This window comes from Bos taurus, chromosome 13, assembly GCF_002263795.3.
Source record: "Bos taurus isolate L1 Dominette 01449 registration number 42190680 breed Hereford chromosome 13, ARS-UCD2.0, whole genome shotgun sequence".
Taxonomy (NCBI): domain Eukaryota; kingdom Metazoa; phylum Chordata; class Mammalia; order Artiodactyla; family Bovidae; genus Bos; species Bos taurus.
In genome coordinates, this window is record NC_037340.1 from 12,436,636 (window position 1) to 12,547,395 (window position 110,760).

Here is a 110,760-nt window from a genome sequence, read left to right on the forward strand (position 1 = left end):
ATGGTCCTTAAAATTCCCTTGAAGATGATCCTTTAAGGATGTCCTATCACAGAGTTATGGGAAGGAAACAAATGGCCCTCAGGAAACGAATTTTGTTAAGGTGATACATATAAATACAGGTTGGTTCATTAGTGGCTAAAATTTGAGCTTTGTACAAGATATAGGGGTTTAATTGCTAGGGTTTTGGGCACGAAGTGGCCAGAGTAAGTCAGTATAATTATGAATAAGTAGGCAGAAAACATTATGAATAAACAGAAGGAAAGAATATAACCACTTAAAAGAAAATACCTGAGAATAAGGGTAAAATGCAAAAATAAAGTTGCTTATACTTAAGAGACATCTCTAAATTTATTTTTCAAAAATATCATTATGAGAACAAATATACTAACATATAGTCAAGTTTTAATCACAATGAAGTCATAGGACAAGAAAAAAAGAATCCTCAAATACAAGAGATTTTAAAAATGTAAGCCATTTTAAAATACTGTGTAACATGGCTTCTCGCTTTATAAAAAGGAAATAACAGCCCCCAAGAATCCTTTAAACAAATCCAACATAAACAGAAGCAAAACAAAAACTATTTTTAAAAACCTGTAAAATCAAAGCACCTATTTAAATTAAGACCATCGAGAATCTATGAGATTATTTCGGGAGGACAAGAGCTAGGCAAGTCACTAAATACTGTCATTCTAAGGAAAACATTAGAATCATTTTATGTAACTTACAAGGCAAATTGATACTATGAAAAACACCCTTCACAGCACATTTAGAAGTCTGAGTTTAAATAATCTCAACAGGAAAGAAACAGATTCTGTGACAGTGGCTGAGACATACAACAAAAGACTGTGACTGTCAAGTGTGGGCCTTCCTGGTCTATTTTTAGAGGTTTTAGACTCCAGCCTGAAATAGTTTTGATAATAAAGCTGGTGGTTACAACTCAGCATGGGAGACACTGTATGGGAGAAAACCAGTTTCATGCTGTGTAACCTACTTTGCTGCTTTTTCCCTTTTAAATTAATCCTGAGATCTTGCCCATGGAACATGGGGGCTGTTAAGACTCTTGTTTCCTTCTGTTTACCAGCCACCTTGGAACATGCAAAACTAAAATTAGGTGATAAAATTAGGTTAAAATTAGGTGATACATGACATCTTTAAAAGTGTACTTCATACACATACAAAAAGTATATTTCACTAAAAAAAAAAAACCTTTCAGTAAAAAAATGAACTCTCATGCTTAGTAGGAAGCTTATTTGGATTATTAGTTTAATTGGGAACAGAACACATTGTTGAAGAAAAAGCACTTTAGTTCACCAAAATGTTATGGACATGTGTTCTTAAAAGTCTTCTTGATTAGGAAGTAATTTCTGTGGCATCATCTCAACACTGAGATGGTTTGTGTATCAAAAGAATAGGAAGTGCTTGAATCTTGCAGTTATGCAACAGGGTTTTAAGAAGTTAATATATATGTAACAATGTGTGTGCATACCACCTATATCTGTATATATGTCCCTATAAACATATATTGTGTACATGTATATACACGGTACATGATCATACACATATCTCCCAGTAACAAAGACTCTGTAGTTTGATAAGACTTTCTTAAAATTACCCCCTTTTCCAAACTGAACCCTTACATTCCATTCCCATAACTCAACATTACAGCAAATCATACCCTAAAGGCTTTAATTTTCAATTAAAAAAAAACAAAACTGGGCAAACCAAATTTTATCAAGAAACAAAGGCATATCTCAGGCTAACATACTGTCTTTCACCTTTAAAAAACTAACAAAAGACCAAAACAGTACTTTAAGACACTATGAAAATTGAACAAGCACTTCTTTATTTTCTTGAAAAGAAGGGGAAGTTCCCTTTCTTAGGGAAACGAGTATGAGATCTACACTGGCTTTCCTCTCATGCATTCGGGGATTTAAAGGTTAGATCAGAGACTCAATAACAGCCAAAAAAAAAATCAGACCCAAATCCCCTTCCTCCTAAATCCAAAAAACATACGGCATTTACAAATCATAGAAACCTGTAGGTTTTCAAGGTTATTCTCTGAGCTCTTGGAAAAGGGAAGACAAGATGTGGTGCGGGCCCTCTCACGTGGAAGGCTGTCCCAGTTCGGATGCAGAATGGAAGGGGGACAGCTCGTCTACTGACTCCCAGGCCCTCATCTCTAGTTGTCAACCGGGTACCCAGTCGGGGCTTTGCAGCTGCGCTGTGCGTATGAGCACATCCATTTTTGGCTCTGCGTACCAGGCCACCCTGCCTTCCCCCGGCGCCCACTCGCGCTCCATCATAAGTTCTCCTTCAGGAGGCCGAGCTTCCGCAGGGCCTCCCGGCGGGCCTCCTCTGTGGAGCCCCGGCCCGAGAACTGGACAGTGATACCTTGGGGTCTGAACCCCACAGTCCTGGGGAGAGAGCCTGACCGCTTCCTGGCTGCCTGGCCGCAGTCCGGCTGCTGGGGTGCAAGTCTGCTGGGGAGGGCCGGGTCCGGACGGAAGGTCACCGTCTTCCCGGTGGAGACGAAGGGCCCGGCCTGGCTCTTGAGGACATCGTGAATGCTCTGGAAGCCGTTGGCCAGCGGCAGGGGCTGTTCTGTCTGCACGCCTCTGGACTGCTGGGCGCCGCGGGCCCCTTCTCGCGTGGGGACAGCCTCCTGGGCCGGGCCTGGCTGGCTCTGCTCGGGAGAGACGCTTCTCTGCTCGGTGGGCTCGCCCCTCTGGGCCCGGTCCTCTGTCTCCCCCACGGAGAGGAAGGAGACGCCGTTGATGTTGGCCAGGACCTGGGCTTTGCGCTCCTGCACGTTGACTGCGGCCTTGGAGATGGTCTTATTGAAGTCCTTCCCCGCGCTGTTGGTCACGCTGATGTTGCTCGGGAAGCGGTGGATCTTGGGCGCTGGTTGGGCCGCATGTCGGTGCCACGGTGAGTGGTCTCCGTGTCGAGGGGCCAGAGAAGCCAGCGTCCTCCACTCTGCAGGCCTGCCCTCTTTGGACGGAGATGTGGGCGAAAGCCCTTCGTTCCCTGCGAGCTTCTCAGATATCTTCTGGGCGATGACGAGAGGAGTGGGGACCGAGCGGGGCAGTTTGGGGTGCTCTGCGGGAGGAGTGGGGGGCTCTCTCCTGGGGTGGGCTGGAGCTGCTGCAGGTGAGGCAGGTGGGGAAGATGGCAGGGCCTCAGGCCCTGGGGGGTCTGATGCGGGAGACTTCTCTGCATCCTCTTTCTTGCGTTCAAGGTCAGTGGGGTCTTCCTTTCCAAAAGGGACAGCCCCTGAAAAGTAGCAAGAATCCTCATAAGCTACGGCCACATGTAGAAATAAATGCATCGCCTTTCCTTTCCACTGACTTTACAAAGGTCTCAAGGGATGTAATACCAGTTTTAACAGTACCTCCTGTACTAAACTCCTTCTACAGCCCCTGAACTAGAGAAAGAGAAGGTAGTACGATTCTCAAAATCACAAGATAAAAGAAGTACAAGCCAGAAGCAGTCAGTACCTGGGACGCACAGGAGCCATCATCCTGAGACATGTACCGGGAGGAAACAACACCTTATGTTATAGGGGATTTTTACAAACGGAAAGGAGGCGGGGTAGTTTGTGGTACCCACCAACCCCTCCCTCAGATCCTGTAGGTAAAGGATAGTTGGATGTGTCCCTCTCCTCCAGAAATAGAAACGTTTGCCAACAGCCTCTGACAGAGGTTACTATGCCAGCCTGTGAACGTTTACTATTAATATAGTCTAACATACCTGATCATAGATCACCTAACACTTTTCTGCACTCATATCTGCTGCAAAATTGGGAACCATGTATTTATGTTTGTATCCTCAGAATCTCACACAATACCTGCCCCCAAATGGGTACTTAAAATTGTGATGAAAACATCATGTTAGAGAATTGATGGGTAAATGGCTTACAGTCAAAAAGTGTTTTCCTTAGCATAATTATACGATCTGACATGTTTTAAAGATCAGCTGGTTCAAATTTATCTTAGGAATTATTCTTCAGAGAAGTGTGATAAAAATGGGAAATTCATATTTAAGTCTCTTCTTTGAAAATTGAGCCCCATATTTGGAACATAAAATCAATAGTATGTGAAATTCTGTGTCATACACAGCGTTGCTTACAAAAAATAAAAGTGGGAGGGATATATTTCTAGAGGCATGTGACAAGTGGCAAAATTTGCAGACAGCAGGGTAAAGATATTTCCCCTCTTATTTTTCCCTCATCTTTTTTCAGTCCTTAACCCCCTACCCACATTTCCAATATTCTTTCCAACCAGGAAAAAAAAAAAAAAAACTAGAAGAAAGTTTTCTCCTTGCCCATGCCCCTCAGTTTCTGTCACAGGACTCAAGGGACAAAAAGCATAGCTCTCCTCTAACGCCACCCTGAGTCAAGCAAAATTGACAAAATAGATACTGAGCTGAATTTTTGTTCTGATCGATTTTGTTTTCCTAAACCAGCTGACTTTTCAGTTCAAATACTCCCACCTCGGAATAGGGATATAATCTTACACAAGAGAGGAGATTAAACTTCAAGGGCTAAAGTACTAGTCTTTTGTATGTTTTCTTTGTAGAATGGAATTGTTACCTGAAGCCATTTCCAGTTCCCTTTCTTTCTTTTATCCACACATGCAATCTGCTTGTTCAACTGATTGGTCTCATTCTTTATTCTCACCCTGTTGGAATTTCCCTTCCTATGTTGTCATCCTAATATGCCATGAAAATACCTATTTGGTTGGTCAGTCAAACTACAGAGAGGATGCTTCCACCCTACAAAAAATCTGATCAGCCCCACAAGCTTCACAAGCTTCCATACAGGCTAGAAACACAGAGACCATGAGAAGAAGGAGGGCTCTGTGTCTGGCACCACACAAGGAGCCACGTCAGGCTGCTCCTGTCCTCACCTGCGGTCTCCTTCACCACCCTAAGGCTCTCAGGCTCCCCGGCTCCAGGGCCCGGCTGCACCAAGTCCACGACATCCTCTGGCTCGGAGGGAGCGGAAGTGCTCTCTTCCAGAGACCTCGGAGAGTGCCACTGGGCGTCACCAGCACACAGGACCTTCTCCTCAAAGTCATCTTCCAGGGAATCAATTGTCTCTTCAAAAAACAGGAGGACGTCCTTTTCCTCGTGTGTGAGGTACTTCAGGCTCTCATCATCCTGTACAAAATGTATGGGCGTGAGGAATGAGATAAAGCCAACAGTGGCTTCACAGAAGGGAAAAACCCACAACAACACAGGGATCAATACAGAGCCCAGGGTGGAAATCATGGACCCTCCAGTTTCCCACCTGGGGAGAGTGTACCACCCAGGTAACTGCGCCGGCACACCTCTGCCTGTGTGTCCCTCACCATTAGACCTGCATGGAGAAGGAGGTTGTCCAAAAGGTGTGGCAAATTATGGATCTTAGACAGTTTTGTTCCTGGTGAGTCAATGACAAGAAAGCAATTCTTCAGTATCTCCAGAAGAGGCCTTTTCAACTCATCGCTAACAGATACACTTGGTTTCAGTGGGGGGATCTCCGGTTAAAGATGGTGGAGTAAACTTACATATTTAGCTCATCTCCCTCCAGAAACCTTACTAAAACAAAAATGGGCTTTATTTTTTTTTTAAATACAAGTCACAAAGACAACTATAATAGGAAAAGAGGTGACAGCAATATTTGGGAAGGTAGACAGCAGAAAGAAAGGTGGGAACTGACGCAAAAGACCCAAGAAAGGTGAATTTTAGTCAGCAGCTGGGGGCAGGCAGAAACCAACTTCCTGTGGTCTGGGGCTCAGACTTCACAGGGGTCAGCACAGTGTGGGGGTGCTGGGAGGTTCTGGAAGTCTGGCTAAGATGACGTTGAAAAGAGCAGAACTGGATGAGAGGCTCTTTCAGAAGCAACTAGGTCACCCAGGCAGAAAACTAGACGTTTATTCTTAAGGTAAAAGAGGGATCAGAAGGGGTGGGGGCATCAAGCTGAGTTTACGGTGAAGAACCATACTGATAAAGGGGAGTCAGGGAATCAAACTGACCCTCTCTGGACAGAGGATCAGAAGGACCTTCTCTGGGGAACTGAATGGTCCAAGTGTCAAGAGGCTCCAAAAGATCACTCTACCAGTGAAGTTACAGTCAACCACCCCAGCACAGAATATTTATAATCAGTTTAATATCTCACTCTTAAGCATGTGCATAGAGCTAATGACCACCAAGCAGGCGAGAAAAACCTTTAAGGAAAAAGACACATCAAAACAAGAAGGACAAAAAGGCAACTTACAAGAAATAAACCATGCAGAATGCTGGAAATTCCAAGAAAATCATGAACATTCTCAGAGAGATCAGAGGAGAGACTGAATCCATAAACTAGAATCTGATGCTACTTTAAAAAACTAGAAGAAAAGAGCTCTTAGATATTAAAATGACAGGAAAAAAAGAAAAGTCTAGAAATAAACTAGAGTAACTGGAAAAGCACAACAAAAAAGTTAAAAAAAAAAAACAAAACACATTTTTTAAAGCAGAAAATTAGAGAATATGCGTGGGAGGGCCAACAACTGAATAAGAATTCCAGAAACAGGAATCAGGAAGAACAGAGGGGAGGAAATGATCAAAGTAAACAGGCAAGATAATTCAAGGAAATGCCCTTAAACAGAAGGATGCAAGTTTCCAGATCAAAGGGTTGTGAGAACGACCTGATAAACAAGTATAAAACAGTGCTACACCAAGGCCCACCCCTTGAAGTTTCAGCCACAGGAGATCAGTTATAAAGTTATAATTAAAATGGTATTTTATCAGTGTACAAATGACGAATGAACAGAAAAGAGAACCTGGAAACAGCCTGACCCATGCACTGTCACCTGATTTACAACCAAGGAACCTGCAGTGGGCAAACACTGATCTTTTCAAGCAGTTGTGCTGGAAACAGTGAATCGTGACCTCACACCATCCACAAAAGTTCATTCTGATGAACTGTAATGGGCCTTCAATCTGTTTTAACAGACCCTCCAGGTAATACTGATGCACTAACATTTGATATGCATTGATCTGGTTTATTTTCTCTCAATAATATCTTGTAGTTTCCAGTACACAGATTTTACGCAGTTTTTGTTATTTCTCTTCTTAGGTATTTGATGTTTTGTGATGCTATTAGAAATGGCATCACTTTAAAATATTTGTATTTATTTATTTGGCTGCACTGGGTCTTAGTTGCAGCATGTGGGATCTACTTCCCTGACCAGGGATCGAACCTGGGCCCCCTGCATTGGAAGCGGGAATCTTAGCCACTGGACCACTGGATCGCTCAGATATGGCATCACTTTTTAATGTCTTCTAATTGTTGCTGGTCTGTAGAAATACAAGATATACTGACCTTGAAATAAGTAAATTTAACAAACTTGCTGCACAATACTAAGTTTGTAGGTTCTTTTCAGTATTGTGCATATACAGTGGTGTCTGTAAATGAAAGACTTTTATTTCCTCCTTTCCATTCCTCATGCCTTTCATTTTTTTCATTTTGCTTTATTCTACCACCAGGGTCCTCCAGTTAGCTGAACAGGAGTGGCATTTTTGTCTTTTGCCCAATGTTAGGGAGAACGTTTTCCATATTTCACCATTAAGCACAGTGTTTGTTGTAGGTTTTTTAAAAAAAATGATATTCATCAGATTAAGAAAGCTGTCTTCCAAAAAAAAAAAAAAAGAAAGCTGTCTTCCATTCCTAGTTTGCTAAGTGTGTTTCTTTAAAATAATGAATGGGTTTTAAACTCTGTCAAAGGCTTTTTCTTCCTTTGTTGCAGTGGGTCTCAGCTAGGAGTGATTTTACCCTGCATGGGCACTGGCAATGTCCAGAGACAATTCTGGTGTCACAATTTTCTCTTAATTCTGTTAATGCACTCAAGTACAATGATTGATTTTCAACTATTACCAACCTTGCATTCTTGGAATAAGTCCGACTTGGTTGTGATTCTATCCTTTTTATACATCACTGAATGTGATTTGCTAATATTTTGTTTAGAATTTTTGCATATATATTAACAAGACATAATAATTTTCATTGTCATCAGGTTTTGTATGTATTTCCTTTTTCAACTTTAAACTTAGAAAATAGTGTGCTCTAAGATTTTAGTTCACAGAATATCTTTTTGCTCCACTTCTTTTAAAAAAATATTTGTTTATTTATTTGGCTGCACCAGGTCTTAGCTGTGGCGCTCGGGATCTTCGATCTTTAGTGCAGCACGTGGGATCTTTAGTTGCATCGTGTGAACTCTTAGTTGCGGCACGTGGGATCTAGTTTCCCGACTAGGGATCAAACCTGGGCAGCCTGCATTGGGAGTGTGGAATCTTAGCCGCTGGACCACCAAGGAAGTCCCTTTGCTCCACTTCTTCTGAGGCTGAGTGGGGTTGGGGAAGGAACAGACTGATTTTAAGAGCAATTTTTTTTCCAGTTGAAATTGTAATAGTTTCATATTAACTAGATCTCTCTAAGTTTGTCAGCTTACATACCTAACAGTTGTGTAGCCCCTAAAAACTTCTATTTTCCTTCTAATAAGAGGCTTGGTCTGAAGAACATTAGGAGAGTAGCAGGATACTATAGGGGGAAATGGGCACAATGCATTCCTTATTTAATACTTTTTATTGAGCACTGAACCAAAGAAGAGAGGAGCAGATTTTAAAAGAACTAGTGTAATATCTTACAAGTTCTCTGTGTCTACAGAATATTTGACTAATGGGTTCACACTTTATTCTGAGAACTCCAGGATCTGGCCCTACCTAGCTTTTAAATGTCACTCCTACTTCTTTCCCCTGTCTACTCTATAGCAGGGCTGATAAACTTTTTTCTGTAAAGGGCCAGATAATAAACATTTTGGGCTTTGCACTCTTAATGGTGGCAACTGTTCCACTCTTGTCAATGTGGTGTGAAAGCTACACGAGATATGTAAATGAATGAGCTTAGCTTTGTTACAATAAAACTTTATTTACAAAAACAGGCTGGGGGGCCAGATTTAGTCCACAGGCTGGGGTTTGCTAATTCTTGCCCTATGATCAAATCAAATCACTTGCTATTTCCTACACCTGTTTCTCTGTCAGCAATGCCCATGTCTACACAGCCACATCTACCTGTCCTTCCTGATCCAATTTAAATGTCACCACACCTCCAGCCTACTCCCATAACATCCACTGAATCATGCATTCAAATATTTGAGCATCTAGTAAGCACTGGGCAATGTAAATACAAGGGTGTAAATGATGTTCTTGCTGTCTGGTTTAGTCCCTTTAATGAGGGCTTCAGACAAGAAAATAAACACTTACTTTACTGGGTGGAAAAGACTATGACAAGGTGACTATGGGGTGTTAGAGAAACACAGAATGGGCATCAGTTCACACTTTGGGGACAAGGAGTCTGATATGGAAAAATTCTGGAGAAGAAACGATTGTCACTAATATTGAAGAATTGGGTGAAAATTAAACAAAAAGAATCCAGGGATATGTATTTTGGAGAGATCCTGTTGGCCGTAGTGTGGAAAACAGGAAAGAGTTCAGACAACTGAATACAGAAACAATTTAGACAAAAGTTAAAAGTCACCTAAAGAAGAGCCGTGGTGATGGGAGAAGGAGAGAGAAGGAGATGGAGCTGAGGGATGTTTAACAGGAAGGATCAACTCTTTGTATAAAATTCTATTTTTTACTGTAGTTGTTCATCACCCATGCATTTTCCTTTTGCTAGACTTAACAGGAAAGACCCACATCTGAGGTATCCATGAACTCTGCACAGAGCTGTCGCGTGTCCAGGAGGCAGGCACTGGAACCATTGTCAGCTGCCTCCTCACCATGAAGGTCTGTCCTGGTGCTGTGGCCACCAGACACACAGCTTTCATAACAAATCCAGCAATGCTACTCAATCTGTGATTTTTCTAGATTTAGTGCATGTTGGTGGGATCATCTTGGTCACTGTATGGCACAGAGCTTCCCGTCTCCTCTTTCCTGTCTGCCTCAGTCTTGCTGGATTATCGTGCGTCCATCATTCAGCACATGCCACCCCACATGACTCCCAGAGTCACCATAAGACATTTCTCATTTTTCTTCTCTCCATGCAAAGCCAACAAATTGCCAACATCTGTTGGATCATAGAAAAAGCAAGAGAATTCCAGATAAACTTCTGCTTCATTGACTACACTAAAGCCTTTGACTGTGTAGATCACAACAAACTGTGGAAAATTCTTAAAGAGATGGAAATACTAGACAACCTTACCTGCCTCCTGAGAAACCTGTATGCAGGTCAAGAAGCAACAGTTAGAACATGGAACAATGGGCTAGTTCAAAATTGGGAAAGGAGTACGTCAAGGCTATATATTATCACCCTGCTGATTTAACATATGCAGAGTACATCATCTGAAATGTTGGGCTGGATGAAGCACAAACTGGAGTCAAGATTGCTGGGAGGAATATCAATAACCTCAGATATGCAGATGATACCACCCTTATAGCAGAAAGTGAAAAGGAATTAACAGCCTCTTGATGAAGGTGAAAGGGGAGAAGGCTTAAAACTCAACATTCCAAAAACGAAGATCATGGCATCCGGTCCCATCACTTTATGGGAAATAGATGGGAAAACAATGGAAACAGTGACAGACTTTATTGTGGTGGACTCCAAAATCACAGCAGATGGTGACTGCAGCCATGAAATTAAAAGACGCTTACTCCTTGGAAGAAGTTATGACAAACCTAGACAGCATATTAAAAAGCAGAGACATTACTTTGCCAACAAAGGTCCATCTAGTCAAAGCTATGGTTTTTCCAGCGGTCATGTATGGATGTGAGAGTTGGACTGTGAAGAAAGCTGAGCACCAAAGAATTGATGCCTTTTAACAGTGGTGTTGGAGAAGACTCTTGAGAGTCCTGTGGGTTGCAAGGAGATCAAATCAGTCAATCCTAAAGGAAATCAGTCCTGAATATTCATTGGAAGGACTGATTTTGAAGCTCCACTACTTTGGCCACCTGATGTGAAGAGCCAACTCATTGGAAAAGACCCTGATGCTGGGAAAGATTTGAAGGCAGGAGGAGAAGGGATGACAGAGGATGAGATGGTTGGATGGCAGACTCAATGGACATGAGTTTGAGCAAGCTCCTGGAGATGGTGAAGAACAGGGAAGCCTGATGTGCTGCAGTCCATGGGGTTGCAAAGAGTTGGATATGACTGAGTGACTGAACATGCAAAGCAGTTCAGCTCAGTGATTCAACAACAACAGAAAATGCTGCAAGTCTAAAAGGATTAGGGTTTTTAGCATGATGAGGGCTTCCCTGGTGGCTCTTTACCAGTTGGTTAAGAATCTGCCTGCAATGCAGGAGACCCAGGTTCAATCCCTGGGTTGGGAAAATACCCTGGAGAAGGAAATGGCAAGCCACTCCAGTATTCTTGCCTGGAGAATTCCATAGACAGAGGAGCCTGGTGGGCTACAGTCCATGGGGTTGCAAAGAATCCGACACGACTGAATCAGAGCGACTTTCACATTAGCATGACAAATGTCCCTCTAGTTAATAATTACAACCACCACCGATGTCGTTAGGGTGACATAAAAATGCTAATAACCAAGAACAAAGATAAACGTTAAGCCCAACTTTTCACTGAATCAAATGTCTTGGGAAATAAACTACTGCTCTCTACCCTCTTCCTCCTACTTTGACTTTCCCAACTCTGTGTTTCTATTCCCTGGATTTTGAGATAATCTACTTTGGGAGGTACCATGATTTCTGTTTGGTTGGACAGACAGTAGAATTAAATAGGCAGCTGGGCTGGAAGAAACCATCAACTTAAGACACATGCCCATTTCACACATTAAGTGAGGAGCAGATATGAGAATGGGGGACTTCCCTGGTGGTCCAGTGGTTAAGACTCTAGGCTGCCAATGCATGGGGCCTGGGTTCAATCCCTAGTCAAGAAAATTAGATTCCACTTGCTGTGCAGCACAGCCAAAGATTTAAAACAAAACAAAACAAAAAGTAAGAATGGGTTATATAAACCTGGCACATCTAATCCAACCTCAGAGCAAGGAGTCCCAACATCAGATTTCATTTGGAGAGTAAGCTTAGGAAGGGAAGCTCCCATTCAACCATTTGATATCGTGCAACAAACTGTGGGAGTCAGGGGCTGAGAGAAGCAACCCAGAGAGCATGCAACCCATCCAGCTCCCTCCCTGAAAGTGTGAAAACCGGCTGCAGAGGCAATGCTGTGACTTCCTAAGTGGCTCAAGTATTTCCTAGAGTGGCCAAGGCCAGAACTAGTTTTCTGCTTGCTCTCTGTTCTCTCTAGTCATTTCCCTTTCTAATCACATACTAATCCAAGACCTGTGCTTGGATGCCTGCTGTTCTTGTACGTCTGATCCTGGAGTTCCTCAAGCTGACATTTCTGCCTCAGTGTTACTGTAAAACACGAGACATAAATCAATTTTAATGGGGCAGGTCAGCAGTCGGAGCCCCTGGTCCTGGCAGACTCAGATTCTTGCATCCTCCTCTGTCCAGCCTCTCTCGCTCGAGTTAAGAGTGTGGAGGACGGGCTGGGTGACTTGTTCACGATCAGTCTGGCCTTGAGCCTTGACCAAGGGCCAAACACGCCGTGGGCTCAGTCTGTTGACTAATTCCCCAAACACGCCGCTGCCCTCCACATGACCCTGCACTCTGCGTACCCAGGAGAGTCAAGGAAGCAGAAACAGAGGGAAGCCCCAGTGGTGAGGGCCGAGGGTTCAGGGCCAGGAAAGGAGCAGACGGTAGGTGGCCGAGAGAGCTCCCGTCTGTGTCTCTGTCCCTGGGAGATGCTGCTGCTGCCTCTCTCGGGCAGGGATATTAAAGAGGAAGACCTCAGCCTTGGGGAACCCTGACAGGCAAGGAGGCACGCACAGGCGCATCTATGGAGCCAGGAAGTGGACGGGAGGCTGGCCAGGGCCAGGGGCAGCTGGAGGGCCGGGAAGTGACTGCTAGAGAGCTCGGGGTTTGTTTTGGATGACAAAGATGTTCTAATTTGGCCATGATGATGGCTACACATCTCTGTGAACCTACTGAAAACCACTGAATGGCATATTATAATGGGTGAGCCACAGGGTCTGTGAATTATATGTCAATACAGCTGTCATAATATGTTTAAGAAAAAAAATGCAAGGCAGCAGCCTGGGGGCCCCACAAGAGGAGGGAAGAGAGCTGGCATCCTGGTGGGGTGGCCCCCACTTGATCGCTGGTGCTACTGGACAGGAGACATGCTAACTCAGTCCCCGGAAAACTAAGCGGAGAGGGAATGAGGATAAAACACACACCAGCTTTCTTGGAAAGGGTGAATGGGAGAGAATGTACGTTTGTCCCTATCATTTGGAAGGTGGTAGGAGAAGGCAATGGCACCCCACTCCAGTACTCCTGCCTGGAAAATCCCCTGGATGGAGGAGCCTGGAAGGCTGCAGTCCATGGGGTCGCTAAGGGTCGGACACGACTGTGCGACTTCACTTTCACGTCTCACTTTCATGCATTGGAGAAGGAAATGGCAACCCACTCCAGTGTTTTTGCCTGGAGAATCCCAGGGACAGGGGAGCCTCGTGGGCTGCCGTCTATGGGGTCACAGAGTCAGACACGACTGGAGTGGCTTAGCAGCAGCAGCAGTAGGCTGACAGAATTTTTTTTTAAACCCCCCTTCTATCAACGGAGTTTTTATTTTTAAAATGTTTTCCCTCGTAATATTCACTTCCTTTTTAAAAAATTGGAGTATAGGTGCTTTACAATGTTGTGTTAGTTTTTGTACCACAATGTGAATCAGCCATATATCCCTTCCCTCTTGAGCCTCCCACCCACCCCCATCAATGAAGTTTTTAAAGTGCATATTTGGGCTGTGGAGTAAAGGGAGGTTCTTTATGGATACAAATCTCCAGATGCTAAAAGAAAAGCTAAAAGAACCGTCTAGGAAACCATCTCTCACCTGTGCTACCCCTCCCACCACACTGCCTGCGGGTGGGGTCTACAAGCCTCCCAGGAAAACACTGCTTTGCTTCAAGAACTTGGGAGTACAGACATTTCTACCCTAATCTGTGTACTGTGACAGTGAAGAAATAATTTCTAATGTATTCAAACCAGAAAATTCAAAACACCAAATCTACTACTGTAACTGTAACACGCAAGCTTGAGTCTCCTAGGAGTAGGACAGAGTCCTGGTCTCTCCGAGGTCTACCCTCTCCAGCAAAGATGACAGCACCAGCGTCCCTCTGGTCCCGGTAGGGCTCCGAGAGGAACAAACTCTGGCCGGATGACAAACTCTTCCAGCGAATCTGACCAGTAGTGATAACAGTCAGCAATTCTAGACATCCTTATGGGAATTCTGGGGTGGGACAGGAGATGTGTTTGTAGGGAAATGGCAGAGAGGATAAAACCTTTATATTGCTGAACAAAAAAGTCAAGAAGGCTTAAAACACTCATACTAAAATAGCAGCAGCAGAGTTAGTTGCTCAGTTGTGTCCGACTCTTTGTGATCCCATGGACTGTAGCCCCTCCCCGGCTCCTCTGTCCAGGGTATTCTGGACAGGGTATTCCAGGGTATTCTCCAGGCAGGAATACTGGAGTGGGTTGCCATTTCCTCCTCCAGGAGATCTTCTGGACTCAGGGATTAAATCTGAGTCTTTGGCATTTCAGACAGATCCGTTACTATCTGAGCCACCAGGGAAGCCCCCAAAACCCCACTTTAAAAAATCCTGAATTAATTCAGTTTTGAGGCTTCTTTTCTACCTTCGTCTTCTTTTATTTTTCTATCTTTTGGCCACACTGCACAGCATATGGGATCTTAGTTCCACAACCAGGGATCCATCCTGCACCCTCTGTGTTAGAAGGGTGGAGTCTTAACCACTAGACCATCTGGGAAATCCCATGTTTTTTTTCTTTTGTTTTGCTTTTCTTTTAAGCAAAGAAATTGGGTTCAATGGCAAATTAAGACAATGGTGATGACTCCCTGTGAGGGAGGGGGAAAAAATGAACCAGCAGAAATCACCTGTATCTTAAACCAAAAAGAAAGGGGGAGGATGGAAATTATGAACATTGTTGTTGTTCAGTTGCTAAATCCTGTCCGACTCTTTGCGACCCCACGGACCACAGCATGCCAGGCTTCCCTGACCTTCACTATCTCCCAGGGTTTGCTCAAACTCATGTCCATTGAGTCGGTGATGCCATCCAACCATCTCATCCTCTGTTGCCCCCTTCTCCTCCTGCCCTCAATGTTTCCTAGCATCAGGGTCTTTTCCATTGAGTCGGCTCTTCGCATCAGGTGGCCAAAGTATTGGGGCTTCAGCATCAGTCCTTCCAATGAATATTCAGGGTTTATTTCCTTTAGGATTTGCTGGTTTGATCTCCTTGCTGTTCAAGGGTCTCAAGAGTCTTCTCCAGCGCCACAATTACAAAATATTATGATGGCTAAAAAAATTTCTTGAGATGAACCCAGATCTCTTAACCCCTACTCTCCTGGGTTAGGCCACCTTGGGTGTTTGTTTTGGCAGAATCTGAGTTGATGCTCACATTTTCTTCCTAGAGACACCAAAATGATCTCCCTGACACCTGAGTAAGGCTTTACTAATTTAAAAACCCAAGTTGATGAGAGCCCCCACCCCCAACACACCAAATAGGAGCTGAAACTCAACACAGGGGCAGCAAGAAGAGAATAGGAATCAGTCTCTTCTGTGAATGCCACGCTTACTTTGGCAACCTCATAAGAAAGCCCATAAGTACATGTGGCCTTTCCCACGGTTTCATCACAGGGATTTAATTATGGTGATTTTTAACTAGTCCCCATTGTAATTTTTCACTATGGTTAACGTAAACCTGTACTTCTGGCCGGAAAGAGACACAAACAAGCCAGTGGGGGATGAGATATGTGTGCAGTTTTGATTATAGATCAAAAGAGTCATGGCTTTGAGAGCTGCCTTGAACTTCTCTGAACTGGCAATGTTATAAAGCTGTCCTGACCGATATGGGAACGCCTTAAGTGCATGGCGTCATGTGTGAGACCCCACATAAGCTTGTCACACGTCCCAGAGCTCCACGCGGCCATCGGGTCACCACACTGTGAGGTCCCCAAAAGATTAAAGTCGAGTTTTATTCCATCACCTATCTGATCTGGTGTATAGCAGGCATTTACTCCATGTTTACTGAATTGACCTCTCATCAAAGTATTTAGCTTTGTTTTAAAATAGCCGTCCTGTCCAGGAAGTTTTGGGTTCAATCTGGGGAAGGAGCCAGAGCTCAAAGGACAGTGGGGTTGCCACTGACCAGCCTCTCCTCCTTTCCACGCCTCTGTTCTGTGTCTTCTCCTTGAAACTGTCTGGTAACCAGCGTGTCAGATTCTTAGTGTCCTGTTTGGACCTCAGTGGAGCCAGTGTGGAGACAGCCTCACCTCCACTTGTTTTACCTTCTTCTTCCACAACTGATGGGTGAGACCAAACGACCTCAGAGGTTTGGGAGAGGGAAGGGGTGGTCAGGAGCTGACAACTGCTATCTGATCACAGCCTCATTCTGTGACTTAAGGGCCACAGGATTTGTCTGCTGAGGGACCAGGGAGGGTTTCAAGACAGCTTAAAGGAAAGGAAAGGCGAAGTCGCTCAGTCGTGTCTGACTCTTTGCAACCCCATGGACTATAGCCTACCAGGCTCCTCCATCCCTAGGATTTTCCCTAGGGAAAATCTGGAGTCGGTTGCCATTTCCTTCTCCAGGGGATCTTCCTGACCCAGGGACTGAACCTGGGTTTTCCACATTGCAGGCAGATGCTTTACCTTCTGAACCACCAGGGAAGCAGCTTACTGGATATCAAAACTTCAAAAATGTAGCAATGAATTTAGGTCATCATTTTTGCCCAAGCTAGAGGTAAAAATGAATAGGAAGTATGCTTGGGGACTTGGGATGTTTCCAATCCACTCTCAAAGTGGCACACAAATCACGAAATTCCTTAATTCCTACAGTATTCAGAGGGTCCTGCTCTTTCCAGCTAGCCAAATCATATTCTTTCCTGGAAGAAGCTCCAGGGTGCCCGCAGGCAGAACAGACTTCAGACTGTGTTCAGTCAAAGAACCTAGGGATCCTGGCATGGGGCAGCACTGGTCCCTGGCAGTGAACCCCAGAGGTCTGATGAGACGCATGAGTGTCTGAGATACTCTCCTTAAGAGATTAGGAATATAGGTCACCTACACCCAACTAACCTCTTGAGTGATAAAGAGTTCATTTACTTCACCTTCCTAGAATAGCCTAGGTCATAACCGCAGCCATGTGGATAGCCACAACAATCCTACCTAAGCAGCTCTTTCAATTTTTAACTTGTACTGGGTCAGGAGAAAGGGTTCTAAAGAACAAAGATCTGTTCTCTTCCAGGCAACGAGAGTTTAAAAGCTTTACGATACTCTCCTTTAACATTAGGCATTAATGTTTATCTTCTTCTTAAAATAACATTTGCTTAAAAGAAATACCCACTTCTATAAATTGGAATCAGACTGCCTTCTAAAAGTTATTTATTTAGCCTCCCTGGGTCTTAGCTGCAGCACGTAGGATCTAGTTCCCTGACCAGGGATTGAACCTGGGCCCCCTGCATTGGGAAGGCAGTCTGAGCTTCAGGGAAGTACCAGAACTTGACTATCTTTTACTTAAAGACTCTTACAAGGGGTGCATTTAATCCCATACAGTCTGGAGGCCTAAAAACACTATTGCTGATGAATCTTTTATGAGGTCAGAGAATCAAGAACAGGGAGTATAGAAACTACTACGGTTGATTCTCATTCTAAAGAGACAAATCATAAAAAGACTAAGTATTTAGAGTAAAAACATATAGATCCTCCCCAAATTTAGACTCTTAGAAAGCAGAGTATAAGGATAACAAATTTTTTAAAAACTTAGAGATTCTGTAGTGGTGTAGACAGTCCACTCATTCAAGGGAACCTGGCTGCTAATATGGTGTTTTATAAAAGTCAAATGTTCCACAGGCATTTAGGAAACTCTAGTTGCCATTTAAAATCAAATGCCAGATTTTCTCAGTGTGTCAGTTCTATCTAAGCAAGACACACAACTGTGAAATAAAAAGAGATGACAACTAAAGTTGGCCCAGTGATTTTTCCATGAAGCGAAATGCTTGAAGCTTAAAAAGAGTCCACTGGTCTAGGTAGAAAGTACTGGAATGGGATGGGAGCACAACCTCCATCAGACAGTGAGAAGCAGGTAGATGAGTGGGGTATGGACCGAATCAAGCAAACATAATATAAGAATATAACTGAATGACGTGCTTCATAAAAGTATAGATTCCGTAATGCTGTTTCCACAACTATTCTCTATTACATAAAAGGATGAACATACAGATGAATCAAATATGTCACAGTGTTACTGTAAGATTTTACCAGATAGAAAAGAATAGAGGGCAGGCATTCTTTAATTTAAATTCAAGGTGATGCCCCACAATAAGATGGGTGGAATTACAAAATGGGCGAGACATTGGGTGGGAGGAGGGAGAGTTCTCCTTTTACCATCTCTTCTTCACTGGTCAAAGCAAGACGTTCAGAAGGCTACTGATAAGAGGTGGATAGAAGAGAGAACATGGGCCCAAGCAAGATGAAGAGGCAAAAAGAAGTGGTGCTGTTCTCCACCCGGGGCTAACAGGGCACTTGGAGAAGCTGGTACCAGCAATTAGGAAGCACCGGTTAGACACTGGGCATTTCATCTCTACAGTAACCCTGGAGAAAGAAATCGCTATCCCTCTCAGCCCCCCACCCCTTTTTGAACTGATGGAGAAAGTGATTAAGTAGCTGTTCCGGCTTACAAAGGGAGGCAAATTTAACTTGAACCCAGGCATGTCTCCAATATCCTGTGTTTATTACTATTCTGAGCTGCTTTTCAGGCTACTGAGTAGCATCAGTAAGGAAGAAAGCAACTGGAAAAATGCATACAGATTTCTTGGAGGGCTTAAGAGGAATTATAAACACCTTGGGGAACGGCCTTCTGATCTATGCTTGGCTCCACTGTGGAACCGGCGTCCCCCAGCACCGGCCCACAAACGCCTTCCAGCACAGGCAGCTCAGAGCTGTAAGGCTGTGCTCACCTGCTCACCTTGACCCCCTGGGGTTTACAAATGTAAGAGATCTACAGTCTTTCTCGTCTTTGAGCCGAAAGGTATTTCTAATATTTTACCATAAATACATCCATGATAACAGTTTCACAATAAACCATTTCTCCCTGTGACTGGAGCTGAAACTTAACAGACCTCCTTTCAAAGAAGAGCTTTGGTCTCTGAAGATGACTCCCTGGGTCTAACGTCCTGACAGAGTCAGCATCACACACGTCCTCCAAATCTGACAGAAGAGGGTATGAAAGCCCCACCTGCCTAGATGGACACTGCATAAAGAGCTTTATTTACATGGTGGTCTCTTGCAAACTCCCCAGGTTCATTTCACAGTTTTGCTTCTGATTCAAACATCTTATTGCTGCTCTGGTGACACTGGTCCCTCTGAAAGGCTCTGTTCCTTTCCTCCTACACCTTCGTGGCCGAGAGTGTGATGCGCCCTGGGGATGAAGGACTCGTCCCCCACCTGTTGGGCATGCTGCTGGTAGGCGGCCCTCAGTTGGCAGTCCCCTTGGGAACTGTCCTGTCAAGGTCGCGCCTCCCTCCAGGGGTGTCCCCACCCAGGGCTGATGGCTGAGTAGTGGGCGTCCAGGCTCCACGCTCAGCCCACTGCGAGACTGCTGGAGGGCCTCCCGGCACCAGGGCTTCCTGAGGATCAGCTGAGGCCTTCGCTGGGCCTGCATCACAGCTTCTCTCTCTGCCCAAGTCCCGCTTCCTCTTCCTTCCAGATGCTGAGCCCAGGAACGGGCCTAAGAAGCTTCCTGCACTGGGACCTCCATCTCAGGATCCGCTGCCCCGGGGAGCAAACCTGCAGCCTATTGTGTCAGGATGGACCACAGCCACCAGAGCACAGGCTCTACCGGCACCCTCACCTCCGAGAACGTGTTTCAGTGTCTGAGCAAAGGGAGAAATCACCCACGTTAGACCCAGGGAGTCATCTTCAGAGACCAAAGCTCTTCTTTGAAAGGAGGTCTGTTAAGTTTCAGCTCCAGACACAGGGAGAAATGGTTTATTGTGAAACTGTTATCATGGATGTATTTATGGTAAAATATTAGAAATACCTTTCGGTTCAAAGACGAGAAAGACTGTAGATCTCTTACATTTGTAAACCCCAGGGGGTCAAGGTGAGCAGGGTGAGCACAGCCTTACAGCTCTGAGCTGCCTGTGCTGGAAGGCGTTTGTGGGCCTCGGTGCTGGGGGACGTGGGTTCCACAGTGGAGCCAAGCGTAGATCAGAGCCAAGGGAGAAATCACACACAGGCTCCCCATGTGTGATGGGGTAGGTTCCACAGTGGAGCCAAGCATAGATCAGAACCAAGGGAGAAATCACACACAGGCTCCCCATGTGTGATGGGGTAGGTTCCACAGTGGAGCCAAGCATAGTAAAGAACCCGCCTGCCAGTGCAGGAGACATAAAAGAAACGAGTTCAATCTCTGGGTCAGAAAAATCCTCTGGATAAGGGCATGGCAACCCACTCCAGTCTTCTTGCCTGGAGAATCCCATGGACGGAGGAGCCTGGTGGGCTGTAGTACAGTCCATGGGGTCACAAAGAATCGGACACGACTGAAGCAACTTAGCACACATGCACGCAAAAAATCACACACACAGAAGAGACAGAAAGCGTCCTCCGTGGACAGGTTTCCCTCAAGCCCTGTCTGTCTTTGAGTGTATGAGTGTGAGCCACCACAGGGGATGTGATGGGAGGGGGCGTTACGCCTCACGTGAAGAGGGGACCCCGCAGGACTACCACAGAGGTGGAAAAGTAGCAACTTGCCGGCCCCAAATTCAGAGCACTAGACACACCTGGGGTCATGGCCTCTCCCAGGAGGAGACAGAAGGGATTATTTTGACTTTCTAGCAAAAGGGGCCATGGAAGAAAGGATGCTAAGAGATCCGCCTCAAGTTCAACAAGACAATGAATGTGAAAGACACAAAAATAATTCAAACACTGACATAATATACACTACACCTATTTCCTCAGAGACGGAGGTCATCTGACGACCATTCGCAGCTTTATTCCCCGCAGGCTCACAGGGCAGCCTTCCGACTGTGTTCCTCAGTTAGCCACACCACATTCACATCAGGGCAGGGCTGTTTCCGAGCTGCGCTTTGGAGAACAGATTCTACCAATGGCTGGAGTATTAATCTGTATGTCTTCTCTACCCAGTCTTTCAATGTGTCTTTTTAAAAAACAAGTTGCCCGTTTTTGGCTGTGCTGGGTCTTCGTGGCTGCGTGGCCTTTCTCTGGTTGCGGTGAGCAGAGGCTACTCTTCCTCTCGGTGCCCGGCCTTCTCACCGAGGTGGCTTCTCTTGTTCCGAAGCACAGGTCTCGGGCGCGTGGGCTTCACTAGTTGCTTAGTTGCCCCGCGCGGCATGTGGGATCTTCCCGGACCAGGGACTGAGCCTGCGTCCCCCCGCACTGGCAGGGGAGATTCTCTACCGCTGAGCCACCAGGGAAGTCTCAACATGTCTTTTAACATATACATTTTTTAAGTTAAAAAATTAGTCCCCAATTCTCCATACTTAAGGATTTATAGGTTCTCAGATATTCAGAGAGTAATTTGTAACATATTTTTCCTTTGGTGAATCAATCAAATAAAATTTATTACATACTTAGCAGGGTGGTTGAAAAAAATTTCTTTTTTTTCCCGAGTAGGAGTCTATAAGATTCTATTATTATTACTATTAACTGCCCTCTGTCTATTTCTTTCTTATGCTCAGCATGAAAAGTGAAAGTGTTAGTCACTTAGTCATGTCTGACTCTTTGTGAACCCATGAACTTGTAGCCCACCAGCTCCTTAGTCCATGGGATTCTCCAGGGATTATCCAAGAATACTTGAATGGGTAGCCATTCCCTGCTCCAGGGTATCTTCCCAACCTGGGATCAAACCTAGGTCTCCTGCATTGCAGGCAGATTCTTTACCATCTGAACCACCAGGTAAGTCCCTATGTTTAGCATGTGAAAGTATCAGTCGCTCAGCTGTGTCCAACTCTTTGCGACCCCAAGGACTGTAGCCCAACCAGGCTCCTCTGTCCATGGAATTCTCCAGGCAAGGATACTGCAGTGGGTATGTTCAGCACAGCTGAGGTTAATTTCAGGGCTCCATGTATCTGAAGGAAATTCATGCTCCCATTAGAAGGCAGGCTGAGAAGAACAATGGACCATTATTATTAAGATTCAAGATGAACTTTCTCCTGTCCTTCCCTCTATGAATATGAAGGTCTCCCTCCCTAACCCTGAGGGGTGGGGAGGGCCAAAAGGTCATTTCTTAACTTTAAAGACTTTTTTCTTTTTTTTTCACTCAAGTGGCCAAAGCTTGTTGATGCTCATTTAAAAGTCTGGATGCTGAGAGAAAGGGATATGGAAGCATTTATACTTGTAAAGGAGTTAAACATCTGTTTTAAAGTGAATTTGATTTATCTTGTGAGGTGTTTCCCATCTTCCAGTCACTGGACCGTAAAGGCAGGTATCCGGGCTGGACTGGTGGCCGCCTTCAGGTACGTGTGCTCTGGGTTGCAGCAGCCAATTCTCTGCTCTGCATGTGTGCAAAACTTAAGATGATTAACATCAAAATGCCACTTCAGAGAGAAAATATTCCAAAACATCAGGCCAGTTACCCCAAAAGGATGCTGTAACATACTCCTGAGAGGGGGGCGAAGTCAGCCAACATTCAAGCACACAGAGCACCAGAGAAACAGTCACTCACCAGAGTGAGGCTTCTGGAACGGGAGCTGCTGGCCTGACTCTCCAAACTGCTCCCTCTGCTCAGGTCACCGAGCCTGCAGCCGGGTGATGAATCAGGGTCCATCTCCCAAGAGTCTGACTTCCGGTGATGGACAGGCATCCCCACAGTAACCCCAACCGCTGGCTCACTCACAGGAAGTGGGGAAGGGGCCAGTGTCCCATGCCCAGGTGGTGGTCACCCCTGGAGGAGTAAGCACAAGGTGACAAGGGTTAGTCAGCACAGATGGTGAAGGCCTCGTGCCCCGCAAGACACATGGGCATTAAGAGTTAAAGTCAGCTGGTCTACAGCTTCCACTGTTAAGACAAGTATGACCCCCCAGGTCAGCTTGTTTGGTGATGCTCATTTCCAGTTCTCCTTTATCTCCTTCTTCATTATGAAGATGTAAGGATTGTTTTTATTGAAGTACAGTTGACTTACAATGTTGTAATTTCTGCTGTATAGCAAAGTGATTCAGTCTTTTATATATATATATGTATATATATATATACATGCTTGTTTACATTCTTTTCCATTACATTTTTATCACAGGATATTGAATATAGTTCCCTATGCTAAACAGCATGATCTTGTTGTTAGCTATCTTAGATAATAGTTTCCATTTGCTAATTCCAAACTCTCAGTCCTCCCCTCCCCTGCCCCCTCCCCCTTGGCAACCCCAAGTCTGTGCTCTATGTCAGTGACTCTGTTTCTATTTTGTAGATAAGTTCATATATAGATTCCACATATAGGTGATATCATATGATATTTGTCTTTCCCTGTCTGACTTACTTTACTTAGTATGAAATCTTGAGGTCCATCCATGTTCCTGAAAATGGCATTATTTTATTCTTTATGGCTGAATAGTAATAAGATTTTTTTTCTGGCTGCACAGCATGTGGGATCTTAGTGAACCTGGGCCCATGGCAGTGAAGGCACCGAGTTCTAACCACTGGAGTGTCAGGGAATGCTCATAGTAAGAATTATTTTTAAGGGAAGATGGGTGTACTAAAAATTGTTTTGGTGCTGAAATTCTGATGAAATCATATTCTGACACAGTCCTCTGCTCTCTGGGTCTGTACTTCCATGCTCCGCACACTCCGTCACGTTCAGGTTCTGGCTTCCCCGTGCTGCTCATAAATTCTAGCCTTTTCTGCCTCAGACACCACAACATTATGGTTCCTTTCCAGCTTCATTACAGTTCAGAGGTTAGGGGGAGTGACAAGACCTAATGAATTGCTAACAGAAGACTGACACTTGGGAGATCCTAGACTTTGGAGGCCATGATGCTACTGCAATTTCTACATAAGATGCTAAGGCCCCATCAGTTAGTTAATACCGTCGGGAAGCTCACATTTGCACTTTCAGAGACAAAGACAGTGAAACTGTCCCCACCCCACAACCCAAGCCCCTTAGTCTTGTACAGTCCTCGGCTGTTCCAGCAGGAAATTCAGTTCAGCCCCTGAACAATAGACAGTCGAGTTAAACAAAACTGTCTAGAAGACCAAAGAAGCCTAGCGGGGAATACGGGAAGACACTGCCTGTGTTACACGTGACCTGACGTTACAGCAAGTGAAGACATGGGTGTTCTTCCCTCCCTAGACGGAAGGCGCCGCTGGGAGGCCTTACAAGCCCCTGAAGATTCCTGAGGGGGCCATGAGCTAAAACAGCCCTAGGTACTATCTGGGTTATGTACAGGCACTAGTGTGTACATTACTTCTATTCTTTCTTCCTTCGGCGGCAGCACTTGGGATCTTCCGTCTTCACGGTGGCATCTTTAGTTGTGGCGTGGGAACTCTTAGTTGTGTCATGTGGGATCCAGTTCCCCGACCAGCGATTGAACCCGGGCCCCCAGCGTTGGCAGCGTGGTCTCAGCTGACCAGGGAAGTCCCAATGCACGTATTATTCTCAGAGAAAACTTAATCAGTATTGAACACCGTTAGGTGGACCCTGTCATTTAAGACGTCCAGCATTGCTGAGCAATCTCATAGAAATCCCGAGACGTTAGAACAGATTAAAAAAGAAATTATTCTTCACCCTCATTTCTCTTTATTTCCCAGGTCAATCAGCACTAATCAAATGGCAATTTAGGAGCGAGGCTAGGGAACAGAAAATTCTGAGCGTATATACCCTTTTGTAAGTCACTATTATGCCAAATGATTTAAAAAAAAAAAAAGACTTGAGAAAATGTTAAAAGTTTTGCAACTTAACAATAAGAAAGCCTAAACACATAAGTTTTTAAAAAGAAGAAAAAGCCTAAACAAATAAATAATAAGAAAGCCTGAACTGTCCACACAGCCAATAAAATGCGAATCAGATGTTCAGGTATTAGTGGTGAAACTCCCAAGAGTATCACTCTAATGAATTAAGTGCCTGCTGTGAGTTGAGCATGCACACACACACACACAGCAGACACACTCAGTGTGTGAATGGCAGTGGCCGGTGACAGAGCTAGGTGAAGGCAGACAGAGGCGTCACAGCTGCATCCTGGGGTCACGTGGGAACTGGGACAGGCATTCTCAGATTCCTTCTGCCCTGCAGATTCCTACCCCTTGACTCAGCACTGCCTCATCCCGAACTAAGTCATCAGGACTCACAGAAAGGGGGCCGGGCAGTGAGGCGTCCCCTCAACAGCCACAGGAAAGGCAGGAGATGACGTACTGATTCACCTCCAGTGAGGGACCCGGGGGCTGTGTGCGGGGTGGGACAGGACCTGGCTTATCCTGCCAAGTCCCTCAGCAGACTTGGCTTGGGGTCTGCGCAGAGTGCAGCCCGTGGGGCAGGGGCAGTAACTGACCACACCATCCGAGAGCAAGCCTTTCTCCTGTGCTTCTCTGATGGCTCAGCGGTAAACCATCGGCCTGCCGATTGATGCAGGAGGCATGGGTTCGATCCCTGGGTCGGGAAGATCCCATGGAGGAGGAAATGGCAACCCACTCCAGTATTCTTGCCTGGAGAATCCCATTAGCAGAGGAGCCAGGTGGGCTACAGTCCGTGGGGTTGCAAAAAGTCAGACATGACTGAGCACGCGTGCACACCCGCAGTTTAAAAGTTATTCTGATACTGTAAAACTGCAGTGCTTAGACTTCTACAAACAATTCCCTTGAAAGAAGATGAGGAAACTAATCAGAATTCTTCAGAAGCCAGAGGTTGTGGGGGAGAAAGTGGAGACCTTGGCTCAATACCCTTCACAGGCTCACACAGTCAATCTTCTTTCATCTCTTAAGGAATCAAGAACCAGGGGCTGCTCCTGGTCCTCATTCTCCAGAAGCCAAAAATATAGAATTCCCCAGGAGAGCCACGGAGGGGGACGGATTTCTGAGCGAGAGGAGTATGGGTCTGCCCCCGTCAAAGGGACAGCCAGAGATAAAGAAGCGGGAGCAGACCCATCTGACAGAGTGGCCAGAAGCTAAGGGTCTGTGAGTTCACGACCACCTCTCAATGTCTCATCTCCTCGCCCAATCAAGGCCTCACATTTTATGGCTGCAAATGTGCGCGTTATACAAAGGGAGACCAGGGTTGGTAAGAGGGCCCCAGAGATGAAAACCGCCTTCTCCCCGGGAAGCAGAGCAGGAGGCGTCACAGGTTAACACCACGGAGGGACCCACAGCCGTGTGTGCACGTTCTCTGTTCATTTGTTAGGCTTCCTGTGTTTGTTTCTCAGCATTTACTAGGAGTTTCCTTTTCTGGTGAGGTCCAGTTTATCGGGACAAGGTTGCAAGTGATCCACAGTCTTGGTAAATCTCCATGTGCCGAGAGCGGCCAATCGTGGCCCTCGGAGCTGACAGTGCTGGTGGAGCTGATGGGGCTGTGGCTGGTGAGGCCAGTGCACGCCCAGCAAGCGCATGGGAGCCAGAGAGGAAGGTGGCTTCCCACCCACCCCTCCCCTGTACGTTCCAGAAAGACCCAGAATGGCCTGGATGGAAGGTAGCCGGCCCTCCTTCCACCATCATCCCCATCCATCAGAGTTCCAACTGGCCACAGTCAGGTCTACAAAGCAATCCAAGGATCTGGGTCTTTCCATCATTCACCAAACCCTAGAGCTGAGTCATCTTGTCAAAGACCCATCTCAGGCACAGCAGCTTTCAGCCTCGTCACACAAACAGCCGTGGGGACATCACTGGCTCCTCCCTGTCCCTGCCGCTCACAGCCAGCCAGCTGCTCGGCCCTGTTGATTCTTCCTGCACGATGTCAGCTGGTTCCACTTCCTTTCTGGGCCCCCTCCCGAGTACAGGACCACATTTTACCACATTTGACTTTGCTCTTCACCTTTTCCACTCTTGACCATCCTGCTGGATTAATCTTGAAACACCACTGTGATGTCACCCTTCTCCTAAAAGCAATCACCCCCCCCCACCCCACCGCCAGGCTGCAGAATCAAAGTTCGTCCTACCCACTGGGCTTCCCTGGTGGCTCAGACGGTAAGGAATCTGCCTGTAATTCAGGAGACCTGGATTCGATCCCTGGGTTGAGAAGGTCTTCTGGAGAAGGGAATGGCTACCCACTCCAGTATTCTTGCCTGGAGAATTCCATGGGCAGAGGAGCCTGGTGGGCTACAATCCATAAGGTCCCAAATAGTTGGACACAACTGAATCGACTTAGCACGCACGCCTACCCATCACTCCTTGCTTCCCTTTGCAATCCAACTTCCTCTCTAATCTCAGCATATTCTTCTGATGTTTACCATTCTCCTACTTCACAAGGAGCAGATGCCAGGTGCTAGAAAAAAACAGGCAGGTGAATAAGAAGCATCTCCTCCTCAGGGGAACTTGGTCAGGGTATTGGTCCTTAATCTAGCAACGGGTCAGACCCAGACCTACTGAATACATCTTCGGGGGTAACACCTGAGCGTGTGCATTTTTATCACGTTCCACAAGTAACTCTGCCACGTGGTGCCAACTGTAACAGAGGACAGATGCATCGCTGTGTTCCGCGCCATGACATGGCACACGGGAATCAAGGGGAAGGTGGCCACACTCCCTGGGAGGGCTCAGGGACTTTCAGAAAGGCCAGCACTAAGAGATGTTTGAGATTTCAGGAGACTGCTAATGAAGCAAACCGTGCTAGGCATTCGAAACATAGAGTAAGCAAAGCTATGGAAATACATGACTTGTTTGAAAAGTGGTGAGTGGTTGAAGTGAAGCGCTGAACTGGGCTAAAGCACAATGCCAAATGGGCTGGAAAAGGGAGGAAGTGCAACTAGATGTACGAGGAGCAGACCTGAGCAAAGCAGGGCATGAATTTTGTTTTGTTTAATTAAAAAAATTAAAAAAAAATTTTGGGTGGTCTTCACGGCGGCGGGGGGGTCTTCATTGCAGTGCTTGGGCTTTTTGCCGTGCACACAGGCTTCTCCAGTTGTGGCACTCAGGCTTAGCTGGCACATGGCATGTGGGATGTTAGTTCTTTGACCAGGGTCCCTAGAGATTTGAGGAACAATGACTTTTCCTGGGAAACTCGGGAAACTCTGCAAGGCTCAGTGGCTCAGGAGGTGATACAGGACAGATGAGTTTGGATTTAGTGAGAGAAGCAAAGGAGACATCCACAGTCAAGAAACCTGGGGACAGTCTAGAAAGGAAACGCTGAAGACAGCCTGGCTTTACTTGGAGGGAGAAACCCTGAATTTAAACTTTTCTTGGATCACAACTTAGCTCGAAATTAGCCAGGCAAAGGCTGACCAGACCCAGTTTACTAAAGAATCTAAACTGGAACAAACAGATGAGTTCCCTTCCATTCAACTACTAGGCTTTGTCCCCTGGGGTGGGGGGAGGGGATCAACTTCTTCTGAGACTTAAGATTCCCTGCAGACAAGCTAAACGGAATCACAAGGGTGATTATTGTCTTTGCAGTTCCGAACATGAAGGGGAAAATGATCCTCCTTAACCAAGTGACGTGGAACTAATTTTGCTTAGCACAACTGTGTGACAACTCTAAAATGAGAACCGCTCCGACTCGCTGCCAAGGCAAACTCTTCACAAAAGATCTGGGTTGGGTCTTGGGGCTCTGAACCCCTGGACTGTGATCCAGGCTTAGAGACCCCAACTCCTGTCCAGACCCCACTGTAAACTTCCAGAGCCGAGGTACAGTCGGCAGAAGCACAGCCTCCGCTGGGAAAAGGGGGAGAAATGAGCTCCTTAAAAACACCCCCACTTCCCAGGGCAGGCCGGATCCATGTGCAAACCCACATCCCACTCTTTCATCATCTCATTCTACACTCACAGGAACATTGGGAAGTTTTGTTCCCAAACCTAGAAAAACAATCTGAAGATAGAAATTACCTTGAAGACTATATCCTGAGAAATCCCAATATAATGATTTAACAGCCAAGCTGCTTCCAAAAAGATAAGTTCTTCTTGACCTTCAGGGACATTAAAAATGCAGGAGCTTCACAGTGGAAACTGTTTCTGAGTCACCGTAGATCATTACCAGGTATGGGCTTTTCCTCTGGTTAAGCAGTGGGTGCAAGTAAAGATAAGAGTCATATTACATGGAAGGTATACACTCTGAGATAATATAATCTGAATATACACAAGAGACATTGTTAGCCTTAGTGCTGGCAGGTTTTTTTTTAGTATTTTTATTTTGGCTGCACCGAGTCTTAGTTGCAGCACGCGGCATCTTTAGTGGTGGCATGTGGGATCTAGTTCCCTGACCAGGGATCAAACCCGGACCCCCTGCATGGAGCACGGAGTCTTAGCTGCTGGACCAGGGTCATCCCAATGCTGGCACTTCTTAACAATCTTCACCTGTCCTAACACGCTCTGAGTTACTCAAATAAAGATGAGAGGAATCGTATTTTATGGTTTCTTATAGTTTCTGTTTCTGTGCTCATTCCTAGTTTTACGGCGGTGATGTGCAGTAACAAAAGTGAGTTTTATAATGAGAAACAACCTACAAGATGAAGCTGTGATTGATATCAAGACTCTTTTGTATTGTTTTATTAGCCCAGTCCGTAGATTAAAAGGAAACAGAGTCCTGATATTCTTTCTTTTCTACTATGCAACTTAGTTAGGGCTTCAATAGAATTCTTAGGCTATAAATAATCATCTCATTTCTCCCCCTAGTAATTTACAGACGAACTCCACAGAAACTATTATGCTCTGGTTATCACAACACATCTGATAGTGCAACACAGCTCCATCCTGTCTCCCATTTCACACATAAAGGACAGTTTCTGCACGCCCCCTTCAATCACCCCCCAAGGTACCAAAAATGCACATTTAGACACAAACATACAGAACTGACCTGGCAGGTTGGCCAAAGTACTTTTGGGGTCCTGAAATTCATTTTCCTCCAAGTTTTATGCTCTCAAAACTTTGTTAAAAATAAAACAAAGACTCAATGCAACATTCACCAGTGAGTTGCACGGACCTAATAAACCTTTCTGAAATCCTGGATTCCTTTTGGGACCACAGGCCTGTCAAAGTTGGCAGTTTTCGTTTTCCTAACCAATCCTGCCAAAGAGCTGACCTGCAAGACCCAGGGCTTTCAAGTATCTCTGGAATCGGCCTAACTTTATCTCTTCAAACCTGTTTTCCACGATACGAACCCTTTTACCCAGCCTGGTCTCCCTAACACTCTGAGCCACGTTTGGATTGCTTCCTGTCACTCTCCTCCCCATCTTCAGAGCCTGGCTCAGAAACGATGGCAAGCCTCGTCCACCCTTCCTTCCTTCTGGAAGTTGCTAGTCACCCCTCTCTCCACCTGCTCCTCCCGCCGACTGCTCATCTCCCACCACTTGTTAACCATGCAACGCCACCTTTGTCCCTTGGATACAACTCACACATCAGATGTCATTATGCATGTAATTCTTCTTCCTCAGTTAGACTAGACTTGCGGGCAAAGCTCCCTCTCTCTCTTTTTATTTTTATTTTCCTCTCTCTCTTTTTAAACTATAGCCAGGGATTTTGGAAATATTAGTCCCAAACTATTGACTTAGCATTCATTATATAAGCAAAATTTATATTTTATTTTACAATTTTTTATGGAAGTATAGTTGCTTTACAGTATTGTGTTAGCTTCAGATGTACAGAATAGTGATTCAGTATTTTGTGCAAATTATATTCCATTATAGGTTATTAAGGGCTTCCTTGATAGCTCAGCTGGTAAAGAATCTGCCTGCAATGCGGGAGACCTGGGTTCAATCCCTGGGTTGGGAGGATCTCCTGGAGAAGGGAATGGCTACCCACTCCAGTATTCTGGCCTGGAGAATTCCATATAGGTTATTATAAAATAATGGCTATAATTCCCTGTGCTACACACTATATCCTATAATAGTTTGTGTCTATTAATCTCATACCCCTAATTTGTCCCTGCCCCCACCTTTGATAACCATAAGTTTGTTTTCTATGTCTGTGAGTCTGTTTCTGTATTTATATGCATTTGTATTATTTTTTAGATTCCATGTATAAGCAATATGTAGTATTTGTCTTATTTCACTAGGCAAAACTCTCTGTATCCATCTACAGTGCTGCAAATGGCAGCATTTCATTCTTTTTTTGTGGCTGAGTAATATTATATTGTATATACATCACATCTTCTTAATGCACTCATTCCCTGATGAGTACCTGGGTTGCTTCCATGTCTTGGCTATTGTAAATAGTACTGATATGAACACAGAATTTATATTTTAAAACTCTAAAACCATTAGAGTATCCTTAAAATGGACCTTTGACCTAAAGGAAAAGTTAAACGTGTAAGAATCATTTCAGACACGTTAACCTCGTTGCGGTAATCACCCTTTATTCCTCTGTCATATTCAGAGACCAAAGCCTTGAAATTTAGGAGAAATTACTTCCAGTCAACCTAGAGATTTCAATCAAGGACAAATGTGAAGCAGGAGGGGAGAACTTTAAGCACGAATGATGATCTGATAGAAGCTTGGCAGCAATAACACCGGAAATGCTAAGCCAGTAATGCTTCCTGATATTAACACGTGACAAGTTACAGGATGCATGCACCCATGTGTACATCCACAGGTGTGACCAGGACCAACACGAAATCTCAAAATGGGCTGCCACAGAAACAGACAGAGGAAGCAAAATAAATATGTAGTAGCTACTCTTTCGGAGAAGGCAATGGCACCCCACTCCAGTACTCTTGCCTGGAAAATCCCATGGATGGAGGAGCCTGGTGGGCTGCAGTCCATGGGGTCGCTAAGAGTCGGACACAACTGAGCGACTTCACTTTCACTTTTCACTTTCATGCATTGGAGAAGGAAATGGCAACCCACTCCAGTGTTCTTGCCTGGAGAACCCCAGGGACGAGGGAGCCTGATGGGCTGCCGTCTATGGGGTCACACAGAGTCAGACACGACTGAAGCGACTTAGCAGCAGCAGCAGCAGCTATTCTTTAGTGTGGGCTCTTTCTCCATGTCAAGAAAACAAAAGCCTTGAAAAGAAAAGAATGCCTCCCAAAATACTCACTATGCAAACTAGCAAACTAAGACTAGATCCTGCACAGAACATCAAAGGAAAATCTTTCTCAGGCAGAGACTGGTAGTTGCTGGGAGAGCTGCAGGCAGAGGCTTACTTCTGTCTGGAGTTTTAAATCGTTGACGTGGTCAGTGGTTTAGCATCCTTTTCCTACGGTTTTGCTTTTTCTCTGAGTTGGGTATTTTCCTTACTTCTGAAAATGTCCTCTGTAAGAACTTAGGACCTTAAACTCTTAACTAGCACTCAAGGGTATGAAAGACAATTAAGCACTTCAAAGCCTGGCAGTTTTACTTCTCCAGAAGAATCTCCATGCTTTCATCTAGAGTTTTTTTTTTTTTTTTTAATTAAAAAAAAAGCTCTTACTGAAAAATGTAGAAAAACAAGGTTGGTTTCAGATCATCTCAATTGTGAATAGTTTCAACTATTAGTAGGAGGCAGTAATTAATTTTCTTAAGGCCATACGCCACATGAAAGTAATTGATTCACCTACATGTAAGCAAACACTTTCACACCAGAGGCCTCACCCAGGTAGGCTGGTTAACCTGCCCCAAGGGGAGCAGTCTTTCCACCCCAGTGTACTACCACTGAACAGAGGAGGCAGAAATCAGATCTTCCCAACACAAATCTTCACCAGAAAACAAATTTAACCAGATTTGAGTTTCGTTACTAATAACAAAAAGTAATGACCTAGGAAGAAGCAAACATAAAAGAATCAACAGGAGGAAAATCTAGCTTCATCTGATGAAATGTCTGCAAAGGTAGACACTTCAATTTTTGATATTTTTTAGCCCATTTTTTAAAAATGGAAAGAATCCACCTGCAGTGCTGGAGACTTGGGTTCAATCCCTGGGTCGGGAAGATCCCCTGGAGAAGAGAATGGCAACCCACTCCAGTATTCTCACCTGGGAAATCCCATGGGCAGAGGAGCCTAGCAAGTTGAAAGTCCAAGAGGCCACAAAGAGTTGCACACGACTGAGCAACTAAACATATGCCTACTGCATTTCTGGATTGTTTGACAAATTAAAAAAAAAGATCGAAGGAAAAATCCCAGCTTAAGTTGTTCTATTTTGGTTAAACAAGCTTGTGTGCTTCCTCTTTATTCAGCAAATGTTACCAGAGCAGCCACTGTGTGCTACTCCACGGTGCTAAAACGAACTTCTTACTTGGACATAATAAGTATGCCTTATTGCTTTATAATGCTTTTTCTTTCTCCTGAGAAGCTCAAAAAAATTCTTGGCTGAGTTTTTCATTCCTCCTCACAGCAAAAATAAAGCTGACCGAGAGCACGTTCATCCAGCTCTGGTATTTATAACACCTGGTGAGACCGGAAGCCAAGACCTGGTTTACATGTCTTATCTCAGGTTGAACAGATTTAAATCCAAACCGGAGGGGAGCAGAATTCCCGCAGGACCTCCTGCTGGGTCCATCCACTGTGTCCAGCTTTGAACCCTGTCTTCTCCAGCCTCTCTGCAAGCCCTGCGCCTGCGTCTCCAGAGGCTTCCTCCTGCCCGCACTCTTTCTGGACACCCCCTGCAATCCAGGAACAAAGCACTCAACTCCCTCCCTGTAAATCCAGGCCTGTGGGCACAGGCTCCTACCCCAGTTTTAACAGAGGGGAAAAGATAAGGGGCTTTCAGGACTTTTTCAAGAAATGGGGATAACCAATATGAAATAGGCTTCCCCGGTGGCTCAGTGGTAAAAAATCTGTCTGCAATACAGGAGTGTGTGAAAGTTGCTCAATTGTGTCTGACTCTTTGGGACCCCATGGACTATTCAGTCCATGGAATTCTTCAGGCCAGAATACTGGAGTGGGTAGCCTTTCTCTTCTCCAGGGGATCGTCCCAACCCAGAGATCAAACCCAGGTCTCCCACATTGCAGGCGGATTCTTTACCAGCTGAGCCACTAGGGAAGCCCAAGAATACTGGAGTGGGTAGCCTATCCCTTCTCCAGCGGATCTTCCTGACCCAGGAATCGAACTGGGGTCTCCTGCATTGCAGGCAGATTCTTTAACAGCTGAGCTATCAGGGAAGCAAAGCAGGAGACCTGGGTTCAGTCCCTGGGTAGGGAAGATCCTCTGGAGACGGGAATGGCTACCCACTCCAGTATTCCTGTCTGGAGAATTCCATGGACAGAGAAGCCTGGCCAGCTACGGTCCATGGGATTGCAAAGAGTCTAACGTGATGTAGTGACTCAACAACAACAACAAATATAAAATAGATAATTGGCAAGGACCTGCTGTATAGCACAGGGAACTATACTCAATATTTTGTAGTAACATAAGGGAGAAGAATCTGAAAAAGAATAGATATATGTGTATGTAGATATAACTGAATCACTTTGTTGTCCACCTGAAACTAACACAATATTGTAAATCAACTATTTGTGTGTGTGCTCAGGCATGTCCGGCTCTTTGTAACCACATGGACTGTAGCCCGCCCTCTGTCCATAGAACTCTCCAGGAAAGAATACTGGAGTGGGTTTCCATTTCCTTCTCCAGAGGATCTTCCCGAAGCAGAGATCAAACCCTTGTTTCCTTTGTCTCCTGCCTTGGCAGGCAGATTCTTTACCACCAGTGTCACCTGAATGCTTCAGTTAAAAAAAAAACAAACAAAAACGAAATAAAACAAAGAAATGTGTTCAACCAAATGTTTGTTGAAAAAACTGGAGGACTCTAATGAACAGTCAAGGTGATACTGATGTCAGCATTTCAAGGACTGCTTATCAAACTCTCTGGGAAAAAACTTGGCACCTTGAATGAATCAGCACTGGAATTCGATGATTACTCAAATTACTCAAAATTTGACAAAGGCCTCTTGGCTACTGAAGCTGTCAGGTTCCCCACCGCTTTGGAAAACAAGACTGACATGAGAATTAGTTAGGGAATACAGTCTTAAACACACTGTATTTTTATGTGAATTTTCAAGTTCTCGGACAACATTCTTCCAGAGCTTGAGAAGGGAAGGGTCAGATGTCTGGCCCACAGTTAGTGGATCAAATCACTGACGTAGGTCAGAAATAGCTGGGGCTTCCCTGTTGGCTCAGAGGTTAAGAATCCTTCTTGAAATGCAGGAGACATGAGTTCAATCTGTGGCCTGGGAGGATCCCTGGTGCAGCGGAGCAACTAACCCCGTGTGCTGCACCTACTGAAGCCTACGTGCCCTAGAGCCTGAGCTCCTCAACAGAAGTGGCCGCTGCAATGCGAAACCCGAGCGCTGCAATGAAGAGTAGCCCCCACTTTCCGCAACTAGAGAAAACCCTGGGCAGCAAGGAAGACCCGGCGGAGCCATAAATAAATAAATAAGAAAACAACACCATCAGTGAGAACAAAAATACAGCTGAATAGCCATGGTTAACCTAACGATTTTGGATCTGAATTGACAATTAGCACTGTAAAAAAAAGGAAAGTGTTCTTGAGATGCAGTTCTCGTTGCAGTATGGCTTTAGCACCCGTTGATGTTAAAATATTTTTCCTTTTAATTAACTTCTTTTTAATTGGAGGATAATTGCTTTACAATATTGTGTTGGTTTCAGCCTTACATCAACATAAATCAGTCATAGGCATACACGTGTCCCCTCCCACTTGAACCTCTCCCCACCTCCTGGCCCATCCCACCCTTCCAGGTAGTCATGGAGCGCAGGGTCTGAGCTCCCCGCGTCACACAGCAAATTCCAGCCGGCTATTTTACATGTGGTAGTGTGTATGTTACAGCGCTACTCTCTCTCTCTTCCTCCTGCAAATTGTGTGGAAGGGATTTAAAACAGGTCTCTGGCTTATAAGGAAAATGAGCCCACAATTCCTGGCTCCTCAGAGTTCCGTGTGGGAGCCCTGGTGTAAAATGATCTTTTACATGCCTGGTTGGAACTATGAGTTTTTTTTTTTTTTTTAATAAATGTTTCTCCTCAGACAATACCTCTGAAATCACAACATTCATTCACAGTAAGAATGAACAGGGAGGGAAAAAAATACACAACAGATTCACGTTGCACACACTTTACAACCTGATTGATGAAGTGAAGCTCAGCAGGAGCTCAGTCAACAAATTCACTGGGTCTCGATGCGTGTGGGGGACAAATCACATGAGGAAACCGAGGTCAGAGAGAGCTGGATTTAGGCTTCAGCTTTCCACTCTAGAGGAATGCCTTTTCAGACTTTTTCTGCACCAGAACTTCTGCTCAACATTAGACGTTTCCAGCACCACCCCCTTCTCTGTACCATCTTATCTCCTTCATCTTTCTAGCCTCCCTTCCTCAACCCTTGGCACCCCGCTCAACTTCAGGTTACTGCCTCAGTGCACGTACAAACCTCTCCTCCACTGCAGAACCCAGCCACTCATGACCCGTCCATGGTTTGTGCCCCCAAACTCAAGGCTAAACTCTTCAGCATGATGAGTAAAGCCATGGCTCACCGTTCGGACAACCCACTGTCCTGCCCTTGTTGGCCTGGCTCCAACATTACCTCCTGACAGGTCAGGGTACCTCTGACCTCTGCTTCCAAAAGACGCATGGGCCTCTGAGATCGACTCCCACTTGACACCTGTAACACTCTCACTAGATCACAAGTTTCTCGAAGGCTGGGACCATATTCAGTGACATCTATCTGCACTCCCAGGTATGCCCAGCACAGAAGGAACTTGAAAGTTCATGAAAGCGCTTCGAACCCTGGGGATCTTCACAGAAAACGTCAAATGTGCCATTGTGGAAAATAGCAACTGACCAAACTCACCTGTTGAGTATACAGGAACGGAGCCATCTTTTGTCTTTCCACACAAGACAATTCCTTGAAGTGAGCTATACAAAAAGAGCTATTTTACAGACACTCAGAGAATTAGGTTTGTAGGGGAGAGCTATGGTGAAGCCTGAGTGTATCATCTCCAGTTTCAAGGTCTGAGAGCACCAGAGAAGTCACTTAGTCCTTCCCCCCAGGCTCACAGACCAGGAAACTGGGGTCCACAAAGGTAAAGTGGGGAACCCGACGGTTACACAGCTATTTGGTGCTGAAACCTTTGGTGGAGAGAGTTAAGTACTGTTCTTTTTCCCGGTGCCAGGCACTATTAATTGATTAAAAAAAAAAATTACAGCAGAAACTAACGCAATGTTGTAGAGCAACTGTACTCCAATAAAAATTAATTGTAACAGTTTTTGGAACAAATGAGAAAAAGGAAGTAAAATAAAATATAATCTGCAAACATCTAAAACAGAAGCGTCTGAGGAGTGGCAGGTTTGTATCTCCAGGGACAGTTCAGTGACCAGAACATGGCAGATGCCCCAACAGCCTACAAATATTGCTGAATGAACAGACCAGGCCTTCAGATAACTAGAATAGGTAGAATGTTAAATATTTCAAAACTAGACAACGAGGCTTCTGGGAGATGCAGCAGAAGCCGAAAAGAGAAAACGTAAAAAAAAAAAAAAAAAAGAAGCCAAACAACAGAATGAGGGTTTGAGAAGGAACATACTATACAAACCAAGTCTTATAAAAGTAAGTACTCTTGGGACTTCCCTGGTGGTTCAGTGGTTAGGAATCTACCTTCCGATTCTGGGAGCTCGTGTTGGATCCCTGGTCAGGGAACTAAGATCCCATATACCGCAGGGCAACTAAGCCCACGCACCACAACTAGAGAGCCCGTATGCTTCAACTAAGACTGACACAGCCAAATAAATAAATAGATAAATAAATATATATTAAAAAAAAAACCTACTCTTATTCACTCGAAAGATGCTGGTGATAGAAAAGTTAATACAAAGGAGAATCAAGTCCTTGAACAGAGTTTTCTCCAAAGAAAATCTCGAAGTGGTCACTAAGTCCATGAAAAGATGCTCATCATTATTAGCCATTAGTGAAATGCAAATCAACACCACAAAAAGACACCACTTCATGACCACTGGGGTGGCTGTAAAAACAAAAACACAGAAAATAACAAGTGTTGGTGAGCATGTGGAGAAACTGGAATCCTCAAACATTGCTAGCGGGAATGTTAAATGGTGCAGCTACCGTGGAAAACAGTTTGGAAGTTCCCTGTAACTTCACTACTCACAAACCAAAAGGTGGAAACTACCCAAATATCCATACGCTGATAATGAATAAGTAAACTATGATATATCCATTCAGGGGAATATTACTCAGCCACAAAAAGGAATGAAGTAATGATTCATGCTACAAATGGATGAATCCTAAAAGCACTGTAAGTAAAATAAGCCAGATATACATTGTATAAGTCAACTGGTATGAAATATTCCAAAAGGCAAATCCACAGAGGCAGAAACAGGTTAGTGGCTTCCAGGGGCTGGAACAGGGGAGGAAGTAGAGACTGACTGCTTAACGGGTATGGATTTTCCTTCTGCGGTGATGAAAAAGTTCTGGAACTGGATAGTGGTGATGGTTGCAGAACATTGTGGATGTACTCCAGTTTATTGAATGTCAAGTATACTGCAGTACAGAATCTGCCTGTCATTGCAGAAGACGCAAGAGACCCAGGTTCGATCCCTAGGTGGGGAAGATCCCCTGGAGTAGGAAATGGCAACCCACACCAGTATTCTTGCCTGGAAAATTCCATGGACAGAGGAGCCTGGAGGGCTATAGTCCTCAGAGTCACAAAGAGTCGGACACAACTAAGCAACTTCACTTTCTTTCTTTCTATATCACATCAGACAAAATAGACTTTAGGGCAAAAATCCTCACTAGTGATAAAAGTAACTATGTGATAATAAAAATTCAATTCCTATTAGACAGTGTATGTCTAACAATATAAATGTACAGATGCATAGTTAGAAATTAAAATAGAAAGTTGTATTTACATATAGTCTCAGAATATTTTTTAGCTCAAATATAAGGAGCTATCAACAAAGACCCCATTACAGTGGGATCTTTCAATACACCTCTCTCAACGATTGACATGTTAAGCACACACAAAGTTAGTGAGAAATGATGAAATTAATAAAGTTCATTTACTGGAGTAGGAAATGGCAACCTGCTCCAGTATTCTTGTTTGGAAAATTCCATGGCCAGAGAAGCCTGGCAGGCTCCAGTTCATGGGGTCACAGAGTCAGACGTGACTGAGCACAGCACACAGCACAGCATTCAGTCATTACAATTGTAGGTATTAACTAATATGAAGAGAGACATATACAAAGAAACAAGCAACAACAAAAAAATAGGATTTCAATAAAGTTCATTGAACGGATATCTGTAGACCTCTACAGAACAAAATGAAAGAAAACATGTTTCTCAAACACATATAATGTGAATGTACTTAATGTCATTGATCTGTACACTCTAAAATGATAAATTCACTGTTCTATGGTTTTCACTATCAAAGAGAGAGAGAGAACCAAGTCTTGAGTGGTAGGTATTTGGAAACATCCAGTCTGAAAATACAAGTTTGTATGGAACAATCACATCGCTATTCAGTAAGGCAGCATGTTCTGCCCTGCACATTTCTTTACCATAAACCTAGCACCTACTTCCTCAAAACACGATTCAAGATTAATGCTGCAGGTTTGGGAGGGGGCCAACAGCATTGCTGAGAAGTGAAGCTTCGGGGTGGTTCTCTACAGAGGCTGCTATGGGGACTGCACGGTCCTGACGCCCCTGTGCTAACGTGAACAGAAGCTGAACCCACTCAGATTCAAGAGAGGAAGGCTGCAGGGCCCCAGGGGTAGAGCTGCCCAGCCCGTCATCCTGAGAACATGCAGGCAGCGGTGAAGCCACCAACACTGCACAGAGAGGGCAGTGGAAGCTGAAAGGAAAAGCCGCCCTCTACCAGCGAAGGCGCAGGTTCTGGGATGCTCCTAGGATGTCCTGGTACCAGTGGCAGCCGATGCACTTGAACTTTTGTTCCAGAGGATGCCCTGTTCTCAGCTCTGCTCCACCCAAGCCTTTCTCCTCTCCCCCAGGCTTCAAGGCTCAGCTCTATCTCTTGGAGTTATTTGAGATGATCTTGACAATCAGCAGAGGGTGCCAACCACAGGCTCCTAAGGTGTCTGAGAGCTTTGGAACCAGGGCCAGGTGTAGCTTCAGCTTCCAATGAAGGCTTTACTCGATCTGGTTTAATCAGTTCGGGTCGAGTGGCAGTTATCTAGGTGTGCTGGTGTGTCCCATGACTAGTTCAGCGCTCAGCACATTGGAAGTGGTCAGACAAGCTTGCAAATATTGCTGAATTAATTTATGATCACCCAGTGTGTTAGTCGCTCAGTCGTGACTCTGAGACTCTATGGACTGTAGCCTGCCAGGCTCCTCTGTCCATGGGATTTCCCAGGCAAGAATACTGGAGTGGGCAGCCATTCGCTTCTCCAGGGTATCTTCCCAACCCAGGGATCAAACCCGGGTCTCCTGCATTGCAGGCACAGATTCTTTACCCTCTGAGCCACCAGGGAAGCCCCATGAATGCCCAGGGCCTGCACTAAAACAGGCAAATCCTGCCCACAGCCTCAAAGAGAGTCAACGTGGAGCCAAACGCCCTCATATTTTCTTAAAATCATCTTTCTCCTTTCCAGACTTCTCTAAATAATCTGATTTTGGCTTTCTGATTTATACTAAAAGAGAAAATGTGTTACTTTTAAATTATCGGCATCCAATATCTTCAGTTCAGTTCAGTTCAGTTCGGTCGCTCAATCATGTCCGACTCTTTGCGACCCCATGAATCGCAGCAAGCCAGGCCTCCCTGTCCATCAGCAACTCCCACATGTAAAAAAACCTCTGTAGTGCTGTTACCAAGGCATATACCCAGTCCCTTAAAAATGGCCATTACAGGTCTGAGCAAGAAAATACACAAGATTCCATACATATACTGTCAAGTTTGGCAAGAGAGATTTTTGACAACTTCCACCCTTCCCACCCAATCCCAAGTAAATAGGGCATTTGTTTGTATTTCCACATTGGTCTCATAAACCAAAATACCTCCTCCACCTAGAAAAACAATCTAACATTCAGACACTGAGCTTTGAGGGCAGACTTTTTTCAGTGCATGCTAGAGCAGTAAGAATGTAGTGCTTAAAGAAAAGCATCTTTAATAAACTTAGGTTCTTCTGTGACCTTACATTTGTATCTGATTTGGTGTTTCTATAACTTCCAGAAATACAGATTAAAAAGAAAAAGTAGTTCTCAATGAAAATTAGAGCCAGAGGAACCTTCTTCCTACAGTCTCCAGCAACAGACCTGAATGTTCTACTGTATTTAGCAGGGGGAAAGGCACAAAATCATTTTCCTTTCCTGTGAGTGTTCGTTTTGCACCAAGTGGGTCCTGGCAAAGAGTTAAATGTTTTCTGAGGTTAGTTCCTGCGGTTTAAAAAAAAAAAAAAAAGGCTAGATGCTTAAATTTAGACTCCGTAAAACAATACTGGGAAACTTTCAAAGCCTTGGAGAAATACTGGAGTTTGTTTTATTGCCTTTTGTTAAATTGCACCACATCAGCCACAAAGTCTTCTCTTTTTTAATCCCTCGCGCCCCAGCTCAAGGACAGTTCCTACACGTTTCCCGCGTGACTCAGTTACCTGTTGAGGGTCAGGGGCTGGGGAGCGGGGGTGGGGACGGAAATCCACTGGTCACTTTGCACAGGACCCAAGTTTAACAGGTGGCTTCGGCCACCTCCTGCCAATATGAGACTCTCGCCCTCCTGCCTGCGGCGGAAGGGACACAGTGCCCGGGAGTTGCACAGCCGCTGCGGCTCCTCCGAGGAGGGCAGTGGGGCCAGGGCAGGAGTGTTGGGACAACCCCGGACAGCTCTGCGAGCAAAGCAAGAAACGTGCCATTGACCACCGTGCAACCCCCGGCAGGATAGCCTCGGAGTCAGAAAACCACGCGTCCTCCCCACCGACCCCGAGCCGGGCGCACGCCTACTCCCAGGATCCCGAGGGAGGTCCCGAATTTCCTGGGTGAGAGGCCACTGGGCCGACGACAGCCCCTCGGATGGCGCCAGAGTCTTTCCAAACTTCCAAGGGACGAGATGCGAAAGAACCGAAGAACGCGCTTTAAAAGAGATCCCTACCAGGACCGCACCGGCAGCGACCCGCGGGAAGAGCAAGCCGCTGGCTCACTAGGAAAGGGGGTCGCCCTTCCCCTTGGGGCCCCACCCGAACCCCAACTTCCAGCGATCGGCTCCAAACGCCGCCGGGTTCACCGTCGTGCGGGGCGAAGGGATCCGCTGCCAGAGCGCCCTCCCGCTCTCCCACCCTGTCCCGGATAAAGAAGTCCGCACTCACCTGGCAGGAGCGCCCTCCCCGGGGACCGCAGGAGCCCACCCTGACGGCGGACCGGGAGCCGAGCGCCCGCGCCACCCGCTCGCCCGTCTGCTCGCGCGCACCTCGCGGACCATCCCCAGCCGCCCCGCCGCGCGCGCGCTCTTGCGCGCCCTCTGCCGCGCGCTCCCGGCAGGGCGCTCGCTTCCGCGCACACCCGGCTGCGCGCTCTGCGCCGCGCCGCCACGCGTGCTCGTACGCGCTCCCACCGGGGTCTTGGCTGTCCCGCTCTCCAAACTCACAGGGCGCGTGCCCGGGACATTTAAAGGGACCAGTCCCCGCGCCGGTGCTGCCAGGCTGCCGCCTCCCTCAGAGGTCGTTGGTGTCGGTGCCAGGTTTGAATTGGTCCGATCTGAGTGAACCCCTAGCCCCATCTCTGAATTACACAGGGAAACATAGGGATTTGCATTTGAAAGTCTGAATGAAACGGACCATTTTTTTCCTCCTCCTATAGTCAGCTTTAAGAGGTTATTTTATATTTAGCGATAGTAACTATCACGAATCAAATTCTTATTAGCCTCCAACAAGGCTTTTAATAGACACACATAATTTCATTAAATCCTTAGAACAGCTGCCTGATTTCTCATCCCCATTTTACAGAGGAGGAAAACGGAGGTTCAGAGAGGCGAAGAAACGCGTCCAAGAGGTTTTGACCTATTGCGCGGTCCCGTTTCTCCTTAATCACCGTGGAAATGTCCACTGAGGTTATTAGCTGGTTGTGGAAAGCTTTTGTAAGTTGGTGGAAGTGAAATTAATGTTGGTGGAAGTTAATGGGGTGGGACAACTCTGTAAGAAGGGAGAAAGCAAGAGTTGTGGGGTTTTATTAATTGCAGGGTTTGATATATACTCAAATGGCAGATATGATAAAAACTCGTATTGCAGAGTACTTTGTACTTATCCCCATTTTACAGAAAGCTAAGGAAGGAAGTGGTTGATGGCAAAGGATGACTGAGTCGCTGGCGACACTTAGGGCTGAGCCTTAATTCCTTAGTCCTGATATCATTTCTTTGCCCTTCCCAGAAGGAGGCATCTGATTAAAGGGAAGAAAACTTTTTCACTAATAACACATTGGCCTCATCTAACTCCCTGCGTCTTTAATTAATGTTTACAAACACTTTAATCTACACCACTTACTACTTAATTAGGCAAGTATTATTACCCCCTCTTTCTGAACCAAATCCAGAAGAGACTTAAATCCTTAATCCTCCTTAAATAATGCACCTAAGCTTTCTGTCCATGTTCTTTTTATGTCCTCTTTTGTACCATTTGTTAAACATTAATGTATTTATCATGAATTGGCTTAGTAAAAAAAAAAAATTAAATAGCCACGGGTGGGAGGTAATATAGGCAACCTCTATCTTTCATAAATTCAGATTTTAAAAAGACATTATGATGAGTGCTTCCCAGAATTTTTCTTTTCCTCTTTTCTGGTTGTTGTTTTTCTTAGCTTGGTTAAACTTTTATGATGCATATGCATATGCTTAACTTAGTTATTATAAAGTACACATTATGTTGTGCATACAAATTAAATTTTACATGGTATCTTCTTCCAGGTGAAGAGGAAATATAAGGAGGAAGAAATTGAAGGATGATGGGATTAGGAAGGAAGAAAGGAAAAAGAAAAAGGCAAATAAAAAAAGGTGGGAAGGGAACAAGAAATGAAAATGGGAGAAATGAAAAGGGAGAAATGAGACTGAGGTTACAACCAAGGCAGTAGGGGATGAAGCCAGCCCTGCTAACTGGGACCCGAGCCTTGTGGGAATTTCAAGCTGGCTGCCCTTCTTTGGGGCTGGTGCAGAACTGGCCAGGGCCCAGCGTGAGTACCTGAGTCCTCTGTACTCCTGTCCACATACCTCTGGGCCAACTGAACATACCCAAAGGCGTTAGATGGTGAGAAAGGATGCAAAGTGAAGTAAAAAGCAAAAAATAGGTTAGGGGGGGAATTTAAAGATTGCTCTTCTTAAAAGTACTTTTTTTTTTGTATTTAAAAGTACTTGGGTAACATCAATGGAGAAAAGAGCAAAGAAACATCTGGAGGGTTGTGGACCTGCAATTTTTACTACTTTAAAGTCCATGATACTGACAAAACTTTGCTTTCTGTTCACTTGACTTTTTACTGAATTCTTTTGAGGCTGGTCTTTGCTAAGAAAATACCAGTGATACACGGCCCCAAATATTAGACGATTATTCTTATTACCTTTGTGTAAGTTAAAAACTTTTAAGTAAACTTTTAAAATGTAAGCTAATGATTTTTCTTGTATTAAAATAAGAACTGTGTAAATTGGCTTGAGAAACTGCAATATCTGTAATGACCACTAGAGGGAGGTAGACCGGAAATGGGAAAGAACAGAAAATAAATTTCAAGAGTTTTCTTTACTAAAAAATTATAGTATTTTAGAGCTAAAAGGGGAGATATCAAAAGACATGATTCTCCCTCTCTCTCTCTCCTTTTTTTCTTTTTTTGGCCGCACCGTGCGGCTTGCAAGGATCATATTTCTCCTACCAGGATTGAACTCGGGCCTGGCAGTGGGAACACCAAATCCTAACAACTGGACCACCAGGGAATTCTTCAAAAGACATATGTTTGATTTATGCCTCTTCCATTTAGAATATGTGTAAACTTGAACTATATATTCCTTTTGAGACTCAGTTTCTTACTTGTATGATGAAGCTATTAAACCTACTTTAGGAGGCTAAAACAAAATTATTTTAAAGTTTACTTTAACAAGTAGCAGATTAAAAATGTTAAGAAAATAATGAAAGTGAAGAAAAATACAGGAAATTTCCCCATTTGTTAGTTAAACATAGTATAAATAATAAAGTGAATGTTAGCATATAGAAATAGAATGTTAATATATATTGAACGATACAGATAATAAAATGGAGTAGATAACCCAGAAAAAGACACTGGGTCAAGATAGTAAAAAAGTCAATATAGTGTAGATTTTAATATGTGATGGAGTCATCTAAAATAAATTAAAAAGGGACAGATTCTCAATAAATGGACTTAAGAAAACTAGTAATTTGAAAAAAAATCAAGTTGAGCTCATACCTTTCATTATGTGTTAAAAGAAATTTAAGCTACATTAAAGAACTTTAAAACTAGGAAATTTAGGCAAATATTTACGTAACCTCAAGATGAGGGAATAAAAGAAATGAAAAAAATCATAAAGGAAATGACCAGTAGACTATATTACATGAGAGTTTTAAAATTCTGATAACTAACTAAAAATATTGTAAGCAAAATTTGAAAAGAAAAAAAACTTACAAAACTATAGAAAACAAATCTGGCAATTCATTTCATCCTCAATACAAGAGCACACACACATTGATAAGAAAACTCTAATAACTAAATGGAAAAATTGTCTTAAAGAGGAAATAAAAATGATTAGTGTGTATGCCATTATATATTTTTAATTTTCAAATTTATTTATTTATTTTGGCCACACCATGAGGCTTGTGGGATCTTAGTTCACCAAACAGGGATCACAGTTGTGCCCTCAGCAATAAGGGCATGGAGTCTTAGACATTAGACCACCAGGGAATTCCCATGTAATTATATTTTAAAGTGCTTGGATTATCCAGTAATTTAAAATTAAAATAGTAAGCAATATTCACATCTATTATATTAGAAAAAAATTTAAGTCTAATATTTAGTACTGGCAGGAATGCAATGAAATGGAAAGTTTTATATACTATTGGTTGGACATAAGTTGATATAACTTTACTGGAAAAATATTTGTATACTCTGGCCTTATAATTCCATATCTAGGGATTCTATAGAAATAATCAGAGATGAGTGCAAAAATTTGTGCACTGTCTCCTTTTTCATAATGTCAAAAAATTATAAATAACCATAAAAGTCAAAAATTAGGGGAAAGTCTCAGTCGTGTCTGACTCTTTGCGAGTATGCACACATGCTCCTTAAGTAAACTATTAAACTATGCAGCTCTTAAAAATGAAGTATTTTTCATGAACACAAGAAAATACCTAAAGGGGAAAAAAGAACTTTACAAAGTTGTGTGTAAATTACTGTTTCAGCTATGGAAAGTGCATGTATATATTAAAAAACTGAGTGAATATATCAAAAGGATGACGTTCTTTCTGGCGGTATTCATGTCATTCTCATTTTTAGTATTGTATATGTCCCAAATTTTCTGTTCTGGTTCTACATGACTTTTATAAATCAATATAGGTATACACATCTTTTCGAGACAATAAATGCCAATGTGCATAGCACAGAGCCTGGCTTATATCAAAGTCAGTAAATATTTGGTAGATGATAGAAGGAAGGAATAGAAGGAGATTGATGTACTTCAAGGATGACTTGCTAGTGAAATTTCTTGATTTATAAAAAGAAACTATTCTACCAACAAGGAAATTACAACCTGGAGGGCTTTTGGTGATGATTTCAAGAAAAACTTTAAAAGATGATAATAAAGTGGTCCCATACTTCCTGAAAGCAAATAGATCATGTACTACCTTGTTCGTTTTCCAGGTCAGTATTCTGAAGGAGAAATGCATGTGGAAGAAACAAATATGGAAGAAAATGGTAAATAAATTACATCTAAATTCAAAAAAAGTCTGGAAGAGAAGCAAGGTTCTAAAAAGATTCATGGTGAAGAAGTACCGTTCATTTGAGCTTCAGGACCCGCCAAGTGACCGAGGTCCAAACAGGAAGAGAGGATGTATGGAGCCCATTCATTCTTCATCCAAAAATACTTTGTGGTTTCGTATGTGCCAAGTGTTATGAAGGAGGTGCAACAGTGAGCAGTATGGATGAGTTCCCTGTCCAAGGAAAATTTATGATCCAGGAGGGTTTGGGGGATACAGACGAGACTCCAGTGATAAACTAGTTGGTCACCATCTGTCTATTAATCCCCAAATAGAGTAGGAGTGATTCTGCAAATAAAACAACGGTAAGGTGAATGGCATCCCCCCCCCCCCCCGACATAAGCCTGAGGACTCATGGTTGGTCTAAATTTGGCCAAACAACTTTGTTTGCTTCTCCTGTTATCTGGCTAGCTTTCGGTTTGCAGATGGAGTATGCAAAGCCAACAGGGTTTTGGAAATGACTCCAGGAACCCGTGGGTGGCTGGGGAGCCGGGGGATAGGAGAGCATTATAGAAGTTTCCTATGCAGTGTCTTTTAATCCTCTCCATCTCCCCTCAAACTTCACTAACGCCTCCACTCCTCAGGAATGCTTTTGGAGTGAGCCTTATTCTCAGGAGATTTGAATGTGGCTGAAACTGGCCTCGGGTGGGTCTCTGAGCCAGGACCCAGTGAGACCCAGTCCTGTTTGTGTCAGGGACATTTGGAAGGAGAGATGAGTACCGTGCATTGGAATACTTAACATTTGTAGCTTGTGTTACCTTCTGCTAAGTTGAATTCTCCTAAAACAATTTCAGTGTAAGGATTTCATTGCACCCAGTTCCTAGGTTTGAGGGCTGACATGTTTTTATACAATTCCACTGTGACCAAGCCATAACTTCTTCTTTGAAGTGACCCTTAACTTAAGGATGTTGATTCTCTGATTTCAAGGGAGCAAGATGCGCCTAGTGTTACAGTCAGAGAATGAGAGGAATCACCAAGGAGGGTCGTTGACCCCTTAGTCGGACAGTGGAGTCCAGGTCTGTCCCCAGCTTTACAGACTCAATAACTCGATTCCTTCAGGATCATCTGGATGTGACCAGGCGCTCAGACACTGGGTCTCAATTGTATTCCCAAGTGGCAATCTTGGTGGAGGAAAGGATGGTAAAATCAAACTGGCAATTCTTTGATAAGCTTAAAAATACTTTACTTCAATTTCTAGATTGTTAAATAGGATTTAAAGTATTCTCTACAGAGAGTCACAATAGGAAAAGATGTTCCCATTCACTGTGTGATAAAAGGTGAGATTTCCCCCCCTGTTGTCCTAAAATTGCCCTGAGAGTCAAAATACTTATTATCTCTTACACTCCCAGTTGAAGAAGTCACTAGGAACTAAGCCCCTCCTCAGGACTTACTGACAGTTGACGCTTCTGAACCGGCCCTTCTGACACCCACACCCTCAACCCCATTTCCAATCCAAGAGGCATGCGGGTCCTAAGCTTTGTGGAGGTGCAGTTAGTATTCACAGTGGGAAGCTGGTCCCTGTCCCCCGTAGGGGACTGGAGGCGGGGGTGGAATATATTCCCTTTCTGTCCTCCCCAGACCATCTCCTTTCTAATCCTCTCCAAGTCAACTGATGAGGGAATTTACATCCACAGAATCCCTTTTGCCATAAAATGTGGCATAATCACAGAGGTGACACCCCAGCGTATCTACAGACTCTACTCATGCTTCAAGAGGCTGGAATCTTGGGGGCCAGTTTAGAATTCTGCCTGCACAGAGGATGAGGGATGAGGTGCCTTTGATCCCCAAAGCCAAGTCTGGGGAGAGTCTTAAGACAATCACTTGTAAAGACTGGAGTACAGCAAAACAGGAAAACTGGACTCTTGCTAGGGTGACCCTGCAGCTGTCCACAGGTCACAAGATGCTTAGCAGGGTAAGAAGGTCTCAGCAAACATCCTAGGAGCCCAGGATCAAGGCACAGTGCGTCCTCTCCTCTAAAGTATGGGAGCAGCCTTGAGAGGCTTGTTACCTGCCCGGGTGGGGATTTCAGGGTGGTCCCTTCCATCGGGGTTGAAGGGCTGCAAGAACAGTAGGCCGGAGGGAAGATGGGGAGCTCTAACCACCCCACTCTTCAAATCCGTCCAGGTGTATGAAGGGGACTCCTCAGTTCCTGGGGCTCCATAAGAGAGAGTGCATGTTACCCAAGAGGCAGAACCAGCAAGCTGCTGGTGGGGGAAAGGGGCAATGGGCCAGCAATTGAATTTCAGATGGAATGCCTAGGACTGAATCTTTTTAAAAAATTTTTTAAACATTGTGGTAAAACATACATAAAATTTACTGTTTTGACCATTTTAAGTGTACAGTTCAGTGCCATTAAGTACACGCACAATGCTGTGCAACCATCACCATTATCCGTTCGCAGGACTTTTCCATCATCCCAGATGGAACCTCTGTCCCCATTAATCTTTCACTCTCATTCCCCAGCCCGCACCCCAGGCACCCGACACTCTGCTTGCTGCCTCTATGATTTTGATGACTCTAGGGACCTCACATAAATGAAATCACACAGTACCTGTCTTTTCGTGTCTGGCTTCTCTCACTTAGCACATTTTCAAGTTCATCCATGTCATAGCATGAATTAGAATTTCCTTCCTTTTTAGTTCAGTAATAATCCATTGTATGTATGTGTCTGACTCTTTTCGAAGCTATGGGCTGAAGCCCGCCAGGCTCCTCTGTCCGTGGAATTTCCCAGGCAAGATTGCTTGAGTGCCATTTCCTTCTCCAGGGCATCTTCCTGACTCAGGGATCAAACCTGAGTCTCCAGCATTGGCAGGAGAATACTTTACCACTGTTGACACCTGAGAAGCCCCACATTAAGTATAGACTACACTTTTTTTTAATCCATCCTTCTGTGGGACATTCTTCTAGGGACTTCCCTAGTGACTCAGATGGTAAAGAATCCGTCTGCAATGCGGGAGACCTGGGTTTGATCCCTGGGTCAGGAAGATCCCCTGGAGAAGGGAATGGCAACCCACTCTAGTATTCTTGCCTAGAAAATCCCATGCATAGAGGAGCCTGGCAGGCCACAGTCCCTGGGGCCGCAAAGAGTCGGACACGACTGAAGGCTTTCACTTCACTTCCGTGGATGGACGCTTAGATTGTTTTCACATTTTGGCTATTGTGAATAATGCTGCAGTGAAATTGGGTGCACAAAACTCTCCCACTTTCAATGGTTCGGGGTGTACACCCAGGAGTGGAATTTCTGAATGGCATGGTGTGTGCATGTTTACTTTTTCCAGGAGCCACTACACTGTCTTGCACAGTGTCTGCACCACTGTAGAGTCTGACCAGCGTTGCCTGTCTGAGAGTTCCAGTTTCTCCACATCTTCATCAACACCTGCTATTTTCTTTGTTGTCCCCATTGTTTAATAATTAGAATTGAATCTTAAATACAAAAATGAGACTGGTCTAATAATCAAAAACATTAGGCAACTTTTAAAATCTGGCCAATCTGATCACTGATGTCCTGCTACTCGGGGAAATGGGAACTCAGCGGAGAGCAGCCGGGGGCGGATGCTGACAGCAGTGGAACCATTCCATGCTCACACCCTAACACGCTGAGAATCTTCTGTAAACCAGTTACAGGCATACAGTTCTTTTTCTTAAAATGCTTACTAGCTTTGACAATGATTCATGTAAGAATGCAGCAGCCCACACATATTTACTGCCTTTTCCATTTCACCTCCATTTGCTTCCAAAACCCTGGCTGTCCAGATTCTGTTGCCTTGACTGTTTGGAAGCTGTCTTTTCTGCCAGCTTACAGGCATCTAGCAGCTTGGACCATCCATTAAATAGAAGTATTTTTTCCCAGAGTTGAGTCTGTAGCAGAGTTCACTCTGTTCTCCTTGGGCAAAGACATTCATCACCCTGGCCTTAAATATGATTTCTGAGACCATGACCTGAACAATCTCTACCTCTGGGCATTATCCACTTTGTTGAACAAGCTGGTACCTCCTCTGTGTAGTCAGGAGTCATGTTTTGAGTTGTCTGTCGGGCATCTCATTAAACTCAAATTCATTCATTCATCTGTTATCCCTACTAGGTTGTGAAAGGTGAGGCTCTCTCCTTAGCATGCTTGAGTTGGGAGAAGTATAGAACAACAGCAACAAAAAAGTTAAATCATTCTGCATGATACAGAAACAGGAGTAATTCACTGGTATCTCACGAAGGGAGTAGAGGTCTTGAAGAAAGAAATGGAAGAATCTAGAGGAATGGGGTTGGGGAGGGCTAGCTAGAAACATGGGAGAAAACCAGGGAGATGTGGAGAGATGCGTATGTAGACATTCTCTATGTGGGAGGTGATGGAACTCAGGGCAGCGACATCCAACATTGAATTTGAAGTGTTTGCACATCGTGTGGTAATTCTCTCTGCTGCTCCCAAGCTGTGTAACACTGGCAGTGCTTTAGGGGAACAGAAGGGGTCACAGTCCATGATTTCAGGACAGCAAGGATGGCTAAAGCGGGGCTGGTAGTAGTGGTGTCAGAGGACAGCAGGGAAGTTGGTGACGGTGTGCGGGAGAAGGAAAACCCATGTGCTCTCAGGTATTTTAGAGAAAAAGACAAGAAGGTTCTAGATTCAGCTGTTGTGACTGCATTTCATTTTGATATTAAGTGAAACAGTGACCTCAGGAAGTTGGAGGCCAGGGAGATGCTTAGATTATAGAATCTCCATGAACAAGAATTGACCTGGGGCACGAAGTGTCTGTTCTTCATACAAGCTAGCATCCTCATAGGACCAGCAACGTGTGTTTATCATGCCAAATGTTTGGCCCTTGTCTTTTGGGCTCATCATCTCTCAGATCCTGACCTTCTTTCTTAAGCACTTTAAAAGACCTGGAGGGAATTCTTTGGTGGTTTAGTGGTTAGAACTCTGAGTTTCAACTACCAGGGGACCCAGGGAGCTAAGATCCTGCAAGCCGTGTGGCAAGACCCAAAAAAAAAAAAAAAAAAAAAAAAAAATGGTCTGGAGCCTCTCTTGCTCACATTTCAGGAGTGTAAATAATAATAACCCTTACATCCTTATACCATTTCATGGTTAACAAAACTTATTCACTCACATTTAATCTTTTTTAGAAAGTGTGGTTATTCCCATTCTGAGGAAACTGAGGCTCAGAAGTGTTTGGTGACTTGTTCGATCTCATTCGAGTAGTAAGTGCCTAAGTGGCCATTCTAACCCACTGCTCTCTGCTTTTCACTAGAGCTGCTGTTCCTGGGTCTGTGTTGACTGGGTACAGCAGTACTTTTTCCATGTATTTTCTCTCTGTAAAGCCAATTAAGGGATTTGTGCTCATACTGTTGACTATTTTCAAGGTTATTAAATTACTGTTGGGGGGAAATATAAACTTTTTAAATAAGAGTTTCAGGAATAGTCATAGACATTAGAAATGTGGAAATCTCATCAGAAATATAGAAATCTCATCTTATTAAATATTCATCTGAGTGGAATCAGCTGAGGAAATACTATGGGAAGGCTATGGGGATGGCAAAAAATAGAAACTGTGTTTCAGCTAAAGGTTGAGAACTACATAAAAATACATTATTTCGATGGAATGCACCAAAACATTTTCCCAAAGCATTCCACAATTACTGAATGCCAAGTACAAAGTACTACTCTAGACCTGTGAAAAGAGTCTGTGCTTTCATAAATCAAAGAAATCAAAGAGATTCCACGAGTAAGGACAATGCACTTAAAGCAGCATCTCCGCCAACACAGAGTCTTCATTCAGGCAGAACCACAGAAGCTACAGGGAGGTAAGGCTACAGGTCATGTGCCCAGACTTCATTGTTTTGGCCATCGTCACATCTTCCTTTGGTTTTATTTGGAATCCCTTAGCCAGGCTGACAGGGGTCACAGAGATAGACTCAAGACCCTGTAGGTGAGGGGCAGAGCTGGTCAGAGAGAAGATGCAGTCTCCTTCCTACTGACCACCCACCCCAACCTGGGCAGGACAGATGGTCCACCCTGCAACACCTGTATTACGGTAGGAGAATAATTACTCCCAACAGGGAATCTAGACATCCCCATTTTCCAACAGCTGTTTGAGAGTAACAGGGGTAATTGATAACACAAACATCTCTGTGATAGGTTTTGAGTTTTGTCTTCCATCAGCTCATTTCCCACATTTACTAAAATACAGAAAAATTAACTTATTTAATTTTCATTGGCTTTCCCTTCCCTCCATCTTCTGGGATGATATGCTGATGAACTCTGAAGAGGAACAGGCCTGCCTAGATTCATAAATTGAATTGTTGAAGCAATTGAGGTCTGACTCTAGAGCCAAACGCAATATACTGGTAAGGTCGTCTGATTTGATCAGCAGAGAGCATGACAGATAACAAGCCACTTTGACTCATATTGTATTAAAGTGTCCTGTTAAGAAATTCCAAATGTCTGAGACATTTCTAAGAGGGCCACATAATTTTTCCTTTCATAAATGCATTTTACTAAAAGATGTACTTAAATTGTAAGTTCCTCTGGTGCATTAAGAATATTCAAGTTACATATAAGACTACTTCTGCAGCTTAAGCTACATCTACAGCTCTGGTCCTATAGCAGTTTTTATACCTCAATCTCGAAATATTTTTCAGATACCAATTCATTAACTAGATGACATTTTATATTCCATTTTCAGAAGAAGAAACTGAGGCTTCCAGAAAACCTGCAGAAGGATGTGGTTCCTGCTCTCCCATCTGTAGCTCTCTTCAATAAAAGACCTTTGCAAATTGAAGGACACTGCCCAACAGGTAGAGTGATTATCAAAGCAGGGTGTTTTTACAATAGGGGTAGCTTAGTGATAAAGAATCTGCCTACAGTGCAGGAGACACAGGTTCCATCCCTGAGTTGGGAAGATCCCCTGGAGGAGGAAACTGCAACCCACTCTAGTATTTTTGCCTGGAAAATCCCCATGGACAGAGGAGCCTGGTGGGCTACAGTTCATGGGGTCACAAAGAGTCAGACATGACTAAGCGACTATAAAACAAATTATTACAATAAGACAGTAGTAGAAAAACACACTATGATTTTTGGCAAAATAGCTTTCAGACAGTTGAAGAAAGCCATAAGCATTGGAATAGAGGAATAAAAGGCTATTTAAATGTATTTTAAAAAATAAAGCATTTGTTCTCTGGCCCAGTGAAGGGTGGGAGTGGCATTGCCTGGACATCTTTAAATAAGTAAAAAAGTATCTAGTAACTAGAACTGCAGGATCCGTGCATGCCAAGGCTGTGTGTCATTTCAGTGCCAGCCTGTGGGCCGACCACCCCCTGGGGTCTGATCACTATCTCCTGGGCACGGTTTGCTATCTGAAGGCCTTCCATTTCACCAGGGCTTGCCTCCAGGAGCAGCATATGCTGTCCTGTGGGGACAGAGCCTTCTTGGCAGCCATTTCAAGATTGTGAAGTGATGACCCAGTTCCCTTAAGAAACAAACTGCGAGGAGACCATGGATGAGGGATGGAAGCAGAAGGCCTGAGGCTCATCAAATCCCCCCAGACATCAGAGACCCACCCCTCCGCTGGCTTGGCTCATGAGATGTGGCTCACTCATCCACACATTTTTTCATGGGCGATCAGAATGGAACCTGCTGCTCATATCAAGATGCTGAAGTCAGGGGCTTCCTTGATGGCTCAGTAGTAAAGAATCCACCTGCCAATGCAGGAGACACAGGTTCGATCCCTGGTCCAGGAAGATCCCACATGCCGCGGTACAGCTAAACCTATGTGCTACAACTACTGAGCCTGTGCTCTAGAGCCCAGGAGCCATAACTACTGAGCCCATGTGCCACAGCCACTGAAGCCCGAACACTCTAGAGACTGTGCTCCACAACAAGAGAAGCTGCTGCAACGAGAAGCTCATGCACTGAAACTAGAGAGTAGCCCCTGCTCTCTGCAACTAGAGAAAAGCCCTCGTAGCAAAAGACCTAGCGCAGTCAAATAAATAAATATAATTGTATTTTTTTAAAAAGATGAAGTCACTTACTCATTATGAAGCCATTGAATTGTCTCTTTTTTTTCACAAGTGGGACTGAACCACCAAGCTTAGTGGAACAGAACTTGGGGATCTGCTGTAATAATGACTCAGTTCTTTTGTGGCTAATAAGCAGACAAGTTGGAGTGAAGCCCCAGTCTGTGAGGTGTGACTGCTGCTGATAAAGGTTCCTGCTCACACATGCCAAGCTTAGGCCTGCCTTCTCAGCTGCATTCCTCCTTCCTACCCCCAAATTCCCTCTTTACTGGATCCTTGCTGCTTCTGTGGCCTGAATTCTTCCTGATCTGCACCCCCATCTGCCAGTTTGCTCTCATTCTGGCTCCTTAAAGATGTTGCTGGTCCTTGAAATTCACAGCTTGAGTGCTGCTGCTTCATGGAGATTTCCTGTGTGTCCCCCCAAAATCCCCACCTCTTCCTCTCTCTCTTTTTTTTGTTTTGCCTTAAATATATATTTCTTTCTTTAAATTGAAGTATAGTTGATATACAATATTTTGTTAGTTTCTGGTGTACAGCAAACTGATTTGAAGATATATATATAAAAAACTAGAGAGTAGGACTGTTATATATACATATACTGGATTGATGTATATACCGATCCTAAGTGAAATCATCCACAACTTGGTATTATTTTTGCTTTGGCTCCATCCCTTCATTCTTTCTGGAGTTATTTCTCCACTGATCTCCAGTAGTATATTGGGCATCTACTGACCTGGGGAGTTCCTCTTTCAGTATCCTATCATTTTGCCTTTTCATACTGTTCATGGGGGTCTCAAGGCAAGAATACTGAAGTGGTTTGCCATTCCCTTCTCAAGTGGACCACATTCTGTCAGACCTCTTCACCATGACCCACCTGTCTTGGGTTGCCCCACAGGCATGGCTTAGTTTCATCGAGTTAGACAAGGCTGTGGTCCTAGTGCGATTAGATTGACTAGTTTTCTGTGATTATGGTTTCAATGTGTCTGCCCTCTGATGCCCTCTTGCAACACCTACCGTGTTACTTGGGTTTCTCTTACCTTGGACGTGGGGTATCTCTTCACAGCTGCTCCAGCAAAGCGCAGCCGCCACTCCTTACCTTGGACGAGGGGTATCTCCTCACAGCCGCCCCTCCTGACCTTGAACGTGGAATAGCTCCTCTAGGCCCTCCTGCGCCCACGCAGCCACCGCTACTGGACATGGAACAACAGACTGGTTCCAAACAGGAAAAGGAGTACGTCAAGGCTGTATATTGTCACCCTGCTTATTTAACTTATATGCAGAGTACATCATGAGAAACACTCAGCTGGAAGAAGCACATGCTGGAATCAAGATTGTCGGGAGAAATATCAATAACCTCAGATATGCAGATAACACCACCCTTATGGCAGAAATTGAAGAGGAACTAAAAAGCCTCTTGAGGAAAGTGAAAGTGGAGAGTGAAAAAGTTGGCTTAAAGCTCAACATTCAGAAAACGAAGATCATGGCATCTGGCCCCATCACTTCATGGGAAATAGATGGGAAACCGTGGAAACAGTGTCAGACTTTATTTTTTTGGGCTCCAAAATCACTGAAGATGGTGACTGCAGCCATGAAATTAAAAGACGCTTACTCCTTGGAAGAAAAGTTATGAGCAACCTGGATAGCATATTCAAAAGCAGAGACATTACTTTGCCAACTAAGGTCTGTCTAGTCAAGGCTATGGTTTTTCCAGTAGTTATGTATGATGTGAGAGTTGGACTGTGAAGAAGGCTGAACACCGAAGAATTGATGCTTTTGAACTGTGGTGTTGGAGAAGACTCTTGAGAGTACCTTGGACTGCAAGGAGATCCAACCAGTCCATTCTGAAGGAGATCAGCCCTGGGATTTCTTTGGAAGGAATGACGCTAAAGCTGAAACTCCAGTACTTTGGTCACCTCATGCGAAGAGTTGACTCATTGGAAAAGACTCTGATGCTGGGAGGGATTGAGGGCAGGAGGAGAAGGGGACGACAGAGAATGAGATGGCTGGATGGTATCACTGACTCTATGGACGTGAGTCTGAGTGAACTCCGGGAGTTGGTGATGGACAGGGGGGCCTGGCGTGCTGCGATTCATGGGGTCTCGAGGAGTCGGACATGACTGAGAAACTGAACTGAACTGAACCAAAGCGAAATCAACCCTGAATATTCATTGGAAGGACTGATGCTGAAGCTGAAGCTCCAATACTTTGGCCACCTGGTTCAAAGAGCCAACTCATTGGAAAAGACCCTGATGCTGGGAAAGTTTGAGGGCAGGAAGAGAAGGGGACAGAAGAGGATGAGATGGTTGGATGGCATCACCGATTCAATGGACATAAATTTGAGCAAACTCTAGAGACAGTGAAGGACAGGGAAGCCTGGTGTGCTACAGTCCATGGGGTCACCAAGAGTCAGACATGACTGAGTGACTGAACAGCAACAACAATATTCTTTTCCAGATTCTTTCCCAGTATAGTTTATTATAAGATATTGAATATAATTCCCTGTGCTATACAGTAGGTCCTTGTTTATCTGTTTTATGTATAGTAGTGTGTATCTGTTAACCCCATACTCCTAATTAATCATCCCCCCAAACTTTTGTTAACTGTAAGTTTGTTTTCTGTGTCTGTGAGTCTGTTTCTGTTCTGTAAATTAGTTCATTTGCATCACAGTTTAGACTCCACATATAAGTGATACCATATGATATTTGTTTTTCTCTGTTTGAGTTACTTCATTTAGTCTGATGATCTCTAGATCCAAATGGAAAATGGCATTATTTCATTCTTTATGGCTGAATAATATTCTATGGATATATATACATCACATTTTCTTTATCCATTCATCTCTGGGTGGACATTTAGGTTTGTTTCCATGTCTTGGCTATTGTAAATAGTGCTACTGTGATCACTGGGATGCATGTATCTTTTCAAGTTATAGTTTTTCTCCTTTTTGGCTATATGCCTAGGAGTGGGATTGTTGGATCGTATGGTAATTCTATTTTTTTTTTTTTTAAGAACTGCCATCTCTCTCTTTTTATAGTGCTTGAAACATTTTGGCAGTGTAATTGTCTCTATATCAGTCTAACTGAGCAGGCACAAGGCCCAGGAGAGGGAGGCCCAGCTTGGAGCCTGAAGGACTGCTCTGAAATGACAGAGCTAAAGTGCACTGTTCTAGATTATGGAGGAAGGCTCTGGGGCTCAGGGGGTGGAGGTGGAGGAGTATAGACAATTGTAAGTCAGGCTGGATTAAGACAGTAGTAAACAGCCCATCCAACCTCTGCTCCCAGCTTCAGCTCACTCGCTCACCCATCCCTTGCACAACTGCTTAACTTGTTTCTCATGACTCAGGCCTTGACCGCCCAGGGTCTTGTCATGTCTCCCAGGAATATATGCAATGTAGTGGGGGACCCCTGAAGATGGCACAATATCTGTTCCTCCCCCAGTGATCTCCAGTGATAGAATTTCATGACAGTGGTGGAGAAAGCATTTGGAGTAAAGGTCTTTCCTAGGTGGCCCACGGAGAAGGCAATGGCACCCCACTCCAGTACTCTTGTCTGGAAAATCCCATGGATGGAGGAGCCTGGTGGGCTGCAGTCCATGGGGTCGCTAAGAGTCAGACACAACTGAGCGACTTCACTTTCACTTTTCACTTTCATGCATTGGAGAAGGAAATGGCAACCCACTCCAGTGTTCTTGCCTGGAGAATCCCAGGGACGGGGGAGCCTGGTGGGCTGCCGTCTATGGGGTCGCACAGAGTCAGACACGACTGAAGCAACTTAGCATAGCATTAGCATAGGCGGCCCTCAGATTATATCACTTTAGGGATCGCCAGCTATTTCTACTCTTTATGCTTCCCTGGATAAAGAAGGAAAAAATTGAAAAGAAAAAAAGATATGGACTGTGGGATACAAAACTGAGTTTAAAAATTGAACAAAATCTTCAACATGGCATCCCCAGGTGGAGTCCTATGTCTTACTCATTCTCAGATATTGATTCCTCTCTTTTTCTACTTTAGTCCCTTAAAACAATCAACAGAGACTTCCTTGTGGTCCAGTGGCTAAGACTTCACACTCCCAGTGCAGGCGGCCCAGGTTCAACCCCTGGTCAGGGAACTAGCTCCCTCATGCCACCACTACCACAACTAAAGACTTCCCATGCCACAACTAAGACCTGGTACAGCCAAATTAACTAATTAAAAAAAAATCAAAACATAACTGAACATGGGCCAGTATGGGAGGTTTCCCTGTTGAGTGGGCTCAATTCTTTCCCCAAAAGTGAGTTATTTCACTACTTAGTGCCTTGATTTTCCATGTGCAGAACTGTTGGTCATGCTAGCCGTTGTCTCCTTGCTCAAAACACCATCAGGGACATTCAAGCTGAAAAAAAGATTTAGATTCTCAGTAAATATTTGTTAAATCTCTTGCTCCAACATACTTACTAGAAGTGAGAAATACAGTGACCTGAGACTTAAGTTCCCCTTTTTAATTTTTCAACTTGGAGGAAACTTATTGTTTTTTATGGAAAAAATTTCATTTGGCTCATTAAATTGTTATAATTTTCTTTTTAATAATAGGTCTGTAATAGATAAAAATTTCCCCAAAATTGTGGAAAGTATGGCTTCTCATCGCACTATAATTTTGATGATTATAGCTAACAGCTGCTCATTTAGTTGGCATCATTTGGGAGAACTGAGACTTACCTCTTTATTGTCCTCACTATAATAGTTCATGTTTTGATAGAATCTCTTCAAAATCCATTAAATATCCTTTTATCTTCCTAAACATTGTCCACTGGATATGTAATTCAGTGCCACCGAATCATCTGGGTCACTCTGCACTGTCTCCCCCAACCCGTTACCAGGCAACAGTGGGGCAGTTGGGTGGGGGGCAGGGGGCGGGGGACCATTAGTAGTCCTGTTCAGCCATTGGTCTGGCACCAGAGTGGCCCCTCCCGCAAGCAAGCAACTGTCCATGAGCGACCGTTAGCGGTCCAGCACAGCAAAGGGTCAATGGAGAGGTGGTCGGGGAGTGGTGGTCGTCAGGCGGGAGAGTGAAGTAAGAGGCGGATCCTGGCCCTCTCCCAGGGTCCCTCCAGCTCATCTGGCCTCCGGCTGGCAGATGAACTGAGGGGCCCAGGAAACAGGTTGGGGGCCGTGTCCTGCAGGCTCCGGAGCCCTCACCAGGTGCCACCCACTGGCCAGGCCCAGGCCTTGAGGTGACCCTCTCCCCCACATCTGCAACCTCATGGCAGCGGCCGTCTGCCTGGGTCAGCGTCTGCGGGACCTGCCCTTCCTTCACCTGCCATACAGGCAGCCTGAGGAGCCTGAGCACTGGTTGCATCCTGCGCGCCTGGTTTTCTCAGTGATGGCGGCTGGACGGGGTCTGGAGACCTGGCCCTGAGGGAGCCGCCAGCTGAGATCTGCCCTATCTCAGCCAGGGCTGGACCTCAGAGGGTGACGGTTGTCCCTGGGGACCGTGTCCTTTCTTGTCAGAACAGAGAATAATAGTCACTCGGTGGAGGTTTACAGGAGCATCTTTCCCTGACTGTGACCTGACCTCAGGAACACAGGCTCTGCCACCAAAATGTTGGCAACAACACACTGGCCCCTCCCTCCCCTTCCCTAGAAAAGGGCTTTGCTGAGAGTTCCCAGGGAGTTTGGGGTTTTGGGGGGCTTGAGCCATCCATCTCCTTGCGTGGCCCTGCAGTAAACCTTTCTCTGCTCCAGACGCTTTGGTGTTGTTTGGCCTCACTGTGCATTGGGTACACAGACTGGTGTTTCGGTAACAGATACAGTTTAGAAGTGTCATTCCTTCAGGTTGTCATACCATTCCTGTCACACTGAGGTATAATTGGAGTGTCACTGGTGAGCCACTGTGTTGGTCATTTCACCCTTGTGGGTGAATGGTCATGTTTTTAGGACTCTTGGGTAAACTTGGTGCCATTGCCTATTTTTGTCATTCTATCTGCTTTGAGTGCTCTGGGCTGGGAACAGACATGAATTTTGCTAGAATATGTCTACAGTTGGATAAACTTACTCTGACCTACATGGGTTGGGAGCACTTTGGTGAAAGGGTACAGTGGACAGTTGTGAACACCATCCCAGCTTGCATCACTGCCTTTTCAGTCCCTGAGTTCTTTTAAAAAAACTTTTATTTTATTTACATATAGTTGATTTACAATGTTGTGTCATCTGCTGCTGTACAGCACAGTGATTCAGCTGTGCAAACACACACGCACACACGCACACACGCACGCACGCATATACATTCTTTTTCATATTCTTTTCTGTTATGGTTTATCATAGGATATATAGTTCCCTGTGCTATACAAGTAGGGCCTTGTTGTTTAGTCATTCTACATATAATAGTTTGCTTCTACCAACCCCAAAAACCTCCCCTTCCTTGCCAACCACGAGTTTGTTCTCTATGTCTGTGAGTTCGTTTCTGCTTCATAGATGGGTTCATTTGTGTTATATTTTAGATCCCACATATAAGTGATATATCATATGGTATTTGTCTTTCTCTTTCTGACTTACTTCACTTTGCATGATAATCTCTAGATCCAGCCATATGGCTGCAAAAGGTGGTATTATCTCATTCTTTCTATGGCTGAGTAATATTCCATTGTATATACGTACCACATTTTCTTCATCCATTTCTCTGTGGATGGACATTTAGGTTGCTTTTATGTCTTGTCTATTGTGAATAGTGTTGCTATGAACATCGGGATACGTGTATCTGCTTATGAATTTTTAAAATTGGGACTTTATATGATAAATTTCCTTATTGTTTACGCCACTCTGAGTCAGCCTTTCTGCTATTTACATCAAAGAGAGTTCTAACTGATAATAGAAAAGAATTTAGTACTTAAACTTGACAGAAAATCTATGTTGTTACATTAGAAGCTATCACGGCTACACTTCATGGAGGTACACAATGTGCACTTATTCTTTAAATTGTACATATGCATTATGTGCATTTTTGCATATATGACCTTTCACTATCAGAAAGAAAATAGTTAATATCATTATCCACCCAAGCAGGCAGAATAACCAATAGCATTCATTCAAAAAATATTTATTGAATGTCTATTATTTGTCAGATACATTCTAAGTCTTAGGGATATGGTTGGGGAACAAGACAGAAATCCCCATTCAAACCCAGAGGATCTATAGGAATGTCAGGGAATGATATGTGCTATGAAGGAAAGTAAAGATGGTTAAGGGAGGCACAAAGAAGTGCTGTTATTTTAGGCAGTGTGGCTGGGAAGTCCTCTCTGATGAGGTAACATATGAACAGAGACCTGAAGAAGTGAGGGTGAGCCTTGCAGATACTGGGGGATTCAGAAAGAGCTCTCCATGCATGGGAGCAGTGTGTGCAAAGGTCCTGAGGTAGGAGTGAGCTCAGAGCACTCTGGACACAGCATGGAGGCAGGTGGGCTGGGGTGCAGGGAGTAGAGAAGTGGGCATCAGAAAGGAATCCAGGGACTTCCCTGGTGGTCTAGTCCCTGGTGGTCTAGTGGTTAGGACTCTGCAATTCCACTGCAGGGGAAAGGGGTTCTATCCCTGGTCAGAGAAATAAGATCTCGCATGCCACGTGGTATGCCTCTGCCTCCGCAAAAACAAAAGGCAGCCAGGAAACCCAGCAATGACAAGGACTTTGATTACCTCAGAGAGAGATGGGGTCTGTTGGGAGGATTATGAAGGAATATTATGACCCGAATCAGTATTCAAAAAAATCACTGTTGGGATCTGAGGCAAACAGTCTGTAGAGACTAAGGACATAGGGGCTCTGACACTGCTTGCTTCAGCAGACTTCTAAACAGCAAAAAGCACGACAAAGAGAAGAACACACAGGTCATTGCATTTCATTTTTTGTCCCCAAAGTCATTCTGCAGGATGCCCTTCCCCCTAACGACTAGGGAGCCTGTAAACACAGCAGGAGTGTTGCCTTTGACTTTGCAGAATGTGGGAGTGCCTGCCCTGGCTGTTGGGTAACCTCTGACCTGGAGGCAGCCCTGGGCAGCCAAAGCAGCAGTGAGCACGAAATTCATGGTCCTGCTGGACCCCTGGGCTCTGCTTCTTCTCTTCTGTCCAACACATCTGTACTTTAGCCCGTGGGCTGGTTCTATGTAACATGATTTCAAAATGAATATTTAACATAATGTTCTAGGAGTTGAAATTTAAAATGTTCACTTAACCTAACCAGATTTCTTCTACATTTTCCAAAAGGGAGAGGGCAAAGAGAAGAGGTTTGAAAGAGCATTAATAACTCTCCAGATGATCTCTGAATACTCCTTCTATGGAAGGATTAAAGGTTTCTTTGAGGCAACAGGCCAAAATGCCCCCCTGTGGTGTTGCATTCAAATTAACTAATGAGATAAGCCTCCTGTTTTAGTTTCCTGTCTTGGGTTATAATTGCTGCTGCAGCCTCACTCATCATTTCCTGCAGGTTTTCCTTCTCTGGCTGTGATAAATATTAATGCCTTTAATTTTTCATTCCTCCCTTGGGCCTAGAATTCTGTGAAAAGTGAGATTTTCTTGTTCTTGAGGCTTTTTCAACGATGAGCAATTTTCATTTTCTGTAACAGATTCTCTTAGGTTAGTTTTAAATTTAGACCTGCACTTTGGTTTTCTTTGACTGTTTTAAAAGAGACTGAGAAGCCTATCGCAGCCAGAGTTGAATTCAAGGATTTGAAGCTCATCATAGTTTCTCTTTCATTTTTTTCTCGTGAGAGTCCTTCACCTGGGTTGTCAGTTCCCTGTGATTCTGGACAGCATTCTGTTTGTATAGGAGCATGTCCTTTACTTTGCCCAGATACAAATGTCATATCTTTCATCAGGTTTTCAAAACAGTCTTACTAAAATACATTTAAAACATTCAGAATCCCTGCTTAATTAACCATTCTGGGGAGTATTGCTTTGGGCAAATCTAGTGACTCATCTTTGAGATACGTGGAAGCAAACATAATCATATCTTCTAGAGACTGTAGGGAAAGGCTCTCTCCTCCCTTAGAACCACAGGGCATTTGAATTAAAGATGACTTCCACTTCCCCACTCCTTCTGCACTGCACAGATACAGGAATGGACGTCTCAGCTCTCACAGCTCTAAAGCAGCAGAGCTGGGATGTAGGATTCTGTTTCCCACCAGAAGCAAGGTGACACCCTAGCACTCCGCCTCCCAAACTCTTCTCTATTAGGATACACTAGTTTATTCCCTCCAATGTCGGCAATTTCATTCCAAGTACCTAAGTAACATTTAGTAATGGACAAGAAACCTAACAAACCACACAAAGGGTCTGAATGTCATAAACCTGAGAAATTATTTCTTAAAAAAAATTATTTATTTGGTCGCACCAGGTCTTAGTTGCAGCACTCGGCATCCTCAATCTTCACTGCGGCGTCGGGATCTTTAGTTGTGACACGTGAACTCTTAATTGCAGCATAGGGCATCTAGTTTCCTGACCAGGGATTGAACCTGTCTGTGCTCCCTACAAAGGAAGCAGAGTCTTAACTGCTGGATTGCCGAGGAAGTCCTAGAAGTCATTTCTTGTCCTTTGCAGCCTACAGAAAATAGCCCTGTGCTTTATCGTGGGCTCCAGCCATTGCATCGTTGGTTATCTCTTTGTATCCATGTCCCCCATCTCCCCTGGGATTCTGGGGGCCCTGAAGATAAGGACCTTATTGTGAATGCTTTTCTGTCCAAGAGGATGTGGCACACAGGCCTGAGCACTATTTGTGCATTCCATCGCACGTTTAAGGCCTTGTCTAGGTTCTCACTCTGGATCATCATTCTTAAGCTCAGTGCCTTCAAGGGTGGGGCAGATAATGAAGCACAAGTGTAGAACCACACGGACCCTGGAAACAAGAGAAAACCAGGACATTCTTGCCGCATCACAAACATTTGAGAAAATACTTCTGAGGCCAGACTTCCAGCTATTATGGCATGAAAAGGTCAGTAAATCCTCTCCTCCACAAACAGCATGAAACTGGACAATAAACTGAGAAGCATTTACTCATGAAAAATAAATAGAGCTTTGGGCAAGAACAGCAGGGTCTGCAGCCTCTCTGTCTGCCTCCATCCCAGGCCTCTTCCCAGTTCTGGTAGAAATCTTATCAGCAAGGGATTGACCAGAAAAAAAGATCAAGTTCACTGCCAAAGGGTCAAATCAAAATTGGTCAGTGGGTGGAAACCTGCAGCATTGATAATAACAGGAGAAATTGGCACGAGACAAATGGGGAGAGCTCCCATCTCTGCAAGTTTGAGAATGTCTCCTGATCGGGGTAGGTGGTGAGCCAGCTATAAATTTAACAGAAAATCTTGGAATGGGAGAGCCAAAGGGTTGAAACAGGCTCCCCACACATCCCTGCAGGCTGGGAAACTGCTCATGTGTGCAGGAGGGACCTGAGAGAGCCCCGCAGAACGTGGATGCTGTTGCTCTAGAGCCTCCCACAGAGCCTGAAACATAGGAAGTGCTCCATGCATGTTGAATCCATGAGTGCTCATCGCCATATGCAGTATAGCTGTGAGTTGCTATAATTGCTTTTCAGAACAATACAGGGTATAAATAAGTATATTAATTAAAAGTTGTATTATTAAATAATATATGTTGGGAGAGGGCTCAGGAGAAAAGAGCCATTAAATACATGGGAGCAAATCCAGGGAGAAGCGATGGACATGGTAACAAAGCATTTGCTCACCTGGAAAAGCTCTTTTCCTGACACTCTAAATACACAGGCCTGACTCTTGGTGCTTTTCTCAGTGCAGGCTGGCTCCTTCATGTTGTTGAAATCTTGCTTGGGAGGAAAAGAAAATTAATGTGATGTGCTTAACACAGTGTTGCAATGAGAAAATTCAGTATAAGTGTTTGTTGTTAGGAGTGGTATAATAAGGTCTTAAAGACATTCCTGCCTTGATCCAGATTTCATGGCTCCATATCATTTTGCCAGGAATGATAAAGACCCAAATATTAAGATACCTCCTCCATCGCCAACTCTTGATCTGTAACTTCCCTAGGGAACACAATAAAGCCCAGTAGGCCAGAGCTTTGCTCAGAATTTGGGGCTGAGTCAGCCTGGTTCTTGGGCAGAAGACTGGCTCCATGTGTGCTCTGCTGCCTGGGGCTTGTGAGACCCAGAAAGGCCTTCTCTTGAGACTGGAACAGGGCCCAGAAATATGTGAACATTTGGGTGTGTTGGGCTGGCATGAGTGACTGATGACCTCCAAAGACACCCCTCTTCCCTCCTCAGGGTACAGCGGCTTCTATTTACAAGGAGGCAATGAACCCCTAGGAGAAGAGACACCCAGCAAATACCTGGTGGAAAGCATCCAGCCAGGTTCCTAAAGTGCAGTCCTCCCAGGGCCTTGCAGATGTTGTGTGCTTCATCCTACCATACTCAGGCTCCCAAGAGGTACCCCAGGAGGCCAGCAACACTGTATTTGTACCCCCAGCCCTTCCAGTGAACCACGAAGATGCTTCTTGGCCCTGAGGGGCTAGCCCCTTCCTTCTGAGGAGTGAGGTAATGTGGCGGGTCGTTACAGATTACCAGGGGTCTTGTGTCTGTGGGCAAGGTCCTCTCCCTGGAGCTTTCATTTTGATTTTCTTCCACTGCTCTTGAAGTCTAGCCAGGGTCCAACCTCATGCCTCTGTACACAATTCTGAGTTTCAGATATCTAAAGTTGGGGACCTCCTACAATATTGTGCTCGGAAAGTGGAAAGGAGGGACTTTGCTGGAGATCCAGTGGTTAGGACTCTGCACTTTCATTGCAGGAGGTATGGGTTCAGACCTTGTCACGGAACTAACATCTCACATGCCACATGGTGAGGCCAAAAAAAATAAATAAATAAAAATAAACTCAAGTAAGCATTTAATAAAAAAGTGGAAGGGATAAGTAAAGAGGTCAGCAGACACCTTTTCTCACTGGCAGTAAAGTTCTCTGAGAGGATGCCAAGGGCAATATAAACCCAGCCTGACCAAGAAATCAAAGCATCATTTAAAAAAGCAAACAAGCTTCATGGGCAAGGATTTCTACTCCCTTGTTAAAGGCAACTTTAGGACTAGACAAAACAAACAGCAGTGGAGGAGGGTTATTAAATGCAAACTTGTGTGTGCCGTACAGAAACATTTTCTACTTGATCACTCGGTCTGTCTCTCTCTCCCCCCTTCTTCATATTCTGTATAAGGATCAACGGAGGAACTTGTTGAAATTGCAAATACCTGCATTCCTCCAAACCCTGAGGTTCTGCTTCAGCGGGTCTGGTATGAAACATTCCAGGTGATTCTAATATGCATGGTCCTAGGAGGAAATTCTGACAATCATTGATGATTGTTTCTGAGCTACCAAAGTGAAGACAGCTTTAATCCACTCTTGGACACTCTAACAAGTAGGACCCTCATACTTCTTTTGATTTCCTGCAGTGCCTCTCTCTACAAAATTTTATTAGGTGCATAGTAGTTTTCTAATAAAAAAATAATTATTTTTGTTATACAGCTATGTATCAGCTAGATATAGTTGTATATGTATATATAGCTGATATGTATATCATGTTATATAATGCTGACTCTAAACATGTTGAATCCAATGCCTTTTGCATGTAGCAATCTAGTTTTCCCAATTAGGCTTCCCTGGTGACTCAAATGGTAAAGAATCTGCCTGCAATGCAGGAGACCTGATTTCAATCTCTGGGTTGAGAAGATCCCATGGAGAAGGGAATGGCAACCCGCTCCAGTATTCTTGCCTGAAGAATTCTATGAACAGAGGAGCCTGATGGGCTACAGTCTTTAGAGTTGCAAAAAATCAGACACAACTGAAGCAACTTAGCAGCAGCAGCATTTCAATATTATCCTGTTTTGATGGCTGTTGCTTGTAGTATAGTTTGAAATCAAGAAGCATGATGCCTCCAGCTTTGTTGTTCTTTGTCAAGCTTGCTTTGGCTATTTGGAATCTTTCTTGGTTCTATACAAATGTTAGGATTATTTGTTCTGTTTCTGTGAACAATGCCATTGGAATTTTGATAGGGATTGTATTAAAGCTCAAGGTGGCTTTGGGTAGTATTAACAATATTAGTTAATATGGGCATGTTAACAATATTAGTTTTTCTAATCCGTGAGCATGGAATATCCTTCCATTTATTTATAGCATCTTTAGTTTCTTTCATCAGTATCTTCTAGTGTTCGGGGTACAGGTCTTTCACCATCAAGGGGAATTCTCGAGTTCCCATGCTTCATTCTTGGTTCTGCACCTCTTGATTCTTTCTCTTTCTCTGTTAAGAATTCTTTCTCCTTGACCTTTCTTCCTTTTGTAATCCTTTCACTAATTGTAAAGAGCTCTCTAAGCAAAGCCAGAAACTGCTAAACCAAGATAAGAAGCCTCTCCTCCTTGCCAAGAGCTCACTCATTCATTCACTCATTCATTTGTTAATTCCACAAATACTGGTTGAGTGCCTACTTTATGCCAAACATGTCCTTAAAATGAGAGGTACAGAGGTGACAAAAACAGGCAAGGTGCCTGTCTCATGAAACCGATAACTAGTGCAAGAAAATAGACAAGAGAGGGAGGAAGAGCAGAGGAAAGAAAGGAAATCAGAGTTGTAACTGCTGAGAAGAGAATTAAAGTGAGATGGTGGATGGTGTGACCAGAGGACTCCAGACTGGGTGGTTAGGGAAGAGTCATCTCAGATTAAACATCTGAGAAGCATCTCAATGTCAAGCAACCATTATGCTAATATCAGAAAGATGTGCATTCAGCCAACAGGGACTATGTGCTCAGGGGGTTTAAGATGAGACCAAATGAAATACAATTAATGGTATAACTTTGTGCCCCCATTAAGTACATTTTCAAAAAATCTTATTTCTCTTTTTCATATTTCCATTAAAATGGACTATTCAGAATCATAGCCAACTGTGGAGAAATGGAGCTTAGCAAGTAAGAGAGCCTACTGAGAAATGTTAGCCACTGAACAGAATAATCAGTTCTGATAGATTTTCTTTCCACAGTAATTAATTTGCCACCCTTCCTAGGCGGGAATCCTGCCTGTTCTTATTCTCAGAGTAGAAAAGAAGAAGAGCAAACCCAAGCCCAACCCAAAACATCCCATCTCACCCCAAACAGAAATGATCGCTATTACTCACCAGCTCCAGCCGTGAAAGAAGAGATTTCCATCAGGGTACGAGGTCATTAAATTCTGTAGTGATTGGAGCAAAGGAACAGAGAAGAGGTGAAGTTCTTGGCAAGAATGCTCCAGGAACTACACCCTTCCTCCTTTGTTGTTTAGAGCAAACTTGCAATAAAATACTAAAGATATACGTTATAAATTGTTTAACCAATACACCAGCTGTGGACTGGATTGTCACTCCCAAATTCATGTGAAGTCCCAAACCCCTCATGTGACTGAATTAGAGATGGGAGCCTTCAAGGTGGTGACTGAGGTTAAAGGGGGTCATAAGAGTGGAGCCCTGATTCCATGGGCCCAGGTGCCCTTATAAGCAGAGGAAGAAACACTAGATATCTCTCTGTGCCACGTGAGGACTCAAGGAGAAGGCAGCCGTCTGTAAGTCAAGAAGAAAAGCACTCGCCAGGACCGGACCGTGCTTGCTCCTTAACCTTGGATTTCCAGCCTCTAGAACTCTAAGAAAATTTATTTCTATTGTTTAAGTGTCCTAGTCCATGGTATTGGGTTGGCAAAAGAGTTTGTTCGGGTTTTTCCGTTATGGAAATAGTTAGTTATGCTGCCCGAGCAGTCTAAGTTATCACTCTCTCCCACTGGTACAGACACGGAGCGGTAAAAGGAGTGGAGGAGCACGATTCCCCCACCCCTGGCCCAGGGCTGGAAAAGTACCTAACGAGATCACAGTGCCTCAAATTAAAAAAAAAATCTCATTTTCATAACTTGTAACTAATGTAGTATTTAAAGCAAAAGTTTAATAATTAATTTTTTTTCATTTAAAGCAAGCTATTTGAAATGTTTGTTGAATGAATAAATGAATCTATGAAAATGATACCATAATATGACCCCACAATAGAGAAGACCTGTACGTTTATGTTTTTCTGCCAGTATTAAGGTCAGCTTTGTGTTCGACCAAGACTGGACCTGTATTAAGCAGGTGTGTATCAAGAACAGAGCCCAATGTTGGGGTGCAGGAAGACTTTAGGGGACCCCAAGCACCTTTGACTTGATGGGCTCCTTCCTCCATGAAAAAAATTTAAAATTATATTTTATGATGACATTCTTCTGATTTTAGAAGAAATGAACATGAAAACATTTTTTGTGAGCTGGTTAAAGTATTGTGCGCCCTGACAGAGGTTCCCTCTCTGCATCTGGAGTCTGAGTCCTGTTTTCGTCACTTCTTAGCTGTGAGATTTGGGAACAAGCCCTTGACATCCTTATCTATAAAAATGAGAAGAAGGAAGGTGTAACAGTATGGAGAAAAATCTTCTTTGTTAGCAGGAAACTTGTTTGATGGAGGGGTTCTTGGATAAGGGTCTCAGAATGGGGTACCCTAGAGGGCTCACGCTACCTCATGAGGAGTGCGGACTGAGCTGGAGCCAAAGACAGAAGAATCTGCCCCTCCTCCACCAGGCCTGGCCAAGGAACTTTGGGCTCAAGGACAGAAACGTCAAAGCCAGAGTCTTTGGAAGAGGCTTATCTTCTTCTGCTCAGGTCATCCTCAGCAATATTCCCATTTCCCTTTAACGCTTTCTGAGCGCTGAATCTATGTTGGGGGAGAGAAGGGTGCTGAGCTCTGCTCCGAGGGCCTGGGTCTAGCACAGAAGCAGCTTCCCCCTTCCCCTGCCTCGAGTTTTGTGGGAAGCTCTTGGCCCAGTGCCTGAGAGCTCTCAGTACACACTGCCTTCTGATGTGAGCAGCCCAAGGCAGGCGTGAAAACACGGTTCTGGCCTCATCCGCAGCATCAGTGCTATGTTTAGCTAATAAACTAATTGGCCAGATGATTGTCCAGAGCAGAGCTTCTCAATTCCATTGGCGGTGATCTTGTCTCTCCCTTCTCCCCAGAAGACATTTGGCAAAGTCTGGAGACAATTTTGGTTGTCACAGCTGGCCGGGGAGGGTGCTATGGGCATCGAGCAGACAGAAGCTGCATCGCACAGACAGCTCCATGACAAAGCCTCACCTGGCCCTGAATGTCCACAGTGCCGAGCTTGAGAACCCTGATATGGGGCCTTTCCTCTGATGGCCACCCAGAATGAACAATCAGGGAGCAGTCTTTATAGCATACTCTGAGGTCAGCTTTTTCATACTGTTCATGGGGTTCTCAAGGCAAGAATACTGAAGTGGTTTGCCATTCCCTTCTCCAGTGGACCACATTCTGTCAGCCCTCTCCACTACAACCCGGCTGTCTTGCGTGGCCCCACACAGCATGGGTTAGTTTCATTGAGTTAGATAAGGTTGTGGTCCATCTCAGCAGTGGCCAAAGGACTGGAAAAGGTCAGTTTTCATTCCATCCCCAAAAAAGGCAATGCCAAAGAATGCTCAAACTACCGCACAATTGCACTCATCTCACACACTAGTAAAGTAATGCTCAAAATTCTCCAAGCCAGGCTTCAGCAATACATGAACCGTGAACTTCCAGATGTTCAAGGTGGTTTTAGAAAAGGCAGAGGAACAAGAGATCAAATTGCTAACATCCTCTGGATCATCGAAAAAGCAAGAGAGTTCCAGAAAAACATCTATTTCTGCTTTATTGACTATGTCAAAGCCTTTGACTGTGTGGATCACAATATACTGTGGGAAATTCTTTAAAGAGATGGAATACCAGACCACCTGACTTGCCTCTTGAGAAACCTATATGCAGGTTAGGAAGCAACAGTTAGAACTGGACATGGAACAACAGACTGGTTCCAAATAGGAAAAGAAGTACGTCAAGGCTGTATATTGTCACCCTGCTTATTGAACTTCTATGCAGAGTACATCATGAGAAACGCTGGGCTGGAAGAACCACAAGCTAGAATCAAGATTGCTGGGAGAAATATCAGTAACCTCAGATATGCAGATGACACCACCCTTATGGCAGAAAGCAAAGAAGAACTAAAGAGCCTCTTGATGAAAGTCAAAGAGGAGAGTGAAAAAGTTGGCTTAAAGCAAAACATTCAGAAAACTAAGATCTTGGCATCTGGTCCTGTCACTTCATGGCAAATAGATGGGAAAACAGTGGAAACAGTGGCTGACTTTATTTTGGGGGGCTCCAAAATCACTGCAGATGGTGACTGCAGCCATGAAATTAAAAGATGCTTACTCCTTGGAAGGAAAGTTATGAGCAACCTAGACAGCATAGTAAAAAGCAGACACATTACTTTGTCAACAAAGGTCCGTCTAGTTAAGGCTATGGTTTTTCCAGTAGTCATGTATGGATGTGAGAGTTGGACTATAAAGTAGGCTGAGTGCCAAAGAATTGATGCTTTTGAACTGTAGTATTGGAGAAGACTCTTGAGAGTCCCTTGGACTGCAAGGAGATCCAACCAGTCCATCCTAAAGGAGATCAGTGCTGGGTGTTCATTGGAAGGACTGATGTTGAAGCTGAAAACTCCAATACTTTGGCCACCTGATGCGAAGAGCTGACTCATTTGAAAAGACCCTGATGCTGGGAAAGATTGAGGGCAGGAGGAGAAGGGGATGACAGAGGATGAGATAGTTGGATGGCATCACCGACTCAATGGACATGAGTTTGGGTAAACTCTGGGAGTTGGTGATGGACAGGGAGGCCTGGCGTGCTGCATTTCATGGGGTTGCAAAGAGTTGGACACGACTGAGCAACTGAACTGAACTGATGAGGTCAGCTATATTATTTTTTATTTATATTTATGAACTTTTTCCTCTCCACTGCCTCATAACATCCGACAAACTTACTAGTATTGAACCTGCTAAATATGCTTTTTAGTCTCGGGATTTGAAAGATATATGATTTTTCAGTCCAGGTAACCTGACCCTGGAGAAGGAAAGGGCAACCCACTCCAGTATTCTTGTCTGGGAAATCCCATAAACAGAGGAGCCTGGCAAGCTATAGTCTATGGGGTCGAAAGAGTCAGACACAATTTAGCAACTAAACAACAAACCTAGCTGCATTTCAATTCAGTTCAGTTGAGTTCAGTTCAGTAGCTCAGTCCTGCCTGACTCTTTGCAACCCCATGGACTGCAGCACGCCAGAAAGTGTGCTGTCCATCACCAGTTCCTGGAGGTTGCTCAAACCCACGTCCGTCGAGTCGGTGATGCCATCCAGGCATATCATCCTCTGTCATCCCCTTCTCCTCCTGCCTTCAATATTTCCCAGCATCAGGGTCTTTTCCAATGAGTTGGCTCTTCACATCAGGTGGCCAAAGCATTGGAGCTTCAGTTTCAGCATCGGTCCTTCCAATGAGTATTCAGAACTGATTCCTTTAGGATTAACTGGTTTGATCTCCCTGCAGCCCAGGGGACTCTCTAGAGTCTTCTCCAACACCACAGTTCAAAAGCATCAATTCTTTGGCGCTCAGCCTTCTTTATGGTCCAACTCTCACATCCACACATGACTACTGGCAAAACCATAGCTTAGACTAGACGGACCTTTGTCGACAAAGTAATATCACTGCTTTTTAATATGTTGTCTAGGCTTGTTATAGCTTTTCTTCCAAGGAGCAAGAGTCTTTTAATTTCATGGCTGCAGTCACCATCTGCAGTGATTTTGGAGCCCACCAAAATAAAGTCTGTCACTGTTTCCACTGTTTTCCCATCTATTTGCCATGAAGTGATGGGACCAGATGCCATGATCTTCGTTTTTTGAATGTTGAGTTTTAAGCCAGCTCTTTCACTGTCCTCTTTCACTTTCATCAGGAGTCTCTTTAGTTATTCTTTGCTTTCTGCCATAAGGGTGGTGTCATCTGCATATTTGAGGTTATTGATATTTCTCCCGGCAATCTTGATTCTAGCTTGTGAGTCATCCAGCCTGGCATCTTGCATGATGTACTCTGCATATAAGTTAAATAAGCAGGGTGACAATATACAGCCCTGACATACTCCTTTCCCAATTTGGAACGTGTCCATTGTTCCATGTCTGGTTCTAACTGTTGTTTCCTGACCTGTATACAGATTTCTCAGGAGGCAGGTAAGGCTCTAGGTCTGGCTCTAGGTGAGTGATCACCCATTGTGATCATCTGGGTCATTAAGTTCTTTTTTGTACAGTTCTTCTGTATATTCTTGCCACCTCTTCTTAATATCTTCTGCTTCTGTTAGGTCCATACCATTTCTGTCCTTTATTGTGCCTATCTTTGCATGAAATTTCCCCTTGGTATCTCTAATTTTCTTGAAGAGATCTCTAGTCTTTCCTGTTCTATTTTTTTCATCTATTTCTTTGTATTGATTACTTAGGAAGGCTTTCTTATTTCTCATTGCTGTTCTTTGGAACTCTGCATTCAGATGGGTATATCTTTCCTTTTCTCCTTTGTCTTTCGTTTTTCTTCTTTTCTCAGCTATTTGTAAGACTTCCTCAGACAACCATTTTGCCTTTTTGCATTTCTTTTTCTTGGGGATGGTCTTGAGCACTGCCTCCTGTACAATGTCAGGAACCTCCGTCCGTAGTTCTTCAGGCACTGTCTATCAGATAGATCTAATCCCTTGAATCTATTTGTCACGTCCACTGTATAATTGTAAGGGATTGATTTAGGTCATACCTGAATGGTCTAGTGGTTTACCCTACTTTCTTCAATTTAAGTCTGAATTTTGCAATAAGGAGTTCATGATCTGAGCTACAGTCCACTCCTGGTCTTGTTTTTGCTAACTGTATAGAGCTTCTTCATCTTTGGCTGCGAAGAATATAATCAATCTTATTTTGGTATTGACCATCTGGTGTTGTCCATGTGTAGAGTCATCTCTTGTGTTGTTGGAAGAGGGTGTTTGCTATGACAAGTGCATTCTCTTGGCAAAACTCTGTTAGCCTTTGCCCTGCTTCATTTTGTACTCCAAGGCCAAACTTGTCTGTTACTCCAGGTATCTCTTGACTTCCTGCTTTTGCATTCCAGTCCCCTATCATGGAAAAAAAAAAAAACAACATCTTTTTTTGGTGTTAGTTCTAGAAGGTCTTGTAGGTCTCAATAGAATTTCATGGCTGCATTTAGGCCACTGAGATTTCTATCTAGAGCGAAGCTACCACTGCCCTCTGCTGGAGACATTTGGAACTGCCGCTTTAAGTGCTGAGACTGCTGCTGCTGCTGCTGCTGCTGCTGCTGCTGCTGCTAAGTCGTTTCAGTCGAGTCAGACTCTGTGCGACCCCATAGACGGCAGCCCACCAGGCTCCCCCGTCCCTGGGATTCTCCAGGCAGGAACACTGGAGTGGGTTGCCATTTCCTTCTCCAATGCACGAAAGTGAAAAGTGAAAGTGAAGTCGCTCAGTCGTGTCCGACTCTTCACGACCCCATGGTCTTCGTGGTCTTCTGACTCTTCGCAACTACCAGGTTCCTCCGTCCATGGGAGTCCCCAGGCAAGAGTACTGCAGTGGGAGTGCTGAGACTGGGAGAGTAATTCAACAGTGGTCTTGTGCCAAGTGATCACATCAGGACTCCCTCCCTTTACTGGATTCTTGGAACTCTCTTCACCCCTCCCTTGGGCTGGCATCTCAGCCTGGGTTTTCTCAGAAAGCAGAGCCTGAACCCAGGTCTGCATGGAGGTAGTTATTTTGGAAAGTGATCCTTTGGAACCTGAGGGAAAGACATCCAAGGGGGTTGTTGTGAGATGAGACAACAGGGGCTTGCTTGTCATTGCCCGCCCTGGTCCTGGTGCAGGGCTTCTGAGACTGTTGGAATATCTTGGGTGACAGCAGCGTTTTCTGTTCTGAGGAGGGGACTCTGGGATCCACTTCAGCATAGTCAGGGGTTGGCTGGGAGGAGCAGGGATAGGGCGGGCAGCACAAGATTGGCCATAATGGCTATGAAAGCTGGGCCATGAGTACCAGGGTAGTTTATTACTCATCCTTTTGATTTTCCCCTATGTTTGAAATTGTTCATAATAATTCAAAAAATCCTTTTGGGGGTAAAAATAATCATCCAGGCTAGGTTTATGTATCTGGTGGTAGGGAAGGTGGAGGAGGGTGGATGAAGGCTGACACCAACACTGATGAATGACAAGAGCCTCAGGTGTCCCCACTTGCCTTCCTGAAGCATTGCCGTGTGCAGACAGTGCATGTCAGGGGCAGGGTAAGCAGTCCGTTAAGGGAACCAGATGCCTTGCACCAATACCTGCTGGTTCCAGACTTTTCCAAGGCAGGACTTGTCACTCATGGTGAGATCTTGTCGTCTCTGAGAAGTGAATCCTAGTGATCATTTCACCCGCAAGTTCTCTGTAGTTCATTTTAAAAAGAAACAGAGAATCAGACCTGAAATATGTCTTTAAAGGGATGGGGAGCGCCACGCTGGAAGCTGGCTGGTTGTCTGAGGTCAGTGCCAGAGCCCCAGGGCGGCTGTCAGCCTAGAGGAGTGTTTAAGTGGGATTATCTGAGTTCCTTGCTACTGCAGGGATGCATGTTTTCTAAGTGGAACCTCTTCTCCTCACAGTGATCAGGCCAGTCTCTGAGTAAAATTGTGGTCACAGAGAACATCACCAGGCCCCTAATGAGAAGCTGTTGACAGAAAAATCACTCTGACATTCATCAAGACGCCAATAAATGTCAAGGGAGAGACTGGAGACACTGCAACTCATAAATTCTTTCTCCAGGGGCCTCTAGAGCAGAGTCTGGGGAGGAAACTCTTGCTCTGCCTTTCTCCTGAATGGTGCTAAGGAAAATTCCGGAAAGCTCGGAACATTTATTGGACAGGTCACCCTGACAGTCTGGAGGGGATGTCACTAGGAGGAGCACCCTAACTTTCAGTCAGAGCATCCTGTGTTGGGTACCAAGACTGGCTAGGTCTGTATCTCTTTAGTCATTTGGACCTTGTCTGTGTGATGTCACAGTTTGTAAGGTAGCTGGGTGCTGAGAACCCTCCTGACTTGAAATGCTAAAGCTTCACATCAGATCAGATCAGTCACTCAGTCGTGTCCGACTCTTTGCCACCCCATGAATCACAGCACGCCAGGCCTCCCTGTCCCTCACCAACTCCCGGAGTTCACTCAGACTCACGTCCATCGAGTCAGTGATGCCATCCAGCCATCTCATCCTCTGTTGTCCCCTTCTCCTCCTGCCCCCAATCCCTCCCAGCATCAGAGTCTTTTCCTGTGAGTTAACTCTTCGCATGAGGTGGCCAAAGTACTGGAGTTTCAGCTTCAGCATCATTCCTTCCAAAGAAATCCCAGGGCTGATCTCCTTCAGAAGGGACTGGTTGGATCTCCTTGCAGTCCAGGGGACTCTCAAGAGTCTTCTCCAACACCACAGTTCAAAAGCGTCAATTCTTCGGCACTCAGCTTTCTTCACAGTCCAACTCTCACATCCATACATGACCACAGGAAAAACCATAGCCTTGACTAGACGAACCTTTATTGGCAAAGTAATGTCTCTGCTTTTGAATATGCTATCTAGGTTGGTCATAACTTTCCTTCCAAGGAGTAAGCGTCTTTTAAAGCTTCACATAGAAGGATCCATCTGCTCACGAATAAGTCAGGATTTATTTTTCCTCTTGATTCCTGTAGTACTTACTGCCTGTGGTGTTCATTTGGCAACTGGCCTGGTGGCCTCATTGTAAGATGTGTTCCTTGGCTAAATCCTGTTTCTACCTTTTTTGTGAGGGGAGGGGGTGCTCTTTACCTCTTGCCAACAACCATACATTTTTTCTCTCTCTGTTTTATCACCAGAAATGTAAGCATTTGGAGGCCAAAACACGTGTCAGCTGTGCTTTAAAGAAAGAAAATGGACTTTTCGGAATCCCCTGGATCTGATTTCATCCAGTGTGACTCCTGAATACTAACCTACACAGAAACTCTATAAAACTTTCCTGGACATACAGAGAAAGGATGGATTTAATTCACATTCTGTTCAACTGCTTAACTTTGCAAAACTGATTTAGAAAATATGGTCTGAGAATTTTTGAGAAATTTCTTATGTCTGTATCTTGAGCTTGGATGGGGTTGGGGGGAACTGTGCCCTGGCTACATTGAACTGGACCCGGCAAATCTCATGGGAGATCTGCTCCGTGCTGGGCTGTGTCCAGGCTCCGAGAAATAAACAGCAAACAAGACTGATGTGGCCTGCAGTGTTGGAGCACAGGGGGCATGGTACACTAGACTGTGAGTTAAAATAATAATTCAGCGTGCTTCCTGCACAACAAAAGTATCTACAAAGTGATGGGATGTCGCCTTCACCTAAAAGCCTGTACAAGGAAGGGGTGGAACCCCTGGATTTCGGACTCAACCCTGCCCCCTACTGGCTGTGTGATGACACGCACGTCACCTAGTACCTTTGTGTTTCAGTTTCTTTTCTGTAGAATAAGGCTCATAAAGCCTAGTGCACAGAGATTTTGTGAGGATTTATGTATTAACATCCATAAAACGCTTCAGTGGTGCCTGGCACAGAGCAATCACTACATCAATCAAAGCACTGGTAAGCTTTAAATCATATGACACTTTGACCCATACATTCCCCACCCCCACCCCCTGCCACCCGCCCTTTCTAAATTCCTAGAAATTTCTTAAAGTGCTAAGTACCACCTCAATACAAAATTTGGTAAGGTATATATTGAAAACATAGAACATAAAAGCGAGAGACTTCTTAAATGTGTAGACAAATACCTGCAAATTGGTTTTGGGGTCAAAGCTGAGACATCATTATAAAATCAATGGGGATGTCAGGGTACATCCATGGTGGGAACATAAACCCCACAACACTGGACTCACCCAGCCCTAGTCTTCCTCCCTGCCTTGCCTGTGGCAACAGCCATCTCCCTCTCCCCCAGCGAGCCAGAGAGGGCCAGGCCATCCCACCAAGACACCCTACAGGTCCAGGATGGCCTGCCAGTTTCTCAGGGAGCCTCTGTTTGGAACCTGAAAGATACATTTGGGGCTCCAGACCATGAAAGAAAACCCTTGCATGACTGAAATTTCACAAATTTATTAATGGTAACAAGTCAACTTCAACCAACTCTGGCCTCTTGATGACTGCAAGGAAAGAATACTCATTCATTAATCAAATATTTAAAAACAATTTAAAAGCTTAGTGCAGTGGGTTTGCAGAAAGCAGAGAGGAAAGGGGGGCCCCTAGACAAAATCAGACTCCCCTGGTGGATTAGTCGGTAAAGAATCTGCCTGCAATGTAGGAGACCCAGGTTAGATCCCTGGGTTGGGAAGATCCCCTGGAGAAGGGAATGGCAATCCCCTCCAGTATTCTTCCCTGGGGAAATCTCATGGACACGGGACAGAAGAGGCTGGCATGCCATAGTCCATGGAGTTGCAAGAGTCAGACACGACTTAGTGACTAAACCACCAGCAGACAAAACTAGGGTGATAGTCAGTTTCGATAGAGCTCTGCCCCCCATGCTAGCCGGACGCCTTTAAAAGGCTCAGGTGTGGCTCCCAAGAAGGGAGGATCTGTGATGCTTCTTGTTCTCCAGGGTAATCAGGTGTTTTCACTCTTCACCACTTCCAGGGGAAAATCCATCTCCATTTGTAAAAGAGCATTTTCTTTGGGCAAAGCTACCTGTTTTCCAGTCTTGTTCTAAGTTTCCGATCCAGTGCTGCAGAATCCACAATGTCACAACCAGGAGGACAAAAGGGTCCACGCGGCATTTTTACAGAAGGGGACCTGGCGCTGAAAGAGGCCCGGTCACCCGCACCATCACACGGCTGGTTCGTGGCAAACCTGGGACTCGAACTTGGTGTTCTTTGAGGTCAAACCTGTGTTTTCCTTGGAATTCCCTTGGTAAGCAAAGCTGTGTTGCTGCGGCTTGGCAGTTTCTGATTGGTTTCCTTTGAGTGCTTCGGTCGTCTGTCTCTCTTGGCTGGAACAGCGATCTTTTTGGGGAGAAAAGAAACACGTATGGTGTCAGGGGCAGGGGATCCACAGTCAGCTAGATGCTGGTTCGACTGTGGCCACTGCCTTCACTTCTCTGAGTCTTCACCTACCAGGGCAGCAGAGAGCTCCTTCCTAGGTTAGCCTGGCGCAGCGTATCTGGTGGGTCTCCGCTCAGTCGCTGCAGGGAAATTAACGACGTATCCGCGCTGTTTTCTCGGGGGCTCAGGCCGGGCCGGAGCAGATGCCCCTTTCACTGACTTTCCAGCCCCGTCCCCTCCCGGCGTGGGGACCACTGAGCTCAGAGAAGCTCCCTGAGCAGCGGATGGTGCAGAAGGAAAGGTGAACACACGCTTTCCAAAAGCGGTCGTCGTGTGTGCCAACCAGAGAGCTTTCATTCACTGTCTCAGTGGAAGGAGGCAGAGATGCAAATTAACCCCCAATTTATATCTGCCTTGGGGATGAATTATGTGACACTGATGGTTGGGTAGCAGGTTTTATTCCAGGATTATTTTCCGCTCCGACGATTATTAGGATTTATAGCGCGTCCCCCGAGGGCACTTCAGCTCGCAGGCTGGGAAGTCAGCCTGGAGGCCTGAGAATTTCCTGGTTGGAAGCTATGGTGCAGCGCGTACAGAAACTGGAAAGGCAACTTTTGGTTTTCACTGGGACGTGGGAGAAGGTTTTGCTCTCCTCACTGTGGGGTCTGAGATGGCCGCACAATGACCCCCACGGCGGGGAACCCGAAGGGGCCCCGCCGGCGGCGTTATTACTGAGCAGATCATCACGGCCAGTCCTTCACAGCCTGGTCTGGAATATCAGCCCGTTGTTTGTCAGATTCCCAGCAAAACAACACAACTACACTGGTGGTTTGCCAGTAGTCAAAGCCCACGTCGCCGGTGAGCTTGCAAAGTCCTCCAGCAGGGGGCGCGCTTGGTCCAGCTCTGGGTTCTGAAAGGCTGCCCGAAGGCAGGCAGGTCTGCAGGCCCGCCTCACTGCAGCCCAGGCTCCCCCACAAGGTGGGCAGGCTGGGGAGGGCACCCACGGCTTTATCAGCAGACAGAGCCTGGGGCACTCACTCTACCCGGTCTCCACCACTCGTCTGCAAGCTGGAGGTGATGGTGGCCCTACTCAGTGGGGTTCTGGTGGGGACTGAATGAGGACATATCGGGGTCTGGCGTGTCCTGGTGGTGGCTCTGGTGATCTCTCTTCTTCTGAGGAACATTCTTAGTAACAAGCTTCTCCTTTCCAAGAAAACACTCTTTGTCACCTTTCTAGACTCTGGCAAGGAAAAAAAAATCCAATCTCAACAGAAATCCACTAGGAGACTGCCCTTCCAGGGCCTGCTTGCCCCACTGGCTTAGAATGAGAACCAGTTGGTGGAGCCTCAAGGTTCTGTCTTTGGTACTAATTACACTTATGGCCACTCAACTGGTAGGTTAAAAAAAAAAAAATCAGCCCCAGGTGTGACCAGAGGTCTAGGACATTTCTGGAGCCTAAATGGACCATCTTTGGGGAACTCAAGCATTTGAAGCTAGTCTGGATTCTTTACCGGAAGCTGAGCAGAGCTTGGGAATGCTTCTGGAGTAGGTGATTCTTCGTGGGTACGATGTGTGTTCTGTGTCCCTCCTCTTCTTCCGCAATGCTTGAATTCCCAGTCCAGGGTCCAGGTTCCCAGTGCCTGGGACCCTCGTTACAGAAGCACCAGGCACCTGAGATGTCCATTAGCACAGGCATCAAAGAAAGAGCTAACTGATTTTCTTCTCTCAAGCAGCTTACAGTTTGTTTGGAAAGATAAAATGATCAGTCTCACTAAATAGGTAATCTTTCAAAGACCCCAAAGATTATCCCAAAGCCATAGGTGTGATTATTTTTTAAAAGAACCAAGAAGATTTTCAGAGTGAAGAGTATCTTGTGGAGATTTGAAATGCTTCACCTGATGAAGGCAAACAGCACCACGCCCACCTTGGGGATACTTTCTGGTAAGAGTCAGGCTGAAATCCTCCCTTCCTGCCTCAGTTTACGGCACCTTCTCCCCTGTGGGGCGTCCTCATCTAAGGTCCCAGGAGCATCACGGGTGGGCTTCCTCACCCAGCTGGCTCAGCTGAGGTGCGCATGGCCCTTCTGCTGACAGTGGTGCCCGACTCTCCAGGTCACCCCTTCCCCGAGGAGTCGTGGCTCCTAACACAGACTGTGTGCACTGAGACCATCACCAATGCTGGGAAAGCAGACTGACAGCTACAGTCGCAAGGCAGCGGCGGTGGTTGGGGGTTGGAAGGCTGGGCATGGGGTGGTGGGGTCCTGAGCACTGCCCACTGGGCTCACGGCCCCCAGTCCCTCTGATAAGGCTGCTCAGTGTGACCAGACGGGCTTCCTCTTCTGGAGGAAGGCCTTGACCCCCTCCTGGCCATCCGGCAGGCCCAGGTTGTCCACCATGGTCTGGGAGGTGAGGTGGTAGGCAGTCCTGAGGTCCTGGGCCAGCTGCCGGTAGAAGGCAGCTTTGCCCAGTGACAGCACCGACCGGCTCAGTGAGGCCACCTTCCTCGCGATCCTCATAGTCTCCTCCTCCAACCGCTCCTCTGGCACCACCCTGCTCAGCAGCCCGTGGAGCAGGGCCTCTTGGGCAGAGATGGGCTCCCCAGTGAAGAGCATCTCTAAGGCCACCTGCAGGGAGATGGGGCTGTTACTAAGTCATCCTGCAACCTGGGCCCCACCTGCTCCTGTTCACTCTCCTGACAGCCTCGGCCCGGTTGCCTCCTCCTCAGACGCTATGTTACCCATCTTCCCTAAGGTCCTCCGTCCCCAGACTCTGGCGGGGATGGCATCTGCCAGTGCCCAGGAGAGGGGAACCCTCCTCACCTCCTTCTAGTCACATGTCACTGCAAATCAGCCCCCAGCACCATTCCTCTTTCAGGCTGCATTTTCCTTCTTTGCACTTTCATACTTACTATATAGTTTACATTTGTTTATTGTATTATCTCCTTTGTTGGCATGTTAACCTCTCTAGGTCAGAGACTTCTCTTTTTACTGCACCAGAAGAGTACCTTGTACATAGTAGACAGCTTATAGGATATTTACTGGCGAGTGGTTTTTTCCCCCGGCTGTGCCAGGTCTTAGTTGCGGCATACCAGGTTAGTTCCCTGACCAGGAATCCAATCCAGGCCCCCTGCATTGGGAGCTTGAAGTCTTAACCACCGGACCACCAGGGAAGTCTCTTGGTGAGTGAATTAAGGAATAGATGGATAGAGGCAGACAGACAGTGCAGACAGGCGATGCTACAGTCCTTCAGAGGCCAGGTCAGAAGGGAACGCAGCTTCCACGGAGACCCCCATTCCCCATACTCTCTGGTGATTTGCACATGGGCTGGGTAGCTGGGCTGTCACTTAACACTCTCCAGCGTGCAGGTTTTGATTAACCAGATGATTAGAACTCAGATTCCCCAGATACACAGAGCTCCTGTGGATAAACACGGGGAAGCGAGTGTTCCGCACGGAGACATGGCTGGTCTGGGAAGCGGGAGCTCTGGTCTTTCACTGTGCTCTCAGGGCCCCTGGTACCTACTATTTGAGGGGCTGGGAGAGGCCAGCTCTGGGGGAGGGAGCAGCCGCACCAGGAAGGCTGTTTATAAGGTGCAATGAAGGTGCATGCTGAAGTCACGCCAGGGGCGGGGACACTTTGCACATGGGGGAAATGATTCACGCCCAGGTTCAGTCTGGTTGGCACACTAGAGGTCCTCGCCACGGTTGCTGGTCCGGTGGACAAAAGGCGGCAGCCACCTCACAGCTGGGCAGTTCCTTACGATGACCAGCAGAGGGCACTGGCGACACACGCCTGCTACCGCAGCCGCGTGAAAGGGGCGGAGCTTCCAGGCTGCGCCAGTGTGCAAAAGCACCGGCTAGGTTTGCAAAGGTTTTGCCATATTGCTTCCTGGCGGATGTGCACGGGGATGCGGCCCTGTCACCGGTATAGTCGGTGGCCGCTGTAACAATATGTCCCCGAGGGGTGCAGGCAAGCATCGACCAGGCAGGTGTGTCTGGGTCAGGTTTAGATTTCTACGACTCTCTGGTTTTCCTCTTAGAGGGGCCACGCCTCAGGTGAGGTTTAAGCCGCTTGGTTCGGTTCCCTTGGAATTTAAGGCCTGTTTTTGTCGCATTCCCCGCCCCCTCGCCCTTCTGTCTTCTGAAAAACGAATTTAAAAGTTGACACATATGACCAACCTGTAAGTTTCTAGGACTCAATTGCAAGCCTTGATTTTAAGAGATTTTAAGATTTTAAGCCTTGTTTTGAGAAAGAATAGAGTCTTAGCTTGGAGAAGGAAAGGGCAACCCACTCTAGTATTCTTGCCTTGAGAAGTCCCATGGACAGAGGAGCCTGGCAGGCTACAGCCCATGGGATCGGCAAAAGAGTTTGTTATGACTGAATAACTAAACAGCAGCAGATTCGTATCTGTACAGTATGGCTGATTTAAAGGTTTCAAAGGCCTCAACACAGAACCTTCCAGAATGTCAGGGGTTGAAACTGAGCAGTGGCAGGTTGGCCAAGCAGACAGCCACCACCTTTAATTTGCAAAAGGCCTGGAGATGAGATTTGACTGGCAATTATAACAATTATAAAATTGTTCATAAGCTCTGACAATATCTTTGTGATGTCTTTTAATTTAAGGTCCTGGCACTGAATAGGGACTTAAGTATTTATTGAATATATAACATTTAAGGTAAATGTGTATCCTGGTGGGATCTAGACACCCCCTGACTCTGAGGATACTGGAGCAAGCTGTTGTGTTCTGCGGGTCACCTTCTCTCACGTGGAGCCCATGTCCAGCTGGTTTTCATGGTGTGGGTGTTTGTAGGTACCTGTGATCAGAATTTTCTAATAAACATATTTCTGTAAAAGCTAACGAGGAGGCACATGGAAGGCAAGTGCGCCCCTGAACTTGGTCCCTCGGCCTGATTTCCCTTGGGTCTCATTTCTTTTGTGCCTCAGGCTATGAGCAACTAACTGCTGGTTTTCTTAGTTGATGCTAAAATGGATAATATATTCTAGAAAGCAGTTTAGGTTCCCCACCTGCTATGAATCTGCATGCGTGCATGCTAAGTCAATTCAGTCATGTCTGATTCTGTGATCCTATGGACTGTAGCCTGACAGGATCCTCTGTCCCTGGGATTCTCCAGGAAAGAATACTGGAGTGGGTTGCCATGCCCTCCTCTAGGGGATTTTTCCTGACCCAAGGATCAAACCCCCGTCTCTTACATCTCCTGCATTGGCAGGCAGATTCTTTACCACTAGTGCCACCTGGGAAGCCCTATGAATCTGACCCTCCTTTAAAAACAGATTTTCAATTGAGAATGAGGATGTGTTTTTCTAGAATGAGGAAACCACCAGTTTTTACTTGAGATGGTCAGTAAACGCTCTTACAATGTTATAGGAAGGAGGAAAGCTTTGTGAAGAAAGTGGACTTCACTCAGGTCAATGATGGCAGAACAGCTCTGGGGCACGTTCAGCACACCACGTGCAGGACGTTCCTGCAGCCACCGCAGAAGTGACACACTCAACGTATCAGCTCCTTTCAAAGCATTCTGGAGCAGGACAGATGGTCAGCAAACAGGAAGCCAGTGACACAGTGTCCTAGCCTCTTATACTGGCATATGTCACCATGCTATTACAGCTCAGATGCAGCCTTTCTGTGCAATGAAACTGTCTCAATTGCATTTCACATGAGTGCAAAAGATGTTTGCCTTTATGAAAGCAAAGCAAATCTGGAAACAACCAGCTGTACTGAGGGGCCGGCAAGAGTGAAAAACAATGACTTACAAACTGACAGCTACAGGGATAACCTCCTGACACAAGACATTAGTACATTAGCCAGCTCTGCTTTGGGCAGAATGTCCTGACTCACACTGTACTTTCAACAAGAAAGTTCTGGAACTGACCCTCACAGACACTCAAGGATCGCAGCTGGGGGAGGGGTGGGGGGTACAGGGGGTTGTCACCTTTCTCGGCACTGCTCTCCCCAAGGCCACTGCGGGGGTGGAACAGAAGACCCCTATGTTCACGCCCGGCATGGCAAAGGAGGACTTGTCACTTGCCACGGCAATGTCACAGCTGGCAACCAGCTGACACCCAGCTGCGGTGGCCAGGCCATTCACCATGGCGATGATGGGGACTGGGTGGTTCTGGATCAGCATCATGACCTGAGGAGCAAACACACCTGCTTCACTTCCATCCAAGAGTGAGGTGGATGTCAAAGCTTATTATTTTATGTGATTTTACTGTTCAGAGCCTTTCTCAAAATCCATAAGTGTATCAGATCCTATGACCAAGGAGAATAAGTTGCATGAAATTTCGACTGTGAATCAGACTGTATGATTTGGTCTCCTTGAGATCCAGGAGGAAGGAACCAGGACTCCAAGGCTCACCAGACAAGTGACTCCCTAAGGCCATCAGACCCAAGAGTGGGGCTGTGGGGTCTGAGCAGTCTCTGTCCGACTCCAGGTCCCTAGTCTGACCCTGAGCATGACTTCAGCAAGGGTGCTGTCCCCTGGACCACTCTGCTCACAACCCCCCTAGAGAAGAGGGTTGAGTGACTGTGGGAAACAAGTAGCCCTGTTTCAACGATGGCAGCGTGGAGCTCTCATGTTAAAAGCTGGGAGGCGACTTCCTTACTGATCACTTCTCCAGTTGCCACTGTGATTCTCTCTCACTTCTACTAAGATGGGGGGAACACCCTGCTGTTATCAAAGGAAAATTCCAAAGTGCACAGAGAGGGGAGCCGGAAACTGGGTCGTGTGAGACCCCTGCCCTCAAATCTCCCGAACTTTAACTTATTTTTGCAGCTTATGAAATAACTTGGCTAATTTCTCCATCTTTTCCCTGACATGCTTAACCGATTGTGTTGCTATGGTAACTTCGGTGTCAAAATGTTTGCCCTTCAACCCTGGCTGGAGGGAGAGGAGCAGGGACTCTGGGTTGGCTTCCCAGCAGCCACTCCAGGGAAAATGACCTTCATGGGTTCCCGAGTTTTGCCTAAGGAACTCACCATTTGTGTTCATGAACATTTGACACTTGTCTGCTTTATTCTAAAATGACTAATTGTGTATTTGGGGATATGATATCATATTCTTGACTTCAAGGGGGTCACCTTTTGAGATTCTGGTAAATGCTAATGGCCCTCCTCCAGAGGAATGCACATCTGTACCTCCATCCAAATTGCTGGTAGGTTTAGGGGGGTTGTGCCTGTAAGTGAGGGTGGGGATGGTGGGGACTATGGTAGCCAGGAGGCTGCAGAAGAGCTTCTGAGGTCTGAGGTCTGACTGCAAAGACAGAAAAGGCTGTTTCAGCTCTGAGTGTCATCTGTTGCCTGATCAACTGAGGGTATGAAAAGTCCGTTGGCTGTGACTTGGGCAGCACAGTCTGTCTCCCACCTTTCGTCTGAGAAGGCCTGAGATTTCACATGAGCTGGTGAGTGATACTTAGGCAATCCAGTAGATCACTAACATTACAAATATCCTACCCTGACCAAGTGTTTCTTCTCCTTCTCAATTTGCCCCATTCTTGATGTGTAAGTAATTAACCCTCGTGAGGCACCTGTGTTGTGACAAATCTACTATAAAAATCAGATGCGGAGCCAGTCCACAGATCTTCCTTCCTTTCTACCATCCCCTCTTCTCGTGCATGCTTATTTGCTCAGTCGTGTCTAACTCTTTGCGACCCTATGGACTGCAGCCCACCAGGCTTCTCTGTCCATGGGGATTCTCCAGGCAAGAGTACTGGAGTGGGTTGCCATGCCCTCCTCCAGGGGATCTTCCCAACCCAGGGATCAAACCCAGGACTTCCACATTGCAGGTGGATTCTTTACCGTCTGAGCCACCAGGGAAGCCCTCACCTCTTCTCATGCAGGAACAAAAAGGAAGTATTGGCCTCATTCTGCTCCAATGTGCCTGCTGGTTACACTTGCAAACTGAAATCTTGCACAAGTTCATGGTGCTCAGACTTATCGGGATGATTTGATTTTCTCAGACAAAGTCTTAAAGAAGTCAATACAACTTCTCTTTTGCTATGTCAGGACAAGGTCCTGTCTGTCTTTTTCAGCAATCTGGCGGCATCCATATGGTAGAAGCCCAAGAAATCTCGCCTTTGTCCCCTGAAGAAGCTCGGCTCCCCTGTGGCCCTTTGCTGACTGTTTAAGTTCTCAGTTCATTAAGGTATCACAGCAAAGTAACAAAAGCAGGCCATTTAGGGGAAGATGGAAGGGCTCTGCTGGTTCTCTTTGCTGATTTTCTATTTGGTGAAACATATCAGTAGGAAAATAACTTTTAAAAGCACCAAGTCCTAGCAAACAAACAGCAGAATGTCCCATAAACATTATTAATGTGAAACGAAAGACCAAGTCTTGGCTCTGACTTGCTTCCATCTCTATGAAGTCAAGTCAATCACTTTTCAGGTTTGTCCCTCCACAAAATGAAAACTATGATCTCCTTGGGGGTTTCTGGAAGGGCAAGGAAAATAAGAACGTATCCCAATCACCTTCCCCTTCCCCTCTCTGATGTTCACTTCTGTCTGGTCTACATTGAAGGTCTCCTCAAGTATTTGTTGCATCATTAATGACCAAAGAAATGAATGAGTAAGTCAATGTATGAAGGAGAAATTAGGTGAAGTAATCCTAGGGTTCAGGTTATGAAACTGCTTTATACATCTTTCTCAAGTCGATTTTCAGTTTTCAGGTCGGCTGGAAATTCTCTTTTCCTTCTGTTTCCCTCAGTACCTTGCGAGTAAGCATACAGCAGGCGCTCAGGAGATGCTCACTAAATGGACAGTGTGTTACTTAAGGTGGATTCTATATTTTTGATTATCCGGTTGATCTGATACATGTATAAGTCATCCCCGATTTTGTTCTTCCTCCTATAGGTTGTTGATGTTGTTTAGTCACTAAGTTGTGTCTGATTCTTTGCAACCCCCTGGACTGTAGCTTGCGAGGCTGCTCTATCCATGGGATTTTCCAGGCAAGAATACTGGAATGGGTTCCCATTTCCTTCTCCAGGGCATCTTCCCCACCCAGGGTTTGAACCAGCGTCTCTTGCATCGGCAGGCAGAATCTTTACCACTGAGCCACCAAGGAACCCGCTTCCTCCTCTATATCTGTTGTCAATTTCCCTTCTTAATGTGGTTAAAGAGACAGAAAAAGGGAGAAGAGGAAAAATGAAGAGGTTAATTTTCCTACTTGGGAGGCAGTGATTATAAAAGTTAGTTGAAAGAAGGGTTTGGAAATCATTTTTAAAATCATTATTGTTATGAATGCTCTCTTTTCCGTTGACAGAGTTGTTTTAGTTTAAAACTTTAAAGATTTTAATAATCTTAGGTCCTTCTTTTCTAAAAAGGTAGAGTCCCACTCTCTATTTCTTACTTAAGACGTGGGTACCAAGATGTACCCCGTAAGGCAGGGATGGCAACTCTTAGTGGCAGCATTGCATGATCAAATGCCAACCACAGTCACTTCTGAAAAGTTGAAACCAAATATTTGCTTGGATGAAGGGTTCACCAGTGACCACAGGGGTTTCAGTAGTTCTACAGTGGTGACATATCATAGCTTAAATACTTATCTGTAAAATAGAAGCCTAATTCAATATTTAATACAGTTATCACTCTCAGGCTTGCAATGTTGACCATCACCCTGGCTTACCTCAGAACAAGTTTGAAATACTTCTGCATGATAGTCTGGGCCTTGTTCATCCGTCAGTTCCTTTAAATCATGTCCAGAAGAAAATACAGGCCCTTCAGCTGCAACATTTCCAGTTGAGAAAAGAAAATACAAAGATGTCCAGCTAGAGCTGGACAGTCACTTACCTGTCTACTGAATAACTTCAGGGAGTGATCGAATTGATGCTCTGGACACTTAGAGAAAGTTGTTTCTTTTCTTTTTTATATTTCTTTCACTATGGAAACAGCTTTAGAGAAAGTTAATGGCCTGATTTTGATAAGAATAATTCAAGTTAGCTGGAAGAGCTATAGCCAGTATTTTATGATGACAGCACAGGGTGAGGCTCTAAAAAGGTCCCTGGTGGAGACCTGTGAAAATGTGCATTATGTAAAGGAGAAGGCTTGGTAACCAACTGAGCTCAGCAACCAGCCATCTTCAGAGTTGTCCCTTTGGTCTCAGCTTTGTTTTTTGAGACTTGGCCTGTCCTGAGTGTATCAACTCATGCAGGGCCACGGAAATCCACCAGAGCCTTTGGCAGCATCCCTGTCCATCAGTCTGCCCCAAGGCTGGAATCAGGAAGGTCGGGGCGTGAAGAGAATCCCTTTATTTTATAAACTAGGGGCCTGAGGAGGTGGTTTAATTGTCATTGTCATTAACAACAACATCAAAATGTGATCCCATGATGAGCTGGGAACATTTTACATTTCCTCTGATCATGGCAGTTGTGACAGGAAGTGCTGTTCCCTTTAAGCAAGCCAAAGAACAGTGTCGGTTGGAAGTGAGCTGCCTTCGACGTATCTGGGTTACAGCAGTCAGAGGACTGCTGATCTCTACCAGCTGTATTTCTTTTTTCTTCACCACATAAAACAGTTGAAAATGTATATTCAACTACTGATAGAAGGTCACATTCTCCAGAAACACTGATCCTTAATTGAAGAAATACAAAAGCATTACAGAGCAGTTTCCATATTACTTGTCTGTGGCTGCTTTAAAATACTGATGTTGCTCTTATTTATACCACCACCATCACCACCAGCTCATCTGCTAAAAATTCTTACTGGAAAAAAGAGCCAGGAAAGAACTGGGCAAAATCCGGCAGGCATTCTGGCACCACTGAAGAAGGCTGCACAGCTCAGCTGAGAGCCCGGTAAGAGTCAGAAGACAAACCCATCATATGTCCTAACAGCCTGGTCCTAGCCAACCAGGCACTCTACCAAAAGGATTGGCGATTAAACCCATCGCATAGGGCCCACGAGGACATCAGATCTCAGCATAGCCTCATGTGGCAATGTTCAGTATCCACCAAAAATGGAAACATATACTTTTACTGCACAGTAATGTTTGCTATAATTTCCACAGCAGATAGTGTCAGTACAACTTTAGGATAATGCCCTAGTTAACTAAAGAAATTTGAGACACCTCTTCTGGGTTCTGCAGAATGCTGAGGATGGACATTTCATCAATACCTGAAATGATAATGACCTTCAGATCCTGGCTTTCAGCTTCATGAAGGATGTCGCTCTGGAGAGATTTCAGCATGGCCAATGACAGCGCATTTCTCCTCTTTGGATCACTCAAGACGATGCTCCTGCAAAGAACATTTTATAATTACTGGGTTGTGTGCCAGTCAAAACAATTGCTGCTGAGGACCCCTGCTGCAATTTGGGAGCTGTTTGGTTTTTTTTTTTTAACTTTGTACTATGTATTGAGGTGTAGCCAGTTAACAAAGTTGTGACAGTCTCAGGTGAACAGGGAAAGGACTCAGCCATACACACATATGTATCCATTCTCCCCCAACCCCTCCCATCCAGGCTGCCAGGTAACACTGAGCAGAGTTTCATGTGCTATACAGAAGGTCCTTGCTGGTTATCCATTTTAAATATAGCAGTGTGTACATGCTCATCCCAAATTCCCTAACTATCCCTTCCTTCTAACAACCGTAAGTTCATTTTCTAAGTCTGTGAGGCTCTTTCTGTTTTGTAATTAAGTTCTTTTGTATCATTTCCTTTTAAATTCCACATATAAGGGATGTCATATGATATTTCTCCTTCTCTGATTTACATCACTCAGCATGACACTTTCTAGGTCTCTCCATGTTGCTGCAAATGGCAGTATTTCATTCTTTTTAATGGCTGAGTAATATTCCTATATATATATATATATATATATATATATATATATATATATATATGTATGTATGTATGTATATGCCCCGCATCTTCTTTACCATTCTTCTGTTGATGGACACTTAGGTTGCTTCCATATCTTGGCTATTGTAAACAGTGCTGCAATGAACACTGGAGTGAGTGTAACCTTTCAAATCGTGTTTTTCTCCGATATATGCCCAGGAGTGGGATTGCAGGTCATATGGTAGTTCTATTTTTAGTTTTTTAAGGAACCTCCGTACTGTTCTCCATAGTGACTGCACCAATTTACATTCCTACCAGCAATGTAGGAGGGGTTGGGGACCTATTTTTAAAACCCTGGAAAAGAGAGCTGTGGGCACTCAGAGGCCATTGAGAGGGTTTTTCAAGTCTCTGGAGTGACAGCTCAGTCACAACAAGGGGACTACCTGAAATGTGGAGGCTTTCCTCCCCTTGCTCTCGAGTTGTTTCCCTTTTTTTCCCAAGTCTGTCTCAGAACTATTACTGCCACCTCCACAGAAAGGGCAAGGCATAGGAGTTCCAGCATAATCACCACCCAGGCTGAGTGGCTGCATGGAGGCCGACACGCCTGCTTCTTTCCATTGTTCTTCAGAAAGAATAGGCAGAAAAGGAGCCAGGAATGAAAATACGCCCCCAAATCGCCTCCCACCCACACCATGGAAGAGGCAGCCGAGGTGCAGACGCCAGCCGGCACGTGCGTCTCCCTACCTTTCCTGTAGTGACACTGTGTAAGCCAGCAAACTATTCCTGCTGTCTGAGAAGGGGGTGCTACGTGCAGAACTGTTGCAGCAAGAGGGTCTCCCGGCCATGTTGTCCCTGAAAAACCCGTGTTCAAAGGCTTGCTTGCTGTTTTATGGTCCTCCATGAGCTGGTGGTAATAACCTGGCTTGTCACCTTGCTGCCTGCACGCAGAATGTCTTGTTTTTGCTCTTCTAAGGGACAGTCACAAGCTAGACACCAGGTGGTGGTCGTGTCTTCTGGTTCCCAGCCGGCCCCGGCTGTGCTTTTTCTGCCTTCCTCACTCTGCACCTGGTATTTCCACTGCTGTGTCACCTGGCGTCTTCCTTAAATAGCCTCTGTGCCTCTGCTTTCTGGGAAACCCACTGATGACTGAATTTATTTTGGAGCATTAAGAGTAACCATTTTCTCTGGAATGCCACATTGGTTTTGCTGCTGTCTTTAGGTGGTTGTGATGGTCATCATTTGGTTTCTCATACTCTCTCCTGAGCACAAAAATGACTCACAGCTGATATGCTGACAGCCCCAGAAACCTATATTCTGGCGGCGGTGGAGAGAGACCGCTGATAAACCTTGCAGTAAAATAATTAGTGTGCTCCCTGTGACAAACCTAAAAAGCTGCCCTCCCATCAGTGACATAGGCTTAAATGAAATCCTAAGGCCTTGGGCAAAATTGTGTACAAAGACGCCAGCCCTCAGATGCCCTTGGTGTTGTGTGTCCCGGTAATCCTTTGGCCTGAGCGTCACACACCCTGTCAGAGTGCTCTGAGTTGCGAGTTTGCTCTTCAGCCCCGTATCACCAGCCTTCTGTTCCTGCCATTCCACTAAGGCTGTTGCCACTGAGAATCCCGATTGCCAGAACTAAACCCAACTAATCCCACCTGCCTTCTGGAAGCACGTTCCTCCTCTCTCGTTTTTTTGGTGCTTCTCCGGCCACTTCTTCCTGACTTTGGGGATGGGCTCCTCGCCCTCTGCTCACCTCTAGATGCCACGATCCTCAGGGTTCTCTCTTCTTGTTCCCTACACTCCTCCCAGGCAGCTTCCCTGTGGCCTTGGCATCAGCTACACCTCTGTGCTGACCACGCCCAATCTTTGCCTCAGTTCAAACCTCTGAGCTCCAGACCCACAAGTTCACTAGCATGGCTTCTGGACTCTCCCGCCAAGGTGCCCCTTAAGCCTCCTTTTCCCAGTGACCAAACAAACCCTCTATCTTTGCTTATCTCAGAAAGCCATCCTGGATTGCTATTCAATGGGTTATTGAGACCCGATTGCTCCATTCTATGTCAAAGGTCATGAAACCCAGTGGATAACACCTCCTGAGAATCTTGCTGGTCTGAATTCCCCAGCGGCTACCTTGTCTTGCACCAGAGCTTTAACACCACCCCTTTTGAAAGGGGATCTCTTTAAGAGTAAGGTCACCACCAGGGCAGGTGATAAAAATGTAATCTTTCCATTTACGAGGCAAGAGATGGTCCCTGTAGATGCTTCAGTGAGCTGCCTGGAGTCTATCCTGTTGCCATAAACCACTCACAGGTCTGTGGGGCAAGACGCTGCCAGGCTCCCATGCGGAGGAGACACTCAACATGAATCTGTTGATTGAATTCATGACCAAAAAGAGCACTTCTATTTTGCAAGGCCAGTTCCACCAATTGCCGTGGATTTTCACCTCATCTAGTTTCCTGGCTTCTCTTTTAAACCCAAGTGGCGAGCACCCTGGAATGGCTCAGCAAGAGTGGAGGCAGCTTTGGAGGCAGATGGGCCTTTCTCTGTCAGCCCTCCTGCCTCCTAGCTGTGTGGCCTCCAGCAGGCCGTCCTCTGAACTCATTTCCTCAGTCAAGCGGGGATGACGTCATCTATAACACCTGGTGGCTGTAGGGAGGGTTGCGGGTGAGGAGTGTGCAGCACCACACTCAGCACTGGCCCTCACAGGAGGCAGCACAGGGGCAGCTGTTGAAAGGGACACTTCAGTGAGTTGCTGCAGCTCACCCCTTAGCGCCTGACATTGTTCTGCTTTAGTGCTGGCTTGCCTTCCTTCCTATTAAACCATTCCTGACATCCTCCTTTCTTATTTATGTTTATTTTACCTCTGGAGAACCAGGGAGCCTCCCCAGTGATTCAGTGGTAAAAAAAACCACCTGCAGTGCAGAAGACATTGGAGATGTGGGTTTGCTCCCTGGGTTGGCAAGATCCTGTGGAGGAGGAAATGGCAACCTACTCTGGCATTCTTGCCCAGAGAATCCCAGGGACAGAGGAGCCTGATGGCCTACAGCCCATGGGGTCACAGAGTCGGACACGACTGAGGGACTGAGAACACACACATCCACTGGATAATCAAAAACATCTTCTGTCATCTGGCTGCCATGCCAAATGGGCCAGATTTGAAGAAACAGTTTTTTAAGGGCCCTACTTTGCCCTTAAAAATGGGCAAGTAGGGCTCCTGCCCTGGCCCTGCACTTTGGAGAACTCTGCTCCGACAGGCCCCCTTCCAGCGGTACCCCTCTTGGCAAGCAAGGAGTCCAGTGGGATGTTGAGATGTGTGCACCTGGAAATCCCCACACCCTTCCACACCCCACTGCAGTCACCTGAAACCCTGGAATTCCATGGCTCTGCAGGGGGCACCCTAAGGCCTACGGGGTGGTTGTGAGCAGCTGAGTGTAGGGGGTGAAGGAGTAGATACTGTGGGCATGCTGCACAGGATGTCTGGGACCTGTGTGCCAAGACCCCAGCAGAGCATCAGGACGGAGTGGGGGAGAGGTGAGGGGTGCCAGGGCAGGGTGGGAAGAACAGAACAAAGCTACAGGCCAAGAGTGCTCTCCACTGCTTTAGGGGAGCTCCTTGGAGCCTGAGGACTCAAAGAGCCTTCCAAATCTTGGGCTTCCCTGCTGGCTCAGCTGGTAAAGAAACCTTGCCTAATGCAGGGGATGTGGGTTCGATCCCTGGATAGGGAAGATCCCCTGGAGAAGTAAGTGGCAACCCACTCCAGTATTCTTGCCTGGAAAATTCTATGGACAAAGAGCCTGCTGGGCTACAGTCCATGGGGTGGCAAAAAATCAGACACATCTGAGCACTGAGCACTCACATACACCAGATTTTAGGACTGCCTACTTGTCAGGAGAGAAGGAAATATATTGGCCTATCTTGCAGTTTGCTTAATTTGTAAGGTCTAAATACTCAAGACATGTCAGATAGGCCTTCCTCGGCACTCTTGCTTGGGCCAGGCAAACGTCAAGGTGAGGCCTGGATGGAGCTGAAGGCCTTCTGCCCTTACCACTCCACCGTCCAGTTTCAAGTGTGTGCCCAGGTCTGTTTTTGTAAAAGAGGTTTAGGCTTGTTGAGCCAAAGGGCAGAGCTCAGTGCAGTGTGTCCTTCGTCCTATTTATTTACCGCCCCCACGTGGGCACTTCTGGCTGCAGGCCGAGGAGCAGCTCCGCTAAGCCTGACGGCGCCTTGGAGCCGCGTCAAGTTTGTGAGGCCCAGAGCCCTCTATGAAGGGCTTTCTCAAAGGCACAGCAGCGGAGGAGCCTCCCACAAGGCTGCCCACGCTGAGTCCAAGTGCGAGGTCGACTCGCTCTGGGGTTTAGGGGCAGTGCTGGCACCGTCGCAGGCAGCCCCACTTAAATCCTCGGTGTGAATCCTGCAGGGTCCCAGAGGCCACTGAGCCCAGGCAAGGGACCTCTGTAAACGCCGCATCCGCGGATTCTTTTCACGTCGGACACTCCGCCGAACAGATGGACTGCGATAGATAAACTGGACTCTGCGGCGGGCGGAGCTGACCACCGACGGAGCCGCTCTGGACTCTGCGTGGGTGGCACGGTTGGCAGCCAGCCTCCTGCGCCCCTCTCTCTTCCTGGGTCCCGCTGGCCACCCCCCGGGGAACAGCCCCGCACCCAGGCGGGCCGCTGACCTGATGCCGTCCTGTTGCCGCGCGATGGTGGGTCGCGGCCCCGGCTCCGGCCGCCCGATCCCGGCCGGCCCCCCGCTGCAGAAGCCAGTGGTGAGCGGAGCCCACGGACCGCGCCGGAGCCACCCCGACCCCTTCGCTCCCAAGGCCCGCAGGCCCGCGGCCGCGGCCATGGCGGCTAGAGACGCGCCGGAGTCGGACGCCGCTGAGCTCGACGCCGGGGTCCGCGGGCTCTGGGCGCTCCGATGGACGTGGGTGCCGGCCGGGCCGCTGCGCTCCGATCGCTCCAGGCCGCGGGCAAAACTGGATCGGGGAGCCGGGGCCCAAGCTGGGACCCGACTCTTCCCCCCAGGCCTTTCCCCTCCGCCCCGCCCCTCCCCGTCCGGCGCGGGGGCCGCGAGTCCTCCGGCTGCGCCCCGAGGCTCCGCCCCCGTAACACTGCCTCTGGCGCCGCGTCCGCCCTTGCCCCGCCCCTTGCCTTTGGCGCCCCGCCCTCGAAATCCCTACCTCGCCTCTGACCCCGCCCCTCGTGTCGCCCCGCCCCCGAGGCCGGGGCGCCCTGTCCCCGGAGGACTTGAAGGGTCGGGCCTGGGGTGAACAACTCAAAACCTGCAGGCGTGCTCTGTGGTTTGTTTGCCTTAGCAAGGCCAGATGAAGGGGTTTAAAGGAGGCGAGGCGTGGGTTGGCTTGTTCCCTTTTGCTACAACACCAAGAACATGGTGGTTTGCCTAGATCAGAAGAAAAATGAGAGCCATCAGGGAGCGAATGATGTGAGCTACCGGACACTGCTTTTTTTTTTTTTTTTTAACAAATTGCTTCATCCTACTCATCCTATCCCAGGCCTTGCAGATGGTCCCAGGTCACTACAGGACCTGTGTCCCACTCAGGCACTGGCTTTTGAATGCTCTGTGTCTTCTCTTATCGAGAACCTGTGGGATCTAATTTGTATCTTGCGGTTTTTCAGTGCACCAAGGAGGGTGCATTTCAATGCTTCTAGGCCTTTGGCTAACATCACGAGTAGTATCGGGGCTTCCCAGGTGACACAGGGGTAAAGAATCCGCCTGCCAATGCAGGAGATGCAGTAGACGTGGGTTGGATCCCTGGGTTGGGAGGATCCCCTGGAAGAGGGCCGGCAACCCACTCCAGTATTTTTGCCTGGAGAATCCCATGGACAGAGCAGCCTGGCAGGCTACAGTCCACAGGGTCGCAAAGAGTTGGACAGAACTGAGCGAGGGAGCACACACACAAGGAAGGAGAGGGAGCCACCTCTCCTGGAGCCACCAGGTTCCAGGTGGCTGGCATCAGACAGCAGTCCTGTGGCTGAAAGCTCAGGTGTGATAAGAGTCCCGGTGTCACTATGGTTTTTCAAGTGGTCATGTATGGATATGAGAGTTGGACTATAGGGAAAGCTGAGTGCCGAAGAATTGATGCTTTTGAACTGTGGTGTTGGAGAAGACTCTTGAGAGTCCCTTGGACTGCAAGGAGACCCAACCAGTCCATTCTAAAGGAGATCAGTCCTGGGTGTTCTTTGGAAGGAATGATGCTAAAGCTGAAACTCCAGTACTTTGGCCACCTCATGCGAAGAGCTGACTCATTGGAAAAGACTCTGATGCTGGGAGGGATTGGGGGCAGGAGGAGAAGGGGACGACAGAGGATGAGATGGCTGGATGGCATCACTGACTCGATGGACGTGAGTCTGAGTGAACTCCGGGAGTTGGTGATGGACAGGGAGGCCTGGCGTGCTGCGATTCATGGTGTCGCCAAGAGTCGGACACGACTGAGCAACTGAACTGAACTGTATTCATTGAATTCACAGATTCTGGAGATTTGCGTGACCCTTGGAAGGGAAGGTCTGGCCCTCAAGGCTCCCCCCTAGTCTGTAGGATGACCCCTCCCCTTACTCACCCCCCGCCCCCCCCCCCCCCCCCCCCCCGCCTCGCAGCAACACACACATAAGGAGCTTTCACACTGAAATTCTGCAAGGATCACAATTATACAAAGGCATCCTCAAGCAGGGCCACTGAACTTGCACAGAGACAGGGTGGATTCCTTTGAGTGAGGCTCCCTTTAATTCTCAGCTTCATGATTGCTCAGAACGCTTCTGTACAGAATAATATTTTGAAATATCAATTGAGATCTCTACTAACAGCACCCTCACCCCATTTCTTTGGTCCTTGTTCCATTCAGGTAGAACTCAGAGACTCACAAGGGCAATTCTTGGCTTTTGATTTGTAAAAGCCTAGCCCTTGGAAGTCGGAAAGAACAGGCATGATATTGATTGATTTGGGAGGCCACTGATGAATCAAAACAAGTCTCCAATTTGAGACCAGATTAAGATCCCCTGGGTTTGAGGGCAAGGTTAGGACAAGTAGGACCTAGGAAAAACCGGAAGATGGTAACTGGCTTTATGTGGGATCTTGAAAAAGGGGTACACAGAAGCCTCCTGGAGGAGAAGTGGGAAAAAGACTTTGAGAACTGTAAAAAAAAAAAAAAAGAAAGAAAAATTGTTTAAACATAGTAAGTCAACTGTACTTCAATAAAATATATATATTAAGAAAAAAAATTTACTAACAGTCGCTCTATACAAAGCCCTGATTCTGGGCCAGTGCATGCACTTGGTCCTTTACTTATGACACCTCAAGATCACTTATGAGACAGGTACCATTAACCTAGTTTAGAGGTTTTGTAGCCCTGCTCGAAATCAGCAGAGCAGTCACAAAGTTGGGACTGGGAGCTGGAGGTCACCTGAAGGATGGGCTGTGAGGGAGGTCTCCATGCTCATCTAAATTCCTGTGCCTGCTCTCCCATCTCTTTCATGTCTCCTTCCTCCCCTCATGTCTTTTGGAGCCTCTAGCCCTGGTTTTCGACTAAGCAGGAGCAGCAGCAGCAGCCCTGGTTTTTGGGAAGCGGCGCTGGACAGCCATTGTGTTATTCATGCAGGAGTCAATAACACTTGCTGAAACGCTCGTCCATCCTTAAGCAGTGCAAGAATCTTTTCTGTCAGGCTGTTTCTCCGGGCCTCCTCTGCCTCTCATTAATTTTAGTAGGGGCTGCCTGTCTTTCTTCTCTCTTGTTCAGTGCCCTTCTAATCTATTTTTCCGCCCGGGCCTTCTCCCTGACACAATTTGATTTCCAGGCTGCTAGCGGGCTTCTTTCTGGCTTTGATTTATGTGCGCCGTGCCTGTGCTACATGTCTTTGCCGAACGGATGTGTCTTCGCTACCTTTTTACAGTCCCTTTAAAGACCCACCGATGCTTGGCAGAACGTCGTAGAAATAATACAGAATAAAAGACAGTTCTGGGGAGCCTGGTGTCTCTGGCTTGATGTTGGAATGAGGGAAGATTTAGAACTCCTCAGGGTACAGGGAAAGAAAAGTGAAGGGCAGATTTTCAGCTGCCTAAGGAGCAGTTTTTGAACTTCTTTTTTTATTGATTTCGGGCCCTTCGAAGATAGGCATGAACTGACGTGGTTCAGAGTACAATGTGAAAGATCTGGGGCTTAGTTTCAGCGGAGATTCCTCTGGCACCTGACTGATCCCCTGCTCTAGCTTTTCTCCCTCATTCTCCCCCAATTTGTCCATCCTCCCCACCCCCAAAAAAGTCATGGTAGGATCAAGCACCCTCAAACCAGACACATTTCAGACGTTCATCATTTCACACAGCTGCAGATGGTTTTCAGTGCCCCAGCTTTATTTTATATTTTATTTATAATCCACCAGTCATTATCCAAATGCCTTTTTGCAAACCTAAAACTTCTTCATAGAGATCCATGCCCCAAGCTGGGTGAAAATTAATTTAGAAACGAAGTGGGGTGGGGAGAATGGATGAAATGAGCTTCCTTTATCCCCATTTAATTTAGTACAAATTCTTGAGTTTGCTCTGATGCTTTAACCCAATGAACTCAGTAACTGCAGGTAAAAGTTATGGAAAAGTGGTACAAACAGACGAAGAGGGTGTATGGATGATGTTTTGAGTGAGCTTGCCAAGTTAAAGGGTTCTATTGGTCGACTTGATAGAGATCTTTTGGATGGCTAAGATTCACTTAGGAGGGGCACGTTGAATGTTTGCTCCCTTGAATGGTGCAACAGAAAGAGACATGCAGCTCAACACTGTTCCGGTCCCTGAACAGAGCATTGCAGGGGCAGGAACCATCGGTTCCTGTCTTTCCCACCTTCTGCAACTGCGTCACACCTCCCAATAATTAGTCCTGCAACAGCAGAGGAGGTTAAGAGGAGTAGGTACTTTAAAAAGAAAGAAAGAGCAGTGGATATCGTGGCACGGAACAGGTTAACCTTCGGTCAGATGGAACATTCCACCGTGCAGAGTGGTCTACTGCCGGAAGATCCCAGATCCCCTCAGCTGCTGCTGCTGCTGCTAAGTCGCTTCAGTCGTGTCCGACTCTGTGCAACCCCATAGACAGCAGCCCACCAGGCTACCCCGTCCCTGGGATTCTCCAGGCAAGAGTACTGGAGTGGGGTGCCATTGCCTTCTCCGGATCGCCTCAGCAGCAGTGGTTTAATCAGGTATTTAAGGGGCGGGAGAATGGAGGCAGGTTTGCTTGACTGGAAGTAGAGCATCTCACTGAGCCCCTCTATTTCTCCGCCTACTAAATGGTGATAATAGCGCCACCTGCCTCACAAGTGGGTGAATACATGTGAAAAACTTAGACCCCTGTCTGGCATCTGGATAGTGCCCTGTACCTGTTTGCTGTCGCCACCTTCCATGATACACATGTAATGTATGCGTGTACATATATGTGTGATATGAGATCGCACAACTCAATGCTTAGCTATTTATTTTCAACAAAAATTTACTGAGGTAAAAGGCCAAGGTTATAAGGATATAAACCAAAAAGATTCTAGTTCAGTTGTCCACATGCTCATAAATTAGGGGGCCATGAACCTAGAGACAGTAATTTGCGTATGATAATAGTACAGATTTAAGTGGATACTTATGCAAATATGCGGAGAAGGCGATGGCGCCCCACTCCAGTACTCTTGCCTGGAAAATCCCGTGGATGGAGGAGCCAGGTAGGCTGCAGTCCATGGGATCGCGAAGAGTCGGGCACCACTGAGCGACTTCCTTTTCACTTTTCACTTTCATGCATTGGAGAAGGAAATGGCAACCCACTCCAGTGTTCTTGCCTGGAGAGTCTCAGGGACGGGGGAGCCTGGTGGGCTGCCGTCTATGGGGTCACACAGAGTCGGACAGGACTGAAGCAACTTAGCAGCAGCAGTATGCAAATATGAGGGAGCCTATAGAAAGATCTACATTTGAGAGGTTGTTAAGGAGGGTTTCCTAGAAAAGGGAGCATATGAACTAAGCCTTAAAGATGAAGAATGAAAGCCCCAAAGAAGAGAAGTGGCTATGAAGCCACATGATTGAATAGCAGAAAATGCAGAAAGAAAACACTAGAATTGCAGAGCTTACAAAAGGTGTGGGAGGGCCAGCAGGTATAGCTGATTCCTCTGGGGTTTTTGCAGGGAGATTGGGTCCTTACAGAGTAAAAATATCAAGAGGATGGATGTGAGCCAGCCCCCCATTTGGCAGCCTTCTGAGTCTGCGTCCGTCTGTCTGGTAAGCCCTGTGCAGAGCTGAGCGGCTCTAAGGCTCTTGGTCTCTTTTTTTAATTGACATCTAACATTATATTCATTTTAAATGTACAACATAATGGTTCAATGTTTGTATATACTGCAAAAGGATCACCACAATAAGTCTAGTTAACATCCATCACCACAAAGAGTTAGTTTTTTCTTGTGATAAGAACTTTAAGGTTTACTCTCTTAGCAACTTTCAAATATATATTATTGCTAACTATACTCACCATGCTACAGATTACACCCCCATGACTTATTTAGCTTATAACTGGAAGTCTGTGCAGTTTGATCACCTGCACGCATTTCATCCACCCTTCAATCCCTGCCTCTGTAACCATCAATCTGCTCTTTGTGAGTTCATTTGTTTGTTTTTTAAGATTTCAAACGTAAGTGAGATCATACAGCACTTGTCTTTTTCTGTTTGACTTATTTCACTTAGCAGAATGCCCTCAAGGCCCTTCCATGTTGTTGCAAATGGCAAGATTTCCTACTTTTTATGGCCAAGTAATATTCCATTACATGTATGCACTGTATTTTCTTTATCCACTTATCCGTTGATGGACACTTAGGTTGTCTCCATGTTTTGGCTATTGTGAGTAATGCCTGAAACGCACGTAAGGGGTGCAGGTATCTTTTAGATTTAGTACTTTCATTTCTTTTGGATAAATACCCCAGATACAATTGCTGGATCATATGGTAATTCTATTTTTAATTTTTTGAGGGGACACCATTCTGTTTTCCATAGTGGTTGCACCAATTTATACTTTCACCGGCAGGGCACAAACATTCCTTTTTCTCCACATTCTTGCCAACACTTGTTATTTCTTGTCTTTTTGATAATAGCCTTTCTAACAAGTGGGAAGCTGTGGTTTTGATTTGCATTTCCCTGATGGTTAGTGATGTTGAGCATCTTCTTGTGTATATGTTGGCCATCTGTAGGTCTTCTTTGGAAAAATGTCTGTTCATATCCTCTGCTCATTTTTTGATTGGGTCTTTGTTTTGCTAATGAGTTGTATTACTTTTATATTTTGGATATTATCCCTTTATCAGATACATGCTTTGCACATACTCTCTCTCATTCAGTAGGTTGCCTTTCATTTTGTTGATGGTTTCATTTGCTGTGCAGTTTTTCAGTTTGATGTAGTCCCTCTTGTTTATTTTTGCTTTCATTGCTTTTGCTTTTGGTGTTGCTGCTGCTGCTACTGCTAAGTCACTCCAGTCGTGTCCAACTCTGTGTGACCCCACAGATGGCAGCCCACCAGGCTCCCCCGTCCCTGGGACTCTCCAGGCAAGAACACTGGAGTGGGTTGCCATTTCCTTCTCCAATGCATGGAAGTGAAAAGTAAAAGTGAAGTCGGTCAGTTGTGTCCAACTCTTAGTGACCCTATGGACTGCAGCCCACCAGGCTCCTCCGTCCATGGGATTTTTCAGGCAAGAGTACTGGAGTGGGGTGCCATTGCCTTCTCCGAGGCTTTTGGTGTTAAATCCCCCAAATTGTTTGCCAAGACTGATGTCAGGAAGCTTCAGTTCAGTTCAGTCGCTCAGTCGTGTCTGACTCTTTGCGATCCCATGAATCGCAGCACTCCAGGCCTCCCTGTCCATCACCAACTCCCGGAGTTCACTCAGACATCACCATCGAGTCAGTGATGTCATCCAGCCATCTCATCCTCTGTTGTCCCCTTCTCCTCCTGCCCCCAATCCCTCCCAGCATCAGAGTCTTTTCCAATGAGTCAGCTCGTCGCATGAGGTGGCCAAAGTACGGGAGTTTCAGCTTTAGCATCATCAGTCCCTCCAGAGAAATTCCATGGCTGATCTCCTTCAGAATGGACTGGTTGGATCTCCTTGCAGTCCAAGGGACTCTCAAGAGTCTTCTCCAACACCACAGTTCAAAAGCATCAATTCTTCAGCGCTCAGCTTTCTTCACAGTCCAACTCTCACATCCGTACATGACCACTGGAAAAACCATAGCCTTGACTAGACGGACCTTTGTTGGCAAAGTAATGTCTCTGCTTTTGAATATGCTATCTAGGTTGGTCATAACTTTTCTTCCAAGGAGTAAGCATCTTTTAATTTCATGGCTGCAGTCACCATCTGCAGTGATTTTGGAGCCCAGAAAAATAAAGTCTGACAGTGTTTCCACTGTTTCCCCATCTATTTCCCATGAAGTGATGGGACCAGATGCCATGATCTTTGTTTTCTGAATGTTGAGCTTTAAGCCGACTTTTTCACTCTCCACTTTCACTGTCATCAAGAGGCTTTTTAGTTCCTCTTCACTTTCTGCCATAAGGGTGGTGTCATCTGCATATCTGAGGTTATTGATATTTCTCCCGGCAATCTTGATTCCAGCTTGTGCTTCTTCCAGCCCAGCGTTTCTCATGATGTACTCTGCATATAAGTTAGCTTACTGACTGCATTTTCTTTTAGGAGTTTTATGGTTTCAGGTCTTATGTTCAAGACTTTAATCCATTTTGAGTTGTGGTTATTTTTATAGGCCACATGTAATTCTATTTCAAAGTAATTGAGAGTGATTTTCAGTAACTTAACGTGCATCTGTATTTCAGTTTTAGGCAGAGCTGCCTTGGGCAGCTTTCTCTTCTCAAACCCCTCCCCATGCCCACAGTGATACCCTCACTGGTCCTCCTGCACCCTACACCCTGTCTGCCTCCCCCTCCTACATAGGGGCATCATCCCATGCTCCAAGTGAGACAGTTTCATCAGAGGTTAGAGAATCACAATCTATCGTGAACCCACAGCTCCCGGCCTCATTTCTCACTCCTTTCTGGACATCTCTCCCAAGTTGAGAGGCCCAATCCAAACTCATCCTCTGCCCTCACTTGATCACACTTCTTCCCTTTATTCCTGCACAGACTTAAAGCTTTCGTGTCTCCTTGAAGGCTTTGAGTGCCTCCTTGCTTCTTTTTGGCCAGCGTGTGGGATCCTTGTTTTCTGACCAGGGATCGAACCTGTGCTCTCTGCATTGGAAACATTTGTCACTTTTTACCTCTTTTTTTCAGGTTTCTGTCTGTGTGTCTGATTTTCTTTATGAATCACGAGTCTCTTGAGGGCACGATCTGTGTTCTGATCATCTGTGTATATACCTCCATGATGTTTCAGTCTAAGTAAAGTAAAAAAAAAAATATTATGGATTATGATTCAAAGTGACTATGATTTTTCAGACTTTAAATGTTAGTTCCCTCTAGAGACACGTGGGGGCGCCTTAACCAAGCAAAATGACGTGAACTCTTGTAGATGGATTCCTTTCTAAACTCTTTTATATTTATTTTTATTCAAGTATAGTTGATTTACAATGTTGTGTTAATTTCTGCTATACAGCAAAGTGATTCAGATATATATGCACATGTATTCCATAATCACTGGAAAAGACCGTGATGCTGGGAAAGATTGAAGGTGGGAGGAGAAGGGAACGACAGAGGATGAGATGGTTGGATGGCATCACGGACTCGATGGATGTGAGTTTGAGCAACCTCCAGGAGTTGGTGATGGACAGGGAAAACTGGCGTGCTGCAATCTATGGGGTTGCAAAGAGCTGGACACGACTGAGAGACTGAACTGATACGCATGTATTCATTTTTAAAAATACTCTTTTTCATTATGGCTTCTCATAGGATACTGAATATAGTTTTCTGTGTTATACAGTAGCACCCTGTTTATTATTATTATTATTATTATCCATTCTCTAATTAATAGTTTGCATCTGCTAATCCCAAACTCCCAGTCTATCCCACCACCACTACCCCTTAGCAACCACAAGTCTGTTCTCTGTACCCATAGTTCGGTATTTCTAAACTATTTGATACAGAAAGCTGACTACCGAAGAATTGATGCTTTTAAACTGTGGTGTTGGAGAAGACTCTTGAGAGTCTCCCTGTAAGGAGATCAAATCAGTCAATCCTAAAGGAAATCAGTCCTGAATATTCATTGGAAGGACTGATGCTGAAACTCCAATCCGTTGGCCACCTGATGCGAAGAACTGACGCCTCGGAAAAGACCCTGATGCTGGGAAAGATTGAAGGCAGGAGGAGAAGGGGATGACAGAGGATGAGACGGTTGGATGGTATCACTGACTTGATGGACGTGAGTTTGAGCAGGCTCCAGGTGTTGGTGATGGACACAGAGCCCTGGCATGCTGCAGTTTGTGGGGTTGCAAAAAGTCGGACACAACTGAGCGACTGAATTGAACTGAATCTATTTGATAGATGATGGAGCCCCTTCTGAATTCTGTCTTACTGATCATCATTTTGACTGAATGTGGATGACAAGAAATAAATGTAAGAAATGATTTAGTGGGTAAAGCCAGAGAGTTAATAAATCAAATCCAAAGGTTGCATCTGGTCAGAGAGACAAGGCAAAACCTAGCACCTGCTTCTCTGAATGAGGGGCCCTATGATCACAGACTATGGATATGACATTGGTATCATGGACCTCCAAGTAAAGAAGGACTGGGGGCTGTGTTATGGAATGAATTGGGCCCTCTGGAAATTCCTATGTTGAAGCCCCAACTCCCAGTGGGGTGGTATTGAGAAATGGGGAACTGCAAAGGTGCTTAGGTTCACATGAGGTCACGAGGGAGGAGCCCCGTGGTGGGATCTCTGCCCTTGAAAGAATAGAGGCCAGAGCTGTCTCTCTGCTGTGCGTGGAGACAGTGAGAAGGTGGCTGTCCGCAAGAGAGCTGGCCATGCTGGCCCGCTGATCTCCAACTTGCAGCCTTCAGAACTGTAGGAAAAGAAGTCTGTTGTTTAACCCCCTAGTCTACAGTGTTTTGTAGGGCATCCCAAGCGGATGCAGGCAGACTGTGTGAATGGGAGGGGCTGCCTTTCAAGCTCTTTTTCTTGTCAAGGAAAAATTGATAGATAAGAAAATGCTGAAAGATAAGTCAGGATTAAACAATGGGATTTCAAGCCCCTATCAGATCCTCTGATTTTATTTTCTTAAAGTATATGTGGTGTTTTGATACTTATCGTCGTGTCATAAAGAAGCGCTGTTAGCCTTTTCTTTTCTAACAGGCATATTGGTGTCAAATCTCTTTCATTAGTTTGTTTAGACCAGAATTTTATTTTGATTAATATTTTTGAATGTAATCCTTCCCATTCTTTTTTTTATTTGGCGGTGCTGTGCATCTTGTGGGATATTAGTTCTCCTACCAGGGATCAGACCCAGGCCACCTGCAGTGGAAGCATGGAGTTCTACAACTGGGCCACCAGGGAACTCCCAATGCTTTCCATCCTTTCTATTGGGACATTATATGGGAAATGGGCTCTGAGAGCTTTGTTACCTGTTTTCTTTCTTTTTTTTTTTTTTTTTTTTGCTATTGTTCTAAATGTGCCAAGCATTAATTATAATTGATCATGGGTTGTCTATACAAAAATAGCCATAGAAACTCCCACCCAGGGCACTTGACAGGCCTGGATTTACATGCATCAGACCATCACTTTCCTGATTCCTCCTTATTACTCTGTGCTACTGTTCAGTTCAGTTCAGTCACTCAGTTGTGTCCGACTCTGTGACCCCATGCATGGCAGCACACCAGACCTCCCTGTCCATCACCAACTCCTGGAGTCTACCCAAACTCATGTCCATTGAGTCGGTGATGCCATCCAACCACCTCATCCTCTGTTGTCCCCTTCTCCTCCTGCCGCCAATCCCTCCCAGCATCAGAGTCTTTTCCAATGAGTCAGCTCTTTGCATCAGGTGGCCAAAGTATTGGAGTTTCAGCTTCAACATCAGTCCTTCCAATGAACACCCAGGACTGATCTCCTTTAGGATGGACTGGTTGGATCTCATTGCACTTCAAGGGACTCTCAAGAGTCTTCTCCAACACCACAGTTCAAAAGCATCACTTCCTCAGTGCTCAGCTTTCTTTATACTCCAACTCTCACATCCATACATGACTACTGGAAAAACCATAGCCTTGACTAGATGGACCTTTGTTGGCAAAGTAATGTCTCTGCTTTTTACTATGCTGTCTAGGTTGGTCATAACTTTTCTTCCAAGGAGTAAGCATCTTTTAATTTCATGGCTGCCATCACCATCTGCAGTGATTTTGGAGCCCCCCAAAATAAAGTCAGCCACTGTTTCCACTGTTTACCCATCTATTTGCCATGAAGTGATGGAACCAGATGTCATGATCTTAGTTTTCTGAATGTTGAGCTTAAGCCAACTTTTTCACTCTCCTCTTTCATTTTCATCAAGAGGCTCTTTAGTTCTTCTTCACTTTCTGCCATAAAGGTGGTGTCATCTGCATATCTGAGGTTATTGATATTTCTCCCAGCAATCTTGATTCCAGCTTGTGCTTCATCCAGCCCAGCGTTTCTCACGATGTACCCTGCATATAAGTTAAATAAGCAGGGTTGTGCTACTGTAAAGACTTCATATTTTTAAAATTTACATGTTTGTTTATTTGGATATACTGAATTTGAATAAGATAAATATATTGGTAGAGTTCAAAGGTACAATTTAAGGTGATTTTCAAGCTGAAATGGGGCTTCCCCAATTGCCGGGAGCCGGCATATTGCATATTGAGTGCATATTGCATATTGAGTGCAGCACTTTTCAGGATCTGGAATAGCTCAACTGGAATTCTATCACTGCCGGTAGCCAGCGTGAGGAACTCCGCCCATGACAAAGGTCATGAGGAAGGAGGCTCGGCATACGCAAAGGCGGGATCGAGCTTCAGGAGTCCCCCTGGAAATTCTCGAGCATATACCCCCAAAACCAGAATCTGCCTACTTTCTGCTTTGTGCTTTCACCTACACCTCTGACTTTACGGGGGGCTGTCCCCCACTACCTCTCTGAAAAAAGTTAGCTTACAGCTCCAGTTAATAATTCCTGGGTGTGACAGTGTTTAACCTACAAACTCCTTTGGAAATCCTCTAGCCTGCCTGAATAGGTTTTTCCGGCCTCATGTGATTGTTCAGAGCCTCCCAACTGTGAGAGGCAGGAGATGTTCTAAACTGTCTAAACACAGATTCTTTTGAGTAGTTAAAAGATTGATTAGAAATTGTATTGGTGAAGGGATTTTCACTTGTTGGGCCAATGTTTGCTGCTAAGTTTCCATATCCCTTACCTGCTGTGTCCCTGGCAGTGTATTGGTTAATATAATTGGTGTAAATAGTAGCTTTAATGTTTGTAACCTGGGACCCTTGAGTTAATTCTTTTTCTTGTTGTAGCCCACCACACCTTTGCGCTGTAGGAATGCAACTGTATCTAATGCTTTTGGAGGGTGGCTCCTGACCAATCACCTTTAGAGAAAAATAAGTTTTCTGAAGAAAAGGTCTTAAAATGTTAACAGGCCTCCGGGCCAGAAGATGATGCAAATCACCTAAGCTTTTGCATATGATAAGTTTGCAGGAAGAAAGCCTGGTTTGCTGCAAGACTCTACCCCTTCCCCCATTATCCTCTGTGCATAACTTAAGGTATAAAAACTACTTTGAAAAATAAAGTGCGGGCCTTGTTCACCGAAACTTGGTCTCACCATGTCGTTCTTTCTCTTACCTTCTGGCTGAATTATTCAGCCTCTTTTCTCCACTGAATTTCCTCACTGAGCTATCCTTATTTCAGCCTCTTTTCTTCACTGAATTTTACTGAGCTATCCTCATTCTATTACTCTTTATATCCTTAATTAACATTTAATTAAGCAATTGTTTCCTGATCTTCGCCTACGCCGTCTCTCCTTCGAATACCCTGGTTCAGCCGGGGCTGGTCCCCGGCACCCAATGGCTCAGCAGGTAAAAAATCTGCCTGTAATGCAGGAGACATAGTAGATTCAGGTTCGATCCCTGGGTCAGGAAGATCCCCTGAAGAAGGAAATGGCAAGCCTGTCCAGTATTCTTCCCTGGACAGAGGAGCCTGGCAGGCTACAGTCCAAAGGGTTTCAAAGAGTCAGACATGACTGAGCAACTAAGCAGACATAAGCTGAAGTAGAAACCCCTCCTTTCTGTCCTCCAACCCTCCTCCCCACCCCTTCCACCCTCCCCAGTGGGCTGGGCTATTGAGTGCCTGTCTCTGTGTGTGGGTGTCTGTGTATAATTATACTCTGCACAAAGACAGGGCTGAGTTTCACATCTCGGTCAACCGGGTGTAGCCGTGATAACATAAGTGTCTTCTCCCTCATCCTTCTCCTTGGGAATCATAGGAATCTCAGGGAAGGCTCTGAACTTCCGTATGCATGGACATGCTGAGGGGGTACTGAACTCATGATCACCAGATCTTCAGAAGTAGAGAGGTCCCAGTTTATAGCTGCATCACAGATCTTTTCTAAACATATATATTTTATAACATATCATATAAACTTAGAACAATACAGTGTAATGTTTTACAACCTGCTTTTTCCCTCTGATAAATTGTAAATACATGACACTGAATATTCTACAAATGACTTGAATGGCAGCATGCTATTTTATTCTATTTTTAAAAAATTTGCTGCTATAAACCCATCTATTTGTTTATTTTATTAAGGGTATAGTTATTTTTACAATGTTGTGTAGTTTTTGCCATCCAACAAAGTCAATCAGGTATTTGTAGACATAGATCCCCTTCCTCTTGGACCTCCCTCCCATCCCCGCCATCCCACCCCTCTAGGTCATCACAGAGCACTGAGTTAAGCTCCCTGTACTATATAGCAGCTTCCCACTAGCTATCTGTTTTATACAACAGCA

At 45.5% G+C, this 110,760-nt stretch overlaps 3 protein-coding genes across 9 annotated transcripts; 1 reads left to right on the forward strand and 2 right to left on the reverse strand.

The window, feature by feature from the left end:
• Nucleotides 1-329: 329 nt before the first annotated feature.
• On the reverse strand, nucleotides 330-42,540 carry PROSER2 (proline and serine rich 2). 3 transcript variants are annotated; one of them, NM_001102526.1, is made up of 4 exons: nucleotides 42,433-42,540; nucleotides 22,789-23,007; nucleotides 4,908-5,160; nucleotides 330-3,273 (listed from the first exon to the last, which is right to left on the reverse strand). In NM_001102526.1, the coding sequence occupies exons 2-4, from the start codon at nucleotides 22,924-22,926 to the stop codon at nucleotides 2,300-2,302; spliced, it is 1,365 nt and encodes a 454-aa protein (NP_001095996.1). In that variant the 5' UTR covers nucleotides 22,927-23,007; nucleotides 42,433-42,540; the 3' UTR covers nucleotides 330-2,299. The 3 variants fall into 3 exon arrangements, with proteins under 3 accessions (NP_001095996.1, XP_005214157.1, XP_024856627.1); XM_005214100.5 differs by lacking the exon at nucleotides 42,433-42,540 and adding an exon at nucleotides 37,935-42,209 and having other exon boundaries at nucleotides 1,821-3,273; XM_025000859.2 differs by lacking the exon at nucleotides 42,433-42,540 and adding an exon at nucleotides 29,079-32,048 and having other exon boundaries at nucleotides 1,821-3,273.
• A 14,998-nt stretch (nucleotides 42,541-57,538) lies between these two features.
• On the reverse strand, nucleotides 57,539-96,854 carry ECHDC3 (enoyl-CoA hydratase domain containing 3). 5 transcript variants are annotated; one of them, XM_010811063.4, is made up of 6 exons: nucleotides 96,493-96,854; nucleotides 91,152-91,273; nucleotides 89,668-89,765; nucleotides 85,982-86,182; nucleotides 69,210-69,262; nucleotides 57,539-59,453 (listed from the first exon to the last, which is right to left on the reverse strand). In XM_010811063.4, exons 1-6 carry the CDS (start codon nucleotides 96,660-96,662, stop codon nucleotides 59,369-59,371), a joined length of 729 nt encoding a protein of 242 aa, XP_010809365.1. In that variant the 5' UTR covers nucleotides 96,663-96,854; the 3' UTR covers nucleotides 57,539-59,368. The 5 variants fall into 5 exon arrangements, 4 of the variants coding, with proteins under 4 accessions (XP_010809365.1, XP_010809366.1, XP_005214155.1 ...); XM_010811064.4 differs by lacking the exon at nucleotides 57,539-59,453 and adding an exon at nucleotides 62,138-64,934; XR_003037702.2 differs by lacking the exons at nucleotides 57,539-59,453; nucleotides 69,210-69,262 and adding exons at nucleotides 79,079-79,993; nucleotides 80,105-82,655.
• LOC132346865 (basic proline-rich protein-like) lies at nucleotides 96,661-97,086 on the forward strand. The gene has a single exon (XM_059892866.1). It carries the CDS (start codon nucleotides 96,661-96,663, stop codon nucleotides 97,084-97,086), a length of 426 nt encoding a protein of 141 aa, XP_059748849.1.
• The last annotated feature ends 13,674 nt before the right edge of the window (nucleotides 97,087-110,760 follow it).

What these genes read in the sequence shown, in the direction of transcription:
- PROSER2 (NM_001102526.1), bottom strand. Translation starts at nt 22,926, where the DNA reads ATGCCTGTCCATCACCGGAAGTCAGACTCTTGGGAGATGGACCCTGAT. An exon ending in GTTCCAGAAGCCTCACTCTG is followed by an intron (nt 5,161 to 22,788) that starts GTGAGTGACTGT and finishes CATTTTGTACAG; the next exon opens with GATGATGAGAGCCTGAAGTA. An exon ending in GGTGGTGAAGGAGACCGCAG is followed by an intron (nt 3,274 to 4,907) that starts GTGAGGACAGGA and finishes GCTACTTTTCAG; the next exon opens with GGGCTGTCCCTTTTGGAAAG.
- LOC132346865 (XM_059892866.1), top strand. Translation starts at nt 96,661, where the DNA reads ATGGCGGCTAGAGACGCGCCGGAGTCGGACGCCGCTGAGCTCGACGCC.
- ECHDC3 (NM_001193156.1), bottom strand. Translation starts at nt 96,662, where the DNA reads ATGGCCGCGGCCGCGGGCCTGCGGGCCTTGGGAGCGAAGGGGTCGGGG. An exon ending in GAAGGTCATTATCATTTCAG is followed by an intron (nt 89,766 to 91,151) that starts GTATTGATGAAA and finishes GAAATGTTGCAG; the next exon opens with CTGAAGGGCCTGTATTTTCT. An exon ending in TATTTCAAACTTGTTCTGAG is followed by an intron (nt 86,183 to 89,667) that starts GTAAGCCAGGGT and finishes TTTGCTCCTCAG; the next exon opens with GTCATGATGCTGATCCAGAA.